The sequence below is a fragment of the Pogona vitticeps genome, chromosome 6, assembly GCF_051106095.1.
Source record: "Pogona vitticeps strain Pit_001003342236 chromosome 6, PviZW2.1, whole genome shotgun sequence".
Lineage (NCBI taxonomy): Eukaryota > Metazoa > Chordata > Lepidosauria > Squamata > Agamidae > Pogona > Pogona vitticeps.
In genome coordinates, this window is record NC_135788.1 from 3,448,968 (window position 1) to 3,589,819 (window position 140,852).

Below are 140,852 nucleotides of genomic sequence, written 5' to 3' on the forward strand. Positions count from 1 at the left end.
GTGCAAGGATTATAGAGACTCTGTTCAGAAGATCGGCCGCCTCCTAACAGGCAGCCAGGTGATTCCATTCCTAGAGGATACCAGGTCTCAGTTTTGGTTCTGAGACAACAGTACCCCTGCTCTGGGTCTTAGGGGCTGACCTTGTGAAACGTCTTAGAACGGGATGATTGCCTGCCTAGCCAACCTGGGGTGCAAGGTTCATCCTCATGGCTTCGGGATCCCTCCTCTAGTCTTCATGTGCTCCGGAGGTGCTTCTCCATGAACCCTCCCGGGAAACCATTTTGCTGTCTCCCTGTTTTGGCTGGAAAATATCCAGGACGAATGTCCCTGAGGTGGCATTCATTGATCAGTTTGAATATTGTGGACATGTGGACGGTTAATTTGAAACAAAAAACATACTGTATTTGGTGACTCCAGAGGCAGCTGAGAAGGGTGGTAAAGCCTGGAGCCAGTTCTATCAGCAATCAAAAATTCCACTTTCTGCTCTCTGTATCTCTTTATCACCTCTGATTAAGGTCCTGAGTGTTCATCGCCTGAGCATGACACCAACCACTGCCTCTGTTTCCCTCCACCCCCTTGTCCTGGAACATCTCAGGCTCTGCCTTCTCTCAGGACTGTCGGTTAACACATCCAGGGTGAAGAACAGGAGAGTTTTGCATGCAGGTCTGGGTAGACCTCAACATTCGGATGTCTGGGGTGGCGAGGCGGGGGGGTTCCTACAGAGGTATCCTGGGAGCGATCCGATGACATCGGCTGTAGCCCATGGAGGAAACAAGCAAAGGACGGAAGGAGGTCAACCACAAGAATTAAGGAGTCCCGATACCCAGTGTGGTGGAGTGGATGGGGTGATGGAGTAGGATGCAAGGGGGCCTGGGTTCGAATCCCTGTTCAGCTATGGAAATTCACCCAGGAGATGGAACTGGTAAAACTAATTTTGAAAGTTCTTGCTTACCTATTAGGGCTGCTCTAAGTCAGCTCCAAACTGATGGCCTCTCTCTCAATCTCTCTCTCTCTCTCTCTCTCAATATCTCTCTCACACACACAGAGAGACAGAGAGAGGAGCACCACGGCCATAATCCTCAGTCAGTTTTGCCATCGGGGCAATGGGAATTGTAGTGCAAAGTATCTGGAGAACCCAAAGGTGGGGGATGGCTTCTTTAAGGAGACTTCAGAGGGAGGGAAGCTTGATACTAAAACCTGGGACTACTCTGAGTTGGAGAAGCATATGGGGAGTAAATGTGTGAGCAAAAGCGGAATGGAGGCACGAAGGTCAAATGACGGTGCCTTGATGCTTAAACTTTCCCTAGTTTTCTAGTTGCCTCCAGTGTGTTGAAAACTATCTATCTATCTATCTATCTATCTATCTATCTATCTATCTATCTATCTATCTATCTATCTATCTATCTATCTATCTATCTATCTATCTATCTATCTATCTATCTATCTATCTATCTATCTATCTATCTATCTATCTATCTATCTATCTATCTATCTATCTATCTATCTATCTATCTATCTATCTATCTATCTAGAATCAGTGGTGGACCTACATTTTGGGGGCCCTGAAGCTTGAACTGTTATGTGGTCCCTTTCGTAATCAGCATTGAGATCTGGGTAACCACTAGATAGAGGGGGGGGAGAGGGAGAGAATGGAAGACTGATTCTGAAGGAGTCCTGGCCAAACAAGGAAACCTAATGGGTGACAGCAAAGGGTGGGGTTTGCAAAGGTTGTCTGCATTTTAATCACAAAAGAAGAGAAACTTTGTCCAGGGGAAAAGTCAGTCCCCATTGGCTGGTCCCCCTCCCTTTCTTCCTCCTTAAGGGAGAGGACAAGGGGTCATAACCCCCAGGGGCTTCCCACAGACCTCACTCCCCTTTACAACTGAGACGAAGGTGTGGATGTCTTAATGTCCCTGTCTGGGGGAGGCACCTGGCTTGCCTGCTTGAGGGTCTGGGTGGGTCTGGGTGACAGAGGGAGAACATGAGAGAGAGAGAGAGAGAGAGAGAGAGAATGGAACTGGGCATGTTTAGCCTCGAGAAAAGAAGACGGAGGGTACAGAGGAAAACTGTAGTCTTACAGAGGAGGGGCAGGATCTGTCCTTGATCATCCCAAAGTGCAGGAAACATCATGATGGGCTCAAGCGACAGGAAGCTAGAAAAAACGTCTTAATGGTTAGAGCAATACGACAACGGAACCCATGACCTCAGGGGGAGGTGGTGAGCGCTCCAAAGCTGGAGGCCTTCGAGAGAAAATGGGACAGCCCTCTGTCTGATCTGCTTTGATTTGGACTCCTGCTTAAGCAGGGGGTTGGACTGGATGGCCTTCGAGTCCCCTTCCAACTCAATTATTCTCTGATTCTATCGCTGCCTTTTGAGGTAGGCCATGCTGAGAGAGCATGACTAGCCGAAAAACATCCAGTGTGACTCTCACGCATATTGTCACAGCCTTGAGCCTGGACTAGACCTTTTCTTGAATAAGCAGGTTGGTCCTGGATCAAATCAATCTGATTCTTGAACTGTCTCTGGAAGCAAAAATGTTGAAAATGGGGGGCTGTCCTACTAGGGTCACATCAGGAGAACACACGCTTCTCTGGAAAAGCCCATCATGGTGGGAAACGCAGAAGGCAGCAGGAAAAGAGGAAGGCCAAATATGAGAAGGACAGACTCCTAAAGGAACCCACAAGCTTGAGTTTGCAAGAGATGAACAGGGTTATTGAGGGCAAGGATATTTTGGACCCTGCCCATTCATGGGGTCGCCATACATTCGGGGGGGGGGGCAACCTGACTGCTTGATAAACATGCACATGATGGTAGTAAAATTTTGCTTAGGATAGAGGACTTTTAAAAAAGTTTTAATGGAGAATGCTCTGGATTTCCGGAGCTCTGTAGTTCTAAGAGGAAAGTGCACCCATGCTGCACACACAGGGTAGCAGCAGAAGAACCACTCTGTCTAAGGAAGACACGGAGGAGGAGCAGAAGACTCTGGGGACAACGAAGTCAACAGAAGACACACAACCCTTAGCAATGAAATAAAACACACACATGAAGCTGTGCTGCCACCTGCTGGAACCCAGGCGCCATTGCCTCTTGGCTCCTTCCTGATCTGTCATGCCATTCGGCAGAAATTGTGTTTAATTAATTGAATGATGTGCATTACTTATTAAGGAGCGGACTCTGCTACAGCTGGGTTCTAAGCAGCTCAGTTCTGTCCTCGGTTTCACATGGACAACATTCACAAGGCAATCTTGGTACGGCTGTGGGGAGAAGAGCAGAGGCGCCACCTAGAACAGGACCCCTCTGGGGGACACCCCCCCAGCTTCGTCCCTCCAAACAGAGATGACAAGTCCAGGGGATGGGGTGGAATCCTGGCAACTGTAGTTGTGCCCCCAGTCCATTCTTACCTCGTTCCAGCACACAAAAGTCGAAATTAGATTAACAGAAAGGACAAACTGAACATATCCAGAAGAAGGAGGCCAGGGTGGTAAACAGTCTGGAAACCAAGTCAGCATCATCATCATCATCTTAGAACCGCAGAGCTGGAAGGGACCCTCTGGATCCTCAAGGAGACCCCGTGGAAGAATCAAACTCCCAACCTCTGGAGACCTCAGCCACGGAGCTATCCAACAGTTTCCCTAAGGGAAATGGTCCAGAGAGTTTGGTCTGTTTAACTTGGAGAGGAGAAGATTAGATGAAATTATAGCCCTCTCCAGACATCCAGAGGACTGCCACAGGAATGATGGCACCATCTTGTTTGCTCTCGTGAAGGAGAGTAGGAGATTCAAAGGGCAAAAAGAGAGGAGATTTCCAGTAGAAATCAGGAAGATCTTCCTCACAGTAAAAGCTTCTTCAGAAATGGAAGAGACTACATTGGAAGACAGCCGAGTCTCCTTCGTTGGATCTTTTCAGATGGAAGTTGGACAGTGAAGGATTTTTGAGGGATCCCATTTGTGAGGGGTGTTGTAGTTGTGGACTTCCTACTTGGGCAAAGTTGTCCTGACTGTTGTCCAGCTTGCCCAAGGCCACCCAGGATGGCTCTTCTCTCAGGACGCCCAGTGGGGGAATCGAGCTCTCAAAATCTGGCTCCACAGCCAGAGACCTGACCCACTGATCTATCCAGCTGGGGCAACTGAACTATAACCCCCTTCAAATACAACCTGAGAGGATGCATTTGCCAGTGCTTGGTGATCTTGTCATTATAATATTGTCAGATTTTCAAGATCAAATCTGAGAAGCCGATGCTAAAGCTTAACCGTCAGCCAGGGTTTTCCGTCTCTGTCACAAAGGTGATGCTTCACCGATGCCTACAGAAGTACACTCATCATACACAGACATATAATTTTCTGTGAATGAGAATATTTTTTTAAAAAAGGTTCTTCTAGTTTGCAAAAACGAAAAGCCTACAATGCACAGACCTAATTGGCGGCTGCTTGTGACCTCACCAGCCTGCAGCCTCATCCTTTCTCTAAGATGGATCTCTTTTTAAAATATCAATATACATAGAAATAATATGCTATATATCAGTACATATCCTTGAATATTTAGCCAGGTGAATTCTTCATGGCCTGCTCTCTCTGTGCTTGAGCATCATGGCAGGCATATAAATAATACAGGTGTGGGAGGGGGGCTTGGGGTTTTTACACCTGGGATTAATATATGGGTTAAACAGCAAGATATTCTTCTATGGTCACCTCAGCACATTCCTAATATCTGGGGCATGTTGTCCTTCCAAAGTGTCTAGAATCGCAACTAATGTTTTATAGAGAGACATGCTGCAACACACACCCTTCGCTCTGCACTGCAAACAGACAAAATGTCTGTACAGACATATGCACTATCTACAGATGCTGAACACCCACCACAGTGGATTTCAGAAAAGTAGCGGGGCATATTAAATAGACGGTGATTCACAAAATTGCCTTAGCTCCCACATCATGGGCCCAGGCTTAAGATGGTGATTGAAATGCATTCCACCAGGATAAATCAAACGGCAACAGCCGATCTGTTTCCCTGGAGATAAGGACAGCACATATATCAGCTGTCAATGCAAATGAATAATTGAAATATACGGGAGGTGAAGCCACACAGGGGCTGTCTTAAAGTAAGAATGTAAGACAGTGCTACTCTAAAGTAATTACAGCTTGCTAGAAACTCATCTGTGTTCTGGTTAATTAAGAAGTAGGCATTTTTTTAAAAACCCTTTGAGAAAGCACTGGTTCCAATCAACTGCTCTCCTTAAATACAGTACTTCCAAAAGGATTTTGGGAGGGCCTACAATAAAAAACACTCTCTCCAAAGCTTGCCGTTTAAATGTTCAGGCTTATTTAGGGAACCTTGACTATATCTTTGCAGAAAAGGCCACCTTCAATGGCCAGGCACTTCTATTTGTGCAGGCAGAGTTGAACTGTTCTAGGGCACAGAAACAGTTTCAACTCCCCGAATCCCCTGCCCAAGATGACCACACAGTGGCCACACAGTCTGAAAGAAGATACTTTCCCCCAAAATTCTGCGCAAGGATTTCAGCCATAACTTTTAAAAAGTAACTTTCTAAACTCTGGCCAGATGACACCAGAGGGCCGGCTCATTACTATAGTATGTGAGTGCATGACATTACCTCAAAGCTGTGGAGTAACAAGTTGAAATCAATGTAGTCGCTTTTAAGTAGTTGGTGTTAGTAAACTCTGACAAGTAGTGGGGGCCCAAATCGTGGCGGGCTTTACGGGGGGAGCAGCGAGACCTTGAACTTGACCCAGGACATCATAGGTAACCAGTGCAGGCGAGCCAGGACTGAGATGTGATCGAATTTACTTACACCCTCTACCAGCCTGGAAGCCGCATTCTCAACCTGCTACAGTTTCTGAGTCAACCTCAAGTGAAGCCCCAACTAGACAGTGTTCCAGTAGTTGATCCTGGAGATCACCAGTGTCCTGAGAGCTCTAGGTAGGGGCAGAGCTGGGCAATAAACCTCAGCTGATTAAAGGCCAACCTGGAGACGGTTGCAATGTGGGATTCCCAAGAGAGAGCCCAGTTCAGGAGCAGGCCCAGGTTCCCAACTTGAGGTCTACACCATCCAACTAAGAGAAGATACCCCCTAACCTAGCAGAGGGACAGAGAAGGAGGAGGATCTGCATCTTACTCAGATTCAGCTTAAGGCTACTTGTCCTGGTCTATTCCAGAATCGAAGCTGGGCAACACTCCAGCATCTGGACAGCATTTTTGCAAAAGTAGAAAAGGATATCTATTTTCCAGCTTTTAATTCTGCTTGTTTTATTTGTTGACAGAAAGAAACAGCTTAAATATGCAAATAGATAAATATAAAAAAAACTGAAACAGAGCTGGACAGGACACAGTTCTAAATACTCTCCCTGAACAGAAATGATCACGCTTGTAAATGGGAAATTATTTTCTCTGGATTTATTTACATATTATACCAAAGTGACCTGAAAGCCTCTCATTTGAGGCACCTGGAAAAACTACCATACAGATTCTCAAAATGTATTGCAACAATGTTTTCTATAAGCAGCTTTTCTATAAGGCATTCCTTTGTCATCATTCATTCTTTTGCATCTATTGTATTGGATGACACTGAAAAATAATAGAAAAATACAGCAATCAACAGCAAATACTGCATTTCAGGAGGTACTCATTTCTTATAATAACAAAATACATCTTCCATTGTCCACAGTGATTCAAATCAGACACACCAAAAGCAGGGGCCTTTAAGGGACCAATTCTTCCTGAACTGGGGGAAAGCGGAAGTCAGACTTTGGTGAAGAAAAAATACATGTGATTGGATTTTATGTACTTTTGTTTGATTTCAAATTTTTTGTTGTTTTTAAATAATTTATATTAAGGTTTCGTGTTTATTTAAACTGTAAATGTATTTATTTCAAATTATTGATTATATGAAAAGAGTTTGGATGATGGTGAAAGAATGGAAGCATGAGGATCAAGACATTTTGAAACCATTGTTCTAAGACCCTGGAGTAGTTTTGTTGGCTCCCTGATTTCCTTATCAAATTTTCACCAATATATGATAAAAAAAACCATGAGGAAAAAGAAATATTTTTATCATAAGTAACAATAGATCCTAAGTAATCTATACTGAATTTTTGTTCTTTATATATTCTAAAAATTTAAGCATTTGTACATAATGCTGTATTGTGTGCATGGACTCCAAACTTACTTATGGCCCCTGATTATTAGATTTCACCAACCTTATTATGAACACAGAATATCAAACAGAAAGAGCCAGGTGAGAAAGAGAATGAGGCTATCTCTATCTGGAAACCAAGCGAACCCCAATTATATGAATGCTGCCTATCTCTTGTCTAAAGTATGCTGAACCCGTCGTATTAAATCAAAAGCAGCATCTTGAACTATGCTCCAAAATTTTACAGATTGGCTCTGTAAAAGGAGCTTTCAGTAACTACTTTTTGTCAGCGGATTCTGAGCATCCCATTTGCCCATGCTGACACTGATAAATCTCCTCCCAGTGTCTTGTGTAGAATCGTCAAGGTTAAAGATGTCAATGGCCTACTAAACCATAAAATCTTTTCCCCTTAGGGGAAGGAGGACAGGCGATAATCTCCATTGGTATATAATGCATATTAAAATATATCATGCTGGTTCTTCGCTTTGAAAAAGCCAAACTTAATGCATTCACTAGTACAAATGGCAAGGCAAATACTGATACATATTCGCAAACAGCTTCTTCCAGTGTTGAGATGGCAAGCTTTTGAATTTAAAATAATTAAAAAATAAGACACATTAACCAGACATCAAAGGGAAAAAATGAGAAATGCAAGCCCTAGCATAAAATGAGACATGAGGCAAATGAATTTTTACCTTAAATATTAGAAGGGATTAAGGGTTTTAAGCAAGAGTCTTTCTAGAATGTGTCGCTTATCAACTGAAGAGTAAGGAGATAAAATGGAAGTGCTCAGACGCCAATCCCACACATATAAAACCCACATAAATTATACTTTGTAATACAGAGAGATTTCCTCTCTCAGACTCCAAAACAGATTGCTGCATGTGTGACTGCATGGGTTGGGTGTTGGTATGACTGTATGGTGGATTTCTTTGTATTAAAACCTCTATGTCTATTTCGCAGAATTGAAGAGAAAACCTTGAAAATATGATTTCATAGTGTACTATAATGTCAGAGGTTCAAGGCCTATAACAGTAAGAAAGAGTTTGGGATATCTGTCGCTTGTGTTTGGCATATTTATCATACTCTGAAAACTTTTTTGAAATGTTTCTAAGGGTCACATGGAACAAGGGTGTACTGGGGGAAACGGCACACAAATCACATATAAAAGTGTGCAGTTGTGCAAAATACATCATGCGAAAGGCTGAACTGGAGGAATCCCAAGCCAGAATTAAGATTGCTGGAAGAAATATCAACAACCTCCGATATGCAGATGATACCACTGTGATTGCAGAAAGTGAGGAGGAATTAAAGAACCTCGTAATGAGGGTGAAAGAGGAGAGTGCAAAAATGGTCTGAAACTCACCATCAAAAAAACTAAGATCATAACCACTGGTCCCATCACCTCCTGGGAAATAGAAGGGGAAGATTATGGAGGCAGTGACAGATTTTACTTTCTTGGGCTCCATGATCATTGCAGATGGTGACAGCAGACACAAAATTAAAAGACGCCTGCTTCTTGGGAGGAGGGCGATGACATACCTCGACAGCATCTTAAAAGGCAGAGACATCACCTTGCCGACAAAGGTCCGCATAGTCAAAGCTATGGTTTTTCCTGTAGTGATGTATGGAAGTGAGAGCTGGACCAGAAAGAAGGCTGACCGCCGAAGAATTGGTGACTTTGAATTGTGGTGCTGGAGGAGGCTCTTGAGAGTCCCCTGGACTGCAAGGAGAACAAACCTATTCGTTTTGAAGGAAATCAACCCTGAGTGCTCACTGGAAGGAGAGGTCCTGAAGCCAATCCTTTGGCCATCTCATGAGAAGACTTCCTAGAAAAGACCCTGATGTTGGAAAAGGGTGAAGGCAAGAGGAGAAGGGGACGACAGAGGATGAAATGGTTGGACAGTGTCATCGAAGCAACCAACATGAATTTGACCCAACTCCGGGAGGCGGTGGAAGATAGGAGGGCCTGGCGTGCTCTGGTCCATGAGGTCACGAAGAGTCGGACATGACTAAAAGACGACAACGTGCAATGGGATCCTTCCCAGTCCTCCCCTTGTGGATTTCCATCTTTGGAGCAGCTACTAAAGGAACACACAACCTCACTGCACAACTTTGCAGGATCTTCATTACAAGAGTATTTTTAAATGACTTGCTCCCTTCTCCGAGTTGAACTGCACACTTATAGGTGGATGTTCTGCCTCTGAGCCTGTGAAAAATGCATTTCTCCCAAGTCAACTCCATAGCCATTATCCTCAAGGTAGTGAATAATACATCCTTTTCCCAGTAAGGAGCTGTTTTTCAAAAATGTTCAAAATGTGTTTCTTCTTTGTATGTGTGTTCAGGTCTCACAAACAGGGATTTCCCCCTCATTTTTTAAAATGTAAAATTATTTTATATAATTATATTTCAATGTCCACAATGCTTTTGGTGTTCAGAATGCAGGGGAGAAATAAGTTTCTTCAGTTGCTTCTGCTTTTTTTAAAAAAATGCATATATTGTTTACCTATATATTGCTCTGGCAATGTTCACAGCAGGATGACATATAAATACTGAATAAACAAGAACATAAATCAACACTCCTAGGGCAAAGTGTGGGCGTCAATGTTTTTTTTAAAAAATCCTAAGACATAGCAAGCTCTTCAGAACTCTTCTTCAGCCAAAAAAATAATAATAATACTGATTTCTGAGAAGAGACAAGGGGAAAACGCTGAGATGTCGTCGTGGAACTTGTCCCCTCAGGTTTGCCTACGGGGACACGCTGTCCTAAAATCCTGGCTAGGTTTAAAAAAAAACACAGGACTTTTTACTTGTCCCTCACGCGTCGCCCCTTCTTCCCCTCCTCAAAAGGAAACTCTCGCTCTTTTCCACACAACCTATACTCTCTCATCCCTTCTAACGTCCTTTCGTCCCTGTGCCTTTTCCGTTGGCACCCTGGGCCAGGCAAAAGACAAATCTCCCTCAGGACCCGCTCCCGTGAGGTAAAAGGAAGCTCCCTTCCCAGCCACCCAAAAAAGGGCGGGAAACAGCGGCGCTGGGGGTGAAAGAACAACTTTCCCCTCACGTTCCCCTCCTCCGGAAAAAGGCGGGAGGAGCCTGAAGCCACGCCCCTTTCGTGTGCGCGCGCCCTGATGACCCGCCCCTTCTTTCCTCCCGTTCATATCTTTTTTTAAAAAAAAAGCGCGAGCTCGTCCGTCGGGGGAAGGGCGGGGCTAATCGGGGGGGCGCGCGCGCTCCTCGAGCAACCGCCAATCGCAGGAGTGCGCGCGCCTCCTCTTTTTTCTCTCTCTCTGTCTGCATTCTGTAACGGTCTGCCCAAGCCGCGCGAGACGGCGCACAAAGTACGCATGCGCCGGTTAGTCTGCTCCTTTCTCTCCCCCCCCGGGCCGCTTCTCTTGTCTTCTCCCTTCCCCGGCTCTTGCAACACTCGAGACCCTTTCTAAGGCGCAGGCGCAGCGCTCCCTTCTTTTTTTCCTTGAAGGCCGCTTTTTAACGCCCCGCCCCCCCACAGAGATTCCCTTCGCTACCCGTCGTGCTTTGCGCGGCCGCTGGCACTGACGTGGCCGCCGGGAGCCGCCATCTTGTGTGCCTGGGCGCAGTGAGGGAGGAAAAGGGACGGGAAGGAGGGGAGGGGGGGAGAGAAGGCAGGCGACGCGGAGCCACGAGCAACGGCAACAGAGGGCCCCTCCGGTCAGGAGCGCGCTTAGCCGAGACGCCGCCCGGTAAGGACCGTCCCCTTGGGGGGCGCCTTAAAGGGGAATTCAAACCCCCTCCTTCCCTCTCCCGTTTCACCTTCGCCCAGACCGGGGGTGGGCTCCTGGGGTGAGGGGGAGTCGGAGGCCGCGGGCAAGGCCTGGCCTGGGCCTCAGCCCGGTGAGGGTGGGGGTGGGGTGGAAGGCGGCTTTCCCCCCCTCCCGGGATCAGAACTACTCTTCCTCCTCCTCCCTTCCTTTTCCTCCCTCCCTTCCTTCTCTCTTCCCCCCCCCCAACCTTCCCGTTCGCCGCCTTGCCGCACCGCGGAGAGGAAGGGAGGCCCAGGCCTCTCCCCCGCAGCCTTGTGGGGACTCCTGTCCAGGAGGGGGACGCCGTGAGGGGAGGCTCTGAAAGGGGGGGTTTCAGCCGTTTGTAACCCCACCCTTCAAAAAGCAACGTTCTCTCTCCCCCCCCCCCCACCGGTTTTACCTCGGCCCTGCCTGTGGCCTGTAACAAAACTAAGATTTCCCGGCTAATTCAACAGACTCTCCCTCACTCAGGTCTGCTTCTCGGTCTCTCCCCCCCCCTTTGATCTCCTCTCCCCCCTCCCTTCTTCTCCTGTTGGTTAAGTTTCAAAGGAACTCCCTTCTGTTGCTTCCCCCCTAGAGAGCAGGGCCCCCACCCAGCCACCCCATCGGGCGATGGCTTAAAAAACCTTTCCCCCCCCTTTTAAAATCTAGATCGGAATTTTAAAAGGGATTGATTGTATTTTTTTTAATTCTCACTCGCCCTCCCTTGACACCTGGAAAAGGGGGGGCTCTTTTCACAAAGCCTGCTGTCGAGAGGAGAGGAAGGTGGAGGGCTTGGTTTTGTTCTCTCTGAGAGTTTGTGGGGGTTTTTTGGGTTGGGGGCAAACCCTTGGTGGTCTGAATTGCCCCCCCTGCAAAAAAAAACACCCAAAATATCTCTGTTCGGAATTTGGGGTTGATCAATGGACAGGGGCCCCTTTTCTTCCTCCTCTCTCCTTCCTCCCACTCCCACCCCACATCCGTAAAATGTGGATTTGGGCCCAGGGTTTCGGTGGATAGGGTGGGGAAGTTGATTTTGATGACTTAGTCATTCCCTGGTGACTTCATCAGCGGGACAGAAAGTTACGCAAGGGCAGAGTCGAGCCGGAAAGGGCAGAGGAGAAAACTCTTCCTCTTCTCTAGGAGCAGGAGAGAAAATGCAGATTGTTGTGTGTTTCTCAATAATCCAGGAGGTCTCAGGATTTTGAGCCCTCCGCTTCTCCATGGGATGAGACACAAGCGCTCTCCCACGAAACAAACCCTTTCTGTGCTTCATATGCTTATCTCGTGTGGCAATATTCCTTCCCCCACCCCAAAATGCGGTGCAACATTGGCAGCCCTGGACTCATTGGCACTGGTAGCCTCTGCAGTTCAAGGCAGGCAGATGCACTCCGTTGGCAAGAAGCCCATCATCCTCTTGTATTTTTAGCTAATACAATTTCAGTTGGAAGATATTTTATGACATTACTTCTAACTTTGCCAATATGTGGTAATGATAGGTTGTACATCTGGAAGGTGGTAGAGAAAGGTAGCAGGTGTTCCTGGGTCAATCCAGTGAATGGACTTGGAATTACCGGTATGGTTTCTTAGTCTTTGCTGTACACTAGCCTTAGGGGCATCGTCCTCTGTCAACAGCCGTGCATCTTGTGTGCCTTGCATTTGTAACTCTGGTTGTCAAACAACTGAAAATGTAACAGTATTTGTTGTGTTTCAGTTTTTTAAATGAAATGTATCTCCTTTCAACAGCATGCCATGGGTTTTATTAGGATTGTGTTTTAGGATGAAAGCTTGGAAATAGGGGTTCTTAAAATACACAAGATCTGAAGAGCATTTTTGTGCAGTTTTTTTTGTATCTGCTGTGTAAAGTGTTTAGAATATGAAACACTCAAGGTCAAGGAAGTTCAGATAAGAAGTTATATTCATTTCCTAACTTTTGGCCTAATTTTCTTCTGTATTATATATCCATATATAAATTGAACACGCTGACTTTGCTCAGATAGCTGTGCCTCTTTGTCCATGAAACCACCCTCTAATAGGTTTCTGGGTATTGTAGGAGTGTGTTTATTTTAAAAGGTTGTAATGTGTCCCCTGTGGCATATATTTTATTCTACATCCTGCCTTTTCTCCAGCACAGGGACCTAGGGCAGCTTCCAAAATGACTGATACAGCTAAAGAGAGAGAGAGAGAGAGAGAGAGAAACAGCCTATAACTAGTAAAAATTGTGTTAAACAAATAATAAAAACTATTTAAGAAGAGAAAAGGAGAAAAATATAGTGCCTCCTATTAAATGTTTATTCTTGAATATCTAGTCAGTTGCCCAGAGTCTGGCAGGATAGACATCTTTGCTCACTAGCAGGAAGACATCTGAAAAGGGACATAGTTATTGGCAAGAAGAGCTTTGAAATAATTTTTTTTGTGCCACTCATATCCTTTTGGCCCCACCTATCCCTGGAATGTGGCCCCCTCCCCTGTTCTGAGTGATTCTGCCTTTTGCTGAAGGAAATACCCCTCTGCCATACAGAGTGAGGGTTACTGAAGAAAACTTGCTTCATGTTTCAGGTGAACACACGACATACTAGAGTTCTTCTGCCATATAGGCCATACATTAGAACTAATTCTGACAGCTTTGTCATTCCATTGCTGTCTCATCGTGCCATTCTGCCTTGTAAAACAGGTCAGATGTTTTTCTTTTTTTAAAAAAATATATCTGGATTTTCACCTTCCCCTTTTTTTCTGTCTGGCTTCTTCAGCCACAGCTTCCAAGTCACTTTGTAAACCAGGTCCACAAAAATACTGCAGGTTAAGAGGTGACATTCAGCTCTTTATGAAGGTGGCTTTAGGTTTGGGAATTCATTGAGAAAAAAAGTTCTTGTGATAGGAAAAAAACTGTACACATCATTTTTTACTTTCATCTCTTCATTTTCAGTTTGGCGAACCATAACCACTTTCTGTCCGATTGGGCCTATAGTCTACAATTCAAAGGGCACTTTTTCCTGTAATATAGTAGATCTCTTGCGCAATATTTTCAAGGAAGTATCAGGTTGCACTGGAACATAAAGTTAGATTTGTCATTGTCTTAAAGATTTCATAGGTCAAAAAATTAAATAGTTTCATTGTTTGTCTTTGAGTTTATCAGCTGTCTTTCCACTACAAATTGCTCATATGGGCTGAACACACCTATAAGATTTTACTGGAATTACTGCTGTTAAGAGCAGGCCAGAAAGTTTTCTCTTCAAAGTAGTTGTGGAATTTTTGAAATGCTACTTAGCTTGACACAGTGGTCCTTCATGTAAAGTACTGGCCTTCCTCTCTGGGGTGAAATGAAGAGTTGCTATTCCAAAATAATGCAATAAAATGTAAAGGTTTGCAACTTTACACCTGGCTTCTAGCCATACATCCACCCATAGTCTTACTTTAGACTCCTTCTGAAGAAACTTGTTTTTGTAGCATTCAGTAATCTTTCACAGCACAGGAAGAGGGAATCCAGGATCTGGCAAATGAAATAAGAAGAGGTAGGAAATAGCCACTCTGTAGCCTCTTAAAGATTTCTACCTCATAGCTGGAGAAAAGAGGCAGAGGTGTGTAGTGGTTCTCTATCCTTCATGAGTTGCCCCTAAATAGACCCCTGCATCTTTGCTTTCAGATCCATTCTGGAGTTCTTGATAGTCTTTCCATAGCTGGAGTATTGGTGTGATGTTAAGACAAAGCAAGTATCTGTTCCTCCCCCACCCACCTCCTGTAAAGTGTTCAACTCTTCTTTAGTTTCAGACTTGGAATGGATAGAGAAGCAGAAGTACCGTATTTTTCGCACCATAAGACACACTTTTTCCCCACAAAACAGGAGGGTGGAAAGTCTGTGCGTCTTATGGAGCGAAGGAAACAGATTATATTTTTCTGTTTTCTTCTCCTAAAAAATTGGTGCGTCTTATGGAAAGATGCGTCTTATGGAGCGAAAAATACGGTATATTTCCTGAAGTTGTGTTGCAGTTCTGAGACAGGTTCAAAGGGAAGGCTGTACTCTGCTCCTAATGAAAGTGGGATCCTGATAAAAATCATTGGGGTTGGCCACCAAATCAAGCCATGAACTTGGTCATCCCTTAGTGGATGGCTCAGTTCGTAAGCACTGAGTACTGTTAACTAGAGTGAGGGGTTTTCCTTTTCTAGTCCATGTATGGTATATTTCTAGGGTAATTGTGCCTGTTTCTATAATTTGACCAAATCTGTCTCTTCAATACTTTTTTCAAGAGTCACTGACCAAAGACAGCAGACCTGCCTTTGGAAATACCGAAATATTCATATTTTCTTGAGCTATCACATTAAACAGCCATTAATGTGTTTATCACTCACCAGTTTCTAAACTAATCTAGTGGCCATTACAAGCAAGTAATAAAAATTGTAAACCAATTTTGAATTTTGCAAAGTCCTTTTGATCTGGTAAATGAGGGCAGTGCTTCAAACAATGCATAATTCACTATACTGATTGGCCTAGATTGGGGGGGGGGGCATAATTTGGGAACATTGAATGGTAGTGTTGTCTGAGCAGTTAGCAATCATTTGTTTCCATCAGTGTCTGCTGTAAGACATCCAGTACACCCACACACCAACATGCTTTAGCATTTTATGGCTTCTGGGGAAAATGTGTGATGTTAATGTATCGTTTCTGGGACACATTCATGATTTTACTCTGAAGCATGATATTTTTATATGTTTGAAGAGCGTGGAATAATCTGCTTTCTTTCTCTTTTTGAGCCAATAGGGTTGTGATTCTGTGCCTAGTTACCTGCAAACAAGTCCCATTTAACTTTGTGCAACTTATTTCTCCACAGACACGAAGTCTTCTGCAGGCAACTTAACTATGGTTATCTATGATGTTTCCTTTGCAAACAAGCTCTCTGTTTTTTTGACATTATTAAGAACAAAGAGTACAGTATATGATTAAAAAGGCCGTAGTTTTTAGTCATATAGGCTAATTGTCTAAAGCTTTGGTATAGTATTTATCAGACTGATTATCAGACTGCAAAGATGGTGCCCTTGGCTCATATATATATATATAATTTAGTCACCTTGAACCGTTTGATCCTGCTAGTGGAATGCAATTTGGAAATAAATTTTTATTTATTCATTCATTCATTTATTGCACTTATATGCCGCCCATCTAGACATTGTCTACTCTGGGTGTCTCACAACAGAGAAAATAAAAACAATTTATAATAACAATTTATCAAACCTACCTGAAGGATTCTTTTTTATAAGGCTAAAAGTGTTGCAGTATCAGCCATAAAGTCTTGAAATCATAACTCTTGTTTAACTCTTATAACATACCTGCAGGAGTTCTAGCAGACAGCTGTTTTTGTGTTCAACAGTTTTTCTTGTTGCATGCAGAATTCTTACTTTCTTGTTTTTAAATAATACTTTGGGAAAATGTGTGACTTGCTGAGAATTCCATTAGCATTGCACTCCCATAAGGCGCTCAGGCTAAATGTTAAACATTGCTGTTTCCTTTATCCTCTACTTTATAATCAAAGCAGATCTGTGCTTGTGTGTACTGAGTTGAGTAACAAGTAATACAGCTTAATATTTAAGTAGTTTAAAGCTGGAAAGTATTTTGCAGCAGACCAAAGTGCCATGTATGCTATGTGCCTGTCTAGATGCATTCTCTTTGGATTTCATTAGCAGTCACTTGTGTGTCTTGTTTTGTAAAGTGCTGTACTTAACCTCAGGGTAGATCTGGTTTAAATCAAGTAGATTTAAATCACTACACAAACACTGGATTTACTTAAGTGGTTTTCCCCCAATGTACTCTTGCTTGCTCTAACCTTAAAATAAATATACATTGATTTTTATCCTTTCTATTTAACCTGTCCTGTATGCTTCCCAAGACACAACTAGAAGGTAGCAAATATTACTTCTCATTGTATGCCCATATCACACACCATGGACAACTCTTTTTGTATGTAGCTATCTCTGTTCTTGCGCCAAAATATTAAGTTCATGGTGAAGGAGCGGTAAAGTTATCAGGATGCAAGCCTAGAGCCAAATTGAGTGAAGGTAAATTGCCCAGTTGCTTCCCTTCCTTGACACGATGCTGGTCCATGCATTGGTAGTCTTGAGATTAGACTAGTATAGCGCTTTCTATGTGGGGCTGCCTATGAAGCTGTTATGAAAACCTCAATAGATCTGGAATATCGCAGCCAGATTATTGGCTTGGGTGAAGAAATACCATCACATCTCCCCCACTCCGGCCACTTTGCATTGGTTGCCTGTTTGTTTCCATGCCAGCTTCCAAGTGATGTTGCTGACTTACAAAGCCCTAAATGGTATGGCACCTTGATACCTGGCAGAATTCCTCCTTCCAGGGAGATCTGCCTGTTCTACACAATCTTCCCAGGCCGGGCAGTTGAGAATACTGACCCTGAGGGAGGCCTGGAAACAGAAGGAAAAAAAAAACTGTGCCTTCTCAGTGTTTGTCTCTCATTTTTGGAGCAACCTTCCACCTGAAATTCACCTAGCCCCTTTACTGGGAAGCTTTAAACATCACCTATCAGGCAGATTTTCCCGGTGTATTCAACATCTTAACACAGTGGTCATTTCAGCGTTTTATACGACCTCTTCCACCATCTTGCCTTTAAACTGTCCTAATTATTTTTCAGTTTTTACTTCTGTTCCTAGTTTATGTTTAGTTGATGCTTGATTTTGATTGTTACTGTGTTTGCCGTCTTCTATTATTTTTTATATAATTTTTTTTTAGTTGTAAGCCACCTAGAGGGGCCCTGATAGCCAGATGCGTGATACAAAGGTCAAACAATAAAGTAGATCATCGCATGAAGTTCTTGCATTGAAGGGTTTTCAGGCCCCTGCAAATAGGAAGCAAGAGGTGAACTGAAGCAATACTATAGTGGGAAAGTCTGTAAGACAATAACAGCCTATCATTTGTTCTCCTTTTGCTGCATGTTTTTTTTGGGGGTTGGGAATGCATGGGGCCCAGCGTTTATTTCCTCTTTTGAGGCCGAAAGTTAGCATGAGAATGCTGCAACCGACTGAGGGAGGCACACTTTGGCAATTCAGGACCAGCATTTGAGAGGGTGGCAAAGGATATTTCAGCTTCCTAACACTCTCTTTCTGCAAAAGTAAAGAGTTGATTCTGTGGAAAGAGATAATCTCTCCTTTACACTTGGCCATTTTTCTATTGGCTAGAATGGATGTCCTTGCACATTTCCTTATTACAGAAAATGACAAGTTTCAAGTTGCATTGGCTCATATAAAGCTTACATCTGTTTGCAGTTTAGTGAAGGAAAATGGTTAATTCTCAAGAAGTGTATTTAACGTAATTCTTGACAGTCTGTAACCCCAAGGAAGTTGTCATGCTGAAAGAATTCATGTTGTAGCTTGGCTGGTGAGGGCTAGAAATGTCTTGGAGAACAGGATATGAGACTGCTCAGGTGAGCAACACCGCAATCCCTGTTCTTGACGGGTAAGGCAAGGAGTTAAAGCTACTGTAGTCGTTAAAGCGAATGCCTTTCTGGGGGAAAAAGAAGTTTCACACACCAACACACAGTCAAGCTTTCTTTGACAGCAAGTTCCAGAGCCCAGAGGCAAACAGCAGGAAAAGCCCCCCCATCATATCTGCACCACATGGGTATCTGAAGACTGACTGAGGGAAGATGATATTACAACTTGAGCATGTTGGTATAGGAGACTAGCCTTTCTGGTAGCCTGGTTCCGAGATATATATGGCTCCGGAGAGTGTAATCAACTGTTTGAATCATGTCATCAAGGAAACTTTGCAACTGATGAATTTGTTAGAACAAGGAAGTCATGGGACTTCTCTTACTAGTCCTTGTGAACAAGATGCTCATGGGGTTCTAATCCAACTGAAGTTTCCAAACATCTTTGGAGGTTCTCATGTAGAGTATGTTAAAATAATCTGAAATAGAATGAAATGTGTGTGTTTGTGTACATACACCCTTATAACTTTTTATCAAGTCTTGCATGTTTAGCAGAGAATCTCCAAGAAAGCTGATACCATATTGACAGAGTGTACTGTGTAAATGTTGAACATACATACATAATATATGTGATTAACCTATTATAATATAAACCAGCTCTTGGGGAAAAATATAGTACTGTACCTGTTTGTGTTGACAAAATTAAGGGAGGGGCAAGAAAAATACAGTGCCATCTTAATTACCAAGAGAGTTTTTCCAGTGTTTGATTTTGTGGATCAAAATCCACTTCTGCAGGCAAAGAAATGAAATTTCATCTACAAAACATTACACTGAAACACTGTGGTCTTTAAGGTGCCAATAGTATGTACTTATTTCTTTTTACCTTTTTTCCCTTTTAATTTTGCCAGCATGCAAGGACAGACTAACAGATACTTCAGAAACAGTACATTCCTGGTTTGGCATACAGCTGGTCGTGTACCCCAGAACTCATGTGTCAAGTGAGCCTGAGGTTCAGCCATCTTTTGCTTTCTTCAAATTTTACAAAACTCTGTTTCTCCGAAAATAAGACCTAACCTGAAAATAAGCCCTAGTATGATTTTTCAGGATACCCATAATATAAGCCCTACCCCCAAAATAAGCCCCAGTTAAGTGAAACCCTGCCCTCCACCCTTGTGCAGCAACCAGAAGAAGGTGACGTGGCTGTATTTGAATCAATGTCAATGGTTAAGTATATGAAAAAAAATAAAACATCCCCTGTAAATAAGCCCTAATGCATTTTTTGGAGCAAAAATGAATATAAGACCCTGTCTTATTTTCGGGGAAACACAGTATTTTGGAATATACATGTTTTGGTCTTCAGTATCTTCTCTTTTGTTGTAATTAATGTATAACGTAATAAAATTATTAAAAGAATTTTAAAATGCTGCAGTAACTCACTGAGCAAGTACGTGATGTATTTAACCTCATCTCTGCAAAAGCTAAATTAATCTTTCTACGTCATAGTAGTCATGTTGGACTGTGCAAGTCTATTCAAGTTAAGACAAAATACTCAAAAGTATGTACAGCTGTCATCTTTAAATTAGCAGTAACATTAAAACAGGCAGACGCATTAGGGCCAAATAAAACCACCTTTCATACATAGCTTCCAGTTGACATACAGATAAATAAACACAATTATATAGATATAGATGGTACCATCCAATGACAGTCTTAAGCATTTAGGCATGGAGTTCTAATTCAGAATTTCTGGATACTGCTGGAATTTAGTGTGCTGCAGTGAACTAGAAAGGGTTCATGATGGTTCCATGTTTGAATTGTGTACTGTATCTGTAATGAATTGATCTAAATCAGCCCTCGCTAAGGTTCTTGTTACTTTTAAAGTAAACAATCACATAACATTTCTACCATGGTAATTTTGGCAATTATGTTGCTATAACAGACAGTAAATGCCAAAATCCTGTTGCTTAGCATAGTACGTTGCACTAGAGTTGTTGTTTAGTTATTAAGTTGTGTCCAGCTCTTCATGACCCCATGGACCGGAGCACACCAGGCCTTCCCATCTTCCACTGCCTCCCGGAGTTGGATCAAATTCATGTTGGTTGCTTCAATGACATGGTCCAACCATTTCATCCTCTTTCGTCCCCTTCTCCTCTTGCCCTCACACTTCCCCAACATCAAGTTCTTTTCCAAGGAGTCTTCTCTTCTCATGAGATGGCCAAAGTATTGGAGCCTCAGCTTCAGGATCTGTCCCTCCAGGGAACACTCTGGGTGGGTTTCCTTCAGAATGGATAGGTTTGTTCTCCTTGCAGTCCAGGGGACTCTCAAGAGACTCCTCCAGCACCACAATTCAGAAGCACCTATTCTTTGGCGGTCAGCCTTCTTTATGGTCCAGCTCTCACTTCCATACATCACTACAGGAAAAACCATAGCTTTAACTATGTGGACCTTTGTCGGCAAGGTGATGTCTCTGCTTTTAAAGATGCTGTCTAGGTTTGTCATTGCTTTCCTCCCCAGAAGCAGGCATCTTTTAATTTCGTGCACTAGAGTAGCCCCACTGAATCATTGATTGAAATGGACCCTGCTGCAACTGCTAGTTACTTCAGCATAGTAACTTGCATTTATATTAAGCCCATTTGAATCTGTGGAACTTATGGAGGATTTGACCATTCAGACGAGGAGGTGGGATGGGGATGCTCCCTTTGCAGCCATTGAGTGGTCAGCTGCTGGAGGAGGCAGGGAAGAGCATCCCGAACTGCTGTCTGGACTGCCTCCAGAGAAGGAGGACACTGGTGGCGTTTAACAGATTGTGAGTGGGCCAGCCTTGGGCAGTGGGTGGCAGGGAAAGGTTAGCACGAATCAATTCATGCCCATCTCTTGTAAGGGTTTCACTTTATCCAAACAAAATTGTTGATGTTAAATAGTAAGGGCTGACACTCAAGTGCTCAGGGAATGAAAAGCAATCCAGGAGACTAATAGAGCTTCCAAAAATATACAACGTTATACAGTGGTGCCTCGCATAGCAACAATAATCGGTGCAGCAAAAATCGCTGCAAAGTGATTTCGTCGCTATGCGATATTAAAAAGCCCATAGGAATGCATTGAAACCCCTTCAGTGCGTTCCTATGGGCTTCAGACTCACCTTAAAGCGAAAATCCTCCATACGGCGGCCATTTTTGCTGCCCGGTAAGCGAGGAATCCATCCCAGAAAACAGTGGGCGGCCATTTTTTTTACCCAGCGGCCATTTTGGAGCCGCCGATCAGCTGTTAAAAAATCATTGCTTTGCGATGATCGGTAAGCAAAACAGGGTACCTTCATTGCTTTGTGATGATCGGTAAGCAAAACAGGGTACCGATCATCACAAAGCGATTTTTCCCCCATAGGAAACATCGCAAAAGCGATCGCAAAAAGTTAGTCGCTGTGCGATTTCTTCATTAAACAGGGCACCTGTTAAGCGAGGCACCACTATCATGTTGAGACAAGGGAGGGGAACCTCCGGGAATAACTGCCGTCAAAGTTGGAAAATAAGGCTGAAACAGTCTCTTATTTCTTTTTTCCCTCTATCACTGTTAACATGTATTTACCTTTGGAAGTTCAAGACAAATGACGAGATCTGGCATCTACTAGTTTGAGTGCTAGAGAGGATGGAAAGAGTAACCTAAATAACCTGTAACAAAGCCTAGGAAGCCCTTTAAAACAAAGAACTGACGGAGCCGCTTTACATTTTTCTAAAAGGATACAGTAGTCCCATTCCCTGTATCCATGGAGTCAGTATCCATGGTTTCAGTTATCCGTGGCCACCGCTGCAACCCCAGCCTTCAGTGCACCCCTGCGCTTGCCTCTTCCTCTTGCCCTTTCTCCCCCTTCTCTCCCCCTCACCCATTCTCTTTAATGGTTCTCTCTCTCTCTCTCTCTCTCTCTCTCTCTCTCTCTCTCTCTCTCTCTCTCTCTCTCACACACACACACACACACACACACACACACACACACACACACACACACACAGAGAGAGAGAGAGAGAGAGAGAGAGAGAGAGAGAGAGAGAGAGAGTCATGATCCTAGAACTGCACAACTGGAAGGGACCCCATGGGTCATTGGGTCCAGCCCCCGTCAAAGAGGCATCCTCGGTTTCAAGTATCCATGGTTGATCCTGGAACAGATACACACATGTACATGGAGGGACTGCTGTGCCTTGGTTTATAATATGAAGTTAGAATTTATAATTGCTCTTCTGTAATGAGGTCTTTCAGCTATACTTCATTTTAAATTAAAACTTCCACAGCATTTTCGCAAGGAAAAATTTAACAATAGAACTGAGTCGGGGGGACCTATCCAAAATCTGTTGTTTATATAGCGTAAAAGGCATAATTTTTGATACCAAATTAATTATTTTGAAGCCAGCAGGGAATGTTCTAACTCTAATAGAGGTCTTCAAAATCCAAAGGGCTGCATGTTATAATTAGTATATTAATTTGTGTGCGTGTGCACGCACATGACTGGGGAGTTCCTGACTGGTTCCATCTGTTGTTTGCCCAGCTTATTGGAGTGGAAACTTGCATACTCGTCAGCACGAATACCTAGTGTTTCTGATTTTGGCCTGCTGGATCTCATGAGATGTAAATAGCGTGTGTTGAGGAGGCCTAAAAGCATAGTTGTCTCAGCTGCTTCTTCTTCTGATGATGATGATCATCATCATCATAATCTTTTATTGTGATTCTGATATTGCCACTACTAATTTCCTGGTTCTAATCCCGTTCACATTCTTGCAACTTCTGTTGCAAATATATGAGCACTGAGCCCTAAATCCTGTGAACTGGCTGTACACACGTGTACTGGGAAGTAAATCGTGCAGAGATCTACAAGTATAAACTTGTTGCACCTCTGTGTCTGATTTGTAGATGTGGAAAGACTGTTCTGTTGATTCATGTTTGTGTTTTCTCAAGGCTTTGGGTAGGTATGTTAATGTTGCCCTGTGCTATATAGAGCTAACTGCCTTCGATGTCTTATGTTCCAGGTTTCCTTGGCCAGTGTGTGAATACCAGGCACAAACATGGGAAATATTTTTGCAAACCTCTTCAAAGGCCTCTTTGGCAAAAAAGAAATGCGTATACTTATGGTTGGGCTGGATGCTGCAGGAAAGACTACTATATTGTACAAACTAAAACTTGGTGAAATAGTAACTACCATCCCCACTATAGGTAAGACCCTTCCCCTGGATGTTTATATGGCTGTTATAAAACCATCTTGTGTGCAGACTGACATGGGAGTAGGTCCTCTTCAACCCAGTGCTTCTATGAAGGAAATCTGAGGTTAGTTTGCATATAACGGATGGGAAGAAATTGCTGACCACTTGAAATAATATTTTGGTACTATATTTGGCATTCTTACTGGGTAGAGCATATTTATGGAAATATTTGTTCAAGGTGAGTCATATCTCATTGATTCTGAGGTTTAGATCAACTTATGTTGGCATTTTAAATATGAGGCACTGATTTTTTTCTATTGAATTGTCAAAAACGCCACCAAAGCTGATTTGGGAGTTTGTGCTTTCCAAACCCTAGTACTCCTCCGGTATATCTCAGATTGCCTGAGGGCACTTGGAGAGAATGTTTTAGGAATGGTTGCATCTTTCTCTTTTTTTTCCTAACTCACCATCTCAACCTGTGAGAGATAATTTCAAAGGATATTGTACAGCAGTGGTCCTCAACCTTGGGCCTCCAGATGTTCTTGGACTTCAACTCCCAGAAATCCTGGCCAGCAGAGGTGGTGGTGAAGGCTTCTGGGAGTTGTAGTCCAAGAACATCTGGAGGCCCAAGGTTGAGGACCACTGTTGTACAGTATAATAAATGCATTACGTTGACACTTTGGCCTGTGTGCTTCCAAAGGTAATAGTTACTATTGGAGATTATTATTCTGCCGTGTAACATCTTGAAACCATCCAGGGATCAAAGTTTTTTTTTCCATGGTGTAAAATAGGTATCAGAAATATGCAGCAAAATTCAGTTTCAAAGTTGTCTTCAGCTCAGTCTTGAGGAGGTGTGTGTGGAATTGGTGTGAATTCTGTTTGTTTTGGGTGGGTGGGGGTGAATTTTGAATGCAAGTGTTAGTTTATGAAATGAGATTATAATTGTCTTGAGGTGCAGATGGGCAAATACAGCCTTCCAGCTATTGCTGGCCTGTAGCTCCAATTAGCTTTAGCCACTAGGGAAGGATCCTGAGGTGGTCCAGTAACACTTGCCAAACCATATGTTTCCCACCTAAGAGCTGGCTGGTGAGAGTCTGGTGGTTAGGTTACAACTTATAACCAAGATTATTGTCTTCGTTTTTACTTAAGCTTAGGTTAAACGGACATCACATCTTTCGAGCTGTTAACTGATCACACTCTTTCCCGCCTTTTTGTTGCAGGTTTCAATGTAGAAACAGTAGAATACAAGAACATTAGCTTCACAGTGTGGGATGTTGGTGGCCAGGATAAGATCAGGCCACTCTGGCGCCATTATTTCCAGAATACACAAGGTAAGCACTCCAGTGTTACCCTTGTCTTTCTTAAAATTTCAGTCAGTGCACCTGAAGCTAATTCAGTTATTCGTTAATTATGATTTCAGCATTAAGTGAATCTGTCAGGTTGGTGTTGATGGGACATACCTAAGCAGGCTTCTATATCTCTCGGATCTCCATCAGATGGAATATGTGACTTGTAATAGAGGTAGTATCTTGACAGCAGAGTTTTACTCACTTAGGATAATTCACTTCAGAGCTAGGTTAACCTAAGTTATCCACACAGGGGAGCATGCTCTGGATAATAGTACTTCACAGTTTCTCTGAAACCAGGATGCCTCTTGTATTTCTTCAGATGCATAAAGGGCTAGAGTTGTGTGGCAGAGCACATTCTATACATGCAGAATTTATTCTCTGACAATTCAGGATAGAGTTAAACAGACCACTGCATAAAACTCTGCAGAACTGTTTTTAGTCAGTGTTGACAGTCTGTGGTGAGACATACCAGCGGCAGGGCTTGGTTTATGACAGCTTCCTATGTTGCTATAAGTTTTTTTGCTATATTCTGTAGAGGCACTGTCTTCAAGATGTACTAACGCATGTTCCCGAGAGGTCAAAACAGACCTCCTTGAAGTGCTTCAGACGTGCTAGTCATGTCAGGGTGGACTCTGTGAGAGTAGTCAACAACCAAAAGCAGTAGAGATGATGGTTTCTCAGCAGTCTTGCCCCCATTTCCCGCTTAACCTTTATCCACCAGACCAATGGCCATGCTGCTAGAAGGTTAAGTAGCTCCTGTTGCATGTTAACGTAACATGACACTTGAGTCAAAAGGATTATAGTCTTCCATATAAGAATTTGCCGACCAAATTCCAGTGAGGAGTGCTGGTCCCTAGTCTTACGTTCTTGTCCGTAGCATTAGTTGTTTGTTCCCCTCTTCAAACAAAACAAGTCGTGAAAAACGTGAAGCAACTTACTAAGCAGTTGGTGGGAAAATGCCTTTTCAGTCACATACTTAAATATCTGTTAGCTTTTAGTCTTCTAGGCTTTGCATAGAGACATCCCTGTTAGGCTAGGGTTATGAAATAGGGAACTATTCACTTGGCTCTTACCTCTGCCATGAACTGAGGTCATGGTCTTTGTCTAGTGCCCTGGCGGGTATTTTGCTCCCACTTTCTGTGAGCAAATTAGAAGACATTGGCTTTTAACCTGTCATTTAGCCAGCAAAGGGACGTGGTGGCGCTGTGGGTTACACCGCATAAGCCTCTGTGCTGCAAGGTCGGAAGACCAGCTGTCGCAAGATAGAATCCATGCGACAGAGGGAGCCCCCGTCGCTTTGTCCAGCTCCTGCCAACTTAGCCGTTCTAAAGCATGTAAAAATGCGAGTAGATAAATAGGGACCACTATGGTGGGAAGGTCACGGTGTTCCGTGTTTAGTTGCGCTGACCACGGAAACTGTCTATAAACACTGGCTCTATGGCTTGGAGACGGGGATGAGCACCACGCCCTAGAGCCGGACATGACTGGACTCAATGTCAAGGGGAATCTTTACCTTAGCTAAGTCACTAGCGACACACTCAAAAGACACACACCTAACATGCTGGTACACAAGGAGGTTAGTCCTTAAGAGAAAGGAGAGCATTATAAGTTTGTGTAATCATGTCATACGACCTTTTCCTGCTTGTTCTAAAATACCCAATTGGTGGCTTTTCTCCTCCTGTAGATACCAGAACTCTGAACTATTTTAAATAGTGTTTCTAGCATGTTGCTGATGGATACTACAGCAGTAATGCCTGTATCTGCTCTGCAGGATATGGGGGTAGTCTTCCACAGACACTTGGTCAGCCAGCAATGCTTTGGGGTGTGTTGGCTGAATTATGAATGTAGAATAATGGTTGTTGTGGGTTTTTCGGGGTCTTTGGCCATGTTCTGAAGGTGGTTCTTGCCAGTCTCTGTGGCCGGCATCTTCAGAGGACAGAGACTGGCGAAACGTTAGATAGAACAACCTTCAGAACACGGCCAAAGAGCCCGAAAAAACCACAACAACCATTAGATCCCGGCCGTGAAAGCCTTCGCAAATAAAATGTAGAATAACATAAGAAAGTTCCTGTGCACCACATATTAAGTGAAACGGCTTCCACTCTTGTCTGTTGGCAGTCAAAGCCTAGCCTTGGCATACTGAACTGAGCTGGGCAAATTCTGTTTGGCTTGGCACCTGTTAACAGCTGTTTTGCTTTTCTCCAAAAGACACCAGGTTTCATTGAAGTGTTCATATATCAGTTTTTCATATCTTACTTATAACTACCTTGAATTCTCTGAAGTCTGTCTGATCTTAACCTGTGCTTGGAATTTGAACAAAGACCACAAAACAGCTACGGTATCTGCTAGTGTATTTCATTTGACTTGATTAACAGCCATAATTTTTATATTGTATAAATGGTCCCCTCATGAAATTCACTGCTATTAAGTCAGGCTTAAACCCGGTAATTTCAGTGAATAGGATGAACTTTACTTTCCATCACTCTTTCCACAGCAATAAATGTAGCTCCACACTTAAAGCCTTTCTCAGTAAGAGAGTTCCCCATCCCATGTATATCCTAAACCCTGATATGTATTAAAGTAAACCATTAGTAAGACATTGTCCCTTTAGCTGGTGCCAGAAGTTGTACAGGCTGGAAAAAAATCTCCTTTGCCTTGGTTTGAGACAGAGAAGGTTTACTACAGAAATCCTAGGATCTTAGTTGACATCTGTTGCTTCCTTTGAAGGGTTGATCTTTGTGGTCGATAGCAATGACAGAGAGAGAGTCAATGAGGCCCGAGAAGAACTTATGAGAATGTTGGCAGAAGATGAGCTTAGAGACGCCGTCCTCTTAGTATTTGCTAACAAACAGGTAAGTGGGAGTGATGGAGAGCGCAGCCGCTGCACAAACACAAGCGCATGTGCAGATGGAGAAGGAGTGCCTTTTGCCTTCCTCAACTGGGCCAGTTGGGAGGACAAGCCGCAGCTCTTCTCCCCATTTACTTTGCATGTCCAGTGACTTGGAAATTGTATTTTTCCCTTCTTTTTTAAGAAGCAAAGCTGAGTGGCACTGTTTCAGGATAGGCTATGTCTCGTGTGATGAAGCTGTCTTAAAGAAGCACTCAGGGCCTCTCTGAGAATTGGAACCTCGTGAGAAAAGTGCTTTTATTCTCTCTTCTGTCGAGTAGATAGTTGGGAAGTCAGTGTGGGGGTGACAGGACAGATCTTATTCCTTGCAGGCCAGATAATGGCCAGAAAAACCGCCCAGAGTAGACCTTTGGTCTAGATGGGTGGGATAGAAATCCAGTAAATAAATAGAATAAATGGCTAAAATCCTGTTACCTAGTGCAGTTAGTTGCACTAGGGTAGGCTTACTGAATCAATGAGGATTTTGGTGAGTTGGCTCCATATGTTCCATAGATTTTAGTGGGCCTACTATAATTGTGACCGACCAATTCTTATTATTTTGCATCTAGAGTAGGCCCTTCTGTGGGAAGCCCCTGGGGGTTATGACCCCTTGTCCTCTCCCTTAAGGAGGAAGAAGGGGAGGGGGACCAGCTCTCACCCCCTCTCTGTCTCTCTGTTCTAATCTGTGAGTGAATGACAGCCTGCAGTAATCGGGAGGGAGAAGGACAGGTCTCACGGCATGTAAGACAGCTTTCAAAATTTATCTCCTTGTGGTTTTCAGTGACGGTATTTCAGTCCTCCCCCACTGCTCCTAAGTCCTCTCAAGGGCAACGAGGCTACATGGATTTCATGTACGCTCCCCAATATGTCCTTTTGGAAGGCTCTGGATCGGTTTTGCCCGGATAGGTTTTTGAGTATAGTTGGGGCATATTTTGTTATATAGGGTTGGGCAGGCTGGCTGGTATCACCTGCAACTTCTTTTACTTGGAGGGCTGTTTGGAAGCCTCCCTGTTCTCTCTCTCCACCCCCACCCCTTTTTTTTTGGGGGGGGGGGTCTGAAATGTGCAGGTCAGGGAAAAATGGAAAATGTCCTATTAGACTATGTAAGGTGGGTCTCCTGTGCTTCTCTAAATAAAAGAGGGGGAAAATGACTGTATTTTCTAAAGCAAGCTATTTCCGTTTTCAGGACCTGCCGAATGCCATGAATGCAGCGGAAATCACAGACAAACTAGGACTGCATTCTCTTCGCCACAGGAACTGGTACATCCAGGCCACCTGTGCCACTAGCGGAGACGGTCTCTATGAAGGACTGGACTGGTTGTCCAATCAGCTCCGAAACCAGAAATGAAGCCCAGAATTATTCCTCTTTCCCCCTCTTTTCTCCACCCTTCCTTATATCCTCCTCTTCCTCCTCCTCCTCTTCCACCACCCTTCGCTTTACTCTAACGTGGCAAACCATGCTACTTTGTGGTATTGAGTGCCGGAAGCTGTTTTCATTTTCTCTCGTCACAGGATGTCCTTCACCATGCTGTACATGTGGCAGATCCAAGCCTGAAAACAGTTTAGGTTTCTTATTTAATGTAAATAGTTCTTGTTTCCAATGAGACAGTTTCTGGTACTCCTATGCAATATTACTCAGCTTTTTTTATGACGAAGAAAGTCAACTCGCTGTTTAGTACTGGGAAAGGGATTTAAAAGGAGTTCTGTGGAGAGTCGCCAGGAACCTGGTTATACGCTAGAGCTGAATAGACAGATGCCTCTCGGCTTTCCAGGTCTGCGTGGAGGCCGCGGTCGGTGGCTATTTTTTAGCCTGGAGAGGTCCGTTTCTTTAACAGATAAAAAAAAAAGGAAAGCTGAAACACTTGAACAAAATGTCCATTGTAAGTTTTGTAACAACTTAAAATACCAGCAGTTTAACCTATTAATTGATCTGAGAATGCGCCGCATTCTGGATCTTTCTGTGCTTGAGAACCTTTTTGTGTTTTTATGTCAACGAGAGACCCTTGTATAGTCAGCGTTAGTTCAGTCTAGGCCTCCGGCTTAAAAGTACAGGTGGCACACATGCCAGACACGGTAGGTAGCCCTCTAGCTCTCAGATTCGGACGAGGACGGTTGCCTCCTCTCGCCTCTAATTTGGGCACCATCTTCCTTCGTTCTCTTTGGCGGTTTTGTTCCCCCTGCCCCCCCCAAGTGTTTTGGACTTTTCTCATGTAGAACTACTCCAGAAAGCAAGTTCTTTCCACAGAGCACAGCAGCCCGTAAACAGTTTCAGCTCTTAGCATCAGCAAGTACTGTATTTTAAGTAGGAAATGCCATCGAAGCCATCAAACGTAGCGTCTAGGGGAAAAAAATATAAAAGCATGAGAGTTTGGAGTTCCATTCCATCCTAGAAGTGTTCGATGCCATGTTTGGAACAATCCCACATCTGTATATGTGTGAAAACCTTTCACATCCCTCATACTGCAAGGTTCAGATTTGCCATCAAGAAAGACCTCTTAACTTTTTTTTCTTTTGTATTTTGATAAAACACTGAAGAAGCTGGAGATGTTTAAACTTTAACTTGAGGAACTATCGGAACTGGTTTGTTTAGTGTTGTGGAAAAAAATCTCTTTATTTGCTTTCAAATACACGGTAATCAACTGTTTTGTATACTTGTTTTCAGTTTTCATTTCGACAAACAAGCACTGTAATTAAAGCTATTAGAATAAAAATCTCTTAACTATTCCTTGAGAGTTTTCATGTGTTGCCTGTTCCATCACGCTCGACTCAAATCACCTAGTGTTTGCGTTTGTCACTTCCTCCTTTTGAGTCCCTACCTGGACTAGATGGTATTTCTGCTTCATGCTCAGGCGAGTCACCCGTATCCCGCATGATAAAAGTTGACCCAAGTAAAACATTTATTTATCTTACTGTCTATCAATACAAAATCATGTTGGCCCAGACGTGTGAAGGTGGATCTATGTGCCAGCATTATGGTTTCTTTGTTTTGATTCAACTGACAGGGCAGAGTGAGTTGCCGTACTGTCAGAAAGTGTTCAGTACACCAGAACGGCTGAAAATAACGTCAGGTACAGTGCAGGAGAGTTTTAAGGCCCTAAACGTTGACTCTTATATTCACACAGAGTTAAGAATTCTGGAGGCCATTTTATTCTGTAAGAATGAGCAGGTGTCTGCCCATTGAGGAGAAGCTCTTGGTTTAACTGTATTCAGTCTATGTGATTAACAGCCTCTCTCTTCTACCCTCTTCCCCTGCCGTTAGTGGTTGCCTTAGCTCAGTGGTTCCTGACCTTGGGTCACCCAGATGTTCTGGGACTGCAACTCCCACTGTGGCCCATACAGTGGGTGGTGAGGGCTTCTGGGAATTGCAGTCCAAGAATGCCTTGGTTAACCAAGGTTTCTTTTACTGAGTCAATCCATCTTCTGTTTGGTCTTTCTGTTTGCCGACTGCCTTCCGCTTTTCCCAGCATTATTGTCTTTTCCAGTGAGTCTTGTCTTCTCATTTGTCCAAAGTACAATAGCCTCAACTTAAGTCATGTTAGCTCTTAAAAACAGTTTGGGCTGGACCAAACCTAACACCATATTTGACTTTCTGTTGGCCCATCTTGTCCATAAAGCTTTCCTCCGCATTTCAAATAAGCCAGTGTTTTGAAATACTGCAGTTTTATTATTTCCTTAAATAGTGAGCATGCCCCAGCAACTCTCAGCCCTACGGCCACCCTATTTACTCAGTCGCACAGGGTTGAAACAGGCAGGTTATGCCTTGAAGTTACCTGTAATCAAGTGTCTTCCGATCAATCTTCAATCGAGTGCGCTGGACTGGCCAATCGCCATCTCTGTCTTCACTCTTAGAACAGACACCTCAGTGATTTAGGCCTCTGGCTGTGGAGGTTGGGAGTTCGAATCCACAGTGTGCCGCCTTGACAGGGGCTGGACTCGGCGATCCATAAGAGTCCCTTCCAACTCGGCAGTTCTAAGATGAGGAGGAGGAGGAGGATCTATGTAGTGGCTGGGAGAGAGAAGTGCAGAACACATGGGACAATTTGTAGCCATGCGCCCAGCATCATACCAATATTTCAAGGTGTATCTGATTCTGTTGCACAGCACACATGCAATGTGTGAACTGGGATTCAAAAAGACCCTATGGGAGAGCATTCCCACCCCAGATCGGTGTCTGGAGAGCTTTGGACAACAAGATCAGCAATAAGCAGTACAACCCCTTGCCTGTTAGCTGGAGACCATGGAATGGCAAGATGAGCTCACACTGAAGAATGTGGCTGTACCCCCTCCGTGCTACAACATTTCTAGCAAACCAAAAAGTCAGTGACCTTTGCCGGTCTGGAGCCGTCTTCTCAGCAATGTATTGGATGGAGGCTGAATGTTGACATTTAGCTTCCTAACTGGACCAGAAACAATTGGGTTTTCAGAGAAGAAGATAGGAGAGCACTTTTCAAACCCTTGAAAGATAGTCCTACAGAGGAGGGGCATGATCTGTTCTGGATCCTCCCAGGGGGCAGGAAGCGAAATCATGGGCTCAAGCGACGGGAAGCCAGATTTCAGCTGAATATCAGGAAAAACATCTTAACTGTTAGAGCAGTCAGTATGACAATGGAACCCATGACCTCAAAGAGGTGGTGAGTGGTCCAATGCTGGAGGCCTTCAAGAGAAACGTAAAAGAACCCCCTAGGGCACAGACCCCTGGGCAAAGTGAGGCCCAAGGGCCACATACGGCCCGCAAGCCGCTCATGTCTGGCCCACGGACAATTTTGAACATCAAAACCATTTATAGCTTTTTGTCTAAAGTTGATCAGTTGCTTATCTTTAACATACCGCAAAAAACCTCTTTTGTATTCGTGAAGATTAACAAATTTAAAATAAAAACAGTCATACTGTCACTAATTCATTTTATTTTTAAGTAAAGTTGGCTCGACCCCTGAACACTCTTCAGATTTGTCATGTGTCCCCCATAGAAATTAATTGCCCACCTCTGCCCTAGCAGATACCCTCTGATTTGGTTTCTTGATTTGAATCGTGGGTTGGACCCGATGGCCTTAAGAGGCCCCTTTCGGCTCCATTATTTTATGATTGCTGGGATCCGAAATGGTGTGGGAAGATCCCACTCCCGAAAAGGTTTCACATTTTTCTTTTGTCACAAACAGCCAGGTCTACGCAGTGAGACTTCAGAAGGCTTTTTGCCCTCGCCGGGCACCTTAAAACTCTTGCAGCGAATGCAGGCATGAATTGTGTAGCATGGAGGGACGTGTGGGCATCACAATGAGTTGTCAGCCTGAATAACGCCACCTGAAAAATACACAGAACCACGATGCCTCGAATTATCTTGGAGCAGGAAAGCCACCTACAGGGGCAGAAAGCGATCAAAACAATTAAGGGTAATAATCAGGTTTGAATAAAAGTAACTGCTTAAGACCAAATGAATGTCATTCTTCATTCGTGTTTCTGTGTGTGCTAGCCTGAGGTTCGCATTTCACTGCCTCTGTTTCCCCCCCCCCCCGTATAACCTCCTAAGCAAAAGGATACCCATTAAAAAAAACCCAGTCCACTACATTGCCATTTTAAAAACTACACAGAACCAACAGACTTATTTATTCATTCATTTAAAATATTGTTATCCCGCCATTCTCCTTAAAAAGAACCCAAGGCAGCTTAATGTTGTCAAAAAGAACAATACTTAAAAACTAAAAACTGTACTGTATGCAAATATTTTAAAAGAATGAAACCATTACGTCGCTCTGCTAGTCTTTTAAGGTGACACAATATTTTGTCTTCTCTCCATCCACTTTTCTCCCTTTCTTCCCTTAAATACAGAAACCAGGAAACCTCCACCGGCTGCTGATCCTTTTCTGGGCACAATTCGAAGTGCTGGTTTTAGTTTGTAAAGCCCTAAACAACTTGGGTCCGGGCTATCTCCCTACCCAGGTATTAAGACCACCAGGAGAGGCCTTTCTCTCGGTCCCAGCGCCTTCATAGGCACACCTGGTAGGGACATAGGAGAGGAGAGCCTTCTCTGTGGCTGCCCCTTTAGTCTGTGGAACTCCCTCCCACTGGAGGCCAGCCTCACCCCGCCTTTGCAGTCCTTCCGCAAGCAGGCAAATATGGTAGACCTTTCGCTTAAGGCAAAGCTTTTCCCTCAGTGACTGACTCAGTGGCCACTTCGCCATGATGGCTTTGTGGTGCCTTAGGGCGAGTGGCTGCATCTCCGAATTTAGGGAATAACCACGCGAAAGATGCGATTGCCTTCATTGCTTTGACTGCTGGGCTATAAGACCACTCTAGGCAGCTCAGAGGGTCCTCGCGTGCTTGCCTGTGGTGGATGATGCCCTCTGAGCTGAGGCAGGGGGTAGAGGGTCGGCTCGGACCACTAAGCGGACTCAACTAAATCCCTTCATGATCCGTGGTCTTAAAATACTTTGTACCCCATCGCTGGCTGGGAGGAGTGCTGCGCATCAAGCAGGAGACGATGGTGTTAAATGCATGGGAGCAGGAGTCAAGAAATGCATTGGCAACACTGTGCAGGAGAAAACCTAAGATTGCCAATTGCCATGCCGGACCGATGTCCTTAAACACCTCGTAGATTTCTGCCGCAGCAGGAGGACTGTTCTCTATAAAGAGCAGGCATCTCCCATAACCTTCAGAGAGAGGAGCCCCCAACCTTCTGCGGCCGATCCATCCTGCGCAGAAGATATTCAAAAGAGCCAACTTTATAGGTAGTATTATTTATGTAATACTGTTTTATATATATTTATTGTTCTATTTTATGTTGTTAGCTGCCTAGAGTGGTCTTAACTGGCTAGATAGGCAGGGTATAAATAAAATAAATAATAATAAATAATAAAATCCCTCCAGGTGCCTCTACCCACTGAACTGCTGATGATACCTGGAGGGGTGGGGTGGGGGTGGGGCAGTCACATGACTTTCGCCCAGTCATGATGTACGATCACAGGTTAACCCCCAAATCATGACCTGCTGCAACCCAAGGAGAGGAAAGGAAATGAAGATAATTAGGGGTTGTCGGGATCAGGGAGACAGACCGAATTAAGCCATCCGGCTGACATTCGGAGAAGGATGAGGCCAGGAGGAGACTCTGGCCTTGGGCTAGCGGAGCCCCCTGTTATCAAGATCCTAAAAAGAGTCACACCCACCCACCCCCTTCCCGCCTTGGGACAGAGATTTAAAGGAACCGGTCAGCAAGCACCGGACGGCGTTGCTTCTCCAGCCCTCCAAGCCTCGGCTTGCTGACCTTACCTCGCTTTCTGAAGCTTCCTGATCAGATTTTCAGTTCGCTCCTGGCTGCAGCGGTTCAACGGTGCGGTTTGCACCTAAATCGTATTCATTGGGTGGTACAAAGAGGGGTCTGTTCTTAGTCAGCTCCCAAACCTCAGGACCGGTATAACCAGACAGCCTCAGACACCCCAAAGAGGAAGGAATGAACTGCCCCCCCGCCAAGAGAATAGGGTATTCCGAAGCAAACGGCGTGGACTCTGCACTGCAACATTTTGTTGCAACATACATAAGCGCAGATCCTGCTGATGCGTGGAGGATCATCCTCTTGGAACTGCAGAGCTGAAAGAGACCCGATGGGCCACGGAGTCCAGCCTTCTGCCAAGGAGGCCCCGTGGGGACTGTACGTGTGATATTTGCTGAGACTCTCTGAAACATAATGCCGGCCATGAAGAGAAAAATCCCAGGACTATTATATATATTTTATGACTGATTTATAGACAAGCTGGCAGGTTGCTTTTCAAGCCAACCCTGCCATTGAGTGGAAGACCCGTCCCTTCTCATGGTCATCTCTTACCTGCTCCGTTTATTCCCACAGGCTGGGGAATATTCTGCTAAACTCAGCAGCTTTTCTATCACCAAGATTCAACAGGATGCCTGTGCAGTGTATATATAGCATGGGAAAGGGAAGGTGGGGAAGCAGCTTGTCCTTGGCCTCAGGCAGCGAAATCTCTTGAGCTGCTCCAGACGATTCTTTCCTGTTGGGTGATGAAAAATCCTCGTATGAACTCCTAGCCTTGGCTCATCATCTGCCCCCAAAGTCAAAAGCCCCATGCTCCTGGCACGGCCAGGTTTTCTTTCAAACCTTCCTCTCCCCACCTGAAACACGGGCGAAGACCTCTCCGAAAGGTGGGCCTGCCCCAAAACCATCACTCACTGCAGGCAAAAAAGAGTGATGGGGACTTTCCGCCCTTCTGGGCCCTGGTCTTTGTTGCAACAGAGCCCTGTCGCCTGGACGCTTCCTGACCTTTGGGCCGTGTGGATGCTTTGTGCATGATTTACGCCCTGACCAAAGTTCTCTTGTGTTGTGTTGTGCCTGCCTGCGCGCGTGTATGTGTTTAAAATGAAGTCCTCTCCACTGGTTGTCCAGCTCCTGACGGAGATAAAAATGTTTTGGGTCAAGATCAGTCGGGGCCAGAAGGAAATAAAACCGCTTCGTAGCTCCGGTTCCCATCCTGTCCCAAAAGCCACCCAATTGGGCATGCTTGCTTTAGACAAGAGTAGTCCATGGCAGATTGACTACTGGCAAATAGAAGGGGAAGAGATGGAGGCAGTGACAGATTTTACTTTCTTGGGCTCCATGGTCACTGCAGCTGGAGACAGCAGCCACGAAATTAAAAGACGCATATTTCTTTGGAGAGTGACGACAAACCTAGACAGCATCTTAAAAAGCAGAGACATCACCTTGCTGATAAAAGTCTGTATAGTCAAAGCTATGGTTTTTCCAGGAGCGATGTATGGAAGCGAGAGCTGGACCCTAAAGAAAGCTGACCGCCGAAGAATTGATGCTTTTGAATTGTGGTGCTGGAGGAGGCTCTTGAGAGTCCCCTGGACTGCAAGGAGAACAAACCTGTCCATTCGGAAGGAAATCAACCCTGAGTACTCCCTGGAAGGACAGACCCTGAAGCTGAGGCTCCAATCCTTTGGCCATCTCATGAGAAGACTCCCTGGAAAAGACTCTTTTGTGAGTTCTTCCTGACCCCAAGAGTTGAGGCTGAGGAATAAGCAAAGGAAGCCATTCCCTACCGCAGGCCATCCATTTTGAAGTACAGTGGTGCCTCGCTTTACGACTGTCCTGCATTACGATGAATCCGCTTTACGACGATCTTTTGTGATCTCAATTGCGATTGCAAAACGATGGTCTAAATGGGGGAATTTCGCTTTGCGATGATCGGTTCCCAGGTTTGGGAACCGATTCTTCGTAAAACGATGTTTTTTAAACAGCTGATTGGCGGTTTCAAAATGGCCACCAGGTAATTAAATGTGTTTAGGGATGGATTCTTCGCTATACAGGCAGCAGAAATGGCCGCCATATGGAGGATCTTCGCTGGATGGTGATTTTTTACCCCATTGGAACGCACTGAACGGGTTTCAAAGGGCTTTTTATTTTCACTTTCCGATGTTTTCGCTTAACGGCAATTTTCCTGGAACAGATTATTGTTGTTAAGTGAGGCACCACTGTACCCTCTCCCCCCAGCCAAAGAAAATCAACTTCATTCAGTCCCTGTTGAACACTAGCAAGCAGCCAAAATTGTATTGACCCAAAACACCTCTGATTTTGAAGTAACCCTTCAATGTAAATGTCATTACCTGTAACTAAATTAGTCCGGATGTCAATGAACAAAGCAACGAACAGTTGAAAGCAAAGTAACGCCACAAGCTGTCCCAAATTACTTTTTTGGAGGTTGCAAGGAAGATTTTATCATGACATGCAAAAGTTCCTTTTAAGGGCATTTTAAGATACTTGCACCTTTGTGAGACTCTTTCCAGTTTTGTGCCATTCTCTTGACTACTCTTAAGTAGCAAGGGGAGCATTCTGTCTTTTGCATATTTTTCAGGTACAGTATCAGAATTGGCCACTAGGGGGAACCAGAGACTATTTTTGCTGTATTTTTCACCATTGGCAGTAATTAATTAATTAACTGTGTGCCGTCAATCCTGACTTAGGGTGGCCCTTTCTAAGGTTTTCCAGGTAAAGATGACCCAGAAGTGGTTTCGCATGCCCTTCTTCTGGGGGCAACCCTGGGAGTGTGCAGTTTGCTCAAGACCACCCAGTGGCGAATCAAACTCCCAGCCTCTGGCTCCACAGCCAGAGACCTAAGCCACTAAGCTATCCAGCCATACAGCTCTCAATAAACACAAATCGGAGGTATACATACATACATACACACACAAACGGGCTGGAGAAAGCAAACCAGGAACACTTCATAAAGTCAAACAAGATTTGAAAAAGGTGGAAGCAAACCTTTAAGTTTTCAAAACCTTTTTTTTCTTTTTCTTTGGAAAAAAAAAGAGAGACTTTTTTGTTTCCAGTTTACAATCCTGCACAACATTGTAATACGGACCGAAAAATATTAAAAAATAGAAATGCCAATCACAATACGCAACAGCAAACGCCAGTTAACACCACTCACACAAGTTAGAAGGAGAAGACGCAACTTCTTCACTCTGGCATGAAACTTGGGAGGGCTGGTGATAAGTGGGGTCCCCTGCATAGTATGTTAGAGGGTGCCTGTGTAATGGGTCTGAATAAGGGTCTCTTAAAAGTGTCCTTTCTCTATAGGTTAAGGAGACAGTACCTTCTGACTTGCTAGGGGTAGCTGAGTTAGAGTACCAAAGCAAAACCAAACACTGTCCCTCCATGTTATGGTGAGATTGACTGAGGTCTTGGGGGTACAGTGGACCCTCTACTTAAGGAATTAATCCGTATTGGAATGGTTGCTGCAAGTCGAAAAGTCTGTAAGTCGAATCTCCATTGACCTACAATGCACTGAAAACCGATTAATCCCATAACCAGTGGTTTTTATTCTATTTTTATTCCATTTTGGTTTTTTTCTGGTCTGTAAGTCGATTCTCTGGCTGCAAGTCGAATCTAAATTTTGCAGCCAGAGAAGTCTGTAACTCGAAAAGTCTGTAAGTCGAGCCGTCTGTAAGTCGAGGGTCCACTGTATTGGTTGGGCCAGAGGCCACATCATTAAATGCCTACATCCTATCTATGTTGCTAGCCAACAATAATAGCTGCTGAGTTTGCCAACTGATGCATCTGGCCACAAACGAGTTAGCCTTCCGAGTTTTTACACATTTAAGATTTTTTTTTCTGACCTTTTGATTTCGGTGTTCCATCTATTATCTTTATCAATATTAAAACACCCAATGGAAAAGAAAGAAAGCATTTTCCGGGAAATATGCTATCGATCTGTATCTCAAGGAAGGCTGCTCGCGGATCAGGACCTTTGCTGGCCTGAAATTGGTTTGGCTTCCTCAAATCTAAGAGGGAAATGGCTTCAGAGACTTAATAAACCACAGGGATTGGATCTGAGATTATTCCACACACTCCTCCTCTCTGGCATTTGTTTAAAAAAGCATTCAAGCACAACTCGGCATTCTTTTGTTTGAAAAATAGATCGACGCAGCATCTTGTTTTTAACATGAATTTGCTTAGATGGTGTTAAGAGAGCAAAGCTGTTCTACCAGGTCACCCTTCCTTGCTTTCTGAAGCTGGTCTGTATCATCTCAAACACTGCTACAACTTTCTTGGTCCAATTTCTTCCCCAAACTCTGTTCCCACGGGGCATTTGGGGACACGGGCACTCCGGGTCTTCTCCTCCACTCTCGGCACCAACCAAGAGGCGGCAGACCAGAAGCAGCCTCTCCGAAAAGGAACACAGGCGTTCGGAATCCAGCCAGCAAGAGAGTACGGCGATTCGCAGAAAACGAACCGCATGAAGAGTTCCGTTTTCGGCCAGGGCTCAGTCGTCAGAATCCGTGTCGTGCCTCCTCCTGGCTACGCGCGCAGGCGGGGACCGGCTTTGTCTCGGCTTCCGGGCCCCTTGGCTTTTGTCTCTGGGAGGGGAAGCCCGGCTGGCACCCTCTTTGCTGCTTCGGCGTTCCCTCCCTCTGAGCTTGGCCATTTCCTTCGTGCCACCAGAGGAAACCGAGCTGTTCCTCTGCCGCCTGCTGAGTCTTTTTTCTTCTCCTCGGGCAGGTGATGAATGGCTGTCACGGAGGCTGGCTCCAGCCTGCCGGGAGGATGATGGATGGCGCTCGGAAGGCAAAGGAGCGGGTTGTCTTTTTCTGAAAACACACACACAGAGAAGGCCAGGTCAGCGATTGCCGGGAGAGCAAAGAGCGCGTCAGGGACAGAGCAAGAAAGAGACCCTTTAGCCTGGTTGTCCTTCAAAAGAAGCATCCAGGCATCCCGGGGGCCTCCCCTCTGCCAAACCGCCTGCATTTAAGCCAAGCTTGTGAAAAGTTTCTGGTTTCGGGAACTGCAAAGGCCTATGAAAACGCTCTTCACACTAAAAAAGGAGGATTTCTTTTGGCCGTGGACCACATGAAATCCAGGGGGGCTGCACAGAGCTTTTAAAAATGCACACATCGAGAGGCAGATAAGAAGTGTGGAAAAACAACACGTTTTTGCTCCCAGAAATCTAGGAAGGGCAATTTTTATTTCAAAATGGACGGCAGCTCCATCAGCCAAAAAAATAAAAACAAACAAACAAAACCACACTTAATTTAAAGACAAAACAGAAGGGGATTTCCAGAAACAGAATCAGGTTATGCTTTATATTTTCTTTCATTTTGCATTTTTTTGGGGGGGGTTAAAGGTAAAAGGTTCGCCGTGACCTTTAGTCCAATTGTGTCCAGCTCTAGGGCGCGGTGCTCACCTCTGTTTCCAAGCCGTAGAGTGAGCGTTTTGTACGAAGACAGTTTCCATGGTCACGTGGCCAGTGCGACTAGACATGGAACACCATCAAGGTGGTGGTACCTATTTATCTACTCGCATTTTTACATCCTTTCGAACTGCTAGGTTGGCAGGAGCTGGGACAAGCGACGGGCGCTCCCTCCGTCGTGTGGATTCGATCTTACGACGCTAATTTCCGACCTTGCAGCACAGAGGCTTCTGCAGTTTAACCCGCAGTGCCACCACGTCCCACTATTTATCTAGGACAACCTCAAATGTAACTTGATGTCATTGTAATCAGCACAAATGTCCCTTTTTTGGGGGGAGGGGGGAGGATAGCCTAAAGTGCATCATCATACAGGCCAGAAGAGGACACGGGTCCTGGAGACGCCTAGCTTCCACCCATGACGCTTACTTTCTAGGCTGACACCATGGCCAGAGTCCTACTCACACCAGTGAAAATAGAACAGAGGAAACGGCACCAACGGACGGCTACTAGTGCACAAGGTGCCCCTTCCGTTCCTTGTCATGTGACCATCGCGTGAATCCGGTGTACCAGATCACGCATCAACGTGTAACGATTCACTACTGCCCTTTGCACCATGGCATTTACACCGGTGGAGCTAACCCATTAGACCCAAGCCCCAAAAGACACAGGTATGAAAGAGAGACAGCCCGATCAGCGACGGCCATCATCCTACCTCGCCCGGTCGTCTGAGGAAGAGGAGGAGGAAGAGGGAGAGCCTCTTTTTCTCTGCCGTTTCTCTTTCTCTGTTTTCTTTTCCTTCTTGTGCTTTTTCTTTTTCTTCTTCTTCTTCTCTTTCTTTTTGGATTTCTTGCTGACGCTCTCTGGCCTGGATAGTTAGAGCGTAATAGGTACAGTCCCCCTCTCTCTCTCTGTAAAGACCCCTTCACACCCCCTGAGCGCCTACCAGGAAAACTGCCTAACTGAGAGAAGTACAACGGAACCCATGATCTCAGGAGGGGGTGAGCGCTCCAACCCTGGCGGAGTTCAAGAGCACTTAAGACCACCCCCTGGCAGATGTCCTTTGATTGGTATTCCTGCCTCGAGCAGGGGGTTGGACTGGATGGCCTTAGAGGCCCCCTTCCAACTCAGTTATTTTATGATTCTATGACTCACAAAATGAAGCAGCATCCTCACAAACCTGTCGACAAGCCTACGGTACAATCACAAGACCGGGCTTTCAAAAGGACGCAAGAAGAGCGAAAGCTGGAAGTGCTTGTTTGTAGTAGCAACTATGGGGAAAACTCCTCGCACATGGAAAGCTAGTGTGTCAGGAGGAAGATCTAGAGCAGGGAAAACCAAAAAACCTCCGGGGTGGCTCATGCCTGACCCTGGATCTTGGCGGACCACACCAGGCTCCCCAAAGCACCCCAAAAACATTCCTATAAAACTGAGATTTTAAGAGTGATGGCTTCTAGAGACCAAAAATACACGTTTGCTTGTTTTTAATGGAGCTGGACTCTAGGAGAAAGAGTCCCTCTGGCTACCCAATCTGCTTTCTAAACTCTCTTCCATCCTTCCTGAGATGCTCCCCTGCCCATATCAGCCTCCACTCTGAATCCAAGTCTCCTCCCAAAACTGCAGCCCTCTCCCCCCCCAATGGCCCCCCAAGATCAAAATCAGGAAAGCGCGAGTCGGGTGGCTTCTTACCGCGGTTCTTCCTCTTCCTCCTCTGGTTTTCTTTTCGGGGCCAAAATCTCTGGACCACTTGCTGTTCGAAGATGCTAAGGAAAACGAAGAAGGGATACGGCCAGCTCTCAAACATGGCTCATTAGAAGAGACAAAAGGGTAGCCACTAATCTGACCTTGCCTTCCTGTCTGCAGTCCTCGAAATCTGCCAATATGTGCTAGACAATGACATTACAAGCTATGAGCAGAGAGGTGTGCTGTTCGAGACTCTCTCATGGAGGAAACTCTCTCAGTGCACTAAGCCAGGGTCAGGGTGATGTGTTTACAGTGGTGCCTCGCTTAACGACGTTAATTCATTCCAGCAAAATCGCTATAGAATGAAAACGTTGTAAAGCAAAAATAAAAAAAACCATTGAAACGCATTAAAACCCGGTTAATGTGTTCCAATGGGCTAAAAACTGACCGTCCAGCAAAGATCCTTCATACGGCGGCCATTTTCGGTGCCATAGCGAGGAATCCATCCCTAAGCACATCAGGGAGCCATTTTGAAAACCCGACGATCAGCTATTTTGATCATCGTAATGCAAAGAATTGGTTCCCGAAACAGGGAACCAATCATCGCACAGAGAAATTCCCTCATTTAAAACATCATTTTGCAATCGGAATTGCAATTGCAAAAACATCGTCATGAAGCGGATTCGTCGTAATGCGGGGTAATCGTTAAGCGAGGCATGACTGTAGTTTCTTTTCCAGAGCACCAGGAACATTCTTTTTTCCTACATAAGTGTACATCTACATGGAAGGTTTCAGAATGAATTCGTGCCAGTTCGCTGGATGGCCGAACAGGTGTTTGGTGGCACTTGCCAGCCCTGCCTTTTCTGGCAGACAACCTCTCTGAGGCAGCCTCCCGCCCTGCCTCCTCCAGCATCCTCTCTGAGCGAGCCCCTGCCAGAGGAGGCAGGGAACGAGAAGTGCCGAACGCCGGCACAGCCAAGAAACAAACCGGTAGAAAGCACCCGTTTGTGCCCACCTCTGTTCAGAATGCCATCACTTTCCTGCTGAAAATTTTTAAGCAGGTAGCAAAAATTTTTTGTTTGCTTTTGTTTCAAAGCCAATCTTTCAATTAAAATAAAACAGGAAAAAAAAACTTCATGCAAGAAGTCAGCTTTGGCACTCACAATTTTGGACACAATTATTTGGTCAATCAAACTGTCGTAAATTTACTGTGGCAACCCTATAAGACACAAAACGGAACTTGGAACAATTTCCTTGGGTTTTTTTTGGGGGGAGGGAGTGTTTCAACTCCTCAAATCCTCCGGCTAGCATGGCCACCACTTCTGGTAGCTCTGTTTCTAAGGACAGAGGGCAACGTGGCCTTTATTCCTAGGTGGCTACCAGATGTGGGAGCTTCGGAAGCTCACGGCAGGTAAGGAAACACACCACTGGATGTGCGCGCTGCAGGGAGCCCAGTGAGTGGACGAGACCGGTTCTGGAGGGGTGGGAATGGGCCACTGTGGCACTTGCAGTGCCGAGCTTCGCATTCGTATCCCCCAGGATACGAAGATGAAGCTCACACATCTAGTGGCTACTTAAAGATGCCGATTTACGTGCTTACAATCACCCCAAAGCCACAATTCCAAAACTCAGAAAGACTGGTTTCTGGAGGTTCCTGAAGCAACCAGACCATGTTGTCTGGTGGATTCCGGGTGGATTCAGTGCAAAAGCAACAAGATTTTGCTAAGGTCTGCCCTATAGGATGTTGTGGCTCACACATAACTTTCATATTCTGTGTTTCTGGATTCTGATGTGGGACTTTTTTTTTTTTTGACCCAATGACAAAACCAGTTTTAGGAGGAGGGGGCGGGAAACAGAACAGAGAAGTGCAGAACGGGAAAACATTCAGCGATTTCAGAGACGGCCACCCTCCTCTCACTTCCATGAACTGAGACGGGGAAGCGGAAGGGAGATGTGACAAAAATCAACCACTCACCGTGAAGACGGAAAGGCCCAGTTTCGCTGCTTCTTTGTCTTCTTTGGAAAACAACATCCTGCCACCAGCGCTTCTGGAAAGACATTTTATTGAAATTAAGGGACCTCAGTACCCAGATCACGATGGCCCTTCATTGGGGTTGAAGTGCGATCTCCAGAGACAAAGCTTAATGTCATTTCTATTTAATTTTTTTGAACAGAGCAGAGTTCTGGCTCCCGGGATCCAACATAAAGGATTTTTTAAACAAGCCCAAACTCCAGCGAGCTTCTGTTTGCCGAATCCTAATGAAGACAGAATTCTATTAGCACCTTAGAAGATTTTTGGTATGGTTAAGGGATGTGGTGGCGCTGCGGTTAAACCACAGAAGCCTCTGGGCTGCAAGGTCGGAAGACCAGCCGTTTACCAGTTAACCATTTACCAGCTAACTGGATCGGACTCAGGTTGTGAGCAGAGTCTTGACTGCAGTACTGCAGCTGAACCACCACACTGCAGGAGGCTCTTACTAAAGTATGGAGAAGGAGAGTCATATATACTGCCTTGAGCACATAGGATGAAAACCAGGATACGTTTGAAATGAATCATGAGCAAATGCACGTCAGGTAAGGAAACAAAGACCTGACATCTGTAGCACAGCTGAGCAATGTGCTGGAGGGAAGCACAGAGAGTAGGGTAGCAAGAGGTGGACACAGAAAGAATTTCTTACAGGCATCCTCTTAGGGTGTTATCTCTCTCCCCCCCCCCCCCCACTCTTGAGAGAAGAACCTGGACAATCAGGCCAAGTACCTCGAGCTCCCGAGCCCCATCACACGATCCACACTCTTCTCGTCCCGTTCTGCTGAATCGCGCTTGCAGACTTCGGCAAGGTCCTTAAGGGCAGAAAAACAACACAAAATGAAACAGGCCCGTAAAATCATGGGAGTGATTACAGTGGCGCCTCGCTAGACAGTTACCCCGCATGACAGTTTTTTCGCTAGACACTGACTTTTTGCGATCGCTATAGCGATTCGCAAAAGAGTGATTCCTATGGGGGAATTTCGCTGGACAATGTTTGGTCCCTGCTTCGCAAACCGATTTTTGCTAGACAGCGATTTTGACAGCTCCCTCCACTCTTGCAAAACGGGTGTTTTCGGGACCTAAGCTTCGCAAGACAGCGATTTAAACAGCTGATCGACAGTTTGCAAAGCGGCTTTCCTATGGCCGACCTTCGCTAGACAACGATGATTCTTCCCCATTGGAATGCATTAAACAGGTTTCAATGCAGTCCAATGGGGAAATGCTTTTCGCTAGACAATGATTTCGCTAAACAGCAATTTCAGTGGAACGGATTATCATCCTCTAGTGAGGCACCACTGTACATTTATGAGCCATAGCATCTCCTCCTTCTTTAAGACTTCCTGTGTTCCATTCGACCTCCCCATGTCAACCATCGGCCCCAAGCTTGACATGAAACCGGATCAAGGGGATGGCTTTGCTAAATATGGATCTGACCACACCAATTCTACCTCAGAGGGAAACAAAAAAGACATGAGGAGGCCTCCTCATGGCACCTTTTACTGGCCAAATTAATTATCCAGAGATCCAAGGCTGAGGTCTAATTAATTTGGTTTGTTTGTTTACTTTCTATACCGCCCATCTGAGGGATGGTCCCTCTGAGCCATTGACAACCATGACAATCACAATAGCATTAAAGCATTAAACTATATAATGAAGGTGCCTTAAATTAAACTAAAATAACTAAGTTACAGAACATATTAAAATTGGGTGGCAACTCAATATGAAATTTTAGGAGATGAAATTGCTTTGGAAGAAAAAGCAGTTGTGGGTTGTTTTTCTTTCGGATTTGGCAAGATAATTTATGTCTTTGTCATTTGGCTTTGTCAATCGGCTTTGTCGTTCTTGCTAAAGTCTGGGAAATGCCGGAGAGCCTGTTGAAAAACTTCCTGTTCCTTCAGATTGCAGCTCATGAACACTACAATTTTTAAAAAAATATGTTCTTGAAACGTAAATAAGCATACCTCTTTGCTGAGGCCTGTTGGCTGCTTCTTGACATTCTTATAACCTCTGTGAATAATGAAGACAAAGACTTTAAGCCATGGGGTTTGCAAATGTAGATGAAGATTTTTGCTGCCGTGACACCCCCCGCCCCCCGAGAGCTGACATTCAATCAAAGGGTTTTTTTTGTTTTTTTATTTACTGCATTTACATTCTGCCTTTCTGCTTTAAAAAAAAAAAGGCAGCTACCAAACGTTACTTAGTAAAGGTTCCCCTTGACATTGAGTCCAGTCGTGTCCGACTCTAGGGTGCGGTGCTCCTCCCTGTCTCCAAGCCGTAGAGCCAGTGTTTTTGTCCAAAGACCGTTTCCGTGGTCACGTGGCCAGCGCAACTAGACACACAACGCTGTGACCTTCCCACGGTGATGGTCCCTATTTATCTACTCAGGTTTTTACATGCTTTCGAACGGCTACGTTGGCGGGAGCTGGAATGGTGCTCACTCCGTCGCATGGATTCGATCTTACGACTGCAGGTCTTCCGACCTTGCAGCACAGAGGCTTCTGTGGTTTAACCTGCAGCGCCACCCACGTCCCTTCAAGCATTACTTAAGCTGGTGCAAAACACACTGACAATAGATTAAATAGGAAAAGCTTTAGCCCTGCACATTCCAAAGCAATGGAAACCAAACAGAAGTCAGCAATGCCATTTCAAAAGGCTAGGCTGAAAAGATGCAATTTTTTACATTCTCTTGTAAAAAGAGCAGGAAATGATCCTGAGTTTGAAGAAAGGTGCCTTCTGCTCTGGGAGGAACACTGGGCCACGATGTTCTCCGGAAGACTCCTTCGGAAGAACCCACAAAGTCTGTCTTGCCAACAGCATCCCAGTGGACTGTGCTCTGGGCATCAGCACACAGGCATGACTTAAAGGGTGAAAGGGAATCAGGAACCACCAGTATTCGAACCCCGGCCAGATATTTGTCTGCTTTATTTTTATAATCAGCAGTACACCTCAGATTCCATGGTGATGGTTCTCAGGGTCATTCGTGCGGGTAGGAAAACCGGCCCACTTGGAGAAGTGTGCGCGTTTCACGGGTGTGCACGTGACCACCGACACCAAACACAGCCAGAAAGTTGCGACTCCCGGACTTACAAAGCTGCCATCATGGCTTCCTCCTCCGTTCGCCGGATCGCGGCCAGCTCTTCCTCCCGCGAGACAGGGGTGTCCCCTTTCTTCCCCTTGGCGTACCACGTGAGGTCCTTGCCTTTCTGCCACCGGCCCACGGGAGCCATCAGGGAATTCCCTGCAGAGGACGTGGAAAACAGACGCGACGTCAACAGAGAAGCAGGGAGTCCGATGCAAAAAAGAGAGACCGCTTTACGAAAGGGGAAAAACCAGGGAGCCTTGCCGTCGGCGAAATACCAGCAGCTTCCAGCTCCCTGCAAGGTGTGGGTTTGGAGACCAGCAGCCCTCGAGGCCACGTCATCTGAAAGACCACCTCCTTCCAGATAACTCTGTCTGGGATCTGGGAGGGTCAACAGACCGCGGCATGTCCCGTCCCTCCCCCCCCCCCAAAGAGTGAGTATCTGAGTATCTTCAGCCATGGAATGGCTCCATCCGAGCACCGGCGGCCGGCCAAACCTACATTCTTCCAAAAAAAAAAGGCCTTGGGTCGTCAAAAGTGAGTTTGGCACACCTCTGTCGATCTGCTTTTGAACAAAACGTTTAAATCTGGTTTGAAAAAAAAATGTTAATCTGTTTATTGCATTGGGAACCCTGGTGGAGTGAAAAATGAATGAAGTTTAGGAACACGGACGGGAGCTGGTCTTTGGTAGAAGTGTGCAGGTGTGTGTTTAAAAAAATAATCTTTTTTTATAAATGGGGTGATGCTGGGTAATTGTGCCGCATTTTAGGGCTTTAGCAACCATCTCTCAGCCTAACTCATTTTTTAATTTTATTTTTAAACAACTGGCCACTAAATGGTGCAAGAGGGTGGGCATACAGAATCACGGCGCTGGAAGGGGCCTCTAAGGCCATCTAGTCTGACCCCCCTGCTCAAGGCAGGAATCGCAAATCAAGGCATATCCGACAGAGGGTTGTCCAATTTTCTCTTGAATGCCTCCGGCGTTGGAGCGCTCACCACCTTCCCCCTGAGGTCATCGGTTCCACTGTCATACTGTTCTAACAATTAGGAAGTTTTTCCTGATATTCACCCTAAACCTGGCTTTCTGTAACTTGAGACCATCATGGCATATCCTGCCCTCTGGGGTGATGGAGAACAGATTCTGCCCTGTCGAAACCGAAGCAACGATATCTGGACCTCTCAAAGGCGCTCAGGCCTGTTCTAGTCTATTGCTCACTAGGATGGAAACTTTATTCTGTTTTCCGATCATGTGACTGCATGGTACCGAGGAGCTACGATCCCTGAGAAGCGTTCATTAAATGCGATTTGCGTCTGGCACCATTAAATAACTGCAAAACATGTCACGCTGCCTGGATTTCTGCTCTGCTATTCTGCTGTGATTTTTTCACAAGGCACTAAGGACCTTCATCTCTGGATCTCGGGTTTTAATGTTATTACTTCCCTACTGCAGGACAGATCCTAAAGCTGAGGCTCCAATCCTTTGGCCATCTCATGAGAAGAGAAGACTCCCTGGAAAAGACCCTGATCTTGGGAAAGTGTGAGGGCAAGAGGAGAGAAGGGGACGACAGAGGACGAGATGGTTGGACAGTGTCATCGAAGTGACCAACATGAATTTGACCCAACTCTGGGAGGCCGTGGAAGACAGGAGGGCCTGGCGTGCTCTGGTCCATGGGGCCACGGAGAGTCAGACATGACTTAACGTCTAAAGAACAACTTCCCTACAGCAGTTCGAAGAAACAGACAAAACTGAAGGTGAGGCCGAGAGCTAGAATTCCTTAATGGGGCCATCTCAAAAAAGAAACAGATTTTTAAAAAGGAAGAAATCATCTCACCCAGGTAGTTTTCCCTTTGTTTATCCGTCTTCACATCTTCCCAGTTGAACTGATCCTGCCCACCTCTCACACCACCCCGAGAGGAGCCAAACATGATGATGGAGAGTTGAAAAAAGCACCGCAAACTTTATTTTTGAAGTGGTCCTGCTACCGAAGCATCTTCAGCTGTCCATCCTTCTGCATCTGGATCTAGTAAATGAAACAAGAGGCAACAGGTTTATAGATTTCTTACAACATTATGAACCGTCATAATTCCAAGATTCTGTTGAACAGTTTTAAGTTACTTATTGTTATATTTTATTTTTTAAAAAACTTCTAAACCGCCTATCAAGGGTCACTCTGGGTACAGCCATAACGAAAATGAACATACAAACAGTACGAACATATAATTCACAATTAAACATTAAAATTAAAAACCAAACTGTTTTAAAATCAGGCAGTGGCTGGAGGTGTTGGGTTTACTGTATAGTCTCAATGAGCTATTATTCTGGATTTGCTTATTCCACATGTATGTGGATGCAGTCACAGAACCCAGGACACTGTAAATTCAAACCTGCAACACCCCTATAATATGGCCTTATCGCCACCCTAATAAAAATAACAATTTGAACATTTTATATTTTGTCTGTTGACCGTCGAGGTGACTCAGATGAATTCATTAGTTAAAACAGACACCAGCATAAGCATGATTTTTTTTTACATGAGCAGATAATCAGCAGGCACAACAGTGATTCTGAAAGAAACCTTCATCCCGTAAAGATCCAGGTCTTACAGGCCTTTTGCTGCAAAACACAACTGCCTTAGAAATTATTTCTTCAAAGGAAGTACAGTAGGACCACCTTATCTGCAGAATCAGTATCCGCTGATTCATTTATCCAGTCTAAAAACATTTAATACATTACAAGAAAATATACATATCCAGCAATGAAGTTACCAGAACTGACCATTAGAGGGAGCCAAAGGCCATGCTGTATGTATAGCATTTGCTGTACTGTACTGGTGTTTGCTATTATCCACGGTTTTCAGCATCTGCAAAACGACCCCCCTCCCCCGATTTCCCACTGATACAGGGGACCTGCTGTAACAGCAAAGCGTCTAAGCACAACCATAAGGTCTTTCCTTTCGGATGTGAACGGTTACAGTGTCTCTGGGCAATTGCAGAGTGCTTTTTCCATCCAATAAGCAGCCACTGTTTTCTCACCCTTCCAAAGATCCTTTCTGCTTGTGAACTGAGAGCACCTTTCACAGACTGCTCACCAGGATTGGTGCAGGGAAGAAGAACTAAGGAGGAAAACAGGAGTGAAAATGCTCAAGGCACCCATGATTCTCACCTCTGCCTGGCCCAGGACAACCCATCTGACCAAGAAAATAGGATTCTGGCTCCTGGTCAGTCCCTAAAGTCCTGCTTTTTTTTGGGGGGGGGGGGAAGAGGCATTATTAAAGGCTAATAATCCTAGGAGCAAACTTTCAAGGAGCCCCCCCCCCCATTTGCAGAGTTGTGCCCGTTTCCTGAACGATTAACAGGCGGATGCCCAAATGCGGGGGTGGGGGAAGGATAGCAAGGCGATCAAAAGGGGGGCGAGACTGGGTTCTTGCACTACCACTCCCAGAGTTCTCAGATGGGGATGCTGGGAGTTGTAGTCCAAGAACCCAGACGAGTCAGATCCCGGGGGGGGAGCCATTGCAATGCTTGCAAAGAGGGGGGGCGGGCTCAGCCTCATTGCAAAGGGTCTCCTCTCACCGGCGCTTGACCCTGCCAGCAGGGCCCCGATCCTCAAGGATCAGCAAAGCACAAGGCTGGGTTGGGGGGGAGGAAGCAAAGGGAGAGCCAAAGAATAAAAAAAAAAAAAGCACAACCCTGGAGCAGCCTTTCCCCCCCCCTCTTGAATTCAGCAGGGGCTTCCTCCCGAGTAAGCCGGCACAGCTTCCATAGGGAGCGACTTACCGGGGAGTAAAGGCTCGACCCCCCTCCTCCTCTACGCCCAGCCTGTCTCTCTCGCGCGCGCGCATGCGCGCTGCACAAACCCCGGGACCCACTTCCGGCAGGGCGTGGGAGATACCATGGCTCGGCTTCCGGCGGGGGGGGGGGGCGGAGGAGGGCGCGGGTTGGGTTGCACCAAGCGGGTGGGAGGGGGTGGCCAACCTTTTTCTCCCCTCCCTCAAGAGCCCCTCTGCGCCTTAGCAGCTTTAGTTCATGTCGTTATTTCTATCTTTCTTTGTGGATAAGCAAAGGTGGCCAACTTTTTCCCCCTCAAGGGCCCCTCTGCGCCTTAGCAGTTTTAATTAATGCAGTTATTTCTATATTTCTTTGTGGATAAGAGAAAGTGGCCAACTTTTCTCCTCCAAGGGCCCCTCTGCACCTTACCACCTATAGTTCATGCAGTTATTTCTATATTTCTTAGTGGATAAGGGAAAGTGGCCAACTCCCCCCCTTCCAAGGGCCCCTCTGCACCTTAACTTAATGCAGTTATTTATATATTTGTTTTACTCACACAAACAAAAGATGGCAGAGGGTGGGATCATGTAGGTAGCTTGGTTGGATTTTCTGGGAACGTCGCTGTTTATGAGTAAATGCACAGGAGTGTTTGAATGGAGGGGGAAAAGGTGAAGCTGGCGACCTTGTCTTCTTTGAGGGTAACCGGGGGCAAAGCTGCTGAGAGAGTATTTGCTCTCACCTCAAGGTGCGCAACATCGGATTTAAAAACGGTTCGGGTTTTTGAAAGGCAAACGGAGTCCGCATCATCCCACGAAGATGATGAATCAAGAAATGCTCCTTAGCCATAAAGCTCACGTAGCTGTTTTGCAGTTTCAAATAACGGGTGGGAACCCGGACTCAATCGAAGCCTCACAAAAGGCACAACATCGGTTCACTCCAGCCTAAATTCCCCGGAAATCGTGAATGCGGATGGAGGCTCGTGGGCCGGGATGCTCCTCGGTTTAAAACAAGCCAAACTTTGCCCCTAGAAACCTAGCATGTCAGGGAGACGCTTCCAAACTGCCCAATTCCTTACATGATTTACTGTGAACATCAATCCTTTTTTTGGGGGGGGTGGAATTTACCCCGAAGCGAGTGTATAGGATTGCAACCCATGTCTGCCTTTTCTGCATTGGGCTATTTTTCTGCATGCGGGGAATATTTTCATATGTGGAAAACTGCCCTCAAGCACGTGACGGCCTGAACAGTCACCACACCAGTGGGTTTCTCCTAAGAAACAATCGGAATTCATTTCAGATGAACCGGGCTGCAGTTCCCCCAAGGTTTAGGCCAAAGAAAGCTTTCGTCTTCATGGTATCACTAAACTCTATGTTGCTTTTTTTTTTGTGCCAATTGATTGGCAGGGCGCTTCTCCTCCCTTGCTTTTCCAGGAAGTCCTCACAATGGCTCCCATCATTTCCTCAATTTATTAGTGCGCGTGTTCGTTTCCTTTCAAGCCGGCGGCCGCGAATCCGAGTCACTTTCGCCGGGCTGTTGCATTGCCGAGGATTTATTTTCCACGGTCTCTAATCCGATTGCGTTGGCTCTTTCCGACCGACCTGTACACACCTCCTGCACAAAGTCCAAAGGCAAGGTCGAAGAGAAACAGATTTTCTTTCGATCGCTGATGCCTCCAGAGATTTTCGCCTCTCTCCCCTTCGTGAGAGGCATTTAATGGACTTTAGCTCAGCCGTAGGATGAAAGAGCTATTCTGGGGAAGCTGCTGGGTCATTTCTGGCTCCTTCGAGCAGACTTATTTTAGAGGTTCTCAAACTTTCTCTGCTCCTGTATAGGTGAAGCCATCTTTTCTCACAGAATCACAAAACTTCCTCTCTCTTCAGGCAAGCCCTGGAAAAAATCACAACCACTTTCTTGTTCTGTATCTTTAGGTAGCTTCAACACGTATCTGTCTACTGAAAGAAGCACCTCTAGAAGCCCTTTAACAGCAGGAATATCCTGGCGATAGTAAGCCCAGTTACCCTTGTCTATTACACTTTTTTAACCTCTGCACAAACAACGCTGGCCCCCATTTCTGACCCCTGAATTTAATGAGACTCCCTCCCATGTACATGTTTTAGTGAAGCTTTCTTCCCATAAGATGCCCATAACATTGCGCTGTTAAGATTTCCTTCTCTGGAGGACAAGCCTAACAAGGCCAGCATCCATCTATCTGTGTAAAGAGGAATTCCATAGGGAAACAGCTTCAACAAGAATACACCAGGAAATTCGACTCTCTCCCCCGGGTTTAAACAAAGATAAGGGCTTTTTCCTCCCTGGAAAAGACCCTGATGTTGGGAAAGTGTGAAGGCAAGAGGAGAAGGGGACGACAGAGGATGAGATAGCTGGACAGGGTCATCGAAGCGACCAACATGAACTTGGCACAACTACGGGAGCCAGTGGAAGATAGGAGGGCCTGGCGTGCTCTGGTCCATGGGGTCACGAGGAGTTGGACACAACTTAAATGACTAAACAACAAAGGGCTTTTTGTCTCGTTTCATTTCTTAATTGGCTCATCCCTGCAAGATGGGCTGTATGGCTACCCTACCGTGTATAGCCCCCCAAAAAGATTTCCAGCGAGACCGTAAGATGGAAACAGGTCCCTTCTGCCTTTGGCTAAACCAGAAACTCTTTGAAAACACAACATCTTTGCTTTACGCCATAAAGTGTAAGAGACAAGGGTAACTGGGGTAGCTATTTCCAGGATGTTTCTGCTCACCAGCACTTTTGAGCGTTTAAGACAATGGTCTGCAAACCTTCTATAGTTTATTCCATTCTCTCCCACCCCCATATCCAGGATAAGGGTGCACACATACTCTCCTTGCAATTCACACACTGCTCCTGCCAGCCAAACAAAGCTTTTTAGACTGAAAGGGGTCAAAAGACTCTGTTGTGTTTTTTGCAGTGACTGAAAAATGGGGAAGAAAAAAAAAAGGAATCATTTTTATTAGATGAAATAATAACCTCTTTAATAAACCACATGGATCTACATGCAGCAGCTTCACATCAACACAAAGTAGCTATCATTACAGCTGTCTTTAAAAACAACACCAACCCAACAACTCATTTCTTCCAAAACTTTTTGTAGTCATCCAAGTTGAAAACATCTTCATAAACCGCCTCCTGTTTGGACTGAAGGAGGGCCGCCTTCCGCTTCAACAGCCGGGCTCTCCTTTCGGCCTCCGGGAGGGTATTGCTGTCTATCGGAATCTAGCAATATAAACACCACATTTTAGTCAATAAGATGGCCGCTCTGCTCCCTAGTCCCTCCACAGAGGCACATGCTTCTTGATTCCCTGCAGAAATTCAACATCTCCAGTATTGCTCATAAAAGGGCTTCAGGGCATCAATGTTGTTTTAATTATCTGGAGGCCTCTTTTCTAGGATTTATTATTTTATTTATTTCAAACATTTTTAAACCCACCCAACCTCTTTCTCCTTAAAATCTGGCATTCAATCTGGAGGAGGGAATCTCCCGGTTTTCAGCCTTTAAAAAAAAACCCTACATCCCACGGCCATTCTTTTGTTTCTGTTCATGGGGTATTCTTGGCAAAGATACTCGAGTGGCTTGCCAGTTCCTACTCCAGATGGATTGCGTTTAGTCAGAACTCTCCACTATGACCTGTCCGTCTTGGGTGTCCCTGCACAGCCTAGCTCCTAGCTTCTCTGAATTACTCAAGCCCCTTCGCCACGTCAAGGCAGCAATCCATGAAGAGGAGGAGGCTCTTGAGAGTCCCCTGGACTGCAAGGAGAACAAACCTAATCCATTCCGAAGGAAATCAACCCTGATTGCTCACTGGAAGGACAGATCCTGAAGCTGAGGCTCCACTACTTTAGCCATCTCATGAGAAGAGAAGACTCCCTGGAAAAGACCCTGATGTTGTGAAAGTGTGAAGGCCAGAGGAGAAAAGGGGACGGCAGAGGATGAGATGGTTGGACAGGGTCATCGAAGTGACCAACTTGAATCTGACCCAACTCCGGGAGGCGGTGGAAGACAGGAGGGCCTGGCGTGCTCTGGTCTATCGGGTCACGAAGAGTCGGACACGACTAAACGACTAAACAAAAAAGTGTCTGTGAGACAGAATTCCCAGAAAGGAGAATTATGGGATACGTCGTCTTGAAAACTCAAAATTCCTAACCACTCCCCTACACTCCCTGAAGGGTTAGTTCCAATGTAGATGACAAACCTGCATCGAAAAGTGCTACCTATGAAGGACGTGTGTAGCACCTTTGGAGAAGCACAGATGCTGTTTTCTCAGAATCCCGGGAGATCTTTCTCCCCCCCCCCACCCCCAAAGGGCGAAAAGGCATTCAACTCTCACTGCGAGGATCCGCTTTGGCTCCTTGTAACGGATGTGGATCGTCGAGCCATCAGGTTTGACCAGCAGCACTGGATAGAGACGGGCATATTTCTGCCTCCCGATACAAGCAATGGACGTTCGGTTGGAGTTGAGCTGGCTGGCGGACGTGTGGATCCTGGGAGGTGCGGCCCTGAATGTGGAGAGAGCCTCTAGCCGTAGTGCCCTGGAACCCATGGAAGGAGAACAAGGCCCCCGGTTAGTACAATCTCGGTAAAATTTAATTCAGATGGGGGGGGGAGTTGCTAGAGTTGAATAAACAGACGGCCTGAATTGGCCTTAATATGCACGGAAAGACATCAGCAACGACATGGACCATTTCCTACAGGACCCAGGAAATCTAACGTTTGCTTTAAAAGACAACCACCCTACGCAATTGGGATAGGTTAGTGGTTTAGGTCTCCGGCTGTAGAGTTTGGGAGTTCAAATCCCCGCTGGGCCTCTTTGAGAGAGGCTGAACCCGATGATCCATAGAGTCTGAGATAGTATATTATTACACATTTACGAGCGGTCCTCCGATATGGCACTATAGTTACGCTGCTAACTTAACATTCAAAGGTGGTACCTGAGAGTCCTGATTAGGGCCATCCTTTTGACGCTTAGCCAACAAGACTTTGACTCCGGTGGTTCTCAGAGGCTGGATGCAACCTTTACGACGAACAAAACCCGCAGACGTTTTCAAGGGACATGATCCGAGGCCCACGACGACTCTTTAGTAGTGCATCGGCTGGAAGAAAAAGAACAGCGGGTGTTATTGGGGCTTTTGGCATAAAAGGGTCTTTTTAACTGTTCCGTTAGACCTGTTTGTGGCATCTCCAAGAGAAACCGTTGGTTGTCCTTGTTCCAAAATGCAGCTCCACCACCAATTGGACTGGGAAGGTTGCTCACAACTGGGTGTGTGTGTGTATGTGTGTGTTAATGTGCTGTTAAGCGGCTTCCAACTTAAAACAACGTTTGCACATGGGCAAGGTCTTGAAGACCAAAAGCCGTGGCTTCCGTCGCTCAGCCTATCCCTCTCATGTTCGGCCTTCCTCTTCTCCTCCTGCGTCCCGCTTTTCCCCACCACCGCTGCCCTCGGCGAAGGAGTCTCGCTTCTGCACGGCGTCCATACAGCAATCCCGTGGGTTTTATCTCTCCATTAAGATTCTGCAGACCGTGCCAGAATCAAAAGTCGTTCCGGCCATGGGGGAGAAAAAGAGGAAAACAAACTTGCTTAAGGGACTGGGGGATTCTGGGTGATGTAGTCCACCGGCAGTGGCCTATCCTGCACAGAAAACCAGGGTTGATCCTCCTCATTTATTTTGTAAAAATAAAAAAAATCTTAATTTAGACTGAAATGTGGATATCCACCTTCCTTAAGTCATGCAGCTGGTCCAGGGAGCACGTGACCTCCCGTTCCTCTTTCCCTGGCCCACCTCACAAGGCTGTTGGGAAGACAAAAAGGGCGGGGGGGGGGGAACCAGAATAACCTCGATTTCCCCGCCTTCAGTTCAAGAAAGAAGGCAAGCATTAAATCCTCAACCAGTTCATCAACTACTCCAACTCCGCCCCCCCATAAATCCTCAATGGTTTGGCCTCCTTCGGAGCCATTTCTGTTTCCCCCCTCATTTAATATAAAAATGGTTCGGTCCGAGTCCTTTCCTCCACGCCTTATTTCTTCATTCTTCGTTTCCTTCTCTCCCCCCCCCGAACCCAGAATGGTTTGACCTCCCCCTACCTTATCCTTAATGGTTCGCCCCTCTCCCCAACCTCCTCCGCTGGGTCGTAACCCAAGCCTGGCGCCCACGTGACCCGCGCCTCCTCGAACCTCCTGCGGCCCCGCCCACCTCCCGGCCGCTGGCGATGTCGTCAGACGGCGCTCCTGCCGCGTCATCCCCAAGCGACGCCTTGGCAGCAGCTACTGAGGGGAGAGAGAGAGAGAGAGACGACCTGGTGATGACGTACAAACGCTCCCGGAAGGAGGGGCGGGGCTTGCCTGCGGCGGCGGCGGCAGGACCCCACCCGCCGCCTCCCCCCCATTCCGGAGAGCGGGCCGGCCCACCGTTCTGAGTTACCCTTCCGGGACAAGCGGCTCCGGCTCCTCCGCGCTCCGCTCCTCATGCTCTGGCGGCGCTGGCTGAGCGGCGCCCTCTCAGGTGAGTGCGCCCTTTTCAGGGTCCCCCTGTCGCATCTTCCCCCCCAGCGGTGTTACACCGAAAGCCTTCCCCCACTGCTCCCGTGACCCGTTCACCTTGGTTCCACCCCGCTGGGCTTCTTGGCTGGGGATTTAAGCTCGCTCTCTTTCAGCCTCGCCCGCCCTGCCTTCGCGCGGGATGGGGTGGGGTGGGGGCTCTCCTCGTTCAGCTCTCCCCTGCCCAGGGTTACCCCCCCAAACAAAACCCTTCCCCACCCTTTCTCCCCCCCCCCATCACTCCTTGCGGCCATGCAGGCTCTGGGATGGCCACACCAAGCCTGGGGGAGGGGTTGGGGGGGGAAATCACCTAGAAAAAGAGAAATCAGCGCTCCTTGGAGCCCCCCCCCATACACTGGCTATTGGGGAAAAATATATATTAACATCAAAATTAAAAAAAACTTTTTAATATCAAAATTTAAAAAATAATAGCAATTTTTAAAAAAGCATTTTAATATCAAATTTTTTGAAATATTTTAATTTTAAAATACTAAAGATATTCAGGGCCCTTTCTTCCATGCTTCTGTTTTTAAGTGGCCGCTCTGACTCGCCTTCGTGGCCCCCTCCCCAAAGGGTTCCAGCTTGGCTCCTGCTTTCGTCCCCCCCCCCCGGTGCCCCCTTCCCTTCTTCCTCTCTCTGGTGCCTCTGCAAGGATCTTGCTATCCCAAGATCCTGCATCCCGCTCTCCCGATCACATCTTCCACTCTAAGATCCTTTTCTGCAGCCCCTGTGCCTCTGGTACTTGTTTTCAGTTAAACTGCCTTGGATTCCAAAAAAGACTTGAGCTGCATCGCTGTACGATGCTCATTTACATCTGAGTGCAAGTGCTCGTAAAAATCAGTATGAAGCGAACGTTATCTGTCTGGGCCTGCGCTCCGTTCTGCAGCCCTTTAGGAGATGCTTCGTCCGTGCTGCCTGTCCCCTTTCTGGGGTTGGCTTTTTGACACTGTGCCATAAAGAAAGTCCTAAAGAGTGCAGGCTTTTTGCCCGTTCTGTGGTGCCGCCAATACTCTCTTAAGTGGCTCCTGCGCCTTAGCAAAGGAAGGAAAAGAGCTGTCAAGATGCATTTACTGCTGCTTCTCCCTTCATGGGATTGCTTTAAAAAACAAAAAAAACAAGAGCAGCAAACCGGTTTGAAGATGGAAGGAGTTCATACTTCCTTGTCAGTTGCCTAGAGATGCCGTCAGCCTTGTTTCTTCTGCTTAAGCAGAACTGCTCTGTGGAGCAGAGGAAATGGATTAAAAAGTGCTAGCGGGCATGACATTTAACAGCAGCTAGACTGCAGAATTAATATGCAATCCAAGTCGTCATCAGTAATAACAATGACCCCAGAAAGGAATAATAAAAAAAGAACAGCTAGCAGCATGGGAAACCAGTCTTTTTTTTCAAAATGGATTTCTGGGAAAAAAATCATAGCAAACAGTTGTACTTGGAGCCTGTGAAATTTTCAGGGAGACCTACAACATTTGAGCTGGTGAGTGGCTGTGCTGAGTTGAACTGCTGAAAGAACAGTTGGCAGTTATTACTCACGGGTCTGCCCTGTCTTGTGATTTCGGCAGGGTGACTTCTATTTCCGTATAATTCTCCATTTAATTCTTCTGTTTCCTCATAATTATTCTGCATGCAGACCACGGAAGCAGGAGGTATCCAATTATAGCTGCCCTCTCTGTCCACACTGTGCTCTTGTAGGAACTAGAGCTGTCGCTTGTAAGCAGGAACTGCTTCCTTGAACCTTGGCTGTTTGCAGTTGGGAAGAAATTCAAATACAAGTAGCTTTTATTGCACCTGAAGTTGTTTACATGGTGTGGTTTTCCTGGCTCTTACACAGAAGCAGATCTGTTCTGAATATGTGTGTGAGTTTGTGTTTTAAAAGATAAAAATGCTAACTAAATAAGATCCAGTTTGCGGCTGATTGTTTTATTTCTAGTCAACAAAGATTTCAGCTCCCTGTCCCTTTGGTATCCTTATTCTCAGTCTGTATCGTTGAAGGCTGTTTGGAATAAACCGTGTTCCATGTCTTTACTGTCCTTCCAGAAGCAGACAAAAAAAACTTTCTCTTTAGGCAGGCTTTCCTTTAAATGACTGGTTGACCAAGGGTTTTTTTAAGGTATTATTTTATCCTGTTGTTTTATTTGTGTTTTATTCCTCTTATTATGAGTTTCATAGGATATCTCTTTAATGCTTTTTAAGTATGGTAATAGTTTATTGTTCAGCTTTTAACTTTGTTTCTTTTAATACTATAATAAGCCACCTTGAATCCTTTGGGGAAAATGGCAACGTATAAATATTTGAAATAAATAACATTTCCTCTTTAGGTGGCTCCCTCTAAGTACTGTACATGACTTCTCCTGTTGGGTAGGACTTAATGTGAGCGACTTTCACTGTGTGTGACTCTTCAGGTTCTTGACCCTAATCTCCAGAGGCTAAATGCAATTGTTAGTCTTAATCGGAATAGATCTCCTCCTGAATCAATAGGACTTTGGTAACTCAACACTTACAGACGTCCCATGGATTTGGTGGGCCTAGCCTTCTTTGGGACCATTGAATTTGGCTCTCTGTATTGTTCCCCAGCCAGACTGTTCTTTAACTTCCCTGGCCATGGAGATGTTTGGGTGTTACTTGATGTTTATGGTGTCATAAAAGAGGAAGCGGATGGGGAAGGAATTCCATCCTGTTCAGCTCCTTACCGCTGATCGACAAGGTAGCTGTAAACAGAAGTAGCTCAAGTTTCGATAAGCATACCGGTGTCATCGGCTGATTTCACCTGGGGAGAAATCCCTTCTCAATCCCATCTGGAAAGATGGTCCTTGGTTACAACTTTGGGATTGCCATGTTAAAGGAATTCATGACAGGAGACTAGGGAAAAAGATGCTTCCAGTCAGATAGACCAGTGGTTCCCCACCTTGGATCTCCAGATATTCTCGGACTACAACTCCCAGAAATCCTGGCCGGCAAAGCTAGGGGTGAAGTCTTCTAGGAGTTTTGCTCCGGGAACATCTGGGGACCCAGCATTTGGAACCACTGAGATAAACTGTACAGGGGTGGCTGGAACAGTGGGCTCACACTGAGATTTCCCTTGTTTGTTTAAAAGGACTGACATGGTCCTTTTATAAGCTCCTGAAAGTGTAAAGGCCCTGATTGGACTGGCTTGTTGTTATTGCTGCAAATTTGTGTAAACTGACGGCAAGCAAAATAAAACCATCCGTTCCTTTCCTTGTCTTTTGTCCATAACCTTTCAGCATGTATAAGTGTTGCTTTCCTGCTCTTTGGTCCCACATTCTAAAAGCCTGTGAACTTGCAGAAGGGCACGCTATAAATAGGAAATGCGATTAAAAGTGCCTAATTGAGAAACCTTTCTTGAGGCTGCAGTGAGAACCTTTCTCTAATCTTCTTTTCTCCAGATGCTGAGCTGCTCTGCTTTTTCTCCCTCTTAAGCTTACGTGCTACCAAGATCTGTCCCTTTAGTCTATATACCGTAGGTTTATTTCACTCCCAAATGCAGAGCTGAGAAGAATAACATGTAAAAGTCTTTTTCCTTCCCTGTATCCTCCTTTTGCCGCCATGTGCAAAAAAAGTGTCCAAAATGGTCTCTTGGAAGCAGGAGAAATTATCCAAATGATCTCGTTGGACTTTTAGCAAACTCTCTTCCTTTGAGCTGGTGCCCTTCAGACATTTTGACTTACTTAGAAGCTAGGAAAGGGCCACATCCTTGGGACCGCTCCGTGGTTTAGTGGACAGAGGCCTGGTCAAGACATGAAACAAAAGTATTTATTCCAACCCATGTTGTTGAATGTAAACTGGGATTTGATTGGTAGATATGTCTTCTCCATTTTTCAGCATGGCCAAAATTCATATTTTTTTTCCTCCTGGGAGAAAAAGCTTCAGCACTTCTAGAATATCAGCATCTCTGCCTCAGTCAAAATGGGATGATAGTACTGTACTGTAGATACATACATGGAGATTTTGCGCACATGTTTCAGCGCCTCCCCTATAGAGATAGCGGTCACTTTGAACTAGAAAGTTGTGCTTTGCTGAAGGTAAGCTCAAGGTAAGGTTGAAACTTCTAGCCATTGAAAGGAGGAGGAAACAGCAGGAGAGGGATTAAGGATCTGGCAGGTGGCTTTTTATTGGCCACCGCAAGGCGAAGGATGGGTAATTTAAGGCTTTAGGTCCACAGAAATAGCCAGGTACTCTGCCTCCTCTGCCTCTTCCCTGTGAGAACACAATCAGCTTATTGCTCACACAGAAACGCAGCTGTGATTGTGTCGTTTCCTTTAGAAAGGACCACAACTGAGCAGAAGGTAAGGTAGGAGAGGTTGGAGGAGGCTGATGCAGTGGGACACCCATCACTGGTATCTAAGAGAGAAAAGCCTTCATTAAAGACCAGGTTTCTCTCGTGTCCTTTAAACTTTTGTTAGTGAGGTAGAAACAAATTCGAGCTAACAAAAATGCAGAGTTCTTTAGAAATCCAGGGCATGTGTTTGCTGCCTCTTCGACAAAGCTAGTTGGCTTTCTTTATTTCAAAGAGAGAGAGAGAGAGAGAATGATGATGATGATGAATATTAGGTAGGTAGGTCCTCTGATGCGTCACTGGTTATCCCATAGGAACCATACTGTGGATGGTCAGCTTGGTAATAAAGTGGTGGGCTTCCCTTGTGAATCCATTGAAGGACCAAGGATGTTAAACTGTATCCTGACAGTGTGGATGGTTCATTGCTAATATTTATTGTAGATTTGGAAAGAGGCAGAACGAGGCAACCAGAAAGATCATGGAATGGGAACTCCTTGCTTAGAAAAGAGAAAAACATTTCTCGAAACGTTGAAAGCATGCTGGGAAAATGTCTTTTTTTAAGGAGAAATGACACCTTGAGGAAAGCTAAAGTAAACCTTTGGTCTAGATGGGCGGGATAGAAATCCAATAAATGAAATAAAATAATAAATAAAAAAGGAAGCACTGCTTGCATCTTCCATCAAAAGTAAACTGGCTGCAGAAAAGGCATCGTTTACTGTATATCTTGCCTTGAAAATGGTCCGTTTGAGAGATCTATGTGTCTGTTCCTGTCTTATGCATGCTTGTCCAAGTGTTAAGGATCCAGTTTGTTCTAATGGAGTCCCAAAGGGAGGCATTAAGGATTGCAACATCAAAAATATATTCAGTACCAAACCTTGAGAAGGTTGAGATGTCTCCTATGGGAATGAAGCAAATTGATACAGCACTAATGACCATTGCAGGATAAGTAGGGAATAATAGAAGTCGAAACCAGAAACCGCACCTTTTATTGCAAAGCTATGGAAAAGTTTGGTAGCAAAAACTGTAGTAAACAAAAAGGAAGTAGGTTGTCGGGACTGAGCCAGTCTCCGCATTGGTGTGAGGGCTGTGTTTTATCTACAGCCCCTGCAGGAATTGTAATCCTCTGATGTTATAGATTTGCTTACATGCAAGTTGTCAACCTATGCATTTTAAGGGAGGAATACTTTAGCTTAGGAAGCCTTTCATTCATTCAAAAAGAATCTATTCTGCAAGCGTTGCAATTTCCATTTATTTTCTGCTAGAAACAGGGAGGTAGTCCTCCGGTCTCTGCTCCTAAATAAAGACTAAAAACATTTTGGACTTTCTAATTTAGGAAATTGAGGATTCAGAGGTGGAAAGGGAGCACGGGGCAGATTTGGAAGAAGAGAATTAGAAATTCTACCCCATATTCTCTCTCTCTCTCTCTCTCTCTCTCTCTCTCTCTCGTTAGCACTAGAATTTGGGTGATCTGTCGAGGATTCAGACAAACAAAACACAGTTTCATACTCTGCATGAGTAAAGCTTAGGATTCGTAGACGCAGGATCTTGGCAACACAGGATCTTGGCAACGGCTTCTGGTTTAGACAGCTTTAAAGAAGATTAAGGAAATTAGCCTCAGTGGGGGAAGAGAACCTGCATATTGAGAGGCAGTGTATCTTAGGTAGGGCAGGTGGTAAATTGGATGGATTGATTGATTTTGCGTGTGTGTGTGTCAGGTGTACTTGGTTGATCCCTGTGGGAAATCGGAGTCCAGATTATGTTAATGCCTTGGTCCACCCTAGCAGGATGTGTGTGTCCGTATCTCTGAGTGACTGATCATGCTTTCTTTTATTTTATTTACGATTCTAGCCAGATAAATTCAACAACCACATCCAGAAGGATTTATGTGGCTTTGATTTTGGAGATCAGCTGCAATCTGTGTCTAGTTTGTAAGCTTGCAGTCAGGAGGACCTGTCATACTCCTTGGGTGTAAACTCTCCTGGAAATCTTTTTTGTTTATTTCTATAAGGCCAAAGACAAAAGAAAAATAAAGAAGACGAACTGCTGTGTTTCAATGTGAGCTTGTGTGGACAAGTCCACTTCCTATCGAAGGCATAGATTTATGAAATAAGTAAAGAACATTCTGTAAATTTCTTGTAACATTTCCCAAGGTTACGTAGCAGCTTTCTAGCAGGACTCTAGGTCTCCTAGCCATAAATGTGCTCTCAAAATCATAGGGGAACAACGTACCATGCAATGCTCTCTAATGTTGGGAATGCTAATTGAGAAGAGATTAAATTTTTTTTTTCTGAACATGACCAGGTGCCCCTGAAAGGAATCCCTTTCTTGCAATATTCTACAACTTGCAATATTCTACAACTAGCATGCTTAACCATGCTGACTCTTTAACAGTCTTATGTAAAGTATGTATTTGTTACTTTCATGCTTCATGGATTGGACATTGCTTATTGTAAGCATTGCTTTAATAAAACATTTGGAAAGATTTGGAAACAGTTATAAAGGCCATTTCCAAAATCAGTTCTGAAGCCCAAAAGTGTTTCAGTGTACTCTAGCTTTAGCTACCAAGGAGTTTCTTCCCACAGATTTCTCTCCCCCCCCCCCCCAAGAGAATGCCCTGTCACATCCAAAAGGACTTCTGTAGGACTCCTTTATCCACAGGATCAGTATCCACAGATTCACTTATCCACACTCTGAAAATATTAAACATGTTAAAAGAAAAATCCTAAAATATATATATTTCTAAAGGTGAGGTTAGCAGAACTGCCCGCTAGAGGATGCCAGAGACCATGCGATGTATAGTGTTTGCTATCATTCGTGTTTTTCAGCATCCACAAGGGCTTGGAACCGGTCCCCTGCGGATACGAGGGCCCTACTGTTTCCTGGCCCTGAACCTGTTTAGGGGTTTTGTAGGGTCAAACGGCAACACCTTGAATTGAACTGAGATGCAGATTTGAAGCTAGTGTACTTTGGACAAGACCAGTGAAGAGTTGTCTCTAAAGGTTGCACTAGCAGTAGTCTAGTCACTACATTTTATACTAGCTTTAGCTTCCAAACACTCTTCAATGGAAGCCCTACATAGAATGCATTGCAGTAGCCTAACCAGGAAGTGATCAAGGCATGGCTCAATGTGGCAAATTCAGCCTTTGCAAGAAACAGACACAGCTGAAGAGAGGCACTGCTGACCTAGCAGCCCCCTTGGCTTACCACGATTACTGCTGGATCCAAGATCTCTTCCAGGCTGTTTTGGCTGACCAACGGACCACCCAGCTTTATCAAGATGGCGCTCCTTCCTTCCTTCCTTCCTTCCTTCCTTCCTTCAGCCTTTTCTGTTTATGCCTGTTATTTGCTGCTGTTCTGTCTCTTGATCCTACTCCCGTCTGCAAGCTTTAAGCCTCTACTTGTACCCTTTATGCCACTAGCCCATGTAAAATGGCCACGCGGTCCAAATTTTGATTCTCAAACACACGCCTTCAGCCGGTACTCGCTTTTTTGGGGAAACACACCTGATCCTAGAATTCGTTTCTTGTGGAGGGCTTTCAACATCACCACCAGTACCTAATGGAAAGACAGATGTATGTGTAACACCTTGCAGTATGAAGATTTTGTCTTTATGAGACAAGCTTAATTGGAAACGGCAAATCCAGGTCCTTTGCAGGTGGATCTACTCGGAATTGTTTGGAGGAATTTTTACTGTTTGGTCTGATTTTTACAGTAAAGCCAAGGTGCTGTGTTGCTGTTGATTTTCTGTTTCATTCACTTATATTGAAGAATTTGCAAAAAGATATGATCTTCCTTTAGGTGGTTCAGTAAATAAAGTCTTCCTTTCCAAACACAGCTGTCTCAGTGTTCCTACAACTCAAAAAGTAGGATATTCCCAAAAGAAAGGAGAGTGTGTTTAATTTTAATGAAAATTGTTGGGGTTAAAGCTGGATGAAGTAAAGAAATTCAGACCACAGATTAAACCCCTCCTCTTTCAAAATATGAGCACATCGGTCGCTTTTCCTGGATAACTGTGGTTTAGGCATCTGGCCAGAGGTTGGGAGTTTGATTCCCCCGCTGGGCCTCTCTGATAAGGACTGAGCTCAATGATCCACAGGGCCCCTTCCAGCTGTGCAGTTCTAAGATGATCATGATGATGATGATTTTACCTGGCACTCCCAAGTAAACACAAGAGTCGAACTTGCTCATTGGGTTGCTAAAGAGGGATAACCTTCACTGACCTAGAGCAGAGCCTTTTAAACCCGAGTCGCCTTCCTTCAAATGTAGATCAAACGGTATGGTCTAATGAAAAAAAAAGTTGTGATTGTGAATAGGATTGCAGTGCAAGTGTGATGTTGGCAGCTGGCAACGTTATCAAAAAGTGTGTTTCTACTCAGCTCTGCCACACGGTGATGCATCCTGTAAGGGGTGGGGTTGCTGTTAGAATGATGCTGTGGTGTTTACTTGAGGTGGAAGTTAAGGGACAATAATAATCATGGGCCATCAAGTCAGTTCAGACTTACGGCTTCCAGGGTTTTCTAAGTAGAGAATATTCAGAAGTGGTTTTCCATCCCCTTCTTCCGGGGCTGTGCAGCTTCCCCAAGGCCATACAGGCTGGCTGTACTCACAGCAGGCAATGTTGGGGGGAAGAGGTACCCATCTTCGGAGAGGGCGATTGTGGTCTTCATGCCCTTGCTTTTGAGCCATATCGTTCCAGCTGTAACGGTTTGCTCCAAACCCAGGGTTTGGTTGTGTTCCCTTCTTTGTGAAATGTATCATTATATACTGATTGCACGCCCTGGGTTTCTGCAAACTGTTTAGAGTTGCTGCAAAACAATGAAGTCCTAACGAAGCCACTGCTTGCCTTCCTCCAGTTATGACGGGACCAAGGCCAGTCGTCCTGAGCGGGCCTTCGGGTGCCGGGAAGAGCACGCTGCTGAAGAAGCTGTTGAAGGATTACGAGAATGTCTTCGGCTTCAGCGTCTCCCGTGAGTGAGTTCTCTTCTGCCGGGCTGTTTGGAGGGCTGCGTGTTTGCATTGAGTGTTGCCAGGGTGGTGGTGGTGGTGGTGGTGGTGGTGGTGGTGGTAGCAAGTCCTTGCCTGTGTGTGCGCATGCGATGGATTTGTGCATGCAGTATTGCTTCATGCTCTCAGACGCTTTAAGGTCTGTGCTCATGGAAAAAAAGCAAAAAAAAAAAAAAAACCAAACTGAAAAATCCGGTGTTGAGCCCCCCTGACCCATCCTCAATCCATCATGGTGAGATCCAGAGAGTTACAGTCTGTAAAAGAAGGAAAATCCTCCCAGCTCTGCTTCTCCTTATCTGAAGCCTGATGGGCTGAAAATCAAATAGGGGAGAAAACTGCAAATTATTTTTAACCTGCCTTGTAACGGAAGAACACAACTTTTTGAGAGGTGTTTCCCATCCACTATTCTTTCCTCCGATCAAGAAATGGGTTTTTACAGCCAGCGTCTGGCTGGCAGCTCCACCCACTTTGTACAACCAAAATCCAGGCCATTCTTTCACTCATGTCCCTGTTTTCCATGCCCGCTCTGCGTGCATCTCTTTTTTAAAAAGCGATGGAGAAAGACCTAAATCAGGTCGATCCATGACATGCTCGTATTCAGTTTTAAAAGAAACCCAGCCTTAAATTAAACTGAGAAAAACTGTTTTTACCAGTGGGTCCCCAACTGTTCTCAGGCAACCACTCCCAGAAATCCTGGCCATCACATCTGGTGACGAAGGCTTCTGGGAGTTGTAGTCCAAGAACATCTGTGGACACAAGGTTTGGGAACCACTGATTTAGACTATCATGGGGCTGGTGGGGGAAAGCACATCCTGTTGCTTTAAGGTTTTTCAGCTACTTCACAAAAACATGTAAGTTTTCATCTGATGTGTTGGTTTAAGACATATATATGTATATTATTTACTGCTTCCAGATACCACAAGGCAACCGAGACCTGGAGAAGTGAATGGAAAAGGTCAGTGTCCAGATACCCGTTCCTTTGCAGGAGACTCAGTAAAGCCGCTTTACCCAACCCAGTGTCCTCCAGATGTCTTGAACTACACATCCCATTATCCTACCCATACTGGCCTGTGAGTTATGGGAGTTGTAGTTAAACATCTGGAGAATGCCACATTGGAGAAGGCTGAGCAACTGTCTCTCTAAAAAAAAAAGTTTGCTTCTGGAATATGGCGCCTGATGGGGGACAGAGCAGGAACTGCCCAGTCTTGAGAGGTTGTTGAGGACAGGTTGTTACTCACCGGTAGAGCACACAAAACCAAGGTGGTTTTGTTCTTGTTAGGTTTTGCCCATCAAGTGACTATTGAGGGAGTGGCTTTTATCATATCGATATTTTTTCCTTTTTTTAAAAAAAGGTCTTTTAAAATTGTTTTAAGTTCAAAGAAGTATTAATGTTCAAGACAATTCTACGGCATTTGAACACGGTAATTTTTTTCAGTGTTTTTATCTGCACTTGTGTTTTATTTATTTTTACCGGCCTGTTTGAATTTTATTGAGGGTTGCCTTCCTTTCCACTTCTTGGGGGGGAGTGGGAAGGCTGACTATAAATTAAACCCAATCAATCAATCAATCAGTCAGTCAATCAATCAATCAGTCAGTCAGTCAGTCAGTCAGTCAATCAGTCAATCAATCCATCAATTAATCAATCAAGTGAAAGCAGCTTAGGTTGCCCAGTACCTGGAAGGCATAGCACCATGGAGCTAGAAGGGGGTCTATAAGGCCATCCAGTCCAACCCCCTGCTCAAGGCAGGGTTCCAAAGCAAAGCAGAGCTGACAGAGGGTGACCCATCCTATTCGTGGAGGTGCAGCAGCGGGTGGGGTGCCTGCATGCCGCTTGACGGGTCAACATCATGTAGGTGTTCTTCTGGAGAGTTCACCGGAGATGTCTTCCAGGACTGGATGCCAAGGTTGGAAGCTTGCTTTTCGGGGTGGAGGTGGATGTTCACAGTGGATTTTGTGTTGGTTCATATTAAGAATGTTTTATCCCATTTAAAAAGTTCCTAGGAAGGGTAACAGATGAATCAGAAAAGAAACATATAATAATAATAACCTTTGAACTGCAGAGCTGGAAGGGACCCTATATGGACCATCGAGTCCAGCCTCTCTCAAGGAGGCCCAGTGGGGGAATCGGAACTCCCAACCTCTGGCTTCCCAGCCAAAGCCACGTAGTAAGAAAAGAAACAGACCCCTTAAGATAGCATGCTGTTGTTATATATGATCAAGTCATTTCCATGTTACAGTGACCCTATGAACAAGTGGAGCTAGCTTGATAGCTCAGTGGTTTAGGTCTCCAGCTGTGGAGCCAGAGGTTGGGAGTTCGATACCCCCACGGTGCGTTTCCAGAGAGAAAAGCCAGCCTGGGTGGCTTTGGGAAAGCTGCACAGTCCCAGGGTGTTCCCCCCCCCCCGAACAAAGGAAAGCTCAACCACTTCTGAGTATTCTCTACCGAGAAAATCCTGAAAATAAGATTGCCATCGGTCAGAATTGCCTTGATGGCACGCAAGACAGGAGATCTATCTTGGGCAAGTGCGCTACGCTTCGGCTTTCAACCGAGAACACCTATTTTGGCTCTCTGCTTAACCTCAGGTGCCTCAGAGGTTGTTTTCTGTTGAGAGGCAGGTTCTCATGGGGAAGAGAGCAAGCAGCCTTTCGAATAAGATCTGCCTTCTCTCCTCTAATTAAGAGGATTCCTCCCAGATTATGAGATCAAGCAAAGAGGGCCCACTTGGGTTGTGTCTGCCTCTCCCATCAGCTGTTCTTCTGCAGTTCATTGTGAGAGAGACTCACAGTTGTGTGGGATGGTTGTGCGGGATTTATTTATTATTTCTATAAACAGGAAGAGCCAGGGGCTTAGGTGGAAATTGACACCCTTCCCAGGTGGGCTTTTTAGGATGGTTTGACATGTCCCTCTGCATATAGAGAGAGCTATATAAAATACCCTGTTTTCTCAGATTACCATTTTGTGACCAGAGAAGAGATGCAGAAGGAAATTGACGCTGGAGGATTCATTGAACATGCACAGTTTTCTGGGAACTTGTATGGAACAAGGTGTGTAATTTTGGTAGGAGAAGAGCTATGGTTCTTTGATGGAGGGTCAGATTGCTCTTGCTTTCTCTCCCACTGGGCACTGTCATGCGGTGAAGCTGACCATTGGCAACCCCAGGGACTAGAATCTTGGGTTTGAAATAAAATTTAAATTAAATAGGTAAATAAATAATCCGGAATGATTATCATTTTTGAATTTCCAAAAGGGAAAGGTGCGGTAGACATGAGGTCTACAAAGGCACAAATCTTGAATTATTTTAGCCTAGATTTCCCTGGGAGCATTCTTCTCCCATACTTGTTGAAAACAGTTCAGGGAACATAGGGGATCTAGGAAGGATAGCAGCTGGCCACGAAGTCTTTTGGGTTTTGGATTCCTTCATCCTCAAAATGCCACATACTGACTCTCCCAACGTGGATGGAAGTGGAAAAGTACAGTTTAGTAGAAAGAGGAAGTTTGTCTACGTTCCTAGGCCACAGGCACATTTCTGCCTTTAGGACCTAAAATAGGTCATTAACCATGATTGTTTTGATGTAGGCTTTTTATTTTATTGGTTTTCTTGGGTGGTTTGGGGTAGTTGTCTATTTTATCTTTGTAAACTGCTTAGAGTAGTGTCTCCCACAAAGCCAGCAGTATATAAATCTACTAACCAACCAACGAACTAGCTAGCTAGCTAGGTATTTTTCTTGACATAGACATGCACTGCCTTGAATCTCTAGGGGGTGGTAGATGCCATATTTGTAATACAGGGGGAATATTTGAGCCTCTGTAATATGTGCATTTTTATTTCAAGTCAGCTGGGCTAAGAAGGCAGCTCGGTGGAGATCAGAATCGAAACCTCTGAAATAAATAAAAATAATGACTGTTAAGATAAAGGTCATCTAGGTGGTAGACATGTTTGTCTGTTGAGGCCAAAGAGAAACCAGAAGTTGGTTTTCATCCGTTTTTGTGTGTCCAGATGAATACAGAGACTGTGTCTCGGGAAGGGGGAAAACTGTGGGAAGGGCGGGTATGTCTGAGGAGGCCTAGAAAGTGTGGGCTGAACCTTCTCATGCGTCGGTACCCTCCCTTCTTGTGTCATTATGCACTATCTGGGACTTAGCTACTCACCCAGACCCCAGTCAGTGCCTTTGTGGTGGAATTAATGACTGCCTGTTGTCTGTTAAAAGTCTTCTTCACTCAGGACCAACACACCTTACTATGGTCCTTCCTTCCTACAGTTTTACACTCCCCCCAGAGACACAGCCACACCACTGAACTGAAGAAGGGTGTTTGGACACACAAAAGTTTATTGAAAAATAAATATGAGTTAGTCTTAAAGGTGCCACAAGTCTTCTGGTTATTAAGAGCTGTCAATGGGCAGCTGAGGGAAAACCGAAAAGGAAAAAACACATCTGGGTGTGCTTTCTGTTGCTGTCAGAGTGCTGTCTAATCAAGTCCACTGTCACAGCAGGATGATGAAGGTCACCGATCAGTTACGGCAACAGAGTTTGAGAAGGCTTATAGGTTGTTCCTGTTTGTTGCTAAGATCAGGGCCTCAGATTTATATGGGGAAACCCTTCTTGCAAGACAGCGCCTCTGCTTTGGAAGCATTAATCAGCCTTCTTTTTTTCCCCCCGTCAGCAAAGCAGCTATCCAGGCTGTCCAAGCACAGAACCAGATTTGTATTCTGGATATTGACATGCAGGGTGTGAAGAACATCAAGAAAACGGACCTTAATCCGATATACATCTCCATCCAAGCCCCCTCCATTGAAGTCTTGGTGAGCATGAGTCGGGCATGGCTTGTTGTGTTGTGTTTGCGACGTGCCGTCAAGTCACATCAGACTTAACGGCCATCAGGTTTTGAAGGTGTGTGAAATGAAGAGTAGTTTTATCGGTGAATTTCTGTGGCCTGGTGGCGGATTTGAACCCAAGTCCTCTGAATCCGAATCCCATCGCTCTATTCATTGCATCACACTTTTGCCCCGTGGCAAAACATAGAACAATATCGCAGTTGAAAAAAAAGAACAAGGAAAACATGAAAATAAAAATAAAATCTTCTCTGTAGGACTCTGTTGTTAAAGGCAGCTTTGAATCGTTCTGAGTAGGATAGAACCGTCCTCATAACGGACGCCGTGCGGTATCAATCTGAGCTCATCAATTCTCGATTTCAGCTCCCATAATCCCTCACCATTGGCTGTGCTGCCTCAGTCTTCTGGAGCTGATCTCCTAAAACATCCGGAGAGTCAAAGGTTCCATGTTTTACGTGGTAAAATGAGTAAGAACAGGAGATTCCAAAATCCACAGTCAAGGGGTATCTTTTCATAGGAGAAACTATCATGAAAAAGCGAATGAGGTTTGGGGCTTTTAAGAACCATCAGGACGGTTCTTAAGGAAAGATGGCAAGGAAGAGGGACTGGTGGGTTGATGGTGAAGACCAAACATCTGGTATTTAGTGAGGGCTGTGGGTTTTGTTTTTTCTTAAGAAAAGAGGTGGGGGCCTGCATTGGTCCATGAACTTTAAGCTGCCCTCACCAACCGAAGCAGAACAGAGCAGAAAGCAGAGAACCCACTGGTGATGTGGGGTGTGTGTCAATCAGCTGTCGAGAATGTGAATCTCACATCTGTTTTTTTGTGGGGTGTAGGAGAAACGGTTGCGGGAGAGACAGACGGAGACAGAGGAGAGTTTACAGAAGCGGCTGAACGCCGCGTCCATCGACATGGAACTGAGTGAGTATCCAGGAACCATAGCGGCTGTGCTGTCCTCTTCCTTTTCTGGTTTGAATCTGGTTTCGGTGTGGATGTTGGTTACCCCCTTTTTAGCATGGCGTTTGTTTGATTCTTTCAAAACATCTGTCTATTTGCTTTGTTTGTTTGTTTGTTTCTAAACATCCTCTTTTAATCCTGTCAGCGGCCTTGGGTCCTTTTCTTTAAGCAGAAAGGAGGGGTAAAATATTTTAAATAAATAAACACATGCACGCATGACCTGCTGATGCGCTCAACCGAGGTGCCTGATCAGCCGCTTTGGGGAGCTGGGCCGGATCGTCCTTTGGTTGAATCCGGCAGGTTCGCTCCTTACCTTCTTGAATGAGTGAGGATGAAGGACTCAACAGGCTGGCCTGTGCATGACAGGCCATCCCAGCTATATTCCTGCCCCAGCTTTTACTCTCCTTTGCCCCTTCTCCTTTCATCCCACCCTCCTGCTTTTAATCTATCGGTGAAAGGAAGGGGAGGTGTGATATTTTCGAGACATGTAAGAGGCCTGTGGTGTCCCAAGCATCTCCAGTTCCACATTGTTTTACAGTCTTTCCCCTGAAAAAAGCCAAACAGTCCAAGCCGGGGGCTTCAAGGAGATCCTCTTCTCCTGGGGATTTCCAGATGCATGGAGGGAAGGAATCCGGGCTGGGCGATGCAGAGAGGGATAAAATGTTGAGCATCAGAGCCACGTCTAGATTGGTGGCTCCTTACCTTTGGAGGGAGGAGAGCTGCGAACAGGAGGTGGAACACCAATGATTCTCAACTGGTGGGACATTATCCTTCTGTGGCTTCGTGGTCCAGGCCAGTCCCCTTTCGGTCCACCTGTCCCCTGTCCTCCAATTTACCATAAATGGAAAAGGTAATGACAACCCCCCGCCCTTAAACCTAGGAGTGTGCTTTTTGGGCAACATGGGTCCTTATGTCATGATGGGGCTCAGATGCTTTGAATAAAGAGGATACTAGGATATAAGAAAAGGAGAGTTGAGAGCCAGTTCAGACCCAAACCTTTCGGTTCCCTCTGAGTGTGTGTTTTAATTCACCAGGTAAGGAGCCTGGCCTTTTCGACTTGATCATCATTAACGATGATTTGGAAAAAGCCTATAATCAGCTGAAGAACACTCTTGCCGAGGTGAGTTCTCCCTTAAATTGGAGAGAGAAGCGTCCTTATCCGGGTTGCCTGGATGAGGTCTCTACATCAAAGAAAGTTGAGAGGAGATCAATAAAAAGGGTTGCTCCCCAGGCAGACATTCCGGGAGTTGATGGAGTTCGCTCAGTTGAACCTTCCGGATATGTTTTTGACTACTCTCTGTGCTGGCTGGGGATGATGAGCCTGGTAGTCCTGCACATCTGAAGTGCCTTCCCTGGTTTGGAGAAGAGGTGGTAGATTCTTGGCTTGCTTTAGAGTCCTGTGGGAGGTCCTCCCACCAGCCAGAACATGGCCCCTCTTCCTTCACAAGGGCCGTTCCCACTGCGGGTGCTTCTCCTGGGCACCGTCTGGGTTCCATTTGGGCTTGTGGTGTTTGGTTGCCATCGGTCGTTTTGGGAGTCTCCTTGGGTGGACGGTTTGGGAAGCCCACCCCCCACCCAGTTCTAGGGTGCAGTTCTTTCTGCCGCTTCAGGTCTGTGTTCTGTAACCAAGTGGGATGAGCAGTGACTCTGCTGTGTAATAAGGAGCTTACGCTCTTCCTTTCTCCTCCGTGCAGGAAATCCAAAAGGCACAAGGAGCCAAGAAGTCGTGAATCTTCAGGGTGCAGACGCTTGGATTTTGCAGACATTCCCAATGTCTTTTCCTGCCTGTTCTGTACTAGAGAGAAAGACACACAGAGACACATTCCTCTTTTCCCCTGATCCCCTGTGGAATTCTAGCAACTTTCTACTAAAGAATAAAATGTCAAATTTAGACCATTTTTGTGCTCCTTCCTTCCTTCCTTCCTTCCTTCCTTCCTTCCTTCCTTCCTTCCTTCCTTCCTTCCATCCATCCATCCATCATCTCTTCCTTCCTTCTATCCATCAACTCTTCCTTCCTTCCTTCCTTCCTTCCTTCCTTCCTTCCTTCCTTCCTTCCTTCCTTCCTTCCTTCCTTCCTTCCTTCCTTCCTTCCTTCCTTCCTTCCATCCATCCATCCATCCATCCATCCATCCATCCATCCATTAACCCATCCATCCATCCATCCATCCATCCATCCATCCATTGACTAACCCATCCATCCATCCATCCATCCATCCATCCATCCATCCATCCATCCATCCATCCATCCATCCATCCATCCATCCATCCATTGACTAACCCATCCATCCATCCATCCATCCATCCATCCATCCATCCATCCATCCATTGACTAACCCATGCATCCATCCATCCATCCATCCATCCATCCATCCATTGACTAACCCATCCATCCATCCATCCATCCATCCATCCATCCATCCATCCATCCATCCATCCATTGACTAACCCATCCATCCATCCATCCATCCATCCATCCATCCATCCATCCATCCATCCATCCATCCATCCATCCATCTCCTCCTTCCTCCCTTCCTCCCCTTAAGACAAATCAGTAACAGCAGAAGAATTCTCTGGGCGTACCTGCTTGTATTCAATGCTTATCTGCTCTGGTCATCATCCTTCCTCCCACATACCCCAATCCTGAGCAACTATTATGCAGTACTCAACTTGGACCTCTAACCTCTTAAGGGCTAACAGGCGACCTACGACCATCCCTCACTGGGATCCGTTTTTCTGCCCCAGAGAAAGCAAGGCGCTTGGTGTCTCTCTCTTTTCCTTTTCTTTTTCCTGCTACTTTGTCCAGTGCTGTGCCTTGGAGGCTCCAGCGTTCCAGACAGATATTTGCCACGGTCACACACACGACGTGCGATGTGCAGAGAGAGAGAGAGAGCATGCGGAGAGATTGCTTTTTTGAACTACCATTCCCAGAATCCACGCGCAGCATGGCCTCTGACTGTGGATTCTGGGACTTCTAGTGAAAAAAAAAGATGGATGTTTCTAAGCTCTAAAAATGAGCACATGGACCACCTTGGGTCCTTTTTTAAGGAGAAAGGAGGGATAGAAATATTTTATATAAATAAATAAATCCACCACCCCCCACTCCCACTGCTTGTCACGGAATTAGGAGCCTTCATCAATTCTGGGGTAGCCAGAATTTTGCCCAAGCCCCATGGCTAAGCTGGTGCCCAGAACCCATCGCTCCTCATTACGAGTAGAACGCTACTGCTTTAACGAAATTGCGTCCAAAATCATCTGTTCCAGAGTTGTCGTGTGTGAGCCTTGCATCGCCTTCATTTCTGTCGGGTGGTATAGCTGAGGAGCGATGGAACAGCAGGAGTGAAATGCAAGCAAGGGTGTCAAAAGTCAATGCATTTAACCAGGAAACGTCTGCTCCATGGGCATTTATAGTTCTACATTTCTTTCACCTGTACAGAATCTGCAACTTGGAATACATTTGCACAAACACCATAGAATTGTTTTTGTATTCCCATTTTTTTGCTGCTGGTGGGGAGGGCCAGGGTCCGAATAGGGAGCCCCCTGAACCACTGGGAATTTTTTTCCCAGTCAAGGCTGGATCATTATTTATTTCAGTTCCACGAGTGTAACAAGGTGGCCAGCTTGTGAAAATCTTGCAGGGTAGAAGGACCCATTATTTGTATTATGTAGAAGGCTGAATTACCAAAGGGTGCTTTGGCAATTCACATTTGAGGGTTTCTCTCCCTCCTTGCAACATAACGCCCCCCCCCCCCGTGATGCTCGCCTGGAGGGTTAAGAGTCCAAAAGAAAAATTATACACCCTGCTCTCTAGTTTCCTGACAAGTCTTCGTACTGACCAGAATTTACATCCGAAAAGATTTCCCTTGCCTGATGCAGAGAAGAACACCAGAGGGCGACAGTGAGAGAAAGCAAAAACATGGCCAATAATTCCCCGAACCCTAATCTAGTCTTCAATAATATTGTATTTCCTGTGCGGGTTACAGTTCAGGAATCCCCCTTGTCTCCTGAGTGGAACATTTAAAACTGTGTGCACCTTGGGGCAGAGACCTCCTGAGCATCCTGGACGCTACAAAAATATCAGAAAACCCCTTAATATTAAATGTTATGTGCTGCCAAATCAGAACTGACTTCTAGTACCTCTAATAGAGCTTTCACGATGTGATATTTAGCAATAGTAATCGCATGGTGTTGAGCCAGTTCTGAGTTACGGTGACCCTTTTCCAGAGAATACACAGAAGTGCTTTACTCCCTCCCTTCCTCTAGGGGCGCTGTGGGATGGTGCAGCTGGCCCAAAGCCACCCAGGCTGACTTTTCTCCCAAGAGACCCAGTGGAAGATTCGAACTCCCAGCCTCGAACTTGGCAGCCAGAGACCCGAGACATTCAGTGGTTTTACCAATTCTCCTCCCTCGGTGAGTTTCCGTGGCAAAGCCAGGTTACCGAACCCCGGTCTCCTGATTCATCCCTCTACCCACTACACCACGCTGGCTACTACTGTCAAATAGAACGAGTATGAATAACATGTAGCAATGCTGTTTCACACCCCAGGGCTGAATCTGAAAAAGAATCATATTCTTTCAAAGAGATCCAAAAAATCCAGCTAATTCCAGTTTTTTCGGGAACTTGAGCCAAACGCCGCTTGTCTCGTGGCGAGATGTTCTGAAATTAGACTCGGCTAAATAAACTGGGCAATAAGTTATAATTAGTGGCGGCACCAGGGTTGAAAGCTCCAAATGTTGTTAGTGTCGTGCCCTAATTAAGAACGACAGTTTCAGCGCCAGTGGGACGCAGCGCACAGAGAAGAGTGAGCCAGGATCGCTTGCTGTGTCTCCCGCCTGCATCTTCTTACAATTAGGTGCTCGGGGGCTTGGAGGAGAGGCTGGTGGGGACCCCCAAAGGATGGGGGGCTGGCACACCGGTCTCACCAGTGCCAGAACTTAGGAAGGGTCAGTTTTTGAACAGGAGCCACGAAATGGCCCAATATGGATGCACAATATCACGCCTGTGTTGCCAGAAAGATGCCAAGCTTTCCATAGCAAAGAGCAGCCTGAATGTGGATGACACCCGTGGCCGCAGTCAAGATGGTCTACCGGATCCCCTCTTGTGCTCCCTAACATTCGCAAGATGACCCCAAGCAGGGGAAAATCCCAGAAGCTTGACCCCTTTTTTCCGTCGTTGAACTGCTTCTCAACAAAGCTATTGTGAGGGCTGTTTTTCAACAAGTTTCATCATAATTTTTGTTTGTTTGAGGCGCCCCTATTTTTTAAGTTAGCATGTGGAATGCTGAATGCCACTGTCTTGCAATCTCTATTGCTGCACACGTAAGCAACAACAATCATAATAATGTATTCTCAAAGGTTTTCACAGTCAGGATCTGATGGTGGTTGCAGGTTTTTCGGGCTGTCTGTGTTCTTGAGGTTTTCCTTCCTAAACTTTCCCAATCTCCTGAAAAGGACGAAAAGGTGATCCCACAGCTATAAAGACCCAACTATCCCACAAACTGCACCAGAGCACAGACAGCCTCTGAAGAAGCCAGCCACAGAGACCGGCAAAACATTAGGAAGAAAAAACCTCCGGGACGTGGCCAAACAGCCCGAAAAACCTACAACAACCAATCATAATAACCATGTCCCATCAAGTCAATTCTGATTTATGGTGATCCTTTCCAGTGTTTCCTAGGAATGAGATCCTCAGAAGTGGTTTTCTGTTCCCTTGTTCCGGAGGCATCCTGGGATGGTGCAGCTGGCCCAAAGCCACCCAGGGCTGGCTCTTCTCCCGGAGTCGCCTTTGGGGGGGGGGGAATCCATCTCCCAACCTCCAGCGCCGCAGTCGGAGACCAGAGACTCACAGAGTTATCCAACCAGCTACGTACACCTTGGAAGTCAACTCCTCAAATCAACCAGACTTGCACTCAAGTCATCACAGTTTTGTGTGTGTGTGGGGGAGAGAGATTCTGGGAGTTGTAGCCCAAGAAACTAAGCTTCCCGGAGTGAAACAAAGGCTATTTCTCAAGCCTTGCCTAGAAGACCACGTGCCGGCGGATGGGGCATCGTCCAAGCTGTGAAATGAGCAAGACCTTCTGCAGTAAAACGGCAGTGGAGCTTTGAAGAGCCAAGCCTGCTGGGGAGGGGGGGGGATGGATGGATTCAGGGAGCGGTCTCCCCCCCCCCGTTTCGCAAGAGAGGGAACTGCTCACAAGACCGGCCTTGGAGAGGGCAGGCGTTCGGGAAGAGACCTTGAGGAGGCCTGAGCTGGAGGACAGCTGAAGGACAGGGAGAGAACTCTGCATAGGGCAGGAACAGCCAGGGTCAAGGAAGATGTATCGGCATGTTATGTTCGAGGATGCTGAGCAGCCCCCCCCCAAAAAAAGTGGGGGAGGATGAGAGTCCTCGAATTCTTGTGTGCTTTCCCGTGGCTTCTGACTTACAGCGACCCTGTGCACCAGCAATCTCCCGAATGCAACATCCCAGCTCAGCTCTTGAGGTCCATCCTTCTGCCATCTACACCGCCCTCGGTACCTCCTCATGGGGTTGCTTTGGGGGGAATCAAAGGAGTTCACCCCAAGAAAAAGCTGCCGCGGCGTCTTTGGGGGAAGAACAGGATAGCGATGTAAAGAAGTCAACGGATCGAAGGGCAGGGCAGGGGGGCTGCTTCGTGGATCGTGAAATCCAACTGGGTGTGTGTGTGTGTTCAATGCAAGAGTTTTGCAGCACAGAATCATAAGACATAAATCCTATGGCAAGTCCCGATTAAAGAAGACCCATGGAATCAGCTGTAGAATTATGAATCAACACTTCGGTAAATCCCATTGAATCATTGGGCCTGCTCTAAGAGGGATTGCTGGCCGCTGCATTTTGGAATGAATAATTCGACGAAAGGTTTACAGCAACAGGAAGTAAATCCTGCATAGAAAGCTGATATGTCATTTACTTTCAGACCTCTCTCTCTCTCTCTCTCCCCATTAATTTTCCGTTTGGTCTGGTGTTGCTCATCTGGGCGAACCAGGCCCTCCGTGAGAATGAGACACTGCTGACTCTCACACAATGCCTTCACTCTTTTTTCCCCCACTGTAATGATTCATATTTTATTTTCGTACCAAGCTGCACAAAAGCCTCCTGCTATCTTAAAAAAAAAATCAGCACATCAGGAAGAGGCATAAATGAGCCAAGATTTTTCCTCCTGAAATACCCGATGGATGAAAATAGTCCTTCTCAGGTGCCCCCACCCCACAAAAAAAAAGCTAGATATAAGGATTAAGTAACCTAGCTGATCACTTGCTGCAAAAGGATGGAGGGGGAAACCAGGATTATTCCTGATATGACCAGCTGGGGAGAAATCTAGCATTTATCTACGCTGATTGAGCAAGGGCGAAATCCACATGGAGAAGCAGACTTTTGCGGTGGAGGATGGGAAATGGATTACAACTCCCAGAATCCCCCTGCTAAACTGCATTTCATTTTGCCTTCACATGCAAATTTCATGCCGAGGATTGTAAACGCTAGCTTGAAGGGGTGTGAGCAATTCCGACTGAAATCCTCAGAGCCAGAGGGAGAAGGGGATTTGAGCTGAAAAACAGACACAGCTTGAAAAAGGAGCTGATCATGCGATCTAGGTGATTCTACAAACAATAGTCCGGGGTGGGGGGGGGGGAGTAGTTTTTCCAAGCACTGGAAAAAGAAGCAAAAAGACCACATTCTGCTGTTTTCATACATTTAAAAAAAAAATATAAGGCACACAAAACATAATCACTGATAGGTTGGCTAGTCATCTCTGAATGTCTTCTAGCTTTCAGTTCTGGTCTTTGTAGGGCTGGGAAAAAGTTGAAGGCAGTAGGAAAAGAAGAAGGCTGAATGCAAGATGGAATCACTCAATAAAGGAAGCCACGAGCTGAGCAAGACTCTCAATGGCAGGATCATTCGGCGGTCACCAAATCATAGCAGGGCCACAGGTTGGAAGCGATTTATTATTGCACATCATAGCAATAGCTCTGTGTTCACAGGCTACAGCTAGTGCCAACACTAGCAGACAGGCTACTTCATAGGAAGGGTGGCCCTCCGGGGATTCTGGGAGTCCTAAAGGACTTCCAGAATGCCCACCCAGTTAAGGGGACATCATTCCTCGCTAAGAAGACGCAACACGCTGGATCTGGCTGCTACGACGGTGCATGAACTAGTCCTACAAAGCCCTTCATGGTTTGGAGTCCACACTCTATGTCGGAGCGTCTTCTCCCCCATGTCCTCCCCCCACACCACTGGGTCTGCCCCCCATGTCCTCCCCCCACACCACTGGATCTGCCCAGGCGCCGCTCCTCGAGCTGACCACTCTGAAGGAGTCCAGAAGATCAACGATCAGAACCAGAGCCTCCTTCGTGGTGGCCTCGCCACCCTGGAACCAGCTTCATCTGGAGCTGCACTTTATTCCCTCCTTCCCAACCTTTAAAAGGCATCTGAAAATACACTTTTTTTCCCCAGAGGCCTTTCTCGTTTATGGGGTTTGATTTCTTTTCAAAACGCCTCGCATTCTGCTCCTAAACTATAATTTTACGCCTTTGAATGGCAAGGGCTGGAAGGGCGCCTCTGGATCGAGTCCAGCCCCTCTCAAGAAAGCCCCCCCCCCGTGGGGGAATTGAACTCCAAACCCGGAGACCTCAGCCATGGAGCTAACCTTTGAGTTGACATTCTTCTTTGTGTGTTTTTATTTCAACTTGACCGTTGTGCGTTTTTACGGCTGCAAACTGCTCGGAATAGCGCATTCGCATTCATGGGGCAATATATTAAACAAACAAAGCAGTCAATCAATGTGTCTTAGAGCTTGATGTATTTTGGCTTCTAAAAGAAGAACAAATTCATGGAACCATTAGCCGAAGAGTTGTGCAAGAGAATGGGACATTTCCGCCATCAGCGCCTTCGTGAACATTTAAGCCGCAATCCATGCTTTATGAGAAAAGAATTTGGTGATGCTCTTTATGGCGGGACTCCGAACAGCCACGGAAACTCTGGAACTCAGGCAATGGGGGGGGGGGTTGGGTTTGTGGCCTCTGCAGTGCAGCTCCAAGCACACGGATGTGTTAACGTTCGCACCCCCAGAACGAGCAATCATGTTCTTCTAAAACGCTCACCGAATAGCCAAAACCACAATCAAGGCCTGCCTGAAGCTGCACAGCATTTTTAGCTGGCAAACGAACGGGAGCTTATTTTAGAATTCTTTCTCTCGTGTTTTTTTTGGGGGGGGGAATAAATAAAAGCGCAAAACACCACCACCACGACCACAGTTCCAGGCGCACGCCAGAGACGACTCTGCCCTGACGTTCAGGCCCTGGGGGAAGGTGAGGGACTGGCTTTGGCCCGGCTGAGATGCCATGGCGCATTCCCCGAATAATCTCACATGGTTGTCCCAAGCAAACAGCTCTTGGCAGCAAATCAGAAACCCCCCCCACTGGGGGGGGGGACAAGCAGCCTGCAAATTGGCTCCGAAATATCGTGTCAACGGCAGAAAAACGCTTGTTTACCAAAAAGGCCGAGATCTGCTGCTGTTTCGTTTGTGGAGGCCAGCGACTCTCAGCGGGAGAACGCCGAATTTTAGGCATCGGGAAGCGGATCCGGATTCTTAAATGCAAAAAATGTGATTTGCGGAAAGGCAGGGCAGAGCTCAGAAAGATCCCTTAATATGTATTGCGAATAAAGAGCAAAGGAGGGAGAATATCTTTATGAGGATCAGCTGCAAATTCAAAAAATAGGCCAACTTCCAAGTCCTCAAGGTTCAACGGCAAAAATATCAGGAAGCAGGGAGGAAATTGAATTACACACTCTCTCTCTCTTGTGGGTTTTTTCGCCGGCTCCTCTCCTCCCTTCTCGAAGCTCGCACCCCCCCTGCTAGGTAGCTCAAGCTGAGAGACAGCGACTCACTTGAGGTTCTCCAACCAGCTTCACGGCACACTGAGGGCTAGAACCTTGATCCCTGAAGGCCCAGCCAAGTGCTCGACCACACTCACAGATGCCATTGTAACATTGTTGGAAACCTGGGATAAGTACGTGGAGATCTTTATTATACCGTACGCTAGAGTCTAAGATATTAGAGGCTGTGATCATGTCTGCTAGCTCGCTTAAAGAGGAGACCAGTGGTGCCCAGATGTATCTGATTACAATGAGCAGCATCCCCCAGACAATACGGGACTGTCTGTTTCCCGCATGCTCACTGGCTAGTTTTCAGAAACACCTGGTGGGTTGTCATTGCAAAAGGATGCTGATCTGGGTGGATGGATCTTCGGCACCCCGGACCCTCCGGTGCAAGAACATTGAGAGAAGCATCAAGAAAGGCTCGGTCTGTTCCTCTAGCCGATCTTTATCTTCTTCTTCTTTTTAAAAAGGCTAGACACTCTCTCGCAGACCAAGATTATCCACACATTTCTGATCACCCTGTACGGGTGTGCAAGCCGGACAGTCGAGAAAGCTGACCGAGAAAAAGTGGATGGGGTTCACAACGGGGGTGCCAGAGGAGAGCTTTGAGGGCATTCTGGGCTGCCGGGAAGAGGAACCGGTGGGTCCTAGAAGAAATCAAGCCTGAACTATTTCTGGAGGCCAAAAATGATGACGTTGAGGCTGCTCTCCTTTGGGCACACCGTGAGAAGGCAGGATTCTCTGGAAAGCGGAAGGAAGCAGGAAAAGAGGACGACCGAACACGAGATGGACCGACTCGTTCAAGGAAACCAGGGGCTTATGTTTGCAAGAGTTGAGCGGGGCAGGTGAGGACGGGAGTTTCTGGAGGTGGCTCCTTCACGGAGTCGCCACAAGTCCGAGTGGACCTGATGGCCCAATCCTGCGGGGCCTTCATTCCCCGGGGGAAAACCCAGAGTCCGCTCCACTTCGCCTGCACCCCATCTTGAGGGCTGTTTCTCCAGGAAAAAGCCTGCCAAAAAAAGGAATTTTCCTCTCTCTCCAAACCACCTCCTCTGGTTCTCCCCAGCCAAGAAATTGGTTTTTTTTGGGGGGGGGGAGGAAGATGGCCAAGGGGTGCTTTCTTTTGCCCAACTTTCTCTCCGGCAAGACTTCCGTGCGCTTTCTTCCTTGAGAGAGAGAAAAGAAGGGGAAAAGGAAGAGAGAGAGAGAGAGAGAGACGGGGGAACGATGCTTTGAAAGCAGGCTCGCGCGTCTTGAGGCTTTATAAGGGCAAAAGTTTTGGAAACTTTTTTGCGCGCAAGTTGGGGAGGGGAGGGAGAGCGTGTCGGCGGGGCGTCCCCAGGCTTCGGAGCGGCGGGCTGATGCCAGGCGTCGGCTGGCACGTGTGAGCGCGACCGGAGAGAGACCCACGGGGGGGGGGGGAGGCGCGCTCCAGCCGGGGGAGATCCCGAGGCAGATCCACCCCTTTTGGAGAGAGATCCACCTTCTCCCCCCCCCCGGGAGGTTCGGCCGGCGAGAAGACGCCTCCCTCCAGGCGCGCAAAGCAAGCTTGGATGGGGGCCCGCCGCGCTGCGGAGACGCCGAAGGGAGCGCTTGGCGGCGCCCGGGCAGGGAGGAGCGATCCTCCCATCGGCGGGATTCCGGATCGGCGGCCGCGGGCCAGGATTTCTCCTCGTCGCGCGCGCGCTTCACTCCGCGGGTTGCCCTCCGTCGCCGACACGCGTCGTCGTCGTCGTCGTCGGCTTCATACGCCCCCCTTTCTGCCGAGCTGGGAAGGTCAGCCTTCCGATAGGATCCCCCTGCGCTGTTCTGGGACGCGTCCGAGCCGCGGGATGCCAGAGGCGGGCCCGGCCGGCCGAGCGGTTTCCCTCTAGAACCCGAGGATGCCGCGCGTACGCACGGCCGCCTAAACCCGCATCCCTTCCCCGGAGCCGGAGGAGGAGAGCGACCCGCAGGCAGTGGAGCGCGTCTGAAGGTGAGTGGCCCGGGGGTGGCCGGTTCTCGCGGGGACGAGAGGCGGGGGAAGCCGGTGTCCCCCTTCCCACGATCGCGTGGAAACAGGAGCCAGCGCCCTCGGTGTGTGTGTGTGTGTGTGTGTGTGAGATTCGTGTTTTTTTTTTTTTGTCCTTTTGGACCACGGGCCCGATCCAGCTTCAGCGGAGCACGCTTCAATCCCTGGGGAGAGGCGAAAGCATTTTTTTCTCTCTCTGCCTTTGACACGCGACGAGCTTTATTGGAAAGGTGCTGAAGACGGTGGTTCGGAGTAGCAGTTAGAGCAGCGCCCCCCCCCCCGCCTTGGGGAGCTAGCCAAAGGCTGGAGGGTCAGAGGCTTGAGGACCCTTGGAGCCTGATTTTGGCTCTGAGTTCTAGTTCTTCCCCGGGCCTTTAATTCACTCAGTGAGCTTGGACAGGCGGGCGCATCCACCTGGCCGGGCTGTTGTGAAGCGAGGAGAGAGAAAGCGAGTCGCGGGCGCCACCTTCAGGTCATGGGAGGAAAGGGCGGATGGGCAGGGCAGAAAAGGCTTCATCCTGCACACCTTTGCTGAAGGATGAGCCCTATATGGAAGACAGCGAGGTTGACTTCTGAGTAAAAGATAAATGAACTCGTGTACCTTTAAGTTAGAAGATACTTGCATGCATGATAAAAGAGCTGCACGGAGTAGATGTCATCAAAGAGGTTGAGAAACAATGAAATCACAACGGGCAATGAACATCTTGAGGACTTTACGGATTTATTTCGGTGTGAGTTTTAGTGGCTTTCGGTCAACTCATCCAGACACGGGGCTACAGGGCTCTATACAGGGCGCTTTGTTGATGGAGAGGGTGGGGGAACCAAGAAAAAGGAGAGCCGCCCAGGTTATGCCTGGTAATGAGCTCCCAAGGTGACCCTGAGAGACTCCATACAGGTGGTGGATGTTTAGCATCCTAGAAAGTGGGAGGTGCAGATGACATTCACTCCCTGTGACTTAGAAAGAAAAGCTTCTAGTAAACGACAATTCTCTCCTCTTCCCCCCCACCCTGAAATGGGGGAAAAGCTAAAGGGTGCAAAGACTCACCATTGCATTTTGGCCACCCTGTATTCAAATTTTGGAATTATGTCTGTGCACACACATGTACGGTGTGTGCATGTTATTTCACAGCTCCCAGATTATCTGCCTGCTTTGGTAGCCAGGGCTATAGCGAGGTGATTTCTCTGGCATGCTTTGATTTTGTAGATTGATTTGTGAGCAGGACCTAACAGGGTGGTGTGGTAGTTACAACGTGTTCTGGAATATGTGGTTTTGTGTCGGGAAAAGATGCACGGCAGATACCAGCAGAATCCACTAAGTCCCCCTTTATTCAGCACTGGTTTGGCCTCATCTTCAATGGTTGTGTCCAGTTCTGGACACCGCACTTGAAGAAGGATGCTGGCAAAGTGGAGCAGGTTCAGAGGAGGGTGAGGATGATGATCAGAGGACCGGAAACCAAGCCCTCGGAGGAGGAAAGACTGATGTAACTGGGCACATTTAGCCTTGAGAAAAGAAGACAGAGGGGAGACAGGATCACACTTTTCAAAGACTTGAAAGTTGGTCCTACAGAGGAGGAGCAGGATCTGTCCTCCATCATTCCAGAGGGCAGGACACACAACATTATGGGCTCAAGTGACAGGAAGCCAGATTTAGGCTGAATATCGGGGGGGGGGGAATCTAACTGTTGCAGCAGTACGACGATGGGATCCATGACTTCGGGAGGTGGTGAGCGCTCCAACACTGGAGCCATTCAAGAGAAACTTAGACAACCGCCTGGCTGATCTGCTTTGATTTGGATTCCGGCCTTGAGCAAGAGGTTGGACGCGATGCCCTTCGAGGCCCCTTCCCGCTCCGCGATTCTAGGATTCTATAGGCAGTGTCTGAATATTTCTCAAAAAATTGCTTATGAGACAAAGATGTGTTCCATTACGATACATGGGCTGGGTCTGATCCAGATTTACTCCTATTAGAAGTGGTACTCGTTGGAAGCCGTGGAACTTAGATGGATCCTAATGAACATCAAGAGCAAGAGATCCACTTACGTCCCCAAACCATACTTTTTATTTAAAAAAACACACAACAACACAGATGTAGAGAGCATGTTATTTTCTACATAAAATCTCAAGGGTCTTCTGAATGTTTTGCCGTGTGTTTAGCAGAAGGTAGGAGCTTCATGTTTAGGAGCTGATGCGTATACATAGCAAAAATCATAATATCGGCACTTGGTGTGACACAGTCCTGTTGTTCTCTCTGTGTTGTGTGTACACACACACAGGCACGCATGATTTTCAGAGATTCCTCAGAGATGTGAGCAGGAGCCTGTGGGGGTAACTCTGGGGTTTGATTCCTCTCCCACTGATGCAGCCCAAGAAACATGCTCTGCAAAGCGAAACATCATCCTCGCCTCCTGTGAAAGCTCCCTGTGCGGGCAGAATCATCCACCACCGCTGGGTTCTTGTCCGTGAGGCCTTCGACGCCTCCTTCTAAACCTCGAGGCCAGCCACAGAGCCTTCAGCCCTCGGGTGCCCTCACCCATGTGTCCGACCACAGTTCCCATCGTCCTCAGCCCGTCGTGACATTTCCACCCACGCAGCTGAAGGATGCCAGGTTAGGGAAGCTACCCCCAAGCTTAGGAGGAACGGAAATATAGTATTAGGCCTCATGTGTCTCTGTGACTCTTCCTGCCTCGGCTTTAACCCTTTCCCTGACATCTCCCCAGTGGTCTAGGTTTCTAGCCGCGGAGCCGGAAGTTGGGAGTTCGATCCCCCAGGGAGCCTCCTGGGCAGACGCTGGACTCGATGTTGCATTTGAGGACACGTTCCCATCGTCTCTCTCGAGACTGAAGGAGGCCTAATCTAATCTCCCTCCTTCCTTTTTTCTAGTCCTCAAAACGACCCTGGTGCTGAAATAATTAAATGGCCCGTGACACCCTCCCCCCCCTCTGAGCTTCGTGGCTGAGTGAGATTTGAACTCTTTACCACCACACGTCACGCTCGTCTCAATTAGTGCAAAACAAAAGAAATGGACGTCAATTTGCAGCGTTTCCTCTAGACATGAACTACATTTTGGACTACCGATTCTAAAATCTCTGGCTGGCAACAACCGGTGATCTGGCTGGCTGGGGGGAGGATTCCGGGAGTGATAGCCCAACTTTTTCAAAGTTCAGCCAACGGGCATCGCTGGCTCTGATTTCTGAATTGAGCAGGAATTTTTTTTCTCCTTCAGCCATAAATGCACCATTTCTTTCAGACGGGAGAAAAACGCATCACACGGCGCTCTCTCTGCTTCTGATATCCCGGCGCAGCTGCCAGATCCCTGTTTCCCCTTTGGCTGTTCCACTCTGTCTGCAGGCGCGACACAGATTTGGATCCCCTGGTGGGCCATCGACCTGCCGTGCGCGTTTATTTATTGGGCTGGCTTTGCGGACCGAGACGAGCGCCAGGAACAAGTTCTGTAAATTGTTTTGAGTGGTGCAGTCGTTGCCTCCGGTGGTAAAAATTAGATGATGTGAAACATTATGTAAAGGCAGCGTTACAGCGGGGTGGGCGTGGGGGGAGAGAGGAAAGAACTTTAAGCAGGATCTGGGAACACGCAGCTGTGATTCGACATGAGAAGAAACAGCCCCCTTTAAGGACATGGGAAATATCCTCTTTCCTACAGGGATCAGGTATTTGGTCCATAAAATCGGTGGCCAAACCACTAACTGACTTCACAGGGTTGTGGTGTGTAAGGAAGACCCAATGCTGTTTGAACATGGCCGTGGTGGCATCTGGAAATGCCGAGGGTTATTGTTTGTCTCTTCGGGAACGCTCATGTTTCATCCAGAAAAGCAATTCCGGTCTGTGCTTCCAGGGACCACAGAGTGGCACCTTTTCTGGATGAATTAATTAATCTGGATAGGGCTGGCAAGGTGACACGGTAGACGGTGGCACCGAAGGGCAGGTTCCGAGTAACCCTTGGCCCGTGAGAACATCTGTGAGCAGAGATGCCGTCCTTCTTTCTAATCACGGGCACCCCGGATTTGTGCTAGCAGAATCACAAGCCAAAGAGGGTCACCGAAAAATGCACGGTATTGCTACGCTTGGGGCAGCCCCGATGTTTGCAGAAAAACAAGCAAAATGTAAACAAATCGCCCGAGAAAAAACCAAGAGAACTCAGCGATCATGGGATATTTTTCTCGTTAGAAAGGTAACCCCAGAGATAAGGGACAGGGCGCTCCGCTCTCTGCTTTACAGATGTGGGCTTCTGTTTGAAGCGTTCCATTCTTGGAAAGGCTTTCCAACTCAAGTCGGATTTGAAGATGAACTAACCTAAAATTCGAAGTTGTCCATCCAGGTTAGCACCTGGATGGGAGGATTTGGCTCACTACTATCACCCGGTTGTCGTTTTCTTTTCTTGGGCCTTCCCCTCCTGGCTGGCGTGGATTGGATTTCTCTTTAAATTGTAGTAATTGCTCTCGAGTGTGCATCTGTAAGTGTACAGACTGGCAGGTGCAGACTTGCATTTCTAAGGTGCAGTATCAGAACCGGCCACTAGATGGAACCAGAGAGTATTGAATTGTCTTTTTCTTCCTGGTTGGTAACATTAAGAAAGTGCAACAGTGTGAATTACTGTACAAGGAGAGAAGCCATAACACGAAGGGCAACTTGCCTGCCATAAAGTAACAAGTAATGCAGTGAATTCCTTTGAAAATGAACTGTTCTTCTCCTTCCCTATGGCATGTAGTGATCTGAGTTACTTACCTCTGGTTCATCTTTTGAACTGCAGGCCTGGATGGATTGCCTTTCGTTTACGGAGCCAGAGGTTGGGAGTTCGATTCCCCCACTGGGCCAGCCTGACATGAGCTGGACTTGATGATCAAGAGGGTCCCTTCCAGCTCTGCCGTTCAAAGGTGATTTTCAAAGGTTTAGATCCCAGATTCTGGGAACGATGGCTGAAAAAATGACTTTTTTTTTTCCAGGCTGTGCCTTTAGTGCCGTCTCCACCAGCATCCTTCTTGTGTCCATGTGAGGTTCCTATAACCGGTCGTGGCTAATTCATGAGGGGACGGGGTGGGTCTTGGTTGCATCTGCCATCACGCTCCACGTCTGAGATGTTGCTGAGCACCTTGCAATCTTGAACCCGGGTCTTTCCATTTCAGTCGGGTCCAATATTTTCACACTTGTCCTTTTCACAAGAATTCAGCTACCTTTACAGTGGTGGTGGTTGGTGTGTAAACAAATAGGAATGAGTCACATAAATCCAAAGTACTTTTTTTGGAGGTGTGTGTGTGTGTGTGTGTGTAATAATATAATGCATGTTTTTTTCCCTTGCAACTGGTCTGCAGGTCTTCTGTCTTCCCGCCCTGTGTCTCAGCACCCTGACATTCTGATAGTGCTCATAAAGCCCACGACAGAAGGCTCCAGAGGCCAAGAAAGGGTGTCGGGATGGGGAGGGAAGAAGGGGAAGCAGCTGGAACGATGGCCGCCTGAGTTCACATGGCTGAGGGGCACATCTGTCTAATTGTACATCTGGCTCGGCTGAGCGCCTTTTTGCTTGATACGGTTTATTTTGTTCTGTAGCTTCGTGAAAAGCGTACACAAAACAAGCCACCCGCCTGAAGTTTGAGATCCATTCCAGAGTTGTTAACACCATGACCTCGGAGTTTTTAAACAGGAGGTTTTTGCAGTTCTGGACTACAATTCCCATAATCCCCTGTTGGTGTTGTCAGTATCCATGTTGCCCAGGGGATGAACAGCGCTTCCCCCCCCCGCCCAAAAAAGTTGCAAATTCTGCCTTGTATATTTAGGACAGTAATGGCAGACCTTTAGCCCTCAGCATGTTTCAGACTACAGCTCCCATCAGCCACACTCCCAGCCGTCCCTAGCTTCTCTCAGGCTTGGACTGAGCCCCTGGCTTTCCTCGCTTTCTGCCTTGGCTCCCCTTGGCAGCCTGTTTGCATGCCTGTGAGCCCCCCATGTGGGGGACCGGTCCCTTTGAGGCTGCGGGACAGGGTGGCCCTCTTGATCCCCCATCCTCGTTTTTCTGCCATTCTGCCTCTTCCCTCCATTTGGACCAGGAGAGCCATCCTGGATCTCATTGGGATGGGGGGGGGAACATCTTGCTTTTATCTTACTTTTTGTCTGGCCATGAGGGAACGTGGCTTGGAAGGTCACTTTTCAAAAGCGACTCTTTCCCACCAGTCCTTATACCGTTTGAAAAATCGATTTGGCGTCTCAGAATAGTTAACAATGTCTCCTCCTGTTATTTTGTTTGTAGAGTTTTTTTGGGGGGGGGGGAGAGAGATGCAGAAGCCATCAAGATAGAATAAAATAATAATTTGACTGGAGGTCCCAATTTCACATTTAATTTGTTCGTTCGTTTGTTTATCAGGTTCTTGAAGCCTGCAAAAAGACACTGAGGTGTTTCTTCCTGAGGCAGGTCAGGATTTCTGAGCGGGCTCTGGATGCAATGCTAATTGCTACCCATCACGTTCTAAAATGGACGGGGCGGCAGTGCAAAAGTGTTTCCCGTCTTCGGACGTATCCTGCCAGGTGGACTTTGTAAGTCCACTTCAGATTTAGAGCTTGTCTTTTAAACACACATAAACACAGAGAGAGACAGAGCGAAAAAAACAGGAGCATCAGCTGAGGTCTGTTTGCACTCTGACAATAGACACGTTGTTCCAATAGTTGTTCCAACACTTACGTTCCAAGAATGAAATATATATATATATATATCGAGTGCATGAAGCTGTCCATTCCGTGACTCCGCTTGTCTGGTACGTGTCTGCGTTTCCGTAAATATTGTGGCAGGACGCAACCTCTGTGGGATCCAGATTTTCATTTCGTTGTTCCGAGCACCGCAGAACGTTCCGCCAAAAACCCTGGATCTGCAGCCGCTTCCACCTCTGCTGTCTTTCTCCAGAGGTTTTTCCCCCCCTCCCCACAGGGAGAGATGGGAACAAGCTATGTGCAGAAGCGCAGAGTATTTACTTTAAAAGCAACCCGTTGCATTACTCATTAGTGCTCAACAGCTGGCTTGCCATTGTCATTATTGTTATCCCCAACTCATTTCTGGCTTTGCGCACTAATAATGCATCTGGTTGTCAAATAAGTGGGGTGCTAAATCAAACGCTTAGTGGCTGAGGTCTCTGGCTGGGGACCCAGAGGTTGGGAGTTTGATTCCCCCTCTCTGCCTCCTTCACAGGGGCTGGAGGAGATGATGTTTCGTTGGGTCCCTCCCAGCTCTGCAGTTCGAAGATTGTTAAATCAAGACCGAACTCTTCCTTGTAGTGAAAATTATTATGCTATAAGCTGTTGTTGTACTTTGGGCACTTTGGGAGAAAAGGCTCGCTAGAACAGGCAGTAACGCTGGAGAAAACTGGAGGCAGCAGGCAAAGAGGAAGCCCTAATGTGAGATGGATAGGCTGAACTAAAGGAAGCCACAAGCTTGAGTTTGCAAGACCTGGGCAAGGCCGTTAATGACAGAAGCTTTTGGAGGTCTGTAATTCATAGGGTTGCCATAAGACGGAAGCAACTTGACTGTACCGTAAGAACGACAGACGCAATATTATGGTTACTGGTGGGCCAGAACGATACTAGGAAGTGCGCTCTGATTTCCTCTAGTGGGCAATTCGGATATCCATACTGTTGAAAAATGTACAGAGAAAATGCGTGCCTTAGCAGAAATATGTACACAAACGCATACCTCTGAGAAAAGGCAGAGAGATTTATTTCCACGCAGGAAGAAACTTTGAAAGCTGAGAGGAGCAAAGGATGGGATGTGCAAGCAACACACACACACACACACACACACACACACAGAGAGAGAGAGAGAGAGAGAGAGAGAGAGAGGCCATTGCAACTTCTTTGGAGTGCAATCTGAGGTCACGAGCGTGCAAACAGACATTATGGATGGAAAACCAATTGCTCATTGGATTTCTTTGGTGGGAGCAGACAGCCCGGCTGAGGCCAGCCTGCGATAATACTTCCCATGTTTGTTTGTTTGTTTTGCACCTCGGGGATTTCGAACTGGCACACTCCGTTTGGATGTAGCCACTCGGGTTCTTCCTCTCAGTCCGGTTCTTCTGGTCAAGGGTTAGCCGTGAGGCAAGGTGTCCTAAAGCTTCTTTTCCTGATGGGCTGTTCTGGGAGAATGGCTCATTCAGTCTCTGACAAGCTCACCATCATCATCTTAGAACTGAAGAGCTGGAAGGGGGACCCCATGGATCATAGGGTCCAGCCCCCTGCCAAGGAGGCCCAGCGGAGAATCGAACTCCCAATCTCTGGCTCCACAGCCGGAGATCTCAACCACGGAGCTATCCAGCAATTCTACAGTCAAATAGGAGGCTATTTGACCCAAGGCGGTCCTCCTATCTGGCAGCAGCTTCAGCTCTCAGAAAAAGCTGGTTGACGTGGCTACCCAAAGATGAGTTTCCAAAAGGACTGAATAAAACTACAATTCACAGGCCAGGAAGATCACATTCTGTTCTGCTTCGGACCGAAATCCAGTATTAGCCCCGACCAGAAGGGGGGGTGTTTCCCACTAATAAGATGAGGCCCATTGATCTTAGTGTCTACTCTGTATGGGACAAAATTAGATCTAAATCTCGGTCGACCCAATCTTGATGGCAGAGGCTGTTCAGAGGCGGTCGCAGAATGGGCTGGGCTGGTTTCTGTTATTTATTTATTTATTTATTTATTTATTTATTTATTTATTTATTTATTTATTTATTTATTTATTTATTTATTTATTTATTTATTTATTTATTTGATTTATACCCCGCCTGTCTGGACTACTCGTCCACTCTAGGCGGCTTACAATATAGGATAAAACGATAAACTCAAGAAATGTGCATAGTCGTTCAGTAACAATTGTAATAAAGTAGAAGGAAAACAAATAAAGGAAAATAGAAAGAAATCAGGTTTGGACAAACGGACGAGGCTGCAAGAAAAGTGAAGAAGAGACATGCTAGTAGGGAGTCGGGCTAGAACCGTGGCCATCAAGCTTCAGGTCTTTAGACGTTTTCAGACCCTCTCCCAGAGGTACTTACTAGAACAGCTCTCTTACTCGGGGAGATGGCCTGGTCCTTCATTTTTCCTCATTTTCCCAGTTTCCAGTTGTCCCCTCCACCCCACTTCTCTTTAGGATTTGAGGTAGGTACGAATAGGTTGGCGTTCATTGCAACCTCGCATGCTGCCTTCTTGGGAGGCACTGTTCTAGGCCGGAAGTAACTGTCAATCTGTCGAGCATTAACCAATGGTTCTCTTCTGTGTCTGAGATCCAAGAAAGCCCCGCCTCTCTACTGAGAGTTCTTTTTCCTCCGAGACTCTTTTAATGTCTTTTGCTGGTAGAAAATGACTGCTAAAAGTGTACCGAAGCAGGGTTTTTAAAAGCAGATGTGTTGTTAATTTGTTGTTAATATAGTCACAATTGTAGGTAAATGGGGCCTTTTTATTCTTTCTGCTCTGAATGTCTCAGGAGTGAGTTATTGAGACTTTAAGGGCCAGTTCATGAGAGCAAGGGGTGGACTATCTAGGAACTAGTAGCTATTTTACTCTTGTGAGTCCTGACACTTCTGCTGCACGACTGAGACCATTTAACTGTAAAATCTCAAAACTCTGCAACAGAATATTGGTACACTTCTCCGAAATGCCATACAAATGGATGAATGCCAACTGTTTTTTGTGTTCTTGCCCCAAGGATGGCCACTCCTGTTTGTGGCATAGTGGCCACAAGACCATGGAAGAGAGAGAAACTGTTCTGGGGCTAGCATGGCAGGGAAATCGGGCCACCCTTGGTCTCACGGTGTCGTTGAACAGACGTTTTCTCAGACGGCCGCGAGGTGAGCTTTTCCGAAAAGAGAGACAGATTGAGAAGCGAAAGCGTTTGGTCCCCAAAATGGGAGCGTGGTTCCCAGCTATCGGAGGCCATCCATCCAACACAATGCCACCCTTTCAAAGCAGGACGTGGAACAATGCCTCTCTGAGCTTGGTGGCACAAGGATGCTGGTACAAGCCCCAGATAATCATGCATTGTCTTCTTTCCTGTCTTTCAGAGGTGAAGCCACCAGCTCCGTTGCACGAATCCTCTATTTTAAAAAAAGGAAAAAAGGAAGAACCTGCTAGAAAAGACCACCCATTTTTCCTCTCGGTGAAAGGTATGGAAATCCTTCTCCTTTTGCTATTAACAGAAAGTTCCCTGCGTCTCTCGGGTTTCAGAGAAACTTCGCCCTGTAGCCCGGAAATTTGTTGGACTTATCCTATGGAATGTCCTTTGTACGTTGCCCTTTAAAATACATCTGTCTATCCATACTTTCTGTTGACGTGTGAACTTCAAAGCCAGTTTGGAGTAGCATAGTCAGGGGGTATCACTTAGAAGACCAACAATAAGTCAAAGCGGCATATGGTTAACTTGGCATCTCAGTGTGTAGGTATTTCCTCCCCCTCCCCTTGAATTTTGAGTCAGGTGCTCCTGCGTACGTACGCCCTCCTAGCAGAGGCCCTGGCACATTATAAAGCTGTGTTTATTCAAAGCAGTGTTTAGCTCTGCATCTTTTATGCATCCCTCGTGGGTGTTTGGACGGCTTGTCAAATTATCCTGCACCTGGTCTTTGTCTCGTGTTGTCTTTTACGACGGATGCCTCATGGCGGTTGGCCCCGGGAAGGTTGCTTCGTAGGACGAGAGAGGAAAGTCTGGGGCTGGTTGAATCCTTTGCTCTTTTGCTTAATGCTCGAACTGAATTTGGATCGAATGTGAGTTTTGAGCAGGGGGCCTCGGTCATATTAACGCGCCTCCATTCCTGACGAGAACCATGCCTTCTTCCTGTTGCAGGTCGCAGTTGTGTCAAGTCAGTTCTGACTTAGGGTGACTCTTTCCAAGATTTTCTAGATAGAGAGAAGACTCTCAAGTGCTTTCCCCTTCCCTTCCTCTAGGGGCGCTGTGGGACGGTGCAGCTTGCCGAAGGTTACGCAGGCTGGCTCTTCTCCAGAGAAGCACAGAGGGGGAATCGAACTCCCAACCTCTGGCCCCCCAGCCAGAGACCTGAACCACCAAGCTATTCATTTATTTATTGTATTTATTGATTTATTTAGCTTATATGCCGCCCATACTACCCAAAGGTCTCTGGGTGGCTTACAATAATTAAAATACAATAAAAAGATAAAACAATTAAAATACAATTAAAACATATATATATCAAGATGGAATGAAGTTAGCAACGATCACACTTAGTGCCTCTGAACGTAGAGCGGTCAAGCAAGTGATGTGTTTGTTTCAGAGCTTAGAAAAGTTACTTTTTATTATTATGATTATTGTTTCTCAAATCCAAACACTGAACAGGGATGTTGGCAAGTCGAAGTCCCAAGTCTGAATCTAAGTCTTTGGTATCCCAAGTCCCAAGTCCCTCTTGGTTGGGTTCCAAGTCAAGAGTCATTGATTTATTCACTGAACTTCAGTTTCCCTTTTGTTCCCAGACTTTTCGTCTCCTTGTAGCCAAAAAGAAGCCAGCCGTTGCCATACAGTCAGTATCACAAATGAGAGGTTGGTTTCGACACACAGCCGGGGGCTTTGGTCTGGGTCTGAGTTATTGTCCTCCGGATAATCCTCTGTCTGGCTGTCTTGCAAGCGGGAGAAAGTGTGACTCCAGATTGCTAACCAAGGGGTTTTGTTTGGCAATGGGGAAAAAAAAAACACATTTGAGAGACAGCGTGGTGCAGCAGTTAGAGGGCTGGCTTGGGACCAGACAGATGTGAGATCATCCTCACGAATTCTGCCCAGTGATCTTCAGGAAGTCGCTTGGTCTCCGCCTGATTGCCTGGTGAGGTTAATTAAATTGTGAAAGGCGAGGGTCGTAAGGGTCGCCTTAAGCTCCCTGAAAGAAAGATGGGGTGGAGATTTATGAAAGCAACCATAAGAATAACAATAAAGAGTTTATAGTGTTGGAGAAGTCAAGGGTGTAGAAACAATCCCGTTTCTCCCCATCTTGCTCTTGATTTGCTGCTGTTGGCTAACAACCCATCACCCCATAGAACAGTCCTCTTTGGCAGTGGTCCAGGTTGCGACGTCCTGTGGATGCCCTGGACTGCCAGGAAGAGGAACAAGGGGGGGGGGGTCCCAGATCAAATCAAGCCTGAACACTCACTAGAGGCACAAATGGTTAAGCCGAGGCTGTCCTCCTTTGGGCGCATCCTGAGAAGGGAAGATTCTCTGGAAAAGACAATACGGCGGGGAAAAGGTGGAAGGCAGCAGGAAAAGAGGAAGACCCCAATACAAGATGGACCGACTCCCTAAAGGAAACCACAGGCTCGAGTGTGCAAGAGCTGAGCAGAGTTGTTGAGGACCTATTGGAGAGCCCTCGTTCTTGGGGTTGCCACAAGTGGGAGATGACTGGACGGGATGGGATAAAAACAACAAATAAATCTAGGTGGTTCTCATTCGTCTCTAGGCGTTGTGCTTGAATGTGTCCTAGCAGAGTGCTGGAGACATCCTTTTGGGGGTGGGTGGGAAGGGGCTGCAGTTCCCAGAATCTCCAGCTAACTTGATGGAGCCTTCTGGAACTTGTAGTCCAAAATGTAGCTTTTCCAAGCTCCGGTGCAGCTATTCCCTCTTTTCCTCCTTAGCAGATTTTTTGCTGGTAAGATCAAAGGCCAATAGGCCATTGGCAACAGGCAGGAAGTTTTCAGGACAATCGCACAGCACAAGCTTTGTCTGGAAGCACTCATAAGGACGTTGAAGTGAGCGAGATGGGCTTGAATCACCAGTTCGTTGGTTCATGTTGGTTCGTTTTTTGGGGCTGAACAGGTGTTTGCCGCTTCCCTGCCCTGCCTCCTCCAGATGCTTCCTCTGAATGGGTGGCTGCTGGAGGAGGCAGGGCTGGGAAGTGCTGAAAACCTGTTCAGCTGAAAAAATGAACCCTCACGAACCACCAAACGGACAGTTCGTGCCCATCTCTACAAGCCGGCTGTTTGCTACGGACTAGTAACATCTGTTAGAATAGGAGCACTCTTCTCGACATGTTCCTTGTGATCCCGAGAGCTGTGGTTCAGAAAAAGGAACTTTCCTAACCTTTATGTGACACGCAGGGTATCAACACACATCACCCATCCAAATTCTCATGAAGATGAAATGATTCAAAGCTCAGCAGAGATGTCCCTGATTTTCTTGCTTCTGCCATGGACAATTCGGTGTAGAAATCTTTTTGACGGATGCCCTTCTTAGCAGCTGCAACCAATTTCCGACGCAACCTGTTCCGTGTCTTGAGAGGGGTGCTCTTGTTGGCTGGAGTCGGCTCGGATGTTTGTTCATAAGGGTGGGAAAGGTCAGCTTCCTGCTCTTCAACGGAACGGCGAGAGTTTTTCAAGCTGCTGCCGTTGCCTCTGTCCTCAGAGTACCTCCAGAACACTTACCTTCGCCCTGGCTGAACAGATGCAGAAACCCCAGGCTGTGACTTTCACTTACCCCATATGGATAGCCTGCCCTGTCTTGCTGCACAAATGGGGTAATTTATTTCCCACACCCTCTGAGGCCATCAAGGTCACTGGATGGAAGGATCTAACAGGAGCAAGCCAGTGGTGGCTACAATGTGGGGAAAGCCACTGTGTTTTTATGACACTGAAGGTTTTGAACCTGGTACCTTTATTCAGGTATTCGTGAAAGTGGTGCATCACCCCATTGGGTGTAGGGGTGAGGCAATGCTGAGTAGAGCCACCCTTTAGGTCTTATCCTTACATCACTCCTGGGCATCCAGATGTGCAGCATGAATGACTGCTCCAGAAGAGCCCTTTGGATGCCCTCTTCTGCTTACTACCTTTCACACTTGTTGAAAAACCATCGTGACAATTGCTTTGTGTTTGGGTGAGAAGGGGTTGACGGATGGCAAAAAGGAATCAACTTCTGGGATTTTCCATTGCATGGTGTCCCTTTGTGAGCACAAGAGGGGATCCGGTAGGGAGCACAAGAGGGGATCTGGTAGACCATTTTGACAGCGGCCATAGGTGTCATCCACATTCAGGCTGCCCTTTGCTATGGAAAGCTTGGCATCTTTCTGGCAACACAGGTGTGATGCTGTGCAGCCATATTGGGCCATTTCGTGGCTTTTTGAATCCTGGGTGCAGAAGCATTACATCCCACCTTCATAAACTGGAGGTTTTTCAAAGAACTGAATTCAGCTATACTTGCGGTTCAGCACCTTTGGCTCCTATGTGAAACTCAGTCCATGTTATTTTGAATGCTCACACTGAAAGGAACTGGTCTCGAAGACCTGCCCTGTTTCAACCCTTTCCATCTAACCATCCATAGGATGTGTGACCCCTGAACAATTTGAGGATTGAGTTGGACTTTTTTTTTAAAAGCCACTTCTAATTGGGTTCTTCTTGGTTGGTGTTGATTCTTGTTGAGTTTTCAGCGTGTGTTGTGGGACTGTAGCCGGTGAACAGTCTGCAGGTGAACAGTCAAGCGAAACAGAAACATCTTTGTACAAGCCAAGCACAGGGAAAGAAAGTCTATATCTTACATGTGGGCCTGTCCAGATGGGTATATATATTGAAATCTGGATCGCTGATTTGGCTCAGACCAAGTGGCATCATCTACATATGTTTCTACATAGATCAATCCATCCTGTCCCTTTTAAGAGCTGTCCCACTCCTTTCTGGAAGAAGTCCTAGGGGGCTTCTGTGTCTTTGGCCTGGTTTGGCCTGCTGTTTCTCCCATTGCATAGCCTCTGGGGGTGACTAATTCACACCCAAAGGGAGCTGTGGGTGGTGTTCCCTGAGGTAAGAACCCTGTGAGGTATTAGGTGGGCTGTGGCACGGAAAGGGAGAATGGAGAAACCCCCTTCTCTACTTTCATGTTCCTTAAAAAAAATTTCCTAAGTGACACAGCGCTATTCTAATACAATGCTAGATGGAAGCATTGCTATATCAGTTTGCCACTTTATGTATTTAAGAACAAAAAAAAGTGTAAGTCATGGTGGACAGCTGAATGATGGCCATGAGAAAGGGCAGAACAGGGGGTTCAGCCAACTCTGTGGGCTTCGTCCCCACGAGGTAGCGCAGCCCCAGCTATGGAGAGAGTCAGGAAAGGTGGAGAGTTGCTTTCCTTCCTTCCTTCCTTCCTTCCTTCCTTCCTTCCTTCCTTCCTTCCTTCCTTCTCTTCAACCTTCACCCCAATGTTTTCCCCTCACACTGCCGCAATCCTCAGCTACTGTTGCAGTTGCCCCTCTACCTGTGAGTAAACCAGGTAAACCTACATGCAAGCAAACTGGGTCGACCTTTTTTCTCGGTAGAACATCTCCAGTGTGAACGGAAGGATCTCTCGAGTGAGTGATAAAACAGATCACGCTGAAGATAAGAACCTTTTAAGTGCAAACTCCTGCAAAAATTCCTCCGTCTGGCAAAGTCTTGAACTGCTAGATTGCTCAGTGGTTGAGCCAGGAGTCGAGGGTTCGATTCCCCACTGGGCCTCCTTGACAGGGGCTGGACTCTGTGGCCCAGAGGGTCCCTTCCGGCTCTGCCATTCTTATATATCTTCCCCAACCTCACCCAACGACATTTCTTCACCCCACCCCACCCCTTCTCCGTCTGCCCACTTCCTTCACTCAGGACCGCAGTCGCTAGAAGTCAGGATAAGAGGCTGGTTTGAAAAAGGAGGGGAGGACCAAGAGGAACCCCGGGTCCAAAGGTCTCGTGTGGGTCCTCCCTGTCCAAAGCCTTCTGGAGAGCAACGAGTCTCTCCAGAGATTCAACCTATAGAAGAGGCGGCTGTTTGGAGGCTGGATTTAAGATCTTTGAACAAATTTGCAAAGACCGAGATGGGATGCCTTGGCAGACGCTAGAGGCCAGAAATTCTTCGTAGGTCCCTTTCATTTTTTTCCCCTTGTGTTTTAAATGTTGCTGCCGGCTGATTTCTCCCGAGAATGCCTTAGAATGAGCCGTTCTTTTCTTTCCCCCGCAAACTCAAGTGGTATTTCTTTGGGACACGGTGACGGGTGGAGGGTAAGCACCGAGAAGCTGACGCAGCCTCTTCTGTCCCGAGCTGTGGGCTTCCACTCACAAACTTTTAAGGATGATCTGTTTTGTTTTTGTTTTAGCAAGCCTTATTAGTCCCTGATTGAACCCCACATTTTGGGAGCAATCTTGCCAAGTTAGGACCCTTTAACACCGATTTATTTACTTCTTTACGCCTTGGAAGCAAGCTGAGTCGTTGGGTCCTTGATAATTTTGTCCTATTGGCGCATAAATGTGTCGGCAAAGTTGGACTTTTAATGCATTTTGGCAGCTGCAAATGCAGAACTGGGAGACATCGCTAACTTTAAATGACATGAAGCAGAGCGTGAGCATATGCATTTATTTAAAACAATATGGTTTTGTGGATGTGTGGGTACATCTGTGCAAACAAGTGCCATATGAATTTGGTGGAAAAGTAACTTTTTCAGTGCTACAAAATGTAGCACAAAGTCTTTAGTTTTGTCTGTGAGGATGTTCTTTAGGACCTAAAACTATGTTTTCCATAATGTTGAAAAGTTACTTTTTAATTCCTTCTTATATTTTTGCCTTGCTTCGATGCTGCAGTTGAAAAAGTGACTTTCTCCAACGTTTTTAAAAAAAAACTGATATAAGATTCTCTGCCTTTTTGTTTTGAGTATAGAAGAGACGTTGTTTTGGACTTAAATGTGTGTGTTTTTTTTTCAGAGCTTCAAAAAGTTATTTTTAAAATGCATTCTGGTATTTTTGTATTGCTTCAGTGCTTTCTTTTGCTTTTACAATAGGGAAGTGTCTCGGTGGGAAGCGATTATAAGGATAACTATAACCTTTGAATTGCAGGGCTGGAAAGGGACCCTGTGGGTCATCCAGTCCAGCCCCTGTCAAGGAGGCACAGATGGGGGGAATCGAACTCCCAACCTCTGGCTTCGCAGGGGGGTCAGCTTGTCTCGCAGAGCAGCTGGCACGCTTCAGGGGTACAACCGTTGTGTGGCAGGGCTAAACATAGGAATAGGACTGTGTGTAAACAATAGACACCAGGACCACCTTATAATAAAAAGGAGGGGGCTTTATATATTTTCGCAGCATATATTCTCTTTGACGGAATGGTCTCCTCTCCCCTCTTATGGTCTGAGTGGGCAAATGTGAGGGACTGAAAGCCGTCAGTCCAGACCACAGTAATTTAGCAGGGCAATTTGCCGTTTCCTTAGAAAAGCCAATCTCCTACCATGGTCTCTAGAAATATTTGAGGGTTGCAGAGAGGAGAGAAATTATTTTCCCGAGGATTTGTCTGGGAGGAGAATAAACTGACCAAAGTTTTCAAGGACATTAAAAATTCGAGGATCAAGGTAGGAGGATCAAGGTATTCAAGCTGCTTGCATTGCCTGTGTTCACTTAATTTTGTCCCCCTGCCCTTTCGTGTGTTTTGTGCATAACTCCCCTTTATACCTGTCTGACTCCCGAAGCAGCCGTCCTCGACTGCGAAGCCTTGCAGAGGGTTTTGGACTTGGGTTCCCAGAAGCCCTGGGAAACACAGCCAATTGTAAGGGGGATTGCCGGATTTGAAGTTCAGACCAAATGCGGAAGGGTCTCGGGGTCTTTTTTTTGACAGTGGCACTCTGTCTGAGGAAGGCAGACCCTTGAGAGCATCAAGGGGGTTATTGGTCAAAAGCCTGTTGCTTAGCGTAGTGCCCTGTTTCCCCGAAAACAAGATGGGGTCTTATATTAATTTTTGCTCCCCGAAATACATTAGGGCTTATTTTCAGGGGATGCTTTATTTTATTTTTTTTATGTACAATCTACGTTGATTCAAATACAGTCACGTCATCATCTTCTGGTTGCTGCACAAGGGTGGAGGGTGGGCTTTCACTTAACTAGGGCTTATTTTTGGGGTAGGGCTTCTATGACGAGCATCCTGAAAAATCATGCTAGGGCTTATTTTCAGGGAAACAGGGTAAATCACACTAGAGTAGGCCCGTTTAACCAATGGGGATTTAGCGAGTCAACTCTTCCATCCATTCAGTCGATTCAAACAGGCCTATTCTAACTGTGTTTTTCTTTACCATAGCAAGAGGCAACTGGAGTAAGCCCACGTGAACCAATGGAACCTATGTAGGAATTGACGCTCGAAATCCCCATGGATTCAGGGGTCCTCCTTTAGTGTGATTTACTACACTAAGCAACAGAATTTGGGCCTTTGACTGCCCAGGTGTTTTGTTTAGCTCTGCTGTGTTCATCTTTCCTTCTTGCTGGTTTGGTTTGTTTATTTGCCTTCGTCGCAGCTTGGAAAAATCTCTTGGTTTCGAAAACGGATCACAGGATCTCCCCGCTCAGCATGGCCCCTGGCTGAGAAGTAATATTTCTCGTACCGGATTTGAGCTCTGTTTTCTATCCGGATCCAGGTTGGAATACTCTGTGCCCCAAATTCTGTGCTCTCTTACAGAGACTGCAAATGGCTATTTGGCTCCCGGACTCTGGTTCCCAGAATTTTTCAGCCAATAGGGTTGGTGGAGGGGGCAGGATTCTGGGAACTGTAGTAGAAAAAAGGGGAGGGGGACTCGGTCACGGTACATTCAATTGTATAAGCTCCTCTCTGAGGCCAAAAGTGATGCAAAGCCCATTGCCTGAGGAGATGAGTAATAATGATTGCATGCTGTCAAGTCAATTCTTAGGGTGACCCATTCCAAGGTTTTCTGGGTAGAGAATACACTTAGAAGGGGTTTCCCGATTCCCTTCTTCTGGGGTTGCCCTGGGACCGTTCAGCTTGCCCAGGGCTACGCAGGCTGGGTCTTCCCTTGGGAAGCGCAGTGGGGAATCGAACTCTTGACAACAGCCAGCCATTCCAACTCACTGAGCTCTCTAGCCAGTGCAAAGTACTGTATTTTTCTGTGTATAAGACGCCCCATGTATAAGACACCCCCATTTTGCTAATCCAAAATTAAGAAATCTAAGTGGGGCTTAGCAAGTGTAGGGGGAAAGGGATCAAAGCGCTGCAGGATCGCTTTGATCCCTGCTTTTCCCTCCACTTGTTTTTGTTCTCTCCTCAGCTTCCTTCCATGTATAAGATGACCCTCAATTTTTAGTCTAAAGATTTTAGACAAAGTATAGTCTTAGAAAAATGCGGTACTCGGGCACAAAAGGATTTGCAGTGGTTATTTTTAAAGGAAAAAGTGGCATGTTGTTCTCCTGATCTTTCCACTAGGTGGCGGGATTCTCTTAATAGCCAGTCTGGCTGAGAAAAAGGGGCTAGAAGTGGAAATTTGGCACTGGGTTCGAGGGACGAACATGGAAGTGAGGGAAAGGGGTGGTCCGTTAAAACGAGCCTCTGAAACTGCGGTGCCAGCAACTGGGTGGGGGGGAAAGGGTCTTAAGGAGAGGGGCTGGAACTCTAAAACCTTCGATGCTACTGTGGAAATTTTAGACAAAGACCACGAGAGGCTTGTAGGGAAAATAAACTCCAAAGTCCATGTTGAGCGGATCCCTTTGTAGCCTCACCAAAAAGGTGTCCAATGTGTGCAGATGCACACGGAAAAATGAACGAGATTTGAGACTCTGTTCACTTTGGCAGGCGAGGAGGAAGTCAGGAGATTACCTCTGAAAAACGGACCCATGCTCCCCTACATGTTCTAATCAATACCTGTAAAGGCCCTAAATCCTGGAATCTAGTCTTGAAGACTAGAAATCTTTCCTCTTGCAAATTAAAAGCAGCTTTTCTCATTCGTTGTCCTGTGCCGTCAAGTCAGAACTGACTTGCAGCGGCCCTAAAAGGGCTTTCAAATAATATATTTAAGGGGTGTTTTTTACCACTGCTCCATGCATGCAACCCAGTGGGTTTCCGTGGCTGAGTAGGAATTCGATCTCAGACCTCCTGAGCCCTCCATCCACTCCACCACACTGGGTATCAGACTTTCCTGTATTTCTCCATATTCAGACCAGTTTCACTCTTCTGGTTTCTCGGCTGAAGACTCCATTTGGATTGAGGACGGAACTGAGATAGACCCAAACTTTCACAATTTCCATTGATTCATTGTCCACATTAAAGTGGTGTAGTTTCCAGCAGTTATGTATTTAGTCTTTTTCATGTTCAACTGCCGTCCTGCTTTGACACTTTCTTTTTTCACTTTCACCAAAAGCCACTTCAAGTCATGGCTGCTTTCTGCCAGTATGATGGGGTATCGCCTGCATAATCTTAAATTGCTGATGTTTCTTCCACCAATTTTCTCTCCTCTTTCCTCTGTATCTAGTCCAGCTTTCCGTAGGATATCTTGTGCATACAGATTGAACAGATAATTGCTTGTTATTCTGGCCAGTTATTTCCTGTGCCCTCTGCGGGGAGAACAAGCAAAGCCGGCCCTATTTTATTGGGTGCAAATGTCATTTTTTCTTTATTCCACCGCCAGAAGTGCTGGAAGCCACAATAAAACTCCACGTAGGTTTCTGAAGTGCGCCAGCCCCTCCTCAAGTCAGAACGATGCTGTAAAAGCAAAATAGGTTCATCCAGCGAGGTGCTAGAATGGGAAACGGTGTGTGTCGGGATCCCTATGAGCCATACCGGGGTACCCCGATATGAGTCCCAAAGTGCTGGCTGACCGCTGATTTGCACTTGTGTAAAGGAAACTACCTGAGTAGGGATAGCCTAATTCAAAGGAATGGGATGAAAAATACCAGGTGATTTCAACATCATGTTCTTGCTGCCAGTAAACTGTCTTAGACAGAGACCTTTCAATTTATTATTATTATTATTATTATTATTATTATTATTATTATTATTATTATTATTATTATTATTATTATTATTATTATTATTATTATTATTATTATTATTATTATTATCATCATCATCATCATCATCATCATCATCATCATCATCATCATCATCATCATCATCATCCCCCTTGTGGATGTTCTACCCTGTGATTGCCTCCACTCCCATTCCCACATCATCCTCCCTGCCTGCCTCCCCCCCAAAAATTCATGCACATGGAAATGGCAGCCGTAGGGTTAAGGTTCAACGGCTGAGAAGACAATGGGCTTGTTATATACCAGGACAATTCACTCCCGTGATTGGCAGCGCATCCCCACATTGTGGAGAGAAGGGCCACTTTCTTTCCCCTCCCTCTGCCCCACATCTCGGATGTAGCAAACCGGCCAACGGCACATGGCCTCCAAAGATTAAGCTTGCTTTCAATGAGCCAATTGTGGGAGGCAGATAAAGATGCTTCTTGGCCCTGGTTGGTTCTTGGCAATCTGGCCACGGGACACCCTGTATTTTCTTTGAGTCGTGAGGGGGCCGGAAGGTGAAGGGTAGACGGCCGCATGCGGACTGCGCTCGCGAAACCACGGCGAAGCAGAGCGTTCATCGGCGGTGCCAGGAACGTCTCCGTTTGCTTCTTCATCATTGTGTTTCGGTATCGCGGTCTTGAAAATCCATAAAGATGTAAACTGGGGAAACCCTTTTTCAAGACGGGCCAGCCAGCTGCTGCCTTTCCAGATGCTGTTAATATGGATCGGAGATTGACTAATAAAAGCATCAGTGGAATTGGTGCCATTTATTCCTGGCCAGGTCTGGGTCTTTTTTTAAAAAAAGCTTGCCTTAAAGGATTCCAGATGTGACTGGCCGATGCCCAGTTGAAAAACACACAAGAGTAGCCGAGCCAGGAGTGGAAGGGTTTTGGACACGGCCACCACAGCTGGATCGACGCTCAAGTTCCTCTAATTCGGAACGTGTGGCGAAGCCTACCCTGCTCGAAATTTCTTGGCTCGTTCGTGAGCCGTGGATGATGGCTGGGTTTCTGAGATCTTTGGGCATCTATATCTTGGCGAGACGCCTCTTGCTGTGGAAAGGCTGCTTGTCAGACGGGGGTCTGGAGAAGGTCACGGAGCTTTGGCCAGCTCAAGAGTAAGTGGTGATTCAAATGTGTTGAAGTCAGGAGATTTTATTACTCAGCAACGCCCCTTCTGGTTTGCTGGTTTTTCTGCTGATCATTGCGTTTTTTTCAAATCCATGCTTCCAGTACAAAGAGAAGGACTTAGTTTTAGACTTCCTATTCTTCAGGAGACTCTCCTCAAGCCGTGTTCCAGGTCCTCAGATTCTCTGACAGACCTGCCCCCTGAAAAAAGGAATAATAATGTATTTTCAACACTTGTTTCACTGGCATGTTAAATACCAGGGCAATGGGAACTGAGTTTTTCTCTTGGTACTGTTTGGCTTTGGCGCCTTTAATCTAGGCTCTCAGAAATTGGAGTTTTTCAGATGCAAATCCTCCCCCCCCCCCAAATTTGGTGAACTCCAGATGTGATGGCTTAGAAGTCCATTCATCCCCAGGCAGTGGAGCTAAAAGACTAGGGACCGATTCATTTATTTAAAATATTTTTTATCTGGCCTTCCTCCTTTAAAAAGAGCCAAGGCGGCATACGACAATTAAAACACAGCATTTAAGTTAACCGCTGTGAGTGGGCAGCTATTAAAAGGATCAAAAATGAACACAATATTAAAAGAACATAACCATAACCAATGACAGGAGCTATCGTGCAACGAAGCTGAAGGACACCCGTTTAGAAATTTTATTTTATTGCTTTGCTCCTTTTTTTTTCTGTCCCGGATTCTTTCGTTGTGTCCGCTTGGCAAGCCGGATGGGAACAAGCCCAGTTTTTAAGGGATGTTTGCGTGAGAGGGATGGATCGGCATCCTATGAGGCTCGAGAGAGGTTTGAGGCTGAGGAAAGCGGGGGGGGGGATGGGGTGGGTAGAAGAGAGGTATTTCACAAAGAAAAGAAAGGAAAAGCCCACATTGTTCTGGCTGTGAGAGGGAGACCTCAGGCCTGTCGGACGAGCCAAAATAAATATTTGCAGCGTGGGCCAAGGTTGATCCAAGGAAGGGTTGCAGGATGGAGGCTAAGCGCTCCTGTGGGTGCCCAGAGGGATCCGGGATGCCTTCAGCCATGGGAATGGATGCAGAGGTTGCCACCCGCGCGCGAGACGAGAGGGCAGGGTTGTGGGCACAAGCCGATTCAGGACTCAGCCGGCAGGAGAATACGCTGCCGTTGGCATCTGTTGGCTTCTACTCTCGCCGCACCCCTGAATGCCCCCCCCCGGCTTCTTCCTTTTGATTTTTGCCCGTGTTTGGCCGCCCCACATGCATCCTTCCAACTCTGGAAACTGATCAGAGTTCCTCCTCGGGTGGGAGATCTCTGGGAGATTTTCCAGGGAGAGGGCAAGGAAAGACGTGAGCACTCCCAATGCTGGAGGCGGTCAAGGGAAAATCCGGCAACCCTCCATCCGATCTCCTTTGATTCCAATTCCTGCCTTAAGCAGGGGTTTGGACTCCATGGGCTTAGAGGTCCCCCTTCCGACTTTCCAGACGCTCTGGAAAGTGGCTGCCGGTCAGAGCCAAGGGGCTGCTGGACCAAGGATCTAATCCATCCCATAAGGCATCTTCCTCTGTTTGTATGGTTCCTCCTAAGGTCTTGCCAGACGGTACAGTGTGCCTTTGTGTATGTACGACCCAGGAGTGCAGAAGGACAGGAGAAACGGGGAGGAGGCTGCATCTTTTAGGCTGCCCCCCCCCAAGTCAAGGTGGCCCCAGGCGAAGGCTTGGAAAGAGCTTCTTGGTGGGACCAAGGCAGGCAGGCACCTCCGTAGAAGGCAGCTCTCCCTTTGTTCCAAAATCAAGAGAGAGAGAGAGAGAGAGAGGTGTCCCGGAGGCCTTGTATCTTTGAGTCTGGGACAATTCTGGGACGTTTTGAGCCATCTTGGGCTCCTGTACTTCCGTACTTTTCTTCATCCTCTTGCGTCTCTCCTGGCCGTGGACCTGAGAGAAGCAAGGCCTGCTTGAGAGTAGAACTTCTTGGTCTGCTCCTCTTGCACCAAGGCAATCCAAATGCAATCGTAATAACAGTAAAGAATGACCAGTAATCCTTTCCCAATTTTTCATGACAACCTGTCAGTCAGTCGCTGGCATCAGAGAGGTACTCTCCAGAGGTTGCACGCTTGAAGATGCTTACTAAAATACTTGAACATGATAAAAAAAAAATAACCCCCCTTTAAAAAGAGGCAGCTTTTTGCTAAATAAACATACTTCTAGGTTTGGGGGGAAAACCCCCAAAACCTTGCAAGTTGAAGTTCTGGTTTTGTACTGTTGTAAGCAATTCTGCAATCTCCCACGTGCTTGCATTTTCTGCTCTCCATACACCTACCAAGTGGTCATCTCCAGCCCTGGGATTTTCTCATGTGCCTTTGGCTCAAAATTACATAACGTAGGGAGGCGTGTGGGGCTTCCCGGCGACTCGGGACAGGGCTTAGATTGAGCCAAAACCAAGTAGTTTCTCTCTGGCCTCTGGCCATGGACAGAACTGGGAAGTAACTACTGACAAGTAATGGAGTTACTGCAAAGTAGTTCATTTTAGGTAACAGTGTGACTCGTAGTCAATCATATGCTGCCAATTCGTTTCTGACCTGTGGCCAACCACACTAGGGTACTTTCGTTTTGTTTTGTTCTGTTTTTAATTAAAGTCCTTGGACAGTGGCAGAGATAACCACAGCCCCGGCTGCCACTGAGAAGTAATCCGCGATGTAACTGAGTTCTTTTAAAAATGTGACATTCCACACTCTGCTGATAAGAGCCGGGAAGAAATCAAATCCACAGCCACCCCAACCCTAAAGATCTCATACCTGCTTTTCATTGAACTGGGCTGGCCTCCCCCTTCCCCACATTCGGCTGGAGCCAGTCCAGTTCAAAATTTGTGGCTACAGGGGTGCCGGACCTCAGGATGATTTTGTTTGTGTGTAACTTTGGAGAATGGCGAACGGGAAGTTTAGAGCAGGCAGGCATCCCTCGTTGTGATATTGCACCTTTGGGTTTCTGTGTTTTCTGAGCAAACTCTGGGATTTCAAGGTGGGAGCCAAACTGCCATATTACTGGGTGCAATTCAGAGTCCTGGTTTGGGCCGATCAAGCCCTCAACGGCTTGGGTCCAAGCTACCCCAAGAACCGTGTCTCCCTTTATAAGCCTGTCTGGCGGTTAAGATCAACGGTCCATCCTGCCACCTTCACAGGTGCGTCTGGTGGGAACCCGGGAGAGGAGGGCCTTCTCTGTGGCTGCTCCCAGAGACTCTGGAACTCCCTGCCACTGGAGGCCTGCCTGGCCCCATCTTTGTGGTCCTTCTGCAAGCAGGCTATGACCTTTCTCTTTAGGCAGGTTTTCCCTCTGTGTCTGATGGCCTGAGTGGGTTTTTCTTTTTATAATGGATTGTTGTGCCTTACAGCTTGAATGTGTTCTTTGCATTATTTTTGTTTACCGTTTGTTTTAGTACGGTCTTTGTTTGATTCTTTCAAAATACTTGCATACTTCACTGTTTTTAGCTTTTAAATATTGTCTTTTAATGATGTAAACCGCCTTGGGTCCTTTTTTTTAAAGAAGAAAGGCAAGGTCACGATCGTTTAAATAATATGAATAAATAAAAATAAAGATGGGCAGGTTGGGAGGGACACACCGTGCTCCGCACAGAGTGTCAGATAATTCAGGGAGAAATTAAGAGGGTAGCAAGATTGTCCGAAGGAGTCCCATTTTCGGACTGGGTGCAGGGCTTCAGGATTGTGGCCTCGGGATGGTGGAATTTGAACGCAGGAGACGGGCATACAGTTACTGTCGCCGACTCTTTAATTAATCCAGGTGAAACCAGATCCAAGCGCCTTTCTGTTGATGTCACACTTGGCCAAGCAAGGCTGCCCTGCTCTTAATGAGCCGCATAAAAAGGCCAAGAAGTGAATTTTCCAGCTGCCGGTTGGAAAAATTAAAGGAAGAGTGAAGCAGCCCTAATGTTGCTTTTCGGGCCTGGATGTTCATTTCCTGCTCGCCTTCCAGCACATTAAGAGACGGCGCGCGGTCATGTTTCACGAACCTGGAATGGATCAGCTTTGACTCATAACTCAGAGGGCTGAGTTACACCTAGTTCCAGCTATTGAAATGCTGGTAGTCATCTCTGTCTCACAGGAACTGACCCTTCCATTGTTGATGGAAGCGATGATGACATATAAGGATTATTACCTATTCTTTCTTTCCAGTTATTTTTTTCTCCTCTTTTTTTTGCTGAAATGCGAATTCCAGTGGGCTGGGGTGACGGGTGAGGATAAGGCTGGGAGGGATTCTGATAAAGATGGAGGAAGCCCCTGTTTCCATCTCCAGAAACCTGCAGGTTTTAGAGCCGGACTCCTCTTTGTACAATCACCGGTTTCTTGGGTGGATGGGTGTGTGCGGGAGGGGGATTCTGGCTACAGAATCGTATTCAAAGGGTGATGATTCGTGGGTCCTTCTCCAACTGGGAGGGGGTAACAAGTGGGGTACCCCAAGGGTCAGTCCTGGGCCCAGTGCTCTTCAACATTTTTATCAGGAAAAACTTCTTAACTGTTAGAGCAGTACGACAATGGAACCCACGACCTCAGGGGGAGACGGTGAGTGTGCCAACGCTGGAGGTGTTCAAGAGTAAACCGGACCACCCTCCATCATATCGGCTTGATTTGGATTCCTGCCTTGAGCAGGGGGGTTGGACTAGATGGCCTTAGAGGACCCCTTCCGACTCCATGACTCTATGAAAAGGGGATGCTACAGCACCCGGGGGAAGCCAAAGCTGGAGGGAGAAAAGTCACCAACGATTCTGAACGGTGATGTAAAAAAAAAAAACTGAACAAGAAAAGTAACAATGAATCTGTTATCTGCTTCTCTTATTCACGGCTACTGGACAGTCTGTTTTTCTTCTGCTGGAGCAACAAAGAGCCTGCTCTTTCATCATCATCTTCAGCTGTGTAGATTGTTTAATCAGTCTTGTCTCATGGTGGAACATGTTTTTAGCCAATGAAGGAGGATATTCATTCTAAAACACACCAGTGTTCCCAGCATTCCCATACTATCCCATCCAGTACTGGACAGTTCAGTGTCTCCATCTTTTTTCCCATGGCCCTGGAAAGATCGTTGTTTTCAACAGCCGCAAGGGCGGTATGAACCGGGAATGCGCCATTCTTATTTTGTTCTTACCCCTGTCACTTGGGTTCAACAGACTCTGCAGGTTCCTTGGCAAACAGTCCAAAAACCTGCAAACCTGTTGCACAAAAAACAGCACCTTTCTTTCCAAGCAAACACAGCAACCGTATTCGCGAAGGCTTTCACGGCCGGGATCTAATGGTTGTGGGTTTTTCGGGCTTCTTGGCCGTGTTCTGAAGGTGGTTCTTCCTAACGTTTCGCCAGTCTCTGTGGCCGGCCTCTTCAGAGGACAGCAAACTGTGCTCTTGTTGTCCTCTGAAGATGCTGGCCACAGAGACTGGCGAAACGTTAGGAAGAACCACCTTCAGAACACGGCCAAGAAGCCCAAAAAACCCACAACAACCAAACACAGCAACCCTTTCTCAAGATGATGCCAGCTCTTTTTCTAGCCTGCTGCTTACAGGAAGCTGGCCCATAGAGCGTGAGTAGTAATAGCAGTCTCCCTATTTTAAAAAAATATGATGATTAATAAAATATTATGATTAATAAAATCAATCCGTGCTTTTCTGTTCATCTGCACCCAGTAATGGAAGACAGACTGCCTGCAAAACTGGAAGGAATGCCCAGCCTTCAGGCGAGGGGCTCCAGAAAGCCTTACAATCCATGAATTACTGTATTTTTCCATGTATAAGACACCCCTCCACTTTTCTAACCCAAAATTAAGAAATCTAAGTGCGGCTTAGCAAATGTAAGGGGGAAAGGGATCTAAGCGCTGCAGGATCGCTTTGAGCCCTGCTTTCCCCTCCACTTGTTTTTGTTCTCTCCTCAGATTACTTCCATGTATAAGATAAAACAACCCTCAATTTTTAGTCTAAAGATTTAAGACAAAAGTATAGTCTTATACACGGAAAAATACGGTACTCAGGCGTAAAAGGATTTGGAGCAGTTATTTTTAAAGCAAAAAGTGGCATGAAGGTGCTGTTGTTCCCCTGATCTTTCATTGCTCTTTTAAAGCTGGCAAAACTGAGGCTCGTTTCTGCATGTTGTTGTAGCGAATTCTGTCGCCCTGGGGCTAGCTGAGAGTCAAGAAGAGATGGATTCCAACCTTGAGAGCCACTAGACACAATACAACCCAACTCTGTCTTCTTTTAATGCTTGTCGCCTTGAGATTCGTCCCCTGGCCCAAAAACATGTCGAAAGATAACGGTCCCCTGAGTTCCATCCAGGACCCTGAGACCTGGCAGTCCAGTCTCCTAGTCATTTCTACCTGACACAGATTTTCAGACTTCTTAGAATACAAATCCCATAATTCCTCATTCTGAGTGTTTTGCCTTACGGACATCTTAAGTGTGGCTCACCTGGGCAACAAGGCCTAAACTAGAAGGTTTTGAGGCTTAGCTAGGCCTAGCTCCCCCTAAGCTTCCTGTTTAGAAAGGAAGTTTCCAACTAACACTGGGGCAGGAACAGGAAGCTTGGTCAAAGCTAGGCCTAGCTAAGCCTCCAGGCCTTCCAGTTTAGGCCTTGTCTCCCGGGTGAACCACACTTAGGGGTCTGTAAGGTGTATATAATTTAGTTAGAACTCTCAGAATGGGGAATGACGGGATTTGTATGTGGCCTTCAAGGAAACAAACACAGAGTTTTCTCGGCTTTTTGAAAAAAGCGATTGATGGGCCATAAGAGTTGATAAATTGAAATCACACCGACATAGGTGATAATAAGTTGGTCTAGAATCAGGCCCCATTTATGGATTGATGGGTTTTATTTATCTACCATCCCTCTGGCTGAGGGCCATTTCCCAATTGCCGTATCAGGATGGTTCCAGAGAGGACTGAAAGACACCCAGTGTCAGGCCTCAATGCTTTTTTATAGAGTTCTCTGGCATCACCGCCGGCAAAAATCTTTCATAAGATCATGAGTTGGGTTTAATGCTTCTGGGATAAAGACGGTTCTCTCTGCTTGCTCTTTGATCTTGCATCGAGGGGACGGGTATTTTGGTCATGCAAGAAAATAAAAACAAAAGGGCAGTCCACGGCAGATCAAATAAACAGCTGCACCCGTCTTGCACCCAGTGTTTGTTGGGACTGAAGTTGTACTGTGTAGACAACTCATCATTTAGATGAGTTGTCTCTTTTTAAGGGGCCTCTTGTGTGCAATTATCACAGCCGGAGTTTTTCCTCCCCCCTTGTTAGCTAGCTTTGTTTTGTGGTGAGCCTTCAAGACAAAATCCCACTCTTTCTTTCTGGTTTCTCCGAAGCAGACAACTCCTTGAATCACGTCCCTTGAAGGCTAATGCCATCTCAGCACCATTGAGGAGTGACTTGGAGAGAACGGTTGCTTCTCCGCCCTTTATGAGAACGAAACCATGCTCCTGCGTCCTGTCCTTCCTCGGCTGCAGAAACCTAGAAGGGGAGAAAGTCCATATGCATAAGTAGCTGCCTGTGTATGCTATCGCTCCCTCTTTGCACACATCTGTGCAAAGAGGGAGTGATAGCATGCACAGCAACATTCAGGAATGGGCATGCAGAGTGGGTGGATTTTAGGACTGAGGACAGGAGACAGGATTCTGAGCCATCCTGCGTTTTTCTTGCTGCAGAAAAGGAACGTCCCGAAGGGACATTGCCTACGGCTCTATTTGGTGAGCGGCCCCAGGAAGAAGAGAAAGTGAGAGGAACAGAATAAAATGTCACTCACATTCTTTCCCAAATCTTCGTTTTGACAGCTGTTCCAAACCAGCCTGGGTTTTCTTTCTCTTGCTAACTCTTTATTCCAAATGACGACACTCTAGAATCGTTTTCTAATGTTCGGTTATATGTGCTCGCGTTCCTAGATTAAGATGGAGCATATGCGCTCATCCACCCCTGACCCATTTCAGCGTTTGGAAGCAAACACAGAAGGCAGTTTTGGGTCCCGAGTCCCGACCTCTGACCACACAGGAGCGTGAAGGTCTAAAGGAGACTCTGGTTCTGTTTCAAACGGCAGGCGGGTGCTGTTTTCTCCCCCACGCGAATATGCCGGCAGCGACCCAGAGAGTATCTTTACACCGCACAGCTGTAGCCGTTGGGTCCCACTTTAACGTCAACGTCTCCATCCAAAGAAGTTGTCGTTTTCTAGAGCAGGGGTTCCCAACCTAGGGTTGTCCAGATGTTCCTAGACTGCAACTCCCAGGAAGCCTTGGCCAGCACAGCTGGTGGTGGTAAAGGCATCTGGGAGTTGTAGTCCAAGACCACTTGGCTGACCCAAGCTTGGGAACCATGCTTCCCCAAAGCTTTGGTGCCCACCTCTGAACTAGGGCGGAGAATTCTCAGTCCTTCATCAAACTGCAAAAGTTTTTGGTTTTGTATCCCACCCCCACCCCGTGTGAGCTGAAAATGGGGGCAGAGCTGGTCTTTTTGCTCATTTAGGAGTCACTGCTTTTTAATAATTTAAAAATACGAATTACACCCATTTACGCTCGCCCTTTAGTTTCTGCTCCCTATCCCGGCCAGTTAACCCAGTTTGCTTCAAAACCTAACCACCACCACCCCCGTCTCAAGACTGGGTAAATGAAAGAAAACACGGCGTCCGAGAAAAATCGCAGCACCCTTTTATCTTTTGATGTTAGGCACCAAAGCATCTTAACTTCTGCTTTGCCTGTGGTTAAACCCCCCCCCCCAGTTCAATCTAACTTCGTTCCCAAATATATGGAAAAGTCGTCTTATAGCTCTCAGAATTCGCCTGGCAAAGTGGCCCTAATAAATTAATTTCCCCAGGCGGTACCCCCACCTTGCAACTGGGTGGGACCCACGGTCCCCACACCTGTAAGCTGAGAAATTTTGCCCATCCCTTCCCTTGATTCTGAACATGCCCGAGAGGCCAATCCCTTCCGACACCTCTCATGGGGGGTCGCCGACATGGATGTCAACACCTCCAGGAAGCTCTGGCCACGGGCTCCCTTAACTCCCGCATCCTGCTTTCTTTGGCCCATCAGTCTCGCCATCCAGCTGTGAATGAAGGATCGGAGGGTTGGAACAGCTGGCTGTCCTTCCTTCTCCTCCGTTCGGCCCAGAGGTGCTTGTTCTGCCCGCTCATCTCATCATCGGAGAAGGTAACTCACTCGGCCGGGGGGGGGGGTCTCCTTAAAGTCTGCAGAGGAACCGTTCTGGGGAATCCACCTGGATCAGGCAGGGAAGGGGGGGGGAAATGTGCTGGAGGAACATTTATTTGAAAGCCCTGTTTTCTTTTCCGTTCAAGTGTAGGGTGCAAGCAATCTAGTATAATTTTCAATTCACATTTTCCTTGAGGTTTGTAGATGGAGAGGCAGTTTTTAAGATGTTCTGCTGTTTTTTCCCACCTTTATGGTTTGGGCTTGCTGCCATCTCAAACTTCTAATTGTAAAGAAGGATAGCAGGATGATGAATTAGTCGCTCCGTGGTTTTTTTAGGGTCTCTGGTTGCGGAGCCAAAGGTTGGGAGATCGAATCCCCCCACCCCAGGCCTCCTTGACAGGGGTTGGATTCCGTGATCCATTTAAGGTCCCTTCCAGCTCTATTGTTCTAAGAGGATGATGATTTAAAAAAGGATATGTGTGTGTGTGTGAGAGACTATGTATATGATGTATATGTCTGATTACGTATGTTGTCTCCAAATCCATTCATTTATCAGTTTCAGTATCTCCCTATCCGCCTAATGGATATGTGTATAAAGTGGATGTTTCTATGGCTTGCATTTTGTTTCAGGAGCAAGTCTATGAAAAAGTATGCACATATATTTGTGTGTTTTTATCAGAGGAGCTAAGAGCAGGGGTGGATACAAGTCAACGATTTTTTTAAAGAAACACTCCTCATTGGGGTGCGTATGTTCTCAGAGCCCATGAACGATCATATCTCTCAGCATTGGCATGGAGGCTGAGGGGGTCACATCTGTGTGCTGGAAACACCACACGGCCCATACGGACCACCCCCCACTGGCACGGGGGGGGACGACATTGCCCCATTTCCTAAACTCAGAAAGAAAGATAATAGTACTTCTCTGTCTTCACTGAAAAATGAATAAATACCCGGTTTGTGGGAGGAAGTTTTCAGACAACAAGCTGTACATAACACACAGCATTTTATATGCATATGTATGTACATATGAGTGTATGTATGTATGTATGTACGTATGTGTGTATGCATGCATGCATTCAAAATATCAATAGTTTGCCCCACTTGTTAACGGCTGTGGAACATAATACACAGTTGAATCTGCAGTTGAATATCCAGCTGTTAACAGGAGTGATCCCCATCAAATGTCAAAGAAATGGCCTTGTTATTTTATATATTTAAAATATTTTGCCCCACCTTTCTCCTCAAAAGGAACCAAGGTCTACAAGAGCACTGGTTATGATTGGGGGACTGGTTTGCGTGGCTGTTAACACCGGAGGGTGGAAGAGTTCCCCTTTTTTGGAGGACGGTGTCCAGAATCGCTGATAGGGTGCAAGGTCTGGGGACTCTGCCCTCCAAATGGTAGCCTTCATGTTCTCCAATAAGCACATCATTGGTCCCTGGGGATGATCCTTTGTTCCCCTTTCTCCAGATGACACAAGGAACCAACCTCACAAAGAGTGACAAAAGCAGAATTTTGAGGACTTTTTCTAAATCCCCTAAACAGCTGTGTTTTGTTAAAGGTTCCCCCTTTTTTAGTTTCTGTTTTTCATGTATTTAAAGAAAGCAGAATTTTGTGAGCTTTTAAAAATCCCCTAAACAGCTATGTTTTGTTAAAGGTCCCCCCCCCTTTTTTAGTTTTTGTTCTTCATTTATTTGAAAAACTCAAAAAGGGGAACCTAACAAAACAGCCTTTTAGGGGATTTTTAAAAGTGCATGAAGTTCAGTTTTCTATACAGATATCTATATCTATACATACTGTATATCTCTCCAGCAGAGAAGGGAGTAAGAGTTGGCATTTTCCATACCAACACAGGAGAAGATAATAAAACATCAAATAGGTGGCTTCTTAAAGAGAAGGGGGCATGCTGATGCCGGCTGGGGGTTGCTGGTCTTTCCCATCCAGCAGGTTTATAGCTATCAAAGAAAAGGCCAAGTTTCCTCTGAAATTGTAGTTTTGGAAAAGGGGGAAACAGCGGGAGAAATTTTTGCAACTTCATCCATTCTGCAAAAATCAGTGGAAATTGTTAGTCAGAGGCTGGGAGCCCTTCTCACTGGAAATGGCATTAAATACAGATGAGGACTCATCTCGGTTTGTGGATCGTTAAACTTGACGAGCCATGCACCACGAATTTCTCCCAATGACCCAACGAAGTACGAATCAATTTGTTGGTTCGTCAGGTCATTTTTTTTTCAGACAGGCTGTAGGCTTCTGAAAGTGGCTTCTGAAAGTCGTAGTTTATTTAGCTATTATTTGTTTATTTGATTTGTATACCCCACCCTATCCCTTAGGGTAAAGTACTCTTCTGGGTGATTTGCAACAGGATAGAGTAAAACACAACAAGAACAATAGGTATGTACAGTGGACCCTTGACTTACAGACGACTTGACTTACAGACTTTTTGAGTTACAGACTTCTCTGGCCGCAAAATTTAGGTTTGACTTGCAGACTGAGATTTGACTTACAGACCAGAAAAAAAACCAAAATGGAACAAAAACGGCCTGTTACGGGATTAATCGGTTTTCGATGCACTGTAGGTCAATGGAGACTTGACTTACAGACTTTTTGACTTGAGAACCGCCTTCCAATACAGATTAAGTTCTCAAGTCAAGACCCCACTGTAAATAAAACCAATAAAACCAATACAATTAAATAAAAATAAAATAAAACAAGATACAAGTCACAAGAGGCGTAATTCCCAGATAGAAGGCAGAATGCAAGGTATAGAATAAGGCAGGGTTGCAATTAAAGGCCTCTCTGAAAAACAACATTTGTAAACGTTAGGAGGAAGGGGCCCTTGTGCAGCTCCAGCAGGAGCTGATTCCAAAGTGTTGGTGCCACCGTAAATAAAGCCCTGCTTCTGGTGGATGATTTCTTGGCCTCCTTTGGAAGACCATGATCTGGTGGAGCAGGTAGACGACCTTGGGAAAAGTTGCTCCAATCAGTACCATGAAGGGCTTGATAAGTGAGCCTCCAAACCTTGACCCTGATCTGGGACACAACAGCTAGTCCTCCGAAAAGGGGATCTTCCAAAATCCTGGATGGCAGATGCCAAGCTCTACCATCGCCTGCGGCCGTCAGTGTCGAAATTCACTTTGGGTAGCACAGGATGTAAGACATCCAAGCCAATAATGAAACCGCAGGTGGTTCCTGACAGGTCAGCAGATGCTCTTGGACGGCCTCCCTTTGGGGAGAACTTTGGAGAGCTGTCCACTCAGGAAGACGCTCCAGCACCTGGTCAGAAGGGACTCCACACGCCATGCGTGGGCGTGCAACGGGCCAGAGAGCAGGAGGACATCCTTCCTCTTTGAAACGTTGCCGTCTGAAAGCGCTGGGCTTCCCTTTCCCACCGGCGCTCTTTCCACGGCTTTGTTCTCTGTACGGGTCTGCTTTCTCCTCTTGGCCGAAGGTCCGGCTTCCTCCTCCGCCTCCAGGGACCTGCGGCTACCGCCCTTTGTGCAGGTGCTAAAGAAGACCGCCCGGGTCACGCAGGGGCGGCTTTGAACAAGACCAGCTTGCCTTGCCTTTCCCGATGAGCTCTCTTCCACCTTTCCTTCCCCCCTTTCTCGCTATTAAAATGTTTCTCCTCTTTGAACGCCAGCCAGATGGATCATTGGGTCCCAACGCAGAAGAATAGGTGACCTTCCTGGGTAGATCTTTCCCGGAATGGGAGATGCTGTTCCTTTCCATTTGGGAGGGTCTCCTTTGCCCCCATTTCACAATAAAAGGGGGTAAAGGTGGGGGAAAAACAAAAAGGCAAGGGGATGTGTTCACTTCCTGTTATGAAGGTTTGACGAGGCAGAGCGGGTTCTTTGAAGAGGGACGAAACCGGAGTCCAACTTTGTTCGGTGGGTCTCTGACCGCTCCCGCAGTTCGTAACCGGAGTGGCAGGACGGCTGTTTTTCTATCCCCGCTCAGGAAATGGAAGCAAATTGGAGAGGAAATAATTACTTAATGCAGCCTTTACAAGGAGCCCTCTTGACATTCCTTCGTTCCAGCCTTGCTGTTTTTGGAGAGCGAACAGACAAAAAAAGAGGAGGGGAAAACTTCCGAAGGCTAGGCCAAAGCAATCTTTGTTAATGCGCGCTGGCTCTGACCGACGGAGTGGACCTTGTTTGCTTTGCTTTCTAGTGGACTTCCAGGAGCGGCTTCAGGTTGGAAAGCTTTCTTTGTGTCTGGAGGAACCTCTATTCCGCTCATTAAGGTTCCAGAGGAGGAGGAGGAAGAGAAGGCGGTGCCAGGCTGGTCCTGAACAGGCGGTCTTATCTGGGGAGCTACTGGGAGCATGAATGCGCCAGTGCACATCCACGGAGTTCCCAAAAATGTTCCTGTTGTTTTCGATGGCATGAACTCTACAAACTAGAAGGAAAAAAACTCACAAACTCGGCGACTGCTTTTTGCTGTAATGAAATGAAGTGCTGAGCATTTTAACTGCAAAACGGATGCCTGTCCCCCATCCCCACCCTGCCCGGTGGCCTCCCTTCTCCTGTCTTCAAGTCGTTGCTACCTGTGCCACCACCCTTCCCTGCATGGAAGAAGCCAGGCTTGCCACCTGCGCACATGCACCGACGGACAGGCGGGCGCACGCTTCAGGGCCCCTTTTTTGTGGGGTTCGTGATTGTTCGTGGTTCGTGGGAAACCACGAACCATCGTGAACCACCAGTTTTACAGTTGGGGCCGATCTCTAATGGAGTCTGAAACCTGTTGTAGGGTTCCGGGCTCATCAAAGGCATGTGGGATGGGATTTGGGGGAGCTGGGATCTACTCAAGCATCTTTTTCAGGCTCTGAAGGAAAAAAAATCTTTTTTAATGAACTGAATTAGTAATATAATTTACAGTCCAGAGGCTTGGTTGGGGCCATTACTTGTGCACAGATCAGACCACCATTAAGGGTCTTGGAGAGCTGATCCTATGCACCAGACGGCTGGACGCGAGGCAGGATGATTTTGAACAAGCAATAATGGCTCATTGTGAACTAAAAGGCCCCTCTGCGTGATCAGCTGCAGGATCTCCTTCCAGCCTCCCCGAGTGGTGCAGAAATGTGAAACTTGGATTTTGGGGGAGAGACAGTTTTCCTTCTCACATTGATCTCTACCTGTCCTCAAAAGCCACGTGTATGAGAGTCCCCGGGTGTCTCCTCTACAGGTAAAGGCGAAACCCAACTTTCCTTTATTATTGCCTGCCTGGCTCATCACTTTTTTTTTTCTTATGTTCTGTTAACCTTTTTTATTTTCTTCTGGAGAAGGAAGATAACTCTTGGAATCGAGAAGAGAAAAGCATAGAACTTGAAAAATGGCTGGCCATGTGGCTCTAAAATCGGGTTAACATGCCCTGAGAAATAACTATGGAAAATAAGTAGAAAATATTTCACGTTATTGCCTGTACAGTAACTTCATCCGTGCTCATTTTATTGCCTTTTCAGTGTGACTTTATTGCGCACCTCTTACAGTATGCCTAAAAGTAACTAGTTACAAACAACTGGGTTACAGTTAACTCATGGCACTTAAGTTCAGGTCTGCTTCATGCAAAGTAATCCCCCCCCCCGGAAAAACAGAACTAAAAATGTAACAAAATATGATTAGAATTGTGGACTGGGACAGGAGACATTTTTCAGCCGGGAACTAGGTTCCCATCCAGGAAGAGCCTTTTCAGATTACAGCCTAGCTCTACCTTGTGACCAAGAGCATGGGGCGGAGCCAAAGATAGAATGGGCGGGGCTAAAGCCAAGTGGGCGGGGCCAGGCATAAATCTTACCGATTTTGACGTTTTTCCCACCAACGATGGAAAACACATCATGCTGTGCATGATTGTTCAAGAGTGACGGTTTCCCTTTTCACTCTGCTCCGCGTGGCGCTTTTTTTTTTTACTTGCAAAGCTGAGCCGAATTGCAAGCTATACGAGCAGCGTGGGAGACATTATTGCAGATGGACATGCCTTCGACCTCAGTGGTTCCCAACCTTGGGTCTTAAATTCCCAGAATCCTTCGCCAGAAGCTGTTGTAGTCCAGGAATGTCTGGAAACCCAAGGTGGGGAACCACGGCTCTGCTTCATAAACTTGATGGCCCCTATACAGTGGTGCCTCGCATAACAAGCGCACCGTTTAATGACGAATCCGCATAGCGATGCGAATTTTGCGATCGCTTTTGCGATCGCATTGCGATGTTTTAAATAGGCAAAACATCACATTGCGATGATCGGTAAGCATTTCGCTTACCGATCTTCACATTGCGATGTTTTAAAACAGCTGATCAGCGGTTCCAGAATGGCCAGACCACTGTATGTACAAAGGAACCTAGCCATTCATTCTCTTTCCATTTTGGTTAGTGGGGGTCAAAAAGACCCACCCATTGTGGTTCTCCTCCCCAGTTTCCACAAAAGAGCAAAAGAAACTTAAAAAAAATGGATGGTGACCATGTGAAGACTGTGTGGATCTTTCTCATGATGGCTTGTGTGTTTTGCTTAAAAAAATGGTTTTGCGCTTAATGGTAGCAAGAACAGTAGTTCTTATTTTTTGGAAGTTCTGGGCTGGAAAATGTCTTAGGGAGAAAAAGTCAGGACGCTCTGTCCTTATCTTCAGAGCGATCCTTGGTTGCCCAGAGAACTCTGCCTCAGAACAAAAAACCCCACAGCATGGAAAGACAGGCTCAGCTTTGTGAGAGATTGCTTTGTTTTGGAGAACAGATTCAGTGCTTCGAAACATTGAGTCTCCAGAGACCTATCAGCTTGAGGTGGAAGATTTCCTCTCTAATTTCATATGATGTTGGCTGAAATCCAGGAGTAAGCCACAACCAGTAGACCCATTAAATCATTGGACCTTAAAGAAGAGTTGACTCACCAGTAATTGAAGGGGCCGACTCTAATTGTGACTCGCTACTGGATTTCAGCCAAAGTCATATGAACTTTGGTAGGAGACCTTCCACTTTGGTTGATGCATCTCCTGAGGCTCACATTTATAAATACAAGGGAGCATCTTGTAGGTTTCTGAGGTAAATAGCAAGCAAATAAATGCTTCTGCATTAGTTCAATGAGACAAGGACTTTGAGGAGCCCGGCTGACTTTCTGTTTTTGACAGAGTAGCAAATTCCATGAGGCATTTTGCTTCTTGCTCCTTAACCTCCGGCAGCCTGCCAGGTCTCTCATCCTCCTTCTTCCCTCTTCTTCCAAGTCCTGCAAACATGCTTTTTTTTTTTTATCTCACCCGGATTCAGGTGACAATTCTGCCAACTCAATGCTCAGACAATGCTCATGGCGGGATTGCATTATCATAGAATCATAGAAAAGTGAAGTGGGAAGGGGGCCTCTAAGGCCATCAAGTCCAACCCCCTGCTTGAGGCAAGAATACCATCAAAGCATATCTGCCAGGTTGGAGTGCTCACCAACTCCCAAGGTGATGGGTTCCATTGTCGTACTGCTCTAACAGTCAGGAAGTTTTTCCTGCGATTCAACCGAAATGCTGAACGGTTTAAAGGTCTTGTCATCCCTCCCAACATCCCTCCCAACATCCGGGCACTGGCTTGCCAGCGACCTTGATTTTGCTGGGGGTGTGTGGGGGGCGGTAGGAGGCGATTCCCGCAGCTCCCTCCCACAGCCAGACTCTCAGCTGCTGCCTCAACCTTGGTGCTGTCAGTAGTGGGGACCTCTCTCACTTGCCCCATAGGGTAAGGGGCATCCGTGGCGTTGAAACTGCAGCTGAGTTCCTGCCAATTGGTCTCCGATCTGCAGTAAATTGTCTGTGGATGATTACAGATGCCTCATAGCCCCCGAGAAGGTGGGGGGGGGGAGATCAAGGCTGTGGAAGTTCAGTGAAGGAGGGGGTTCATAAGGAAAGGCAAGCTTTCCAACCCTCTTTCCACCTCCATTTCTGAAATTTTAAGTCGTTTGACCTCTCTGTCGTGCCACTGAATTGGCCTTGTAGCCAGAGGCCCCATTCTACAAACCAGACAGCCCATCTGGAGGCCAAGAGGGGACACACCAAGAAGATGCTGCTACTGATCCAGGGAGGGCAGAGAGGATGATGCCCTGCCTTAGGACTCAACCCTATTTCCCCTCCATCAAGCTCTTACCCTGCCTGGCGAAAGCCTCTGGCTTAAATTCTTGCTGACAAGTTAACATTCCATATCTAATGAGTGTTTATCTGGTAGGATGTCGGAGTTGCTCCTTGAAATACAGGGTTCCCCACCTGCCAGAACAAATATTTGTCCGGCGTTTACAGCTTCCCTGCTATTTTGCACGACTCTGTATACAAATACCTGAAATGTTACTGCGCTAAACTTAGCCGTGGAGTTTAGTACCTCGTGGCTGGAGTTATCGGTCCTGCTTTGCTGATAATTAAGAGTCCCTGTAGTTTCCTTGGTGGTGCTGGGATACTAGTGGCTCCCCCCCCCCCCCCCCCGTTATCCTTCATCCTTCCAAAAGCCAGGATCATCATCATAATTACTGTGTTCTATTGTGGTTTGGAACTGAGATCCTTTCCTCCTCCCTCCCGAGATACAGACAGGAGTTTGGGAGCATCTTAGCATCTCCTCCTAAAATAGCTTGGGTTTCCTGACCCTCCTTTTCCCTGCTCGAAGGAGCCATTATCTCCAGAAACACTTCCTTCTCCGACAGACAATCCCCCACCCACCGCTCAGTAAAGCATGCTTTGTTGGGAAGTTTATATCTCCAAATTCCTCCAGGAGAATGCAAGGAATTTCATGCCCAAGGGCCTTGGAAAAGTAAAATTAAAATACTCCAGTTTCAGAATATTGCTTTTCAGCTGTCAAATGCACCAGTTTACTTGGCCCTACCCTGTTTTCCCGAAAATAAGACCTAACCTGAAAATAAGCCCTAGTAGGATTTTTCAGGATGCTTGTCATAGAAGCCCTACACCCAAAATAAGCCCCAGTTAAGTGAAACCCCGCCCTCCACCCTTGTGCAGCAACCAGAAGAAGAGGACAGGACTGTCTTTGAATAAACGTAGATGGTTGTGCATGAAAAAAATAAAACATCCCCCCAAAAAGCCCTAATGCGTTTTTTGGAGCAAAAATGAATACAAGACCCTGTCTTATTTTCGGGGACACACAGTATTTAACACACTTGGAATGTATCTGACACATTATGTCCAAGCTCTGGAAAGAGATGTAACTTGTGGTTGTCAATGCATGCATTTCCAGTGTGTTCTGGAAAACGGGGGGTAAATATGTCATAAAATGTGCACTATTTAAAACTGTGTGAAGAAAAGAGAGCAGAATTCTAAAATGTGCACTTTAGTCAACGGAGGCTTATTTGTCCAGTAAAAAACTTTTGCAATAAACAGGACAACCAAACGGACGCATCTGACCTTTAAAAATTAATGTTTCTTCTAATCCTTAAACATTAACATTTTGAAAGCAGCGAAAGGGAGCTAAATAAGAGCTTCCCCTTTGATTCATTGCTCCTTGTTGTTATGTGAAATCAAGTCAGCTCTGACTTATGGCAACCCTATGAATCTCCAAAATGTCCAGTCCTCAGAAGCCCTGCTGAGCTCTTGAAAACTCAGTCTCGTGGCTTCTATGAGGGAGTCGGTCCATCTCGTATTCGGCCTTCCTCTTTTCCTGCTGCCTTCCACCTTTCCCAGCCTGATGGTCTTTTCCAGAGAATCCTGCCTTCTTGAGAGGTGTCCAAAACCGGACAGCCCTCAGTTTCAATGTTTTTGCCTCCAGAGACACTGTTCAGGCTTGATTTGATCTAGGACCTACTTCTTGGTCTTTCTGGCAGTCCTGGGTCTCTGCAAAGTTCTCGTTGTGTCTACCCTAGTGCATTTTTTGAAGTGTGCTGTTTATATATAATTTATTGCCCTGCTATATAATTTATTAAACTAAACAACAAGATTTGGGCCAGTATCATAGAGAAACGAGTTTGCAGAGTAGCCCTAGTTTAGCTTTGTCTCTGGAAAGTTTTACCAACATAAAAACAGGATTTTTTAAAATACATATATAAAAAACAGTATAGAGAGCCAGTCGGTGTTGTTATGGAGAGCATGTCATCAGAAAACACAATACAATAGGATCTCCTTATCCACTGGATTGGTGTCTGCTGATTCATTGATCCCCATACTGAAAATATTAAAAGAAAAATCCGAGAAATACCTATTTCTAAAGTGGAAGTTACCAGAACTGGACACTAGAGGGGGACAGAGACCATGCTACATACAGTGCTCCCTATTAAAATGGCATTTGTTCTAATCCACGGATTTCAGCATCCGCGGGAGAGGGCTTGGATCCGATCCCCTCAGGATACAGGGTCCTACTGCACCTTAAATGTTGAAAGTATCTGATTGCCACAGCAAGAGATTTCTCATCCCACGGTCTGTATTTTGCCCAGCCTTGTTTCCCGACTGGTCTTCTGGATTTAAACAAGGGCTTTCGTTTCCAAACCTGTTTTCTCAGAAATGAAGGGTCTTGCCAGCGTCGTGTCTCTGGGACGTGAATGTGATTTCCGCTAGATTTAGATGCCCACCTGACATGTGCAGTCTGGTTCTGAGAGGCTCGTCTATTGAGAACTTGCCCTGAGGTTTACCCAACGGCCCCAAGCGAGAACTTCGCATTCAGCTTCCCTCCAACACAGGGCTCATCATCCTTGTCTACCTTGCAGGGTTCCTTATTAGCGCTGGGTTAGAACTGTTCCTCCTAGTCTAAATCTCATTGGCAGAAGATGGTGGTGCCGTAATAAAAGGCAGTCGAAGCCAAGGAAGTTGCCCAGGGAGACCTCTGGCCACGAGGGATGGAAGGCAGACCGTTTCGGACGGCCGCTGGCCACAGTAGCTGGGTGACCCCGGGAGCTGCGGTCCAAAAAAAGTAACTCTTCCAAGCTTTTTGCTGCCAGATGATACCTGAAGAACAAAACTACTCCTTCTGGGAAATGTAGCCCCACCCTCAACAGGTAGCACCACCACCCCCCCCCCCCCCGTGCCTGCAAACCACCTGTCTCGCCTGGATTCAGCCTCGGTTCCTTGACCTTCTTCAAGGTCTGTTCAGAGACAGGGCCTCAATCCGGCGGTCAGGGTGACTCCTTTGAGGAAAAAAAGAAAATGTCTCAGTCCCGCCAAGCACTTTTAAACCCTGCTTCCATCAAAGAGAGTTTTTTTATTTTTATTTCTTAAAAAAAAAACACAAAAAACTTTACGATGCGTCAGGGAGGGGAATCTCCCAGATTCTTATCATTCTGTCTAAAGGGGTCCCAACCGGGCGGCTGAAACAATAGATGCAGGCGTGACCGTCTTCCTAATTCTCCGCGCAGTGTCTTTTCCTCTGTCTACATCTAGGTCACCGTTCTTTTAACTCCCTTTCCGTGCATTTATTCTCCACTGTGTAAATGTGCCTGCGTCTAGCCGCTCTTGTCTCGTGGGGCGGATGGACCTCCTGGCCCTTTTTGAACATCTTAACACAACAAGACTCCTGGGGATTCTTGTAGACGTTGGCTTCAATCCACCCGGCGGATTCGCTTTTTCAGTGCGGAACTCTTGCCACGAGGTTCTCAATAGAATCTCTAGATCTCCCTTCCGGGTAAAAAATACCAAATTAAGACCACAGCTGCATTCTTTATTTAAACGTGACATGCACAAAAACACATACAGTACACACATGCTCCACACAGAGGCACATAAAAGCACACCTCTTATTCTCTATGTTTGTGGAAGGCAAAAAATTTAAAGAATACAAACAAACTCAGACAATGGTTTTTAAAGGGCAGTCCTAAAGACCTGCCAATGGCTGATTGCTGGCTGTAATCTTGGCCATTAAGATTCTTCATAAACATTTGGAGGACTGGTAAGCCTAAGTGTTAAGAGCACAATTGACATTTTTTGGTATCCCATAAAATAAAGAAATGTCATTCTTTGCCACCACCAGAACCAGTGTGTATGACTCTGTGCCTTGAACACTGGCCTTCAGATCGTGTCCACGAAGCTCAGGCCGACTCAAGCTTCTTAAAGGTGTCACAAGATTCAGTTATTGTTTTTTTTTTCCAATGGACTAACATTAATTTTATGGTCAGGGACGTGGTGGCGCTGCGGGTTAAACTGCAGAAGCCTCTGGGCTGCAAGGTCAGAAGACCAGCCATCGTAAGATCGAATCCACGCGACGGAGGGAGCTCCCGTCGCTTGTCCCAGCTCCTGCCAACCGAGCCGTTTGAAAGCATGCAAAAACGCGAGTAGATAAATAGGGACCACCTCAGTGGGACAGTAACGTCGTTCTGTCTCTAGTCCTGCCGGCCACATGACCACGGAAATTGTCTTCGGACAAACACTGGCTTTATGGCTTGGAGACAGGGATGAGCACCGCGCCCTAGAGTCGGACACGACTGGACAAAATGTCAAGGGGAACCTTTACCTAACATTGATTTTGGAAACAGGGGCATTTGAGACAAGGTAGGCTAAAGATCTTGAATGTTGCATCTGTGGGCACCTAGAAGCTGGCTTAAGTCATTCCCTCCCATTGACCACAAGAGTAGCAGAAGGAAAAAGTTACAAAAGCTGTCCTTCCCACCTCCAGCCCAAAAGGCAGAGATTCAGAGGCAATGAGGAAGCACAGATCTTCAGTAGCATCTCACCCATTCCAAAGGCCCTGCCCGCATCTTAAGCAGGAAGGGGTTTGTATTGCTCTGGGATAAATGTGTCTGGTTTACTTACAGATCCTTCCAGATTCATACCCTGATTTCTCCGGTGAAAAAGACTAAGAAACAAGAGGTCCGAAATGAATTTACTTAAGACCCTAGACAGTTGCAGCCAGGAAATTTACCTGTTGCACATTCTTGCATCTTCAGCTTTTATCCTGCTTATGTCGAGCAATCCAAACACAGTTTACAACGTTAAAACCCGGATGTAACAAGAAAAGGAAGTAATAAAACAGCAAAGCAGTCCTAAAACGATAAAACAGGAACATGTTAACATTGCTTATAGATAACGATCAGTAGTAGAGATATGCAGACTTGTGATTTTGGGCAACAACTCCCAGAATTCCCTAGGTTTCCATGGGAATTCTGGGAGATGGAGTGCAAAAAAACGCATATCGGCACACCTCTGATGTAGGTTAGGAACAAAATAGTGGGGGGCATTCTGTGTTGGAGTTTTTACAGCCTCGCATGCTGCCTGTAGTTGGAGTGACTGCCAATCAATAGAGTGTTAACCAATCATTCCTCCTTCTAAATTCAAAGAGAGCCCCACCTCTCTGCTGAGTGCTCCCTTTCCCTCTCTTTAGTCTGCTGGAAGGCTGTTTGTTTGTTTGTTAGTTTGAGTTGATCTGTTCGCAACTGCAAGCAATGAAACATTTTTCTTCTTTTCTTTACATACGTGTCAGAGTGAGTTATTGAGACCGTTAAGTACCACCTAATGAGAAAGGGGTGAACTCTTTGGGGAACTTGAAGCTACTCTCTTCTGTGGGTTTCTGTACTTCTACTGAGTAGACAAAAAGAAATTTTACCATATATTCAAAACTCGGCAACATTCTGCTCCTTAAATCTTTGTTTTTTTGGTGGCATGGGGAACACCGGTCATTCTTCTGAAATTCAGGACAAAATTTTTGAATGTTCTTTCTTCCTCCCTAACTACAACACCTTTTGTGCAACTCACTGCTAAGGAAGCGATGTCATCAAAGTGGAAACATTTGCCTGAACTCCTCATTCAGCTGCAAAAAAAGTGGGATTAAAAAAACATCTGAAAAAACGAACATGCTGGAGGACTTCAGGCGTCCACTTCCACTTTATCCACTTTATTGGCTGATTGCTTAAAATCCATAGGTCATCGCAATATATCAAGGGCAGCATCACCGAATCTTTCCGTCCATTCGCAAGCTGGAAGCGTGTCTCTTAAATTGTGTTTTTTCCTAAAAGCACAGAAACTTCCCTAGCATTTAAGCCGAGAAATGGCTTTGGCTTCTTCCATAGAGACTCCCCCCCCCCGGGGTGGCTCTCGCCATGCGCGTGCCACATGTTTCTCATTAGGCATGCTTCCGTCTTCCAGATCTGTTCACTGGTGGTGCCCCAAACGGGTGCTTTGAGCTTTCCACTCAAGAAAGGAGATCGCAAAATACAGCAATGTGAACCAGGAGGACTGGCAGGAAAGCCTTGTCTCCCACCCCCCCACCCCCCCAGCTCCTTTTGTGAAAATCCCGGCTGATTCAGCCTTTTCCACACAGGAAATACCCAGAGAACCCACTGAGAATAAGCGCTGCAATTCCTTCCTGTAGGTTTTTTAGACCTTTGTTTAAAGGCGGCTGTTCTCTTCCTATAGACATGTAGAGATGTGCTTTTTGGCTCTGAGCGGGTGCCTCATTTTAGGGGTGTGTAGGGTGGGTGGGGTGCTTCACGGTCGAAAAGGCGGAGTCCGGCAGGAGATGCATTCAAATGTGTGCTCCAAAGTCTACGGGTGCACCCTGAGTTGGGTGACATGCCAATTTTGATGGGGAGAGACCCGTTTCCTCCTTCTGGAAGCAACGGCGGTTTCGGAAAGACATCCTTTAAGGTCCTTCGCTGGCAAGGGAGGCCCACGCCAGGAAAACCATGTCTTTGTGAGTAGCACATTTCCATCTGTTTCTCCCTGTTTGTCCTTTTTTTTTCTTTTTTCTTTTTGCCTTGGGCAGGACGTGGTTTGGAAAAAGACCTGGAGTGCATGCATGGGTGAGACGATGCTAAGAGGGGACAAAGAGTTTTTTAAAACTTGCGGTACTAAACCCGCACCCATTTGGTAGCCTTTGTCTGCCTCTGGCTTCCTCTTCAAAACTTTCTTCGAGGAAGTCTTCTCTTTACTCTCATCTCGCGTCTCATGGCGAGGACCGCCCTCCAGCCAGTGTTTCCAAGTTCTGCGGATCATCCACGTTTTCATCTGGAGCCACCTTTATCGCTCCGACCCTCCTTTCGGCTTTCTCGTGGAGGACAACCTCGTTCCATCCTGCCTGAGCTTCAGCCGCCCATGGAACGGGGAGTGTAACTGTGGTCTTGCTGCCATCACTCACAGAGTCCTTAAAAGCCATGGCGTGTCCTTTCCCCCCCTGAAATTCAGTTCCTCTCCCCGAATTCATCCTCTTGCAGGACAATTCTAAAAAAAAACACCCCAATGTCCTAAATCCAAATGTTTGTCTCAAATACAGTAGATCTTGATCACATCAGTAGAGTTTGATATAAGACGTGTTGCTTAATCAGGCTCCTATTTATTCCTCCTCTCATTTGGATGAATAACTAGATTTAGATGGATTACTCTTAAGTAAAATCCAGTCTGTTCCATAAGGCTTTTTCTCCCTTGTCAATGAGCAGAGCCCTCTAAGTCTTCGACCGCTGGTGCCACAGCGTTTCGGTCTTTCATCGGCTACAAAGGAAACCCTTTGTTGGTTTTGTGACTAATCATAGCTACTTCTGGATGTGGCTACTTTCCCCCAATGTCTCATAGTGAGACTCTATCTTCTGGTCTTCAACCGAACACCCACCAATCGTTTGACCATCCATCTTCATGTTGTGAAAGTCAGCACAAAGGCGTGTTCCAAAAATTTGAAATTTTTTCATTCTCAGCTTTTCTCGAGCTTGGGGAAGTGCCTTTTAGGACTACAACTCCCACCATCCCCCCCAGATGGCATGGTCAAGCTCTGCTTTTTGCCTGGCCGCCATCTTTCTTGACTAGCTGTGGTCTCAGCAGACCATAAACTGAATGGAACTGAAAGAGAACCAGGGAATAGGATGGCTGACATGGATGGAGAGTGGAGTATAGGATAGTATAGGACCACCGAATCATGGAGCTGGAAGGGTCCTCGAAGGCCATCCAGTCCAACCCTCTGCTCAAGGCCGAAACCCAGATCAAAGCAGATCGGACAGAGGGTGGTCCCAGTTTTCTCTTGAATGCCTCCAGCTTTGGAAGGCTCACCACCTCCCCATAAAGTCATTGATTCTGTTGTCCTGCTGCTCTAACAGTTAAGATGTTTTTTCCTGATATTCAGCTGAAATCTGGCTTCTTGCTGCTTGAACCCATAGTTACAAGCTCAAGGGGACAGACGTAGCTCTTCCCATCCTTTCTGCCCTCACCACAACCCTGCAAGGTAGAGAGAGGATTGCCACCTTTTTGTGTCCCATCTGTGATGATGGTGAAGCTTCAATGTTTTGGGGAACGTAGCCATCCTTAACATGGTGCCCTCTAGACCATTTCTGAACCAAATTTGGTGTAGTGGATAAAGTGACGGACTAGGACTCAGGAGGCCTGGGTTCGAAACCCAGCTCAGCCATGGGAACTCGCTGGGGATGTGAAACAGGTAAATAAATAAATAATAATTATGTGCTGTCAAGTCAATTCGAACAAATGGCAACCCTTTCCAGGGTTTTCCAGGTAGAGAAGACTCTGAAGTGTATTACCATTACCTTCCTCTAGGGGTGCTGTGAGATGGTGCCGCTTGCCCAAGTCCACCCAGGCTGGCTCTTCTCCCAAGAGACCCAATGGAGGAATCGAACTCCCAACCTCTGGCTCCACAGCCAGAGACCTAACTCACTGAGCTATCCAGACAGCTGGAACTGGTTAAAAAACCCCACCTTAAATATCCCACCGACCTTGAAAGTCCTATTAAGTTGGTTCTGACTTGACAACACATCCCAACGAACCCTTTTAGACTCCATCTCCCATCGTTCCCAATCCACCCAGAAGATTGGAAAAGGCTGCCCTGAGGGCTTATTTATTTGAAAAGGCATTCTCAAAAATAGAGAGATGAGGGTATTCGTGGTGGGGGTATTCCCTTCGACCTTTCCGTGAGGCTGGTCCTCCGGCCAGCAGCGGCGAGCGGATCGTGCGCTGCGGAGCCATTGGTTGAATTGCACCGTCCGCGGTTTTTACTGGATTGTGGCTCTCTGTGGTTCTAACATGTGTTTTAGTATTGATTTTATTGACCACTTTGAATATAATACTTGCTCAACTCTTTTTAAATATTTGCACACGTACCGCTTTTAGCTTTTGAATATTATCTTTTTTCCACGACGGGAGCCGCCTGGGGTCCTTTCTAAGGAGAAAGGCGGGATAACGATTGTTTAGATAAATAAATAATTTAAAGAAATGAAAGCCACGTGGGGCCGTGCGGACGCCTCTTCCGGATGGCTCGGCAGCTGTCAGGACAGTCCTAAATTAAGATTTTTAGATCAAGATGAAGAGTTAAGACATACCTAATTAGAATCATAGGGGGAACCATGGAGGTACCTTTCCCCCGCAGTGGCTGGCGGTTTTTGGGTTGCCAGAAGGTTGGGATTCTCATCATCCGGAAAGCATGCTTGAACCTTGGCTATGCTAGAATCCAGACCACCCAAAATTTAGGAGGTTGAGAATCGCTGGGAAGACCCAAGACGACATCTGGGAAACTTAGCTAGTCCTCTGTGTAAACGAGATGCCTGTATCCCATACAAAAAGATGGGGATCTCTTGGGGTGGACCATACGCATCGGCTTCCAGCCTTAATTCTCCAGATGGGGTTGGCGTTCAGATGCCACGAATCCTGTCCTGTGCTGGGCTTTGGAGGTTTTGGAAGCTGAAGAGTTACGGATTTAGGGAGACACCGTCCAGCAACCTCTGCAGACTCCGGCTGGGAAAGGTGGAAGCCAGGAGGAAAAGAGGAAGACCCCATTGGAGATGGATCCACTGTCGAAAAGAAGCCATGGGCTTGAGCTTGCCAAAAGCTGAGCTGGGCAGTTGAGGCCGGATCATTTCGGAGATCTCTCGTTCATGGGGATGACCCATGAGTCAGAGGCCACCTGACAGCACAGAATCACTTCAACCGCAGCAACACACAGAGGAGAGGAGAAATATTGAAGGACCTCCCATTTCATCTTTCTTTTTTCCCCCTTCTTCTGTTTTTGGAGATGGTACCAGATCGATCACACGTCTCTAGGAACTGCGTGCCATTTGAGGCCACGAAAACAACGTTGCCCGCCCCTGTTTACGCCACCCAACAAAGTTATTCTGCAATAAAGAGAAGCAAATCCATTAAGAATCACTAGTCACAGTTTATACAAAGCTTCCCTTACATTTACTCATTACACAATGATATTTTTTGTTTGTTTGCTTGCTTGCATCAAAGGCATTTTTAAAAACATGATTCATTACATAAAGATTTTTTTTTTAATCTCAGTCCTGCTTAGAGACTGGATGTCCCGATTTGGCACTCTGAGAAGTACTGATGGGTGACACCCCATCTATTTACCGCCCCTCTTGAAATATTGGCTGTAACTGAATAATAATAACCAAAAGGCTGGACTGAGACGCATGGGCCCCCCATCTGGGTGGGATATGCCTTCGTGGCCAAAAGTGGTATTTTACTGCATGGCTCAGGTCAAGACACAAATTGACTTAATTTCTGTGTTGGTAACAGCATAGGCTTCCCTTCTTTTAACTGGAGTAGGGATGAGAAAAGGCAGTGCGGTGTATTGGTCAGAGTGTTGAGCTGGACCCTTGGAGATTCAAGTTCTAGTCCCCTCCCCTGATCAACCCTGTAATTTTAGAAAGGCAGAGCTGGAAAGGGACCCTCTGGATCATCAAGTCCACCCTCTGTCAGGAAGACACAGTGTGGGATTAGAACTCCCAACCTCTGGTTCTGAGTTATCCACTTGCGCAACCTCCTAATTCTCTCTCTCTCTCTCTCTCTCTCTCTCTCTCTCTGGGGTTCAGCCAAGATTTTGGGCCTTTTCTGTTAAGTTCAGTTATATTTATAAGGGTTTGACCCATCCCTGGGACGATTCAAAAAGAGACCAAATCACCAGCTTCCAGGGCTGAACTGATAGGACTTTTCTGAACGTAGGCTGGTAGTGACGCATACCAAATCTCGGGAAGGATTTGAGACATAACCCTACCTACATGTATTTGTTTGTGCATTTAATATACCCACCCGTCTGGTCGAGGGCCACTCTGGGGGGTTGTTACTATGTCAGTAGAACAGGCTGGCCATCTCCACAATATGGCCATTTTCTAAATGTAGTACAGCATTCTGTTTTCTTAAAAAACTTATATTATTATTTTAAACCATGAAAACCCCCGCTTGCGTTCTGAAGTGGTACAGCTAGCCTACAGCCTTCTCAGCCGAAGTCTGCATTATTTCTGGAATGACCGTATGTTGTCCTGAGCACATGGCTTCCTTGTGCTTTGATTGCGGTGCATAGAAGCAAATATGTTCAAGCACACTTTATGTGCATGGTTTATGTAATACATGAGTGGCCTAAGTCATTGCGAATTTGGATTACCGTGGTGCAGGCATTTGACTGGGTTCATCCAGAATGCTTCAGATGTGGCAATGTTCTAATAAGAAGTATGGCATGGCTGCCTTGTGTGGGAGATATCTGGATTAATGGTGTTCCTCTCTCTCTCTCTCTCGTCTTTCTGAACAGTTTATAAATGATTAGCCCCTATGACCAACATGAGCTGGAGTTTCCTCACCCGCCTACTAGAAGAAATCCACAACCACTCCACTTTTGTCGGGAAGGTCTGGCTGACCGTCTTGATCGTCTTCCGGATCGTCTTGACGGCCGTCGGAGGCGAGTCCATCTATTCCGACGAGCAGAGCAAGTTCACGTGTAACACCAAGCAGCCCGGCTGCGACAACGTGTGCTATGACGCTTTCGCCCCGCTGTCCCACGTCCGCTTCTGGGTCTTCCAGATCATCATGATCTCGACGCCTTCCGTCATCTACCTGGGCTACGCCATCCACCGGATCGCCCGGTCTTCGGAAGACGAGAAGAAGAGGTGCCGAGGGTTCAAGAAGAAGAAGCAGTTTGCGCTCAACTGGCAGGCGGTCCGCAATCTGGAAGACCCTCTGGGGCCGGACGAGGAAGAGCCCATGATAGCGGATGAAATCATGGAAGCGGAAGAGAAAACCAAGAAGGAGGAGAAGAAGAAGGATCAGCAGAAACACGATGGCCGGAGACATATCCAAGAGGAAGGCCTGATGAAAATTTATGTCTTCCAGCTTCTCACCCGAGCCTCCTTCGAAGTGTGCTTCTTGATCGGGCAGTACATGCTCTACGGCTTCGAAGTCACACCCTACTACCTTTGCAGCCGACAGCCTTGCCCGCACGAAGTCGACTGCTTTGTCTCCAGGCCCACTGAGAAGACCATCTTTCTCTTGGTGATGTACGTCGTCAGTTGCCTTTGCCTGCTGCTCAACGTGGCCGAGATGTGCCATTTGGGCATCGGCACCATCCGAGACGCCATCCGGGAGCGGAAAATCCACAGCTTCCGGCAGCCGCCCTACAACTATGCCGCTTATCCCAAGAATATCTCCTGTCCTCCGGAATATAACCTGGTGGTGAAATCGGACAAGCCGGCCAAAGTGCCCAACAGCCTGATGGCCCACGAGCAGAACTTGGCCAACGTGGCGCAAGAACAGCACTGCACCAGCCCCGATGAGAACATCCCGCCAGACTTGTCCACGCTCCACAAACACTTGCGGGTCGCTCAGGAGCAGCTAGACATTGCCTTCCAAAGCTACAATAGCACTCAGGCCAACGGGCAGCCTTCACGGACCAGCAGCCCGGCTTCTGGAGGGACAGTGGCGGAGCAGAACCGAGCCAATACGGCCCAGGAGAAACAAGGGGCAAAGCCCAAGGCCAGTTCGGAGAAGGGTAGTTCTAATGGCAAAGACGGGAAGAACTCAGTATGGATATAGTGAGGTGTGCCCTATAATGATTTGGAGAGGGGATGGAGAGGCCGTGGATACCTTTTTTGATGGAACCAGGTCCTGTTTGACAGAGCACTGGTGATGTCCGGGTTCACTCTTATATGAAGGGCAAATACATTGTGAAATGTCGCCAGACAGTTGCAACTAACGGATGCATTTTCACATGTCCCATCCGGTGGGTTAACAAGGGGCCAGTCCCCAGCCCGTACCCTGTTTTGTCTCCCTGGTGCACTGGTCACTCAGTAACCGGGAACCAGTGGAACCAGTTTGCGTTGCTTGCAAGGCTGTTGACAAGTCTTTGGTCCCAAGTCCCAAGTCTGAGTCTTTGGTCCCAAGTCCCAAGTCTGAGTCTTTGGTCCCGAGTCCTAAGTATGAGTCTTTGGTCCCAAGTCCCAAGTCTGAGTCTTTAGTCCCAAGTCTCAAATCTGAGTCTTTGGTCCCAAGTCTCAAGTCTGAGTATTTGGTCCCAAGTCCCAAGTCCGAGACTTTGGTCCCAAGTCTCAAGTCTGAGTCTTTGGTCCCAAGTCCCAAGTCAAAGTCCCTCTTAAAAAACAAGTTTCTGAGTCGCAGGTCAAATCTGAGTCATGGGGGGGGGGCAGAAATTGAGTCGAGTCACTGGTTTGACTTACGTCTGACTTGACAGAGAGCCATGTGTCTGAAGCCCGCAACCCTGGTTGCTTGTGACTCCAAAGGAGAAGCCATGTAGAGGTTGCCGTTGGTATTTGGGCCAGAATTTCCTCAAGATCCCTTGTCAAATAAAAAGAAAGGGGAAAGCTATTATAGCACTTACTCGCCCCTTCAAAGAAAGAGCCAGCCCTTAAGATGGCACTGAGACTCTGAGATGCCTCCCCCCCTTTCAAGATGTCTGAAACTCCCCATCTGACTTCCTGGATATGAGGGATGGGGCTGTTGGATTTCACCAAGAAATCCCCCAGGTGCTTGGTGGGAAGGGTAGTTCTTTGGGAGTCAGCCTCCATAGAGCCTAATGGGCAGCAGGAATTTTTGGCGACCTCTCCCCAAATTCTGAGCGAATTCTGGGAGTTCAAGTCCAAAAATCTGATCCCTACCTGGTATGGCTGTCAGGTTTAGTTCTGCCTTGTCAGGCTGGCTGTAATCCTTAAGTCTTCTCTTTGCCTATGTGGTTTCTCTCTTGTTCTTTGCTCATCCAGCTCTTCCTTTTGAATCTTCTGCTGGTCCATGTCTATTGTCGCCCCCCCCACCGCCCCTTCTTAATGGCCAAGACAAAAAAAGTCTTCTCTAAGGGTCAAGGGACATGTACGTTGAGCCCATTTCTTGCAGGAATGCTCCTCCAAGTAGTGAAAGACATTTGTCATATCACATGGCATTCTTCACCTAGGTATCTTGCATGTAGTCTGCTTTGTTTTATGATTGGCCATGGAAAGGAAAATGTGGGCTTCATTTGGAGGTCCAATCCTTGGAACAAGGATTTATAAGGAAAACCCACTATGGGAAGGAAATTGATTAATTATGGGGAGTACATATCCCCCTTAATATCTTGTCTGACCTTTAGTTTCTTATGCTGGCTTTTTTTACTTATACACACACTGCAACTTATTTTAATAATAATGATTGTGTGCCATCAAGTCAATGTTGACTTATGGCAACCCCTTTCTGGCTCTTCTAGGTGAAGGGTACTCCAAAGTGGTTGACTGTTCCCTTCTTCTAAGGATGTCTTGGGACTGTCCAGCTTGCCCAAGGCCACCCAGGATGGCTCTTCTCCCTGGAGGTACAGTTTGGAAATTGAACTCCCAAGCCAGATACTCAACTCACAGAGCCATCCGGCCAGCGAAACGTACTTTAGATTGCATCTTTTCCAATGCCCTTCCAATTGCTGTCTCTATCTCCAGCCCCAACATACAATCCCACCTTTCTTTGCTAGTTTTGGGCCTATAGCTATGAAAGGGAGCTTTCATAGCTATGGGCCCATGCTCTGTACCGTATGTCCCCATGCTCTGTACCTTCTGAGGTCCAGTTCCATGACTCAGACCATTTCTAAGCTCAATTAATTTCTAATCGATTTGGCAGAGGGGTGCCCCAGCTGCAGGTTCCACTGCGATATTTTACATTAATGCTCTGGACCACCCCTGCTGTTGACATCTGCAAATGCTAGAGCTCAACTTACCTGTACGTACCGCTGTGCTGGAATCGTCGATTGGCTTCTAGAAAGCTGGGGTTAGCTGGCAAAGGCAAGCCAAAGACCCTGGAAATCTTCCAGAAATCCAAGGGATTTCTGCTGTTGACTTCAGATAAGTGGGTTTTCATAGAATCAAAGAATAGTGGTTGGAAGGGGCTTCTAAGGTCATCCAGTCCAACCCTCTGCTCAAGGCAGGCCTTGAAGTCGAAGCAGATTGGACAGAGGGTGGTCCACTTTTCTCTTGAAGGCCTCCAGCGTTGGAGCGTTCACCCCCTCCCCCTGAGGTCATGGGTTCCGTTGTCGTACTGCTCTAACCGTTGAGACATTTTTTTTCCCTGATATTCCGATGAAATCTGGCTTCCTGTCGCTTGAGCCCATCATGACGTGTCCTGCAACTCTGGGTTGATCGAGAGCAAGTCCTGCCTCTCCTCTGCAGGGCAACCTTTCAAGAGGACAACCGGCCAGGTCTCCCCTCCTTTCTCAAGACCTGTTCTTTCGTTTTTTTTCCTCCCAGGGCTTGGTCTTTCCAAGTGTGTGTAGCTTTTGTTCCTTTAGTCGCCAGTGCTAAACCCATCGCATGACGGTCACTTGACAGCCTCTTCCAGCTTGCCGTCTTCTCACCCGAAGAGACAAGAAAAGTCTTTCCCGTGACGACAGCACCTCTTAAATGCAAATAGTGCCTTTAGGAAGACGATGACGAGGGAATGACGGAACGCGCTGGGTGTTTCTCTGCACATGTAAGGGAATGCTGCTCAGGATCACAGTCTTAAAACTTCTCCCACTTTTTCCCCCCAACAGCTCCCTTAAGCCAGTGGCTAATTCATTCGTCATGATTCTGTGGCCTTTTTTCTGACTCACGGTGACCCTCCAAGGGGCTTCTAGGGATAAAGTGCTTAGAAGTGGCTTCCTGGCCCTTCCTTCTGGTAGCCCTCTGGGGCCACTGTGAGGCTTGCCCAAGGCCACGCAGGTGGCAGGGCACATCGCCCCATTCAGCCCCACACACTCCAGGTGACCTCACATTTACCCTCCTCCCAAAGTAGGTACAGTGGTGCCTCGCATTACGAGCGCTCCGTTTGACAACGAAATCACTTTACGTTGATGTTTTTGCGATCGCAAAAACAATCGCAAAATGATGTTCCCTATGGGGGAATTTCGTTTTGTGATTATTGGTCCCGTTTCGGTAACTGATCATCGCAAAGCGACGATTTTCGGCCAGCTGATCAGCGGTTTCAAAATGGTCGCTGGGTAAAAAAAATGGCCGCCTGCTGTTTTCTGGCACGGATTCCTCGCTGCACGGGCAGCGAAAATGGCCACGCTATGGAGGATCTTCATTGGACGGTGAGTTTGAAGCCCCTAGGAATGCATTAATCAGGTTTTAATGCGTTTCTTTGCGCTTTTTAAAATCGCATGACGACGTTTTCGTTTTACAGCGATTTTCGCAGAACGAATTAACGTCATCATGCGAGGCACCACTGTACAGGGAAGATTCAAACTCCTGGCGAGAAATGGTCACGAACCGGTTCGTCGCAATTCATCAAGGTGGAAGCGCGGATGCTGCTGCTCTGTTCTCCCACCACCTCCTCTGGCTCAACAAGCCCTTCTCGCCAGGTGCAGCGTGCCAGCTTCCCTGGCCCTCCTCAACTGATCTTCCAGTCCTGGCAAGAGCTCAGGCTTCTTTGCCCCACCCTCTTGGCTCATCTCCCAATCAGAACAAAAGGGCGGGCAAGTCTGGGTTCTTGCCGTTGACTGGGAGATCAGCCACGGAGGTGGGAAAAGCAAGCCAGCTGGGCCTGGCGATGGGCTGGATCGGCTGAGGAGGCGGGGAAAGGGAGTGATGCTGCCTTTTACGAACTGAGCTGGGCCAGCATTCCAGAAACTCCATAAAACCCATAGGTAAAGGTTCCCCTTATTGAGTCCATTTGTGTCCGACTCTAGGGCGTGGTGCTCATCCCCGTTTCCAACCCGTAGAGCTAGTGTTTGTCCACAGACAGTCCTCCGTGGTCACGTGGCCAGCGTGACTAGACACGGAATGCTGTTACCTTCCCACCAAGGTGGTACCTATTTATCTACTCAGATTTTTACATGCTTTCGAACTACTAGGTTGGGAGGAGCTGGGACAAGTGACGGGAGCTCACTCCGTTGCGTGGATTCGATCTTACGACTGCTGGTCTTAAATACCCCATCCCGAGGGAAAGGGATCAGAAAGGGCAAAGAGTCTTCTGCCCAGCAGTGATAAACGTTCTTTGAGTTTTCAGGAGAGTAGGGGATATCCCCTCTCCGGCTTTGGTCCAAAGAACTTCCACCACTGTAGTGAAATCTTTCCACGTTGTCAGTGATCCTGCACTCAACCCACACAACAGGTGATGCTAGCCTGGTGTGTACTCCAAACCACTTACACCTGTTTCTGAATGTAGAGGGCATCCCTTTTCATTGAGAAG

At 46.5% G+C, this 140,852-nt stretch overlaps 5 protein-coding genes across 17 annotated transcripts in view; 3 read left to right on the plus strand and 2 right to left on the minus strand.

The window, feature by feature from the left end:
• The first annotated feature begins 10,702 nt into the window (after positions 1-10,702).
• On the plus strand, positions 10,703-30,499 carry ARF1 (ARF GTPase 1). The gene is made up of 5 exons (XM_020804933.3): positions 10,703-10,872; positions 23,369-23,552; positions 24,760-24,870; positions 27,616-27,740; positions 28,962-30,499. Exons 2-5 carry the CDS (start codon positions 23,405-23,407, stop codon positions 29,121-29,123), a joined length of 546 nt encoding a protein of 181 aa, XP_020660592.1. The 5' UTR covers positions 10,703-10,872; positions 23,369-23,404; the 3' UTR covers positions 29,124-30,499.
• An 8,805-nt stretch (positions 30,500-39,304) lies between these two features.
• On the minus strand, positions 39,305-51,131 carry C6H1orf35 (chromosome 6 C1orf35 homolog). 3 transcript variants are annotated; one of them, XM_020804935.3, is made up of 9 exons: positions 51,030-51,131; positions 49,085-49,273; positions 47,261-47,411; positions 46,135-46,180; positions 44,903-44,985; positions 44,120-44,192; positions 42,151-42,224; positions 41,177-41,329; positions 39,305-39,865 (listed from the first exon to the last, which is right to left on the minus strand). In XM_020804935.3, the coding sequence occupies exons 2-9, from the start codon at positions 49,176-49,178 to the stop codon at positions 39,541-39,543; spliced, it is 999 nt and encodes a 332-aa protein (XP_020660594.3). In that variant the 5' UTR covers positions 49,179-49,273; positions 51,030-51,131; the 3' UTR covers positions 39,305-39,540. The 3 variants fall into 3 exon arrangements, with proteins under 3 accessions (XP_020660594.3, XP_072858892.2, XP_072858891.2); XM_073002791.2 differs by having other exon boundaries at positions 49,085-49,267; positions 51,030-51,119; XM_073002790.2 differs by lacking the exon at positions 51,030-51,131 and adding an exon at positions 50,286-50,353.
• Positions 51,132-53,997: 2,866 nt separating this feature from the next.
• On the minus strand, positions 53,998-57,576 carry MRPL55 (mitochondrial ribosomal protein L55). Of its 3 annotated transcripts, none has more exons than XM_020804941.3 (4): positions 57,469-57,576; positions 55,980-56,141; positions 55,379-55,580; positions 53,998-54,266 (listed from the first exon to the last, which is right to left on the minus strand). In XM_020804941.3, the coding sequence occupies exons 2-4, from the start codon at positions 56,000-56,002 to the stop codon at positions 54,120-54,122; spliced, it is 372 nt and encodes a 123-aa protein (XP_020660600.3). In that variant the 5' UTR covers positions 56,003-56,141; positions 57,469-57,576; the 3' UTR covers positions 53,998-54,119. The 3 variants fall into 3 exon arrangements, with proteins under 3 accessions (XP_020660600.3, XP_020660601.3, XP_020660599.3); XM_020804942.3 differs by having other exon boundaries at positions 57,456-57,540; XM_020804940.3 differs by lacking the exon at positions 57,469-57,576 and adding an exon at positions 57,132-57,264.
• Positions 57,409-74,557, plus strand: GUK1 (guanylate kinase 1). 6 transcript variants are annotated; one of them, XM_078378408.1, is made up of 8 exons: positions 57,409-57,549; positions 66,729-66,846; positions 67,793-67,834; positions 69,828-69,924; positions 71,543-71,681; positions 72,546-72,630; positions 73,701-73,786; positions 74,361-74,557. In XM_078378408.1, exons 2-8 carry the CDS (start codon positions 66,819-66,821, stop codon positions 74,394-74,396), a joined length of 513 nt encoding a protein of 170 aa, XP_078234534.1. In that variant the 5' UTR covers positions 57,409-57,549; positions 66,729-66,818; the 3' UTR covers positions 74,397-74,557. The 6 variants fall into 6 exon arrangements, with proteins under 6 accessions (XP_078234534.1, XP_020660596.1, XP_078234536.1 ...); XM_020804937.3 differs by having other exon boundaries at positions 57,513-57,549; positions 66,729-66,842; XM_078378410.1 differs by lacking the exon at positions 57,409-57,549 and adding an exon at positions 58,710-59,058.
• An 18,664-nt stretch (positions 74,558-93,221) lies between these two features.
• The window catches only part of GJC2 (gap junction protein gamma 2), a 48,212-nt gene continuing 581 nt past the window's right edge, over positions 93,222-140,852 (plus strand). The window contains exons 1-2 of one of the 4 annotated variants that reach the window (XM_020804963.3): positions 93,222-94,707; positions 134,971-140,852. The exon at positions 134,971-140,852 is cut by the window's right edge and continues 581 nt beyond it. In XM_020804963.3, coding sequence (XP_020660622.1) covers positions 134,991-136,247 — 1,257 coding nt within the window. In that variant the 5' untranslated portion in view covers positions 93,222-94,707; positions 134,971-134,990 and the 3' untranslated portion in view covers positions 136,248-140,852. Of the gene's footprint in view, positions 94,708-105,506; positions 106,425-114,487; positions 115,585-129,894; positions 130,144-134,970 lie in introns of those variants that run through there. The other 3 variants (XM_020804964.3, XM_073002794.2, XM_020804962.3) reach the window with 3 other exon arrangements.

Coding starts and splice junctions, on each gene's coding strand:
- ARF1 (XM_020804933.3), top strand. CDS start 23,405: ATGGGAAATATTTTTGCAAACCTCTTCAAAGGCCTCTTTGGCAAAAAA. Junction 23,553..24,759: donor AACTACCATCCCCACTATAG/GTAAGACCCTTC, acceptor TTTTTGTTGCAG/GTTTCAATGTAGAAACAGTA. Junction 24,871..27,615: donor TTATTTCCAGAATACACAAG/GTAAGCACTCCA, acceptor CTTCCTTTGAAG/GGTTGATCTTTGTGGTCGAT.
- C6H1orf35 (XM_020804935.3), bottom strand. CDS start 49,178: ATGTTTGGCTCCTCTCGGGGTGGTGTGAGAGGTGGGCAGGATCAGTTC. Junction 47,412..49,084: donor ACAAAGGGAAAACTACCTGG/GTGAGATGATTT, acceptor CGTCCTCTGCAG/GGAATTCCCTGATGGCTCCC. Junction 44,193..44,902: donor ATGGGGCTCGGGAGCTCGAG/GTACTTGGCCTG, acceptor ATGTCTTTCCAG/AAGCGCTGGTGGCAGGATGT.
- MRPL55 (XM_020804941.3), bottom strand. CDS start 56,002: ATGGCCCTAATCAGGACTCTCAG. Junction 55,581..55,979: donor GCCCTAATCAGGACTCTCAG/GTACCACCTTTG, acceptor CATGGGTTCCAG/GGCACTACGGCTAGAGGCTC. Junction 54,267..55,378: donor AGCCAAAGCGGATCCTCGCA/GTGAGAGTTGAA, acceptor TTATATTGCTAG/ATTCCGATAGACAGCAATAC.
- GUK1 (XM_020804937.3), top strand. CDS start 57,513: ATGCTCTGGCGGCGCTGGCTGAGCGGCGCCCTCTCAG. Junction 71,682..72,545: donor CCCCCTCCATTGAAGTCTTG/GTGAGCATGAGT, acceptor TGTGGGGTGTAG/GAGAAACGGTTGCGGGAGAG. Junction 72,631..73,700: donor GTCCATCGACATGGAACTGA/GTGAGTATCCAG, acceptor TTAATTCACCAG/GTAAGGAGCCTGGCCTTTTC.